Source organism: Astatotilapia calliptera, chromosome 1 (genome assembly GCF_964374335.1).
Source record: "Astatotilapia calliptera chromosome 1, fAstCal68.1, whole genome shotgun sequence".
NCBI classification, from domain to species: Eukaryota; Metazoa; Chordata; class Actinopteri; order Cichliformes; family Cichlidae; genus Astatotilapia; species Astatotilapia calliptera.
Window position 1 is genome coordinate 34,003,708 of NC_137422.1, and position 137,307 is coordinate 34,141,014.

Sequence of the window (137,307 nt, forward strand, 5' to 3'; positions counted from 1 at the left end):
TTCCCTTACAAGGAGAAATTTAAATATTTAAATCCTGCATTTCCTGTGGGGTATTTTGATAAAACACAGTATTTTAAGTGAATGTGGGCCCTAAGGAGGTTTATTAAACACCTGTCTTGTCTGTCATTCATTTATTAAAGAATATACCTTTGCAGCTGTCTCAGAAATAAACTTACATCTCAAAGGACTGTACATAGCTTAAATCCTGCCTTGCTTTTTTTGTTTGTGTTTTCTTTTCGAGGGGGGGGGGGGGGGGGGATTCACAGAATCTTGATGGCTTAGTGAGCTTTGCTGAGCTTAAAGTTTTCTGTATCATGAAGAGACTTTGTTAAATCACCATGGTAACAACATGGACCATTTGCATTTTTCTGTTACATTTTTCATGCTCTTCGTCAGTTTTTATTTGTTTCAACATTTTTATCAACATCTGATAACGCCTCTGATTGGAGCAGGCTGCACCAATGGGCTGGACTCCTAGGGACCATCCTGTGTACAAGAAGAGTCATGCGATGCATGAACCATCACTTTTTATGTGAGTGTGCACAGAACCCAAAGCAGAAAGTCAGCTTAACAGAGAAAGTTGATAACCATATGTTATGTTAGGTGATGTGCTTTCTAGTGGGTTAAAAAAAAAACCTCCACCAACCAGTCGTTCATGTGACCCTCTAAAATGTTGCTCATAGAAAAGTTATTCTAGCACTGAATTTTGCCCTCCTCTGACATCCGAGCAAGGTTTCTCTATAACAGCTCACCCAGAACAGCACAAGGAATAGTTACATAAGATCCCGTCTACTGGTAAATGAATCTGCCCAATCCTCCACCCCTCCACTCCAACAACATGAGGCTGGCTTTGATGAAACCCACTGAAAACAGCTCACATGCTCTACTGAATCAAGCCCTCACCCCAAAGGCAAACTCATCATCTCCATCGCTGCTGGAGCGCTAACGTCTCACCCTCTCCTCCTGTGAAACCTCAGCTGAATTCAATCAACTCCAGCTCAATCAGAGCGTCACTGCACCCATCACAGCTGAAGGTGAAGGTAAGGTTAGTTGCTGAAGTAGGCCGCTGACATCTCAGGAGTCAGGGCCGAACGTTGGATTTATGTGACAGGCTGCCTGAAGACGTTAGCATTTCTGGGTGTCATGGATCCCACCAAAGCTATGGCCTCCATGCCAAGTGACTGCATAGGTAGGCTGCATAGATTTCTCTCCAAGCCAGTGGTGTCCGTCACGACTTGTCCCCGCTAACCACGAGACCTGTCACAGTCCATGCACTCCAGTGCACACCTGGCTGATGCATCACACAGCAGTTATATAAACAACAGGGAAAAAAGAAAATGCTTTATTAACACCGACTGTATCAGTGAATAATACAAAAGTGAACAAAACACTTTTCATGACAACAAACACACAAATCATGTAAACAAAGTAAGAAGATGGCTAAAAAGGAGCAGGAGATTATTCCCCGGTAAAATTATAAGATGCTGCTTTGAAATCTGAAGAGATTTCAAAAGTTTCTTTCTTGATATAAAGGGCAGGTTTGTAGTTTTGCACTGTGCATCACAGATGTCTAACATAACGTCTCTGTGATTCACCAAGGAGCAGGGCCGCATCTAATATAGGCATTGTATACTTGCAGTACAGCACAGGGAACTTGACATGGCTGCATTTTGAACTTTAGATTGGTCAGCTTGAACAGACAGCTACGAGGCACACTGGATACCCATAAACCTTTTTAAGTATCTTTAATTTTAGTTTTTTGCAGAAGCAGCATTTCAGGCTTAAAAGTTGTCATTTTTTGATTGATAGATATGTGTCATTTGTATGATAAAAAAAAGGGATTCTGAGGCATGTATGCACAGAGCTGCTATATGTAACATGATTGACAGCCGTGCTTTCACAGCTTTTCTTGTCACATGTTATGAGAGATGATGGAAGCGCTTTGTGTGTCTCTTTCTTGACATTTTTCTCCAAATTCATCCCCAAGTCTAAAGATAAACATTTGACCAATCTCCTGCCATCCTCCTTCAGGATACAAATTGTTCTTGTATCCAAAAGCACAAAATTTGATGGCTGAAGTAATGTTTCTGCAACAGCTTCCAGTGAGTAAGGATCTATTTTGGCTGCTGATGTGCCAGGGTGGTGATTCAACCTGTCAAGAAAGGATATGAGCTAGGAGAAGAGGTAAAAGATGACATGATCTGTTTTAAGAGGATCATGGTGGAGTAAAAGCAACAGTTTGTAGCTGACACGAGGGCTGGACTGTGAAAAAAGGATTCACAGATTTTTAGACTCACGAAGCCCTGTGGACTCCATGAAAAAATATTTTCACAGGTAGATTGTGAAAAAACCTCAACTGGGAAACATGTATGAATTCCCCTTTAATCCTTATGAGTGCTCTCTAATGTAGTTGGAAAGTGGCCATGAGACGAGGACTTGGCAGCTCTAAGTGTCAATGTATGAATATGGAAGTAGTAATTGGTTCACTTTAATCATTAATAATGGGTTTTCAGGTAAAGTGCATCACTTCCAACCTTGTGAACCTTTTTCATCTCGCTCCTTCCAACTTACACTGAGGTCACAACTAACACTCCCCCCTCCTTTAGCCAGCGTAGGGTTAAAATGAACATTCTTGGGAGCCACGTGAGTCACGCAAGACATCACTGCCTACGTCTGTGTGGGGGGGCTGATGAGTAATCTAGTTTGGACTCAGGCAGAAGGCGAGCTTTTGAAGCCAAATCTCAGTGGAGTGGGGAAATATTAAAGCACAGACCAGGGTAAACACACTGCTAATGCAACACTAATGAGAGTAAAGGAGTCAGTGAGCGACCTTGAATAAAATTTGAATGTACAACATGGATTTGATCACATTTGGAGTATCACGTCTCACTGCGCGACTCACATAATGTCATAATAGGATAATATTACAGATAGCTGGACAGGAATAAACTCTTGAGTCACGTGACCAAAATGTCACTCAACACAAAAGTGATGATGTAAAACTGGGATCAGGTTTCAGGAGCAGCAGTGGTTGAGTGTAAATCTTAGGTAAAATGTACTCGTCGACCGAGGTCACAGGGGTCGAATGGCAGAGAGTCACAGTAATCACACCAAGACCGGGAGAGCAATCAGTACTTAGTGAGCTGAAACAATTAGCAATTAATTAATTAGTGACTGACATTACAACAAATCTGAAATAATTTTGATTATGGCCTCATTTATTTTTTTTCACAATTTTGTTTAATATTTAGGGATTCCCTCTCCGTGAATCGCTACCTTATCGTGGTGGAGGGTTTTGTGTGTCCCAGGGATCCCAGGGGCTACCCAGGGGTTGTCTGGGGGCTTTTGCCCCTGGTAGGGTCTCCCATGGCAAATTGATCCTGGGTGAGGGACCAGACAAAGAGCGATTCAGAAGAAAACATCGAGGGAACAGTTTACCCTGCCCAGGATAGGGTTACCGGGAGCCAGGCCCGGGGAGGGTGCCCGAGGGCGAGCGTCTGGTGGCCGGGCCTTAGTCCATGGGGCCTGGCCGGGCACAGCCCGAAAAGGGGAAATTGGCCCATCCTCCCGCAGGCCCACCACCCGCAGGAGGCGCCATAGGGGTCGGGTGCATTGCGTGCCGGGCGGCAGCCAGGAGCGGAGGCCCTGGCGGACTGATCCCCGGCTGCTAAGACTGGCAATTGGGACATGGAATGTCACCTCTCTGGTGGGGAAGGAGCCTGAATTAGTGCGTGAGGTTGAGAGGTACCGGCTAGATATAGTCGGGCTCACCTCTACGCATGGCTTTGGCTCTGGAACCAGTCTCCTGGAGAGGGGCTGGACTCTGTCTCAGTCTGGAGTTGCCCCTGGTGAGAGGCGGCGGTCTGGGGTGGGTATTTTAATATCCCCTCGGCTTGCTGCCGGTACGTTGGGGTTTTTCCCGGTGGATGAGAGGGTTTGTTCCCTGCGCCTTATGGTCGGGGAACGGGTCCTGACTGTCATCTGCGCTTATGCGCCGAGTGGCAGTTCAGAGTACCCAGCCTTCTTAGAGTCCCTGGGTGGGGTGCTGGAAGGTGCTCCACCTGGAGACTCTGTTGTCCTGCTGGGAGACTTCAGTGCTCATGTGTAATGACAGCGAGACCTGGAGGGGCGTGATTGGGAGGAACGGCCTCCCTGATCTGAACCCGAGTGGTGTGTTTTTTTATTGGACTTCTGTGCAAATCACAGTTTGGCCATAACAAACACCTTGTTCGAACATAAGAGTGTCCATAAGTGCATGTGGCACCAAGACGCTCTAGGCCGCAGGTCGATGATCGATTTTGTAATCGTATCACCAGACCTGTGACCATATGTTCTGGACACTCGGGTAAAGAGAGGGGCTGAGCTGTCAACTGATCACCACCTGGTGGTGAGTTGGATCAGGTGGCGGGGGAGGACGCTGGACAGACCTGGTGCACCTAAACGCGTAGTGAGGGTGTGCTGGGAACGTCTAGCAGAGGCCCCAGTCCACGAGATCTTCAACGCACACCTCCGGCAGAGCTTCAACAGCATTCCGAGGGAGACTGGGGACATTGAGTCCGAATGGACCATGTTCAGCGTCTCCATTGCCGAAGCTGCTGCATTGAGCTGTGGCCGCAGGGTGGTTGGTGCCTGCCGTGGTGCCTGCCCTGAACCAAATGGTGGACACCAGAGGTGAAGGGAGCCACCAGGCTGAAGAAGGAGTCCTATCAGGCTTGGTTAGCCTGTGGGACTCCGGAGGCAGCCGACAGGTATCGACAGGCCAAACGGAATGCGGCTCGGGCAGTGGCTGAAGCAAAAACTCGGGTGTGGGAGGAGTTCGGAGAGGCCATGGAAAAAGACTTTCGGACTGCCTCGAAGAGATTCTGGCAAACCGTCAGGTGTCTCAGGAGGGGAAAGCGGCGCTCTACCTGCACTGTGTATAGTGCTGGCGGAGCGCTGCTGACTTCGACTGAGAAAATTGTCTGGCAGTGGAAGGAATACTTCGAGGACCTCCTTAATCCCACTAACACGTCTTCCGAGGAGGAAGCAGAGTCTGGGGATGAGGGGAATGACCCGCCAATTTCCGAGGGCGAGGTCACTGAGGCAGTTAAACAACTCCTTGGTGGCAGAGCCCCTGGTGTTGATGAGGTCCGCCCCGAGTTCCTGAAGGCTCTGGACGTTGTAGGGCTGTCCTGGTTGACACACCTCTACAATGTTGCGTGGAGATCAGGGGCAGTACACCTGGACTGGCAGACCGGGGTGGTGGTCCCCATCTTCAAGAAGGGGGACCGGAGGGTGTGTTCCAACTACAGGGGGATCACACTCCTCAGCCTCCCTGGGAAAGTCTATGCCAGGGTGCTGGAAAGGAGAGTTCGTCCGCTAGTCGAACCTCAGATACAGGAGGAACAATGCGGTTTTCGTCCTGGTCGCGGAACACTGGACCAGCTCTTTATCCTCTCCAGGATACTTGAGGGTGCATGGGAGTTTGCCCAACCAGTCTACATGTGTTTTGTGGACTTGGAGGAGGCATTTGACAGTGTCCCTCGGGGTGTCCTGTGGGAGGTGCTGCGGGAGTATGGGGTGTCTGCCCTTTGTCACCGATTCTGTTCATAATTTTTATGGACAGAATTTCTAGGCGCAGCCAAGTGGCAGAGGGCTTTCACTTCGGTGGCCTCAGAATCTCATCTCTGCTTTTCATGGATGATGTGGTTCTGTTGGCTTCATCGGGTGAGGGCCTTCAGCTCGCACTGGAGCGGTTCGCAGCCGAGTGTGAAGCAGCAGGAATGAGGATCAGCACCTCCAAATCTGAGGCCATGGTTCTCAGCCGGAAAAGGGTGGAGTGCCCACTCCGGGTCGGGGATGAGTTCCTTCCCCAAGTGGAGGAGTTCAAGTATCTCGGGGTCTTGTTCGCAAGTGATGGTAGAAGGGAGCCGGAGATCGACAGACGGATTGGGGCTGCAGCTGCAGTGATGCGGACGCTGCACCGGTCCGTCGTGGTGAAGAGGGAGCTGAGTGTAAAAGCGAAGCTCTCAATTTACTGGTCAATCTACGTCCCTACCCTCACCTATGGCCACGAGCTGTGGGTAGTGACCGAAAGAACGAGATCGTGGATACAAGCGGCAGAAATGAGCTTCCTCCGAAGGGTGGCTGGCCTCTCCCTTAGAGATAGGGCGAGAAGTTCGGCCATCTGGGAGGGGCTCAGAGTAGAGCCGCTGCTCCTCCACATCGAAAGGAGCCAGCTGAGGTGGTTCAGGCATCTGACAAGGATGCCTCCTGGGCGCCTCCTGGGGTTGGTGTTCCGGGCATGTCTCACCGGATAAGCTGGAGGAGGTGGCTGGGGAGAGGGAGGTCTGGGCTTCTCTGCTTAGGCTGCTGCTGCCCCCACGACCCGGCCCCGGATAAAGCGGATGAAGATGGATGGATGGATTTAGGGATTTGGCTGATTTTTTAATGGTGGAATTCTTGGTGTTTGTCGAGGGCATTTTGCACAATTTTATGATGTTTTATAAATTAAACAATCAGTCTGCTAATCAAGAAGGCAGCCTACAGAGTCATTGATAATGAAAATTGTCCTTTATTTTGTTAAACTGTCAGTTTCAGCCCTAGAGAAGAGAAAATGTTGGGTATTTATTGTTTGTTTTGGTTCTCAATAATGAGGATGTGCATAGAAGATTCCCAAAATGCTGCACAATAATTGCAATCATAATTACTGCAGTTCACAAAGTGATGAGGGTGGCTATAATCATACAATTATGCAAAAGCTACCAGACAGATAATGTAGATGCGCACACACACACACACACACACACACACACACACACACACACACACACACACACACACACACACACACACACACACACACACACTGATAGAAAAAGGCAGAGGTAGCAGCATGCTATGATGATCAACAGCATGATAATAAATAGATGCTTTCTAATGCTCACATTATTACAGTGTCCACACAACACATCCTTAAATAAAGCCGCAGAAAACTACAGTGTGAGACCCACAAATCGGCACAGGAATACAACAGCAATACCACTGAAGCAGTGATCCATTAAATGAAGAACACAACGGGGCAAAGTGGGAGGGTCAAGCGCTGCCCCGAGTGCACTTTATATTTGAGGTAAAGTATACAAGAGAACAGAGCAGGCAAATTATCCATATGATCTCTTGAGAAAAAGGCTCCTGCATACCATCTTTTACTTGTTTTAAAAAAAACAACCCAAAACATGGAGAACATATGAGCTTGCTAGCAGCTTGCTTTGACGCGGCTACGTGATTATACATGTCTGTTCACATGTGAGTTGCCACAATGCATCAATTTAATTAATGTGAATGTGCTTGGAGCAGCCCGGAGTCATTCGTGCCCACCGTAGAGGGGCTGTTATGTCACTCACACACAGAGCAGGAAACACACACACAAACACAGAGAGAGAGTTATTTACAGACATTTTCCTGCCTATAAACGTGGAAGAATGTTCTCCTTGTATCCAACACACATCTCTGGTCATTTGTTTTACTTGGTGAGCCATTCCTCATTTTCCTCTTTTATTTTCATTTTCAGAGCCGTTTCTGTGAGGTAGTGTGTGCTGTAGAGCTGCAGCTGCTGAGCCACACACTGACTTCTGGCTGCATTCATTAGCTCCTGTGCTTCTAGGAGGATCTGGCTAACAGCACTGCACAGGCTTTCAGTCCTCATCTGTGTCTCTCCTCCCCCTTCCCTCCTTGCCAGGCTGCAGGAGTAAAATTCAGACGGTGTGTGTGGTCACCCTCGTGGATAAATGGTGAGACAAGGTGGGAGCTCTGAGAGCGCACATGGCAATTGGCCTCTTCTTAAAATGTTGAAAAGCATGCATTTGTAATCACAAACAAAGGAAAATTAGTCTAGTTGCCAAAGGTTTTTTCCCCTAAACGCTAACATTTTTCAAGCTTTGGAAGAAAACAGTGGAGGGTATTTCATACACATTGCTGCAGGACTGAGCCGATGTCCTCCCTGACCTAAAGGCAGGCCTTAAATTACAAACATCCACCCAAGAAATCCAGTAATATAACTGTGAACATACAGTTGTGACAAGCCTTTGACTGGACGGTTTTATTTGCAGTCTCCCAGGCATTTTGTGAACCTTAACATTACTTGCGGTTGGCTGCAGATCCTCATGTGTCACAATAGTTTATAGTTTGTCTTCTGTGGGTGCTCACAAAGTCACAGAAACAAAGCCTGGGTCATTTGTGAGGGTGGAAAACCCGAAAGACACAGCATTCATTTTCGAGACAGGAAATGTTCAGACGTCTCCTTTTCAGTTTATCCATTACATCTCTGCAACTGTCACACCAGGCATGTCAACATAGGCTATTAGGCTATATATAGTTATGTTTTTATGGCTGGCTTAATATTTACAAGTCAATAATTCTATTTGTAAATCCTGTTTGGAAACTAGTGTGCACCTATTAGTGCCTCGTAGATCCTGTGTGTTCCTTACAGGGTTTTTTTTTTTGTATAGAAAGGTGCTGTGCCTTGTTTGTCAAGTACACCCACTGCAAATGGTAGACAAAGACGTCATCTGCTCAGGCAGCCTGCCACCCAGCCTGCTCCTCGTCTATAAAAAGTGATAACAAACTCCTACTTCTGAATGACAGCAAATGTCAGACTATAGCTCTGACTCACTCTGTGAGGATTCATCAAACCTCACATCATCTGCCAGGCGCCAGGCTGTCAGGAGAGAAGAGTCTTTCAAGCTGAACCAGCAAACTTTGCACACTAGCGTCTCCAAATGGCAACGAGCCGTCCGTGGAAACTATTTGAACTTCAAAACCCATAAATCCTGTGAGGTGACGTCAAGCAAACTAGACTCCGTTTGTTCATGTTTACCGACTGAGCCGGCACACTGGGATGACAAAAGGTCTAATTTTAGTATGTCTCCTCTTTCTCTTGCAGGAGTTGAAACATTTTGCAGTATGTTTATGTTGACGCGATATAGTGATTATTGTGAGGCCTTGATTTGTTTTGGTTCTGCAGTCCCACTAATATTTCAATACATTACATCTCAAATAGGACCTTTTCTTATTTGTGCAAATCACTAAGCAAACTAGCCATAACTCCAGTTTCCAGCAGCTCTTGTACTACCGCATTAATGGTGAGCAGGACTACTACACGGACATTGCTTCCAGGTCTGAAAAATTAAATTCGCCAATGAGCATGCGCTTTCACAGTGAGACCCGCCCCTCTCCCCCTCTGAACACCCCTGATTGATTAAAGTCAAATGTATTATCAATTATCAAAAGTGGTGCCAGATAAATTTATGTAAATGAGCGACTGTGGACTTTACACTTTAAAATATAATTAGTTTACGTACAAAAATGGTTATGAAATGGTTATGATACTTAAAATTTTTTAGTAAAATTAGAGATGATGAGTTTAATAACTTTCTTTTTTGAGGGTCGCACCTTAATTTAATTAGGAACGCATACAGGATGAGTTACGTGAACTGTCAAGGTAAGTCAGCATTACTTAATTTTAGCTTGAGCTGATTGAAAAGAAACAAAATTAGTATTTTCTTTAAGACTGTAAAATGCCTTTTTTTCATTTTAATTTTTTAACCTGTGCTCAAAGAACTTCACAGACATGGAAATACTTGTTTGTTCTTTTGTATTTTTTGTATTTTTTATTTTTTTTAATTTCTGGAAGTGATTAATCGCTACACGACTCTTTGGCATGGCGACCTGTTGCTAGCTAAACTTGGAGATCACACATCCACAACAATCAAAGCCCTGACACAGCATATTTAAAGTAATGATCCCAATAAAACTAAGTTAATTATTTAAACGTATGCATTAGAAAAATCTAATTAAAATAAAATTGAACAAATACGCAGGTGAAAAGTTCCAATAATCCAGAACAGGCAGATAAACCAAGGCCGAGTATAAAAAAAAGTTCAATTCACTCACTTTAAGGACTTAACAGTTCTGTATTTACAGCTCAGTGTAGTCTGCTTGAAATTCACTATATCTACATGTTTAGCAGTCTTGACTAGTTGGTTGACTTTTGCAAAGAAAATGCCAGTGAAACACAAAAGACAAAACTTTACAATGAATTTAAATGCTTTGAAAAGATGCAGAGACTTTAAATTGATTAAAAAGCTCCAGGGGCTGAGAGACCACTGCAAAGCTGAGTGATAATTTCATATTGTTTTGGTGAGTAAAATATCTTACATTCATTTGATGGATTGTTAGTATGAAAACACTGATTGGAGCAGCTTTAAAAAGAGCATTAAAATTGTTAAATGTAACCTTTTCTCCACCTATCAGTTTTGATTGTAGCATAGTGTTTTCATCTTTGTCCAGATTTAATGCTTTTCCTCATTTATTCGCTGCAGATTTACAGCAGAAGAGAGAATAATACAGGTAGGAACGTTACCACAGATTATATGATGACTCCTCACAAGGGCCAGAAGGCCCTTCACCCTCTTCTTGTTGGGATGTGTGTTGGCACATTCCCCCCCATGGCTGGTAACCAGCAGGCCGCAGGCCCAGGGCACGAGGAGGTGAAATGTCAAGAGCAAAATGTAAATTCATGCTGACAAGCGATGCAGAAAACATGTTCTCTGCGACTCAGGGAACCTTGATATTTCACAAAGTCAAATGAACATGTCAGCCAACACTGCAGGGCAACCATTGGGTTATTTAAAGAGGAGGCTCAGAAAGCAGGCCGGTGTTACGTTACATGCAGGAGGGACTGTTTTTCATGTAGCTCAGCAGGCAAAGCTCTCCTCTGATTGTGGTTGTTATCCTCCTTCCACAGTCTCGCTCCGCCTGTGAGCCATCACCGAGTCCCACAGTGAGATACAATGACGATGAGACACAAGAGGACACACAGTGGTTCACGTTGGACCGTCATTACAAAACTGCTTCGCTCTCACCCACCAGGTCCGCTGTTGGACCCAGATCCTGCGCGTTATCTGTCCCAATACACCAAGCTCCCCAGAACATCATGTGGCCCACAGCCTGAGCTATGATTAGCAGCAGGACAGCACCAGGACTCAAACCCCCTTCATCCAGGCTGCATTATAAACTGAAAAAATAAAGATCAGAGTCTGGATGCTTTGGAACCGATGACTTTATAAATATGATATCAGAGTCTACTGTGAAAATGTGATCTGGACGGCACTTGTACCTCATGTCTTTTGCATCACTATGATAGAAGAAGCGTGGCTCTGTGAATGTCGCTGTCAGTCTTAGATGCACTTTGGTCCAAACTGAAATATCTCAGCAACCACTAGATGGACAGTTCCGGGGAAGTGGAATTAATCCTGGTTAAAATCCTGACTTTTCCTCTAGCACCACCAGCAGGTTGACATTTTAGGGGTTTTCAACTGACAAAACTATAACAACGACTGAACAGCCTGTCACACTAAGATTCAGACTCTTATATTGGACCTCTATCATTACTATCCAAATAAAGATGTTCATATCAGCCCAAAACTCTATGCTAAGATAAGGAACATGGCAGAGATTACTGTCAATTCCTGCCAGTATGGATTGAGACTATGAGCCTTATGTGCCTCATCTGCTGCCCCTCCTTGATAGCCAGCTTTTCACTACATTTTTATTGCATCCGACTGTTTAAAGGACTTAAAGCTGCCTGATCAGTTAAAAGGTAATCATCAATGCTGTTTCTATTATATTCATAATATTTAAGTTTGAATATATTGATTTTATGTCATTATGTGGACAAGATTTGTCACTAGAAAAATTAGCCTGGGACCAAAATTCTGCTCAAGGTGGCCAGGTCCTGTGGTTGAAATCATGCATAAATCATCACCCCTCCACTGCCGTGCTCATACTGAACCCTGCACTTCTCCCGATATTTCTTTGTGTTTTGCTCAGTTTTATCTTATGGTGAATTTGCTGGGATGTCCATCCCCGTGCCACTCTTTAAGCACACACCGGAATGAGCCAGACCAGCAAATTGCCAAAAAGGTGATCACACTTGCTAATGATTAATTAATCAAGTGCATTTGATTAGCACTGCCTGACTGCTTCTTTACCCTCTTAATTCAGCAAGGGTGTGCTTAATTTTTCACAGGTCTGCATAGAGCCCTGTTAAAACTCTTTTTCACATGAAAGTACGCCCCGTGATAATGATCCTCATAAAAGAAAATATGATGTTTTTTAAAGAATACTACTGAAATTATGGAGCATCATAGTGCTAGAAAAATAAGTAATGTGAATTAAAATATGCAAGATTTGGACCCCTTTGTGCTTTGGACCTGTAACTTATGGTACTTTTATAAAGGTATCTACCATTGCAACACACACTGATGGAGTGTTTTTAAACACAGAACAAGAACTGTGAATTTTTCCACCCATATAGTATCAAAAATGTTTTTGAATGGGATCTTTTACCAAAAACCATTACATCTTACATAGAGGCCAATGAACACTCATGGATATCTATTAATATACATTTCAAATTGATGGGAAAATAAACATAAAACTAAAGATTAAAGTGCTTAATTGATGTATCTGCTCATCGTTCTGTACCAAATTCTTTTTATGCCTGGGTTAATTCATAGCTAAAGAGCTCCCTTTTCAGCAGAGGATGTCCTGATGACACTCTCTGACATCTGAGATCACGCTCCCTTCTGTCATGGTGTACATGAGCTTTCGCTGGCTGTGCTCATGAGTAGTTCCGTTTCTGATGTCATGCCTGCTGCACTCAGACACGAATAATTCAATGAGCTCTTGATGTGACAGAGTTAAATGAAGCTTCAGTGCCACACTTAACACAAACCGAAAGATGCAAAGAAGAATGTCAACATTTACAATGCAGACATGACTGCTGATCTCACAGCAAACAGAGCATGCAGTGGAGTAAAGAACATATGTTGCATATGGCCAAGAGGGGAGTGATTCAGACTGCTAAAAACAACCGTGACCCTACTCTGCAGTGATACAGAACAAGGTCCAGAATACAGCATCACACACAAGGACAGAAAAGTGCTATCAGTGTTTGAAATGTTAACATCCTTGTCAGTCCCTAAATAGAAGCTAATTGCAGCAGGAAGCAGCGTGTTTTTAGGCTTTTTAGCGAAGTGGTGAGGGGCACAAAGCCAGACAGAAAAAGACATGTGATGTGACCAAGGGATGTGTCCATGTGAAAAGATTTCTGTCACTGAGGCCACATTTGACACAGCCAGCCACATGTTGGCCTGATAATGTCAATATCATTTCCTTCATCAGCTGTCAGCTCAATGCCCGCTCCTTGTCACTAAAACAGTGTGAAAATAAAGAACTCCCACACTTGGTGACAGTGCTTGAGCTGCACAATAAACCCCCTTGAGTCCTAGAGTCAGTAATTAAGGGGCATCCAAATGTCCCCCCCCCCTACAGTCTGCTGCATCACTGACAACAATCTTTAATGGAACAGTTCAACATTTAGGTTAAGACACTTTCTTGCTGAGAGTTAAGATGAGAAAATTGTACAGCAGTCATGTCTGGATGCCAATACAAAGCCTAAGGCATCAGTCAGCTACTTCAATTTAGCCTGGCTCACTCCAAAGTTAACAAAACACACCTGCATCATTAACGTCTGGTTCAGACCAAGTTTAGCTTGTTTTTTTTAAATTAAAGTAATGTCATGTGTTTGGCAGGGGAAAAGTCCGATGACTCACTTCTGTCATGGTGTAGCCTACTGAAGTGCAAATTTTGCAACCTCCAGCTGCTTCAGGGTATTAAAGGTTAACTACAGCGGAGGTGGCCCATCTGCATACAGGCCCTGCGAAAGTACTCATTAAAAAAAACTGCAGAGTAATCCAAGCTATGCAACCGAACCGGGGGCTTGAAGAACCCTTCCATCGTGAAACCCATAAACAGCACATGATACAAGCTTAATGTTTATGTGCTGCCTGTATGTGAAGTTACACCCCCCACCTCACCCTCATTCTGTCACGCATGTAAGTCTGTCAGGTCCAGCTTGACGTGTGGGGGAGGGACCACACAATGCACATGCCAACTGCACAAAAACATGTGCAGAGCCCTGAGCATCTTCCTCATCCTTCCCTCCCAAAAACTGTGTTGGTGTAATCAGATTACACTGTCAGTAGAGTTGTGCCTGGCTGCTGCCAGTAGCACAGATCCATAACTTATCGAAAGCTGATTAACACATCAACCCCCGTGCTTGTGCCTGCTAAGAACGAGGAGCTGTGCGGTTGTCAGGATTACTTAAGTGTGAACCAAAGACTGAGGCTTCCAGATGTGAGAGCAGTGCATTAACCGTCACTGCTATAACCACAAGCTCCTGTCACTGTGACACTTCAAGCTGGGCTTTACATTTTAAAATATACTTTAATAATCGCACAATAGTTTACTGTAATATTAAAGAAAAAAAAACAAATAGGGTATAATGAGGTGGAAGCAGATGAGCTGCGACAGCAAATGGCGTCTCATTAAGAATCCAAACGTCATTAAAGGATGCAGCTGCTTCTGACCTTTGACATGGATTGAGAAAATCTCTCGTTTGATATCTTGAGTGCCTCCTTCAGCACTGCAATTAAATCTGAGCTGAAAGCTCTGCGCTGCTCCTTTTCAGCTCCCTTGGGATCTCAGACTGTAGGATGCCTCCTGGTGGTGACTTCTGGCAGTCAGATGACATCTAGAAATCCTCCCCCAATTCCCTAATGAGCTGTAATTTTCACCAATAGCAGAGCTACTTTAGGATTTATTTTTTTTTGCAGGGTTGGCTTCTGCAAAAGGCCCGTCTTGTGCAGCCATGGCAGGATGGTAAATTGGAGCTGGCGCGATGAGTCCTGACAGCAGTACAGTCTTGGCCACGAGCACAAACTGCCGTGCTTACGTAACCAGCCTATTGTTACCGCCCTGTCACTGCCATTAAAATTCATAGGATTCACATGAAAATGCGACCCAAACAACTGTCTGCTGCTGCAGCGGAAGATTGAGAAGCAGGCGGATGGATGAGATTCAAATGAGCTAAAAGTGAAAGCACCACACAGATGGCCAGTCCACTGAACTCTTGGTCCCGTTTCAGCCTATAGGTCACTGTACTGGGGACAACTGGGCCCTCTCCAAAGAGCAGAGGAGGCACAGTGAAGGCAGCACTGGGAACAACTCAGCTGACACTCCCTCACACCTTGATGACAAACCCCATCTGTTTGTAGCAGTACTATCAAAGAATGATCACATGAGGATTATTTATAGCTGCAGGTATAAAACACTCCTCTAGATCAGTCGTTTTGCTTTCTGATCTGCATCACAAAAAAGGTAAAGAGTTGAACGGTTATATCAAAGAACTCTTTTCTATTGTTGTGTTTTGATATTATTCCTTTTACAAGGGAAAATAAGCATTTTTCATCCTGTTAGACATCTTTAACCCTTCACATTTACTTTGCAACTCACTGAAGGGCATTACAATGCAGAAAGCCGAGTGTGGATTTAAATGTCTCTTTAATTGGGATCAAGGGATTTCCTCATTATCGGCAGAGACAAAAGGAAAATGGCAAAACAGCAACCAAAAGTAATTTAAATATAGATTCACACAGCTCATACTCCCTGGAGAATAAACCACGAAAGTCGAGAAAACGAAAACAGGATTTAGTAATATTTCCACTAAGGACTGTGATCATGATGTGGAAACCCCCCCTTCTTTTTTTAGAACCATTAATAGCGCAGTGCCCATGTGGCTTTATTGTACCGGGATGTAAACATGTTAATTTTGTCTGGTGGAATTTACTTTGGAGCCAGCCTCTAGTGGCCAACAGAGGAATTGCAGTTTTTTTGGGGGGCATTTTAGCATTTGCTTTATTTTCAACCCTGAAATTTGGCGCTTGTCAAATCCAAAAACCACACATTCATAGAGGTGGGGAGGTGCTTGTACAGTAAGACAGCACTCCTCCTAAAATATGCTCGCTCTCTCTCTCTCTCTCTCTCACACACACACACACACACACACACACACACACACACACACACACACACACACACACTTAGATATAATTATGCAGGTGTTTCCACACTGTTCAGATGGAATGATTTATTCATAATTATGATAGCATAATAAAACAATGAACATTGAAAGCACTGACAGTTGAACCCAAGGCCTCTCACACACAGCATGCACCACCCCGACCCTAGCATTCACAGAGACACTGAACATCCCTAACGGCAAGTTGCTCCTGGCTTCTGAAAAGAGTCCTTTTTTAACTCTGTCCAAGTCAGTTTTTCCTTGTTCTTTTTTTTTTAATCCTTTAAATATATTTTGATATAAAAACAAGCCCACGTATGATGAATCAACCATGTTTGTGAACTGCCTCTCCCCCTTCTTCTCCTGTTATTGCCCTGCCACCCAACCACCCACCTACCGCTCCTCTGGGCGGTCTTTAAGGAAGGATGAACATGACACTGGCCCCCTCCAAGTCTCCTCACTTCCTATTCTCGTGCTCTTCATGGACGCTTGGATTAACAAAGCAAAAACCAAAAAAAAAAAAAAAAAGTCTGATGTAAAGATGGTGGAGGTGAAGGAGATGCCACTTAAAAAAACCCCAAACAGTTTCATAACCTCTGGAACAAAGAAAGCAATAAAAAAAGATTTTGTTTAAAAAATAAAAATTGAAACCATAACAGTCCAATCAAAAGAAGTGTTGGAGGGAAGTCTGGAGCTCTGTAGACTGGAGGCACTTTGGCACAGAGCGAAGGCCCCACACCTGACAACAAGGCCGAGGGAAAGCAAGGAGGGATGCAAGGAAGGAATGACAGAGTTGGGCTGAAAGGCATGCAAAGCCACATGGTGATATGGGAATCTGGGAATGATCGAGTGGGGTGGACTGGAGAAGAAAAGAGCACCTGACAAACGTGGAGGAAAAGGCCAGCCTCCCCTCCAGTTAATGCCATGTTCAGGAGAGGAGGAGGAGGGGAGGAAATACAAAGAAACAAAAGGGAACTTTCACATAGAAGAAGAAGAGCAATTTGGACCAAGTGACAAAGAGAAGGGAGAGTGAGTGAGCAGTGGCAGGTGTAGGAGGAGGAAAGAGAAGCGGCCCATCGCGAGAAGAGGAAATTGTCTGGCAAAAGCTATACAACACAAACAGGAAAACAGTCCTAGTGTGAAAGCAGAGGACGGCTGGTGGACGGTGGAGGTCGGGGGAGGGGGCACAGCGTAGCAGTCCCACAGGTCAAGAGGCTTGGCAGGTAGGAGGAAAGTGCTGTGGTCCCTCTTCTCCTTCTCCTCCTCCCACTTTACAGCTGTGCTGGGCTGCATCTCGCCCCCGTCCTCTTCCCCCGGTACCCCCCACAAGCACCTCCTCTTCACAGGTAGAGCTCCTTGGCTCTGATATGCTGGAGCTTCTCCCTCAGCATGCGGAAGGAGGGCCGCATCACGGGATCCAAGGTCCAGCACTGCTTCATCAGGTCGTACACCACGGCGGGGCAGCCGTCTGGGGCATCCATCTTGTACCCTTTCTCTACCCGAGGCACCACTTCTTTCAACGGCTGAGAGACACAGACAAAGAAATGCTGACATTAGCTCAACATTTTGATCAGTCAAACTGATGCAATGGACTCAAAGGTGATGCAATATTCCAGGCAAAGGTAACTACATAACAAGAATAACTAAAAATAACTAAAAATGCGAACGTATCAACCGGTGACACATCACCTGCTTCAGTTGTTTCATGGCATGAATGAGGCCAACACAGAGAACCAGCAGTTACACTGATCTTGCACAAAAATAAATAAATGGTTCAGGCAATAAAGCCTGCCATCTGCTGGTGTATGTCAGACGTCAGCGAGCCACAGAAAATCCCATAAAGGTACTTACAATTCTAGGATAAGGCACACGCCCAAAGGAGTAGATCTCCCACAGTAGGATCCCATAACTCCAAACGTCTGACTTAGTGGAAAACCTCTGTTGGATTAAGAGAGAAGCCGAAATTCATACATTATACATAAAGGCATTCAGAAAGCAGATCAGGCTTGCGCCTCCCTCCAGACCAACAAAACCAGGTCGTACAGTACATGCACCCCCACGGTGGATTTTAAACCAAACAATCAAGATGTGACTGAAGTGTACACTTTCAACTTTAATTCAAGGGCATTAACAAAAGGACTGCTTAAACTTAAGGAATTGCTGACATTTTTATAGACAGTCCCTCATTTTCATTTTAAATATAAAGATTTCCACTCTATAACTGTCCATTTCCACTGCACTGCTGCCACAGCCATTATATTTTGGTCTGCTGCCTTGACCCTCGCATATACACACACACACACCGTCTGTGTTTTTTTAAACCAACATTAAGATGTTGGCATCAAATTCAGAAACATTTCTCATTCTCAACATTTTCAGTTAAACTCAGGCCTTAATTCATTAACATTTCAGTGAATTTGTTTACACATTGTCCTAACTTTGTTGGAAATAGAGCTGAATAATTATTTTTCCCCCCCATATTTGCAGCTTGTTCAACAGTCATACACTCTTTGCTGTCAGGCTCTGGGTGCCCAGAGTTACTTTATCTGGGCAGAAATTCTGGGCAGCTTGACAGATGATTCGATTAAGATGTTGAGAAAACCTTTGGGCTTGCTTTTACTCTCCAGCAGGAAAACTGTTTATGAGCCACTAAACACCACTCTTTGTTAAACTGGCCTCTTTAAATACTTTTAGGGCAGACAAACACACTATTAATGAACTTGCTAGACCCGGGATCAAGATTATACCACTATTTAAAAGACTGTCTTGGACTGGCACTCTCATTCAAATAAACTGATATCCTGCAGCCTCCCCTTTTTAATCCATTTTAAATAAACCGCCCTTATTCAGATCAATTAAGAGTCGAGTCAGCAACATCAACCCTGTCTCATCCCATCACCTTCTCTCTTAGTGCTTCTGGGGATGTCCATTTGACGGGCAGCTTGGCAGTGTCCTGTATGGAGGATGCCTCCTTGGTGAGGCCGAAGTCGCTGACCTTGGCGATGTTATCGTCAGAAACCAGCACATTGCGAGCCGCCAGGTCTCTGTGGACGAAGTTATTGGCCTCCAGGTACTCCATAGCTTCACACACGTCACTGCCAGGAAAGAGGATGAGTGAGAACTGGCTAACTAATATAGGGCAATAGGTGTTGAGGATTTTACTTTTATCACCTGCCCTTGTCAGGAAAATTAGCTTGGCTAGAGGGAAAACTAAGCCATTATGATTTTCAATTTAGTTTCAGATGTAAATGCTCCAAAATGTTTTTTCACTACTGTAAGTTATTTCAAAACTTACAAGGCTGGCACAGAAAAATGAAACTTCAACTGATTAATTTGAGACAAACATATAATAATGCTCATCTGAAAGCTTACACTCATTCTTTGTACTGATCACAATGGACTTAACTTGCTTTAGATAACAATATTAGCTAGATAATTATTAAATTAAAATAAATAAGGATGTATGAGTTGCAGCAAACAACGTTCATGTTACTGCTATGACACTTTTCTCCTGAAGTTCAGTAAGAACGCAGAGGGTTAAAGTGGCAGTGATTTAGTTTCAGATCCCGAAAAGAGCAGTTTAAAAATGTTCTTTTAAATAATTCTTTAAATAATTGCTTGAAAGAGACTCACAGTGAGAACTTGAGTAAGCAGTCTCCACCGAGAACAGTCCGCCCTCGAGAGCGCAGGTAGTCCACTAGGCTGCCCTGTGGTGCAGTTTGGATTATTAACACAATGCTTACATTCAAGAAAGTCTCACAGAAAACTGTGTAGGTACATTTTTTAGCATGAATAGCCTGAGTAAAAACCAAATCGACGACCCCGTGCGAAAAAAGAAAACATGTCAAAGTATTTTTTTTTAATAAGGGGAAACATTTGTTTCATCTGTACAATAACAAGTGTTTTAAAAATCCATTTGCTGTTTTACATGAGGTCACAGTCGTCATCATTTCTTGGCTTAGAAGCAAATGCCTCCTCTAGTGCACAACCTGTAACCCCCTCTGCAGATGAAACAAACAAGATATAAATCTTTTTGTACCCGCTGAATGGGGTCAGGTCAGGTGTTTTCCAGTGTCTCCTGTCTTTATGCTAAGCAAGGCTAACAACTGTTTCATTAGCGTGGTTTTGACTGTGTTTTATTCTCCTAATGTACTGAACTAGCGTTTAAATCGCAGAGGGTTAATGCGAGCATGTACCATTTCCAGTTTTAGAACTTGTCATAAAAGAGCACTTGGGCTGACCTTAGCCATGTATTCTGTGACGATGTAGAGACTGCCCCTCTCCTCCACGATTACACCTAGCAACTGCACCAGGTTGTTGTGCCTCAGTTGCCTGTTGAAACACAGAAACAGAGGGGGAAAAAAATATGCGGTAAGCATGCAGTAAAATATTTTTTAAAAATCATGGTCAACTTCTACCCACAAAAATGACAAAGGATGACCTAATATTTGATGAAGAAACATGTCTGCAGACAGAAACATCTGTGGTGGTGTGAAGTACAAAAAGCAATAGCTGCGGATCTTACGTCATGACAGAAGCCTCAGCGATGAAAGCCTGTGCTGTAGCGTCATTTTTGATGCACTTGACCGCCACCTTGGTCCCTCTGTAGTCTCCTACCATCACATCTGACAAGGACACAGAGGGGACAAAGTTTTAGTACATTCTCCAAGGTGACCTTGGCCTGATGTGAGAAATGAAAATGAAATATGAAAATATCCTGTTTAAATTTGGTTCTTACCCCCAAACTCCCCTTTGCCAATGGTCTGGAGGAGTTTCAACTCTTTTCTGTTCAAGGCCCAGCCACCTGCCAAAAGAGGACGTTAATGACACTCTGCAATCATAATGTAAGTAATAATATTATTCCAAAAAGGCGTTATGAAAAAAATCCTCTGTTCATGACTTTGCAGTTACAGCAGCTATTTTCTTGTTAAAATAACTTTGACAATGATGTATATCCTTTAAGCAGGAGAATTAATCTTTGCATTTCTCTAGTGTAAGAATTAGCTGGGTCAGATGTGTATGTGAGGGTAAATAAAGACAGACAGAGCTGGAGACTGACCTTGAGAGCCGGTGAAGCCCAGCAGTCGTTCCCAGCCACACAAAGATTAACCACCCTCAGTTGATTAATGCTATTAAAGCTCGTAGGAGACGCAGGATTTCTCTGTACACTGTGTGTGTGTGTTCATGCATCTGATACTGTGAGGTTAATGTGGCATATAAAGACAAGCATAACAAAGTGTCCCTGTGTGTATTGGTGCCAGTGTCCCTGTAGGGCTGTGTAATGAGCTCTGTGTGCTCTTACTCCTAGAGAATTCGTCTTGCGCTGCCACTGTTCCCTCCATCAACTTCGGTTTAATCAGCCTGGTACAAAGGCCATCAGCGTCTTTGGTGTAGTGCTGGAGAGAGAAAGTTTGAGAATTAAATACAATCTCCATGCATAAAGAAAAAAAAAGTATGTATGCTTCAAGTGTTAAAAGTTACAAAGAAAATCCTCTCTCAAAAGGTTTTCCCTGAATTTAGGTCAGCAGTATATACTGTACTGTGCCACTGTACCTAGCTGAATGATCCGATACGGATGTTCTTGGATTACTTCATACTGTTGAGTCTATATACAAGCTTTTGATATGCAAAACAAAAGAGAGGCTGATGTTCGGGGCCACCCTCTGCAGAAAAATGTGACGGTAGCGATGAAAAGAAGATTCAAGCTGTGTTGTCAGATTTTATGAGAGGAGGCTCCATCCACCAAACAGGTACAGCATGACAGGTTTACCTTTTATCAACATGCATCTTTGTTAAAGACGAGGAGGCTCGTCTTGAGGGACGACAGAATCCCGGCCTCATTTCCATATGAAAGATGGAATAAAACAGGAGCAGCAAAGTTGGGAGGATTTACAGCAGAGTACAAAGCGAGAAAACACAGTAAGGTGTTCGCCTGAAGTTTAAGGGCTGCTTCTGCTGCTCTGTAAAATTTAACTCCAGCTCCAGTCAGAAGTACTCTATTAAAGCAGTGTGTATTTCTAATCAGCTCCAGTTACAAAAGACATGAGTACATTTTCAGATTTGCCCTTTTTCCAGCTCTAAAACAAACCAAAAAAATCCACCAGAATAAAGTTTTATTACTTTAAAAGCTCTATTTTTTTTCTTTAAATTCGTGTAGTTGAAGAGACAGCTGATCCACTATGTCTAAACTTACTAAAGGTCTTTTATGTGTCTTTCACTGCATTTCCATTTGAAACGATTCCTACTCATGTTACACAGAGACTCATCCACTGCGTAAAACATTTTAGCTTCCTTCCCTTTAAGACAGATTTCTTTTGATTGGCTGTCCTTTGGTAAAGTTTGTGGGTGGGTCTCCTATGCTCACAGCCTGAGTTGCGTGTCTGAGATGACCAAATTATGGATATCAGCCCTTACTGACATCATGCAGACCCATTAGTAGACTTGTTTGTTACTGGAAACTTTGAACATGTTTAATATGATATGAGCATCCACCATTGTAAAACAAAATAAGAAAAAGCATAAGGTGTAGTCTCTTTAAGCTACTTCAGATGTGGACAGATCAAGGGACAACAATACGGAGGGCAAGTCACTTATAAAATTACATCCCCTGCAGCTTTGGCTACTATATAAAATGCTTAAATAATCACTACACTACAGAAAAGTAACTATCAACAGAAGTCAGTTAAAAAACAAACAAACAAAAAACACAAAGGAATAAAAATCTACACTTTAAAGTCAGACACACTGTGATGAAAAGATCACACTTGGGAAATGTTTAAACCTCTGCTGGACACTGTCAGTATTAGTGTAAAGGTGAGGTTCCTGGGGAGCATTTACTGTGGGAACAAGGAGGAGGGTGAGAGGGCTGGTGCATTTGCACCAAGCTGACAATACAGGGATGACTCGTCTACCTACAGAGAGCTCTGCTGTCAGATGGAGGCAGCGTGCAAAGTATGTGGTACAACCGGTCTTTGGGCCACTCTGGCATGTACTGTTGTTGGTCTGTCTGCCAGCCACGGAGAAGAGTGAGGTTATAACATATAAACAGCTGAAGTGACAATGACAGTGACAAGTGTCCACTGCAGCTGCTGTCTCTACTTTTTATACTGTATTTCTGATCTTTTAAGATTTTTTTCCACAATCCTCTCATTCAAGATGAACTCTTCTGTCACTCCCTTCCCTATTCTGGCCCACTTGTCAACCAATCGCCTTTCAGCAGACGCATACATCATCTGCTTCCAGCGATGTGCAAATAGGTTTTGGAAGACTGCATGGCAGCAGACCTGACATGGGTGAAAACGCCTCTCTGCTGTCTGTCCAAATGGAAACGTGTATGCAGACACATTTGTGGGACCATATTACACTTTACAGTTCATCCTTATAAAGACAACAAAATAATCTAATCCCAGTCCATATCTGCTTATCAATTTAGGATAGTATTACAAAGGCAAGGACCCTGTTTGTCACGGCAAGTAAAGAAATAAAGACCATCTGCGTTGAATTGCAAAGGCAAAAAAAAAATCATGTGAAAAGAAATCAGTGCCTCCTTAAGTGATAGCAGAAGTTACATAAATCATGAAACCTCTTTGTGACCACTGTTACACAACTGTGGACTGATGTGATGACTATAGACTGTAAGATATGATTATAACCACCAGGGGGCAGCATGGTGAAGGAAGGCTGAAGACAAATTAACTGCACATGTAAAATAGCCACAGTTATACACAAATGATGCATTTAGATTATGTATAGCATTTATCAGGTCATTATTTATCATTTCTGAAGCGTTGCCTATATGATCTTGAAAAAGACAGCCCTGAACGGACCTTAATTAGCATTGCTTATGTAACAAATAATCACTGAAATGCAATCTTAGAATGCATGACAATGTGTTTTTAGAGCACAAGTGGCTAAATCACAATCTTCCCATGTGTAATTAGCAGAGAAAGGTGTGATCACAGAGTTGAAACAGCCAGTGAGCACCCTAACAGACAATACTTTGACTGTGCAATTACACCCCTAAAAATACCATATGGAGCGAGCTTTGCTTTTGTTTTTGTTTTGTTTTGTTATTTTTAAAAACCACGTGCATCAGAGGATGCGCTGACTGAAGACAGAGGTCTGCCAGCATTTGATGTGTAGGTCTATATGAAGAATAACAGAGCAGAGGAACACCGAGCGAGCCGGAAAAACACACAAGAATGTAAGGAATTCTATCATGCGCAATTATAGAGAAAGAAGAGACAAGGGAATGCAGACAGGCTACAGAATAAAGATGTAAAGAGATACCGAAAGAAAGAAACATAGCAGGGTAAAGCAGGGAGACGGAGACAGTGGAGGGCGAAAGGAAGATACGGAGATGAGAGGAGGAGGAGGACAGAAAGCAATATGCCAGGTATCCACCAGGGAACACAAAGACAGAAAGAAAGGAGGAGGGAGGGAGGTGGAGAAAGGAAGTAGAGGCTGAACTGAGCCCGGAGGGTGAGTGTGTGTTGGAGAGTGTGTGTGAGAGAGAGAGATTGTGGGTGGCTGATAACAAGAATGCGCTGGGGATGTAGATGGTCTCGTTGCCAGCTGGCACATTCCTGCCTGTCCACTTCCAACGCCCCACAAGGCAAAAAAGATGAGGCCCAATTAAAAGTGTGATAGCCGCCAATCCAGCTCTTCTCTTTATCTAAGAGGATGAAAGGCCTTTATCTCGCTCCCTCTCCGTTTCTATCATCATGTCTCCCCGTCTTCCCCTTTCCACACTCCGTCCTTCCTCTGAACCAGCTTACAGAGAGCAGTCAGGGAGTGAGAGGATCAGACAGCTTTTTGAAGGATACGTACTTGAGTCAGAGTTTTGGGAGAAGTCCACAGAGATATTCAGCATGTGTGTCCTTTACAGAGTTATGTAATCAAACTGCTGCATCATTTATCACCATATAACTACCACAACTTATTTCTATTAGCTGTCGTGCCATGCAGTTTAGAAGATGGATTCCAATTGTTTACTCCTAATAAAAAAACAAAACAACTTTTTTGTTGATTCAAACAGGTTTACATTTTCCTTTTTACCAAACAAATAAAAAATAATCAATAACCAAAGACTGCAGGTGTAATGTAAGATAATCAGCTTTTAATGCAACTGACTGACTGTCACAAATGCTAGGGGAATGTGATGGGATCATTGGGTGACCTAGGGCTGCTCAATTAATCGAATTTTAATCACGATTACGATCTGGGCTTTCAACGATCATTAAAAATGACTGAGCCGATTATTAGCCCCTCCCTCGTGCTTTACTCTCACGCTGCTCCGTGTGGCAAATCCAGCGCACCTCTCTGCATTTCGAACATGCGTCACAACAATTAAGAGCAGCGGTCCCCAACCCCTGGGCCTTGGTCCGTGAGTCGTTTGGTACCGGGCCGTGAGAGTTGAGGCTCAGGTGTGAAATGTATGGTTTCAGGGTTTTTATCGGTTTTCAGCGTTATTTTGTTATCGTTTTGATCGTTAACTCGGTTTTCCTTGGTCTTTTCACGTGTGTTATGAATAACTCTTCTTTTTTTCGGTACCGGTACTAGTTTTATTTTGTTGCATTTATCCGCGACACCTTAAAGGCCGGTCCGTGAAAATATTGTCGGGCATAAACCGGTCCGTGGCGCAAAAAAGGTTGGAGACCGCTGATTAAGAGGACCCGAGGGAAGCTCGGAAAGCTAAGCAGAAGTTATTTGGAGAGGAGAGTGACTGCTGTTGGTTGAAAAGAGAGGTAAAAAAAAGACTTCAGTGGTGTTGCACACTATTTTATATTATTTTTTAAAGTCATTATTCAATACATTCTTATTGTTAACCCTTTAAAGAGCCGCACGTTCAGTTTTGTTTAACTATTTTTAAATCCCTGTAGAACCTGAACCGCGTAAGCTAGCGCAATAATTTGTTTTGTATATGAAACCGGAGTTGTAGTACTTACATCTTATGCCATCAGCTTGTCCTCGGTCACGGTTTCCTTCCACATAAAACTTTGCAAAAATTGCATAAAAAGCGCTTGCAGGAACAAAAACATAATATTACAGAAACACGCGTTGCCACTTCCCACAGTGAAACAGACGTCAGCACGAACTGTCGCATGTCCGCCATTTCCTGCCCTAAACCGGACGTGACGTCATTTTCGTGGAAAATGTAGTTTTTTACTTGTAGGCCTTAAAAGCCTATACTGGTGTTTTTATAAGTCATGTTTGACTTTTCTGAATAGTTGCTGGGATGCTTAGAACTCGAATTACACTGCTGGAAATAGTTTATTTTGATGCACCTGCTGTTTTCTTTGCAAATTTGCATCATAGGATTGTTTTTCGTTTTTCCTGCAGTATATAAAAATTGGTGTATCTCAAAAATAAAACTATGAAGACACTCAAAATAAATTTCCTGCTGTTGTAAACTATTTTTTGCAACTTTTTTGTATTTAAAGTTTTGAGGGATAAGCCTCTTAAATTTCTCCAAGTAGAAATATATGTAACAAAAACGATTTTCAATTTATTTTTTTTGTAGTTTATTGCACTTTTATGCAATTAATGTAGTTACTATGGACTTAATGCATACATATTATTAAATTATGGGCTATAACAGTTGTATTGATGTATAGTAACTTGAAATGCTCCCAGAAATGGCACTACAGCATGTATAAAAATATATATATATATATATAAGCTCTGGCGGACTTGGTTCTATAGTAGGTCTTAAAGGGTTAAATAAATATCGTCAAATAATCGAGATCTCAATTTCAGTGAAAATAATTGTGATTATCATTTTTGCCATAATCGAGCAGCCCTAGTGTGACCTAATGGACAATGAGATACAATATTTAACTGTAGAAAATACGTGATATAAGAGGCTTTTAGCTCTGTAATAGACTAGAAACAAGTCTCTCGTACAGTGTTAACTGTGTTAAGATCTAAAACACCTTTGATAGACAGACGAAGCATATCTGAGAGGATAAACAGTTGGCCTGAAACAAACAGAAATATAAATTCTCATAGGAATTATATAACAACCTTTTAAGGGGAAAACAAAAAAAAACAAAACAAAACAAGTAGGTTTGTTTTCCTGCTGCTCTTCAGTTTTACTGAAGAAACTCTGCTTGTTTCGGCTGCTCCCTTATTCACAAGGGGTCACCACAGCAGATGTAGCACATGTTTGATTTGGCAGATTTTTTCCACCAGATGACCTTCCTAACGCAACCCTCCCACAGGAGGAGATTTAGTTCCTCTCCTGGTCTCAAACTGGGATCTTTCATGTGTCAGGCACATGTGTTAGTTGCTAAACTATGGCGCCACCCTTTCTGAAGAAAACCTAAGATGGAATAAACTTTGTAAAATCACCAACTTTTTTACTGTAACAGTTATTTTAAGGATCGATACTACTTAATTTGAGCTACCTAAATAAAATGTAGCCTAACTCTCTGTGACCTTCAGGATAGAGGAAGTATGCACTGGAACATTAAAACAAGGTGACATTTAAAGTTTCATTTTCTTACAAATCGCTCTCTTTGACGTTCAGTTAAATGCCTCAAGTCTTTCGGCTCTTAAAAACAAAAACCAGCTGGAAATGATGATGATGATTATGAGAAGGCATTCATCGTTTTTTTACTGCCAAACTGAATGCCAGTAGTACTATTAAAGGTGTTCTGTCAACAAAATTAGACTACAAATAACAGCTATATGCTCTCCATCCTTCCTCACCTCCACCAGCTGCATGAGGTTCTCAAAATACTCTTCCTCGTCGATGGTGAGTTTGCCGTTGTGGTAGATGATGCGGTAGTGCTCCACCTTGCCATCACAGCTGACACACAGGGTGTAATCTCCAGGATAGTTGGTGCTTTCCCTCACCAGGAATAAACCCGTCTCTGGAGGGTAGAGGAGCCGCTCGGCCTGCTCCCGAGTTATCTTCCCATGAAACCAGCTGGAGAGAGTGAAGAGAGGGGTGGGAATGAAGGACGTGAGGAGACAAAGAGGGAAGAGGGAGAGAGAGTATGTCAGACAAAAAGGACACACAGGATTGACTGGAAGTGTTTTATGGCCGCACACAGAGTGTTTATGTAACAATGACGTTGTTTGATCTATGTACAGAAACTCAACTTGTGCCGTTTTTTAAGAATATATCTCCAAAAAGAGAGAGAGAAGAAAACAACTAAATTTCAACCATACAGAGGTACCAAATTCCATGTATCATGGCCCACAGCATTCCTCTGAAATGAGAAGTGAAAAACAAGAGGGGGGCAGTAATGGGAAGCCGACAGCAGCACTTCCACCCTGTTCAGCTTGAATGGTGAAGGGGCGAGGCTGTCTGATCTTGGGGAGTCAGTGAAAAAGTACCTGAACCCAAACAACAGGAAACATGGTGCTAAAACGCACGCACGCATGCATGCGCACACACACATACACAAAGCCTGGGGCAGAGTCGGAAACTGACATACAGGCACTGCAATAACAGGAAAATGCAAAAGCTGCTCAGACAAGGCGGGGAGCAGGATAAAACCAAGTCACCCATTCCCGACTGCGGTCAGAGAGACCAAGAGACGGATTGAACTTTCACCACCCGCTGTAGCGAAAAGGAGGGAGATCAAAAACCAACTCCACCTCCTGTTAAGTTAAAAAGCCGATCACAATTCTGTTGGTTGTGGCAACAAAGAAACGCTTGCTTCCTGATTTAGAAGCTAACTGTTACACAACGAGCATCAACCTCGCCATATGGCTTGATAGGAGGCATCTATATGCTACTGAAGGACGGATTAGACAGCAAGATCACACACTTTGATCTACTCAACCACCATCTTTACAATCATCTGTTACAAAAACAGAATTTTTTCACACTGCTGTTGCTTTTAAATGATAATGCATCCTCCATCGAGCTTAAATGGTAAATGTTTTTTAATCTTTGTTAGATACATTTCAGTTTCCTACAACAAAAGCTAACACCCTATTTCAGTATTCTGAATTTCCTTCCATTCATGGCTATTGATCTGTGGTATTAAGCATAAACACAGGGGGGTATCCCATGTACCCTGCTGATTTCTGCCACTATTTGTATGAAAGGTCACATTAGCCACCAAGAATTGCAAAGGACAAAGTCTCCTTATCGGCACTGGCTGGTCAATGGGTGGTAATTAACAACTATGAATGATTTAGCCCACTTTCCTGTGGCTGCCTCTGTCACGCCCTCCTCCTCTTCAATCACTCCACTTGGTCTCCTCAGACAGCAGAGGCCCTTGTGGTAAAGCTGCTTAACATGGCTCGAGTTGATTAGATCAGAATAGGGAGCTTCTCCGATGGAGAGAAGCTCTTTAACTCCCAATAATCCGAGAGCAGGCGCCAAGAGTGGATGGCCCCAGTAACACAAAGCCCAGTGGTAGACACACACTTGCTGCTTTGTCTCCAGAAATTAACCGCAGTTTTCAGAAATGACATCATATTGAAATAAAAGTGAACAACATGTTCAGCACAACTTGGAAGGAATGAGTAGGACAGCGCAGATGAATACGCCAGCTTTCTTTAGGGTGGTTTGGTTACATGGGTCAGATATCTGCCACATGAGGGCAGTAGATGGAGCAGAGTCAAGTAAAGGAGGCAAGCGCTGTATCTACAGCCGAGTATCAACCGATACGGGTGAACGTTAAAGCAGAAAACCACAGATGAACCCTTACGTAACCCAGAAGAGAGGGAGAGGTCCTCTCCGAGACATTTGCTGATGATTCATAAAAAAATCCAAAAGTCCCTGCAGGATACAGAGAAACGACTTCTGATGACTTGAGTTAAAACACTGAACTATGCAGTGATCTCAAAGGCAGCAATTAGAGCAGAAGGTCAGGATGTGAAAGCATGCTGAATATTTGGGAGTCAAAGAGCAGTGAGTTAGTTTCATAGCACCCTCTTCTTCTTTCCTCCTTTCTTTTAGAAAAGCAACTCTGAGAAGGACATTTGGTTATGGCTGAAAACAAGTTTCATTAAATTCATTCTGAGCTACAGATTAATTACAGCTGTTCCCCACGTTAGCCTTTAATAATCAGTGTTGTTGTGTGCACACAAATCCCTTGTAGCTGCACAAGGCTCATTTTAAGTTACTGCACCACCGGGCCTCCTAATATCACACACAAAACATGCCTGAGCTGAATGACACAGTAACCGAATTTAAAATGGTGTGAACAGACGGTATGAGGTGGCAAATAGAGAGGTCAACGCTTTCAGCAGCAGTTGATGAAGGGAGACAAAGAGGGTCAAAAGTCTATATAAATGTTTCCTGCCAACATTTTAAGAACATATCACTAAGAATAGTTTGAGCTACACATGCAATGCTGACAAGACTGCATTTCACTTTCTATCCGCAGCTGACACCTTTATTGTGTTAATGATTTCCTTCTAGGAGCACGAGAAGAGTTCATTGTTGCTGCACGAGGTTTGAAAGGTACAAGGAAATAAATGAGCAGCTTATGTATATAACTCCTTACTGTCAAAGAAAATTGGATACTTCCAATACTGGAAACACTGAGGAACTGAAATACAATCTGTACTTTATCTTTGACTTAATTAACTTAACTATGCCCATTACAAAAAACCACAACTTTGAGGTCCAACTTACCATTCTCTTCTTGCAATTCATGTACTTCCTACTGAAATTAAGAACTTTCTTCTGCTTTGCAAAGTTTTAAGACTTGTTTATTACCATCTCAAGAGTAAACACAAATGGTCTGGCAGCTCTCACAGCTTTCAACATCTTATAGCTCATAGCTCGGTTGCAGCAGCTCGGCTTTCCTGTCTCCTTTCATTTGAATATGCCTCTCGTTATGTTTTCCTCGTTTTGAATAGCTGCATTTTCAAAGAGCCCGAAATGTCACTCAAATCTAGTGCACAGCTGGCTGTAGCCTCTATGGGTGTCTGACACAGACAACAGAAGACAGGGAATTTTCATCTTTTGAAGTCAAGACTAATTTCTCCCTCTCACAGCAGGAGACAAAAGTGAATCGGGCTATAACAACTTGTTCATACATAAAGATGTCTGAGATACAAGACACAGACCATTAGTATTTTGATTATAACTGTATTCTGTCGCAATCCTGGAGAACTTTGGTAGTTTCCTAAAATGTTATTTCAGAATGAAACAGTTCTGCAATCCTACAAAAAAAAAAAAAAAAAAAAAAAAAATATATATATATATATATATATATATTATCCTCTTACATTGCATTAAAAAAATGTTTGTATGGTCTTAAAAATAAATGCAAAACACCACAAACACACAGACATGACAGTTTAACTGGGATTATCCATTCTAGTACTCACGGCATAAGACTGAGTTTCCCTCCTGACTTGACGCCTTCCCTTTTCTGGACATAGTTAGCTGGGATGGTGCCCTCTCTGCCCACCTGGTTCCTTGCTCTGTACCAGTTTGGATCCTGAAACAGTCGAACACACCACAACACAGCTGAAATACCATAACTAAGGCGGGGTACCATTTTTATACCAAGTCATTTTGTGGGTAAGGAACACTTCTGTACCTTAGAGATAACACAACACAGAAAGACACAGTAGAGAATAAAAGCCAAAATCCACTTCAGCCCCATCAGATATTTGTGGGCACAAGCTGTTGCATCAACAGAAACCAGCGAGTGCCTCTAGCTAAAAGGAAACCCACCAACTGAAGCAATAAAGCTGTTTGATAGGATTAAGTTCATTGCACCTTTTTAAAAGCTGATACACTTTTTTTTTTTTTAAATGTAGCTCTTTATTTGTCTTGTCATTTGTCATACAAATGAATAAACTAACTACTTTGTTAGGGACAAAACTTTTGGTTGTCTTGTCTTCTGACTTAAAGTACAAAAAACTAGGATTGTCTCATGAAATACTGCACAAATCCTGTTATAGGTACTGTTGCTGACATTTCAAGAATGAAGACAAATCCATGTCCTTTTACATCTCTGCATACATCTGTATATTGTTTTTAACATACAGAGAACATTTTACAAGTCCAATCATTGGTGAACAATCCAAAAAAACCCCAACCCTATTAACTGTGAAAACCCATGAAGAAACAGAAACAGCTTAAACAGTAACTTATTCACTGAATAATAATTGCTAGGATGGCAGCTCTGTGGGTTTAGTTAGAACAACCATATTCAAGGCACTTGTTTTCTTACCCTGGTGACTCCGATGATGGTCAGTACGTCTCCTTTACAGAAGGGTAAGTCCTGTTCATTGGCAGTCTGAAAGTTATACTTGGCTACACACTCTGTGCCAGTCGACCATGGTACCTAGATTATAGAAAACACAGAGGAACCAACATTATCTAGAGGTGTAACTCATAAGGAGCTAAATGAAACAAATTACAGAACACAATAAAAGAGTTTAGAGGTGGAGAGGCAATTGGGGAGGGCGAGAACAAGTCCTAATCACAGTGTTATGAGACTAGGATCCACTTATTAAAACCAAAGCCTGCCAGCATTACAGTCCTTATTCTGAATGTTTCTTTAGAGAGTTTACTCTTCTTCTTATGTTGTTTGTTTTCCCTTTTCAAATCTTTCAGGACCGTGTTAAATCTGTTCAAATCCAATAAGGCCTCAACAAATAAAATCGTAAGTAACACTTTTTGCAGTAGTTTCCTGGTGCAGTACAGGAAGTATGAACATTAACCTAGCAAGTAATTTTCTTCCCCATGTTTAGAGAAACTGGAGCTTTCATGGAAACTTGGGAGTAGGGATGGGTACCGGTGTCCGGTGCCATGATGGCACCGGTTCTGACATAAACGGTAGTAACCAGACCGAAAAGCAGCGCACATTTCGATGCTTTATTTCGGTGCTTTTTTTTCCTGAGCTGTGATACACTTCTAGCCAATCATTTTACGTTTCCGAGAATAGTAGGCGGGCCCAGGTACGTACGTTCTTTTAGAGCAGAGCTACAGATTAAAAATGTCCAAGCCGAAGCGGTCAAAAGTCTGGCTGTACTTCACAGCAAAATATGCAAACTCAGCAGCCTGCAACAACTGCTTTAAGCTGATACTGTGATACTGTCAAAGGAGGTAACACCTCAAATCCGATGAAACACCTGGCGATGCATAGCGTTTTTTTAAAAGCCCAGAAATGCGCCGTATTTGATATCTTGCTGCGAGACCTCACACGAGCGCATCTACTGCGGGTGGGTTGCCTGTTATGCAACATCCCCCAAAAACACGAAGAGGAGAGTCCTGGCCCCTAGCCCTGCCAGTGTAGCAGAAATGATGACGGATGATGATGGCAGCAGCAGCCGTTCTTCTCTGCGTGAGTAGCTAAATGTTGTTCGTGTGTAATTTACGTTGAGTAGGCTAACCACGTTATTACATTAATGCATGTAAGGTGAACTAGCAAACATCATCATAGCTACATGCAGCTGTCTTCTTGTTTGATGGCAGATACTCCCTTCACCCTGGCCAAAAAGGCTAAAATGACCAAAGAAAAAGTGGAAAACAGTTAAACATGAGAGGTTTTTGGACAAAGTTTGTGTTTTTTCCATTGTTTAAGCACTGCTTCCAGCCAAGAGTGATACCATATATGCCCCATAGCTGCAAAAAAGGCCAACATTGTTATCTTTTTACAAAAAACAGCTGAACATGAGAGGTTTTTGGACCAATTTTGTGTTCTCCATTCTTTAAGCACCGGTTTGAGCACCGTTTGAGCACCGGCACCGTTTCAAAAGTACCGATTTGGCACCGGTATCAGATAAAACCTAAACAATACCCATCCCTACTTGGGAGATTACTGTGCTAAACACTGAGCCACTGTTCAGTCATTAAAAGAGTTTATTAATCTAAAAATTAAACGTTAAATGTTGTGCATGAACAAAAGGTGTGGCATAGATAGTAAGCAATAATTTGTCTGGGCTGAGCTGTGCTCGATATTGCACACTTGAAAGGCAGAGATAATGCACCCCAAGGTAGTTATTTGAATCTTGACAAAAATGTTAAGACTGCAATAACATATCAGATAGAAGCAGTAACTGTATAAAGCAGCAACTTTATTTGTGTAATGGTAGTACCCTCCCCATGAATCACGGGCATAAAACCCTATATAACACCTAAGTGTCTAAAGCCAAAATGTTTTTCTGCTTTGATATCCAAATAAGCATTTTTCTGGATGATCTGCTAAAAGGAAATAAAAGGGACCTATGACACTCATTTTGAGCTCCAAATTTGAATTCTTGGAATCAAAAGTAGCTTTGGATGATCAGTCCATGTTTACATTACACTGGGCCTCACTGCAGCCTTTCATATATAAAAATTATATATGAAAAATGAAAACAGATCTTCTCTAAATACATTTCTCTTTTAGATTGCCAATTGACATCAGCTTGATAAACATGTCTACCATTAAAAAGCATTTAAATGTGTAATTTAAAGGAAATTTCACCATTTAATCGCATAAATTTAACTAGTGTTGAGATGGGAGTTGTTGACCGTTTCAAGCTACTGAAACAAGCATGGAGGACATTTAAATTCAAGAATCTCATTTCAAACTTGATATTTTTCCATTTTCAGACATTTAGAGTTCAGTTACCACTCCATGGGTTAATTTTGTTTATGCTTGTAAAACAAAAACCGGATGAGGCAGATCTCCTTCCTAGATAACAAACAGTAGGTTTATTAAATCTGCTGACCTCAGCTTATTCCCAGCATAGCCCTGCCAAACCTGTACCTGCTTAGAGATAAAATAACCCTGAGAGAAAAAAATAAATACCTGTGTATGTGTGTACCCAAAACAATGTGCTTTCAGTGAGAATTATTGCCTGTTCACTCCACTGCAGTGACTTTGAACCTCAGCTAAAGCTCTGCCATATAGTTGCACTCACTATCAATCTTGACTTGTCTAAAAGCCACAGCTGCAAGAATCACATATAAATGACAGAAAAGAAAGGAAAACAGAGCATTCAGCTTGCACTGTTAGATCAGCAAAGCGGTATGATCACTATCATGCCTCAATAACGTGAAATGACAAAGCCAGAGAACAAAGCAGCAGGTGTGAGTGAGCGAGTAGAGCCCTTGAACAAGCTGCTTTATTTGCAGTGGAGGCTGTGAATGTGTCTATCGCAGTCAATAGAGCGTTACGAGTTTGATGGCTGCCGTGACACAGAAAAACCCCCAAAAACCATTGCATCTCCCATAGCCTTCATTTCCATGTGGTCACATCAAGAAAAGAACTTTATTAAACTGAGGCTCTGCTAGACCTAATGTGTCATTGGGGGAAATTTCCTTGCGGCTCTTAAGTAATTTAAGACATAGCCTCATGCAACACACAAAACAGCTGGGGAAGAAAACTACGGCTAAATTTAACACCAAGTTGCGTTCATATATTTTTAACAGCAGCATGTTTTCCTTGTGTTGTTTCCTAAGAGGGAAGCGCTCGAGAAGAGGATGTAGATCATCCACCTCGAATTCACCTCTTGGGCGATATACAAGTCAGTTTATTGTATTTGCTTACTCCACCTCTACAGTCTCCACCCCCATCCTTACATTGTCAATCTTTACAGAGGACTTTACATTTATACTTCTGCAAAGCTTTGAATTTTGATGCTTAAATATCTAGAATAATGAAACTATTATTAGCTACAACTTGGACTGATTGAGAAAACATTAAAAAAAGCTAATAAGTGCAAAAAAGCATAATCAGCTAGATTTCATTCATCTGATGCAATTATATTTCACAAGATGGTTACATATTTAAAGCGTTAAGCAAAATGCAATTCTTAATCTTCCTAAATAAAATTCTACTATTTAAATATTGACAAGAAAAAGAGAAGTTAAAAGTAGTTGTCAGTATAACTCAGATACGTGCAATTTGAACTTCCAGCTTTGTGCTAATAGGAAGCTTCAGTTTACGATTAGACAGAATATAGAAGAAGGATCAAACAAAAGTTAAAGTCTTGAAGTTTTAAAAAGTGCTGTGATCACAGCATCAAGAAACCTCTGGCAGATCAAGGAGGAGTATGCTACAGTGTTGTCTTAATCTAGAGAGAGAGATGCTTGTCATCCACATTAAACATTAACAAAACCAGACAACTGTTGCTTGGACATATTAACCTCCAGAGGGCAAACGTAATGCAGCAACTGAAGACGTGAGGAAACTTTTCTATCTTTACAGAAAGGCATTATTAATTTAATGATTTGTAAACAAAACCACGGGAACTTATTTGGAAGAGTTGCACATGTATTTATATCTAAAGTAAGAATAGTGCTGTTGGAAGATCAGATGTCTGTATTGGTGGTATTTCACAATGTTATGCTAGCAGCTTTTCTTTGTGTGATTACATTAGTTTTTGACTGAACTGTAACCTGTGGGCCAGCTGCTTGATGTGACAGAAAAGCTCAGACGATTATGATGTGTCATCGTTATGTTCACTTTAAGACTTGTTGGGAAGCCTTTACTGCACTCAGTTACATAATGTGCTCTTGTCAGCGTGATTAATATTATTTCACTTCATCTATCTTGTCAGCTCCACTCCACATGTGATGCACGTGTGAGTGAGCGCAGGTGCACTCAGTGAGAGCAGGGTAAAAAGAAACTATGGCAATCATAAATGACAGTAGTACGCAGTGAAGACTCGCTGCACTGAACTGAGAGTAGAGCAAATAAATGGGGTCAACCATTGTTTCTCATTTTTATTCACCTAAAATTTACTAAAGAAAAATACCAATTCATTAAATTGGATAAAGTTAGGAAAGCAGTTTTAACTGAAACCTGATATGCCCGATACATAAAATAAAAAAAGGTCTCTTCCTCAGGAGTGTACAGTGTATTAATGTAAAACTGGTATTGGGGTGATACCAGCAGATACCCAAAACAAATGTATTAGATTCATAACTGGGAAAAGAGTTAGATCTATAGCTTTTATAGACTTTGTAACCATCCAGAACAACTAAAACATGCTAATGAGAGAATCTTGAGTTTTCATTTCAAACAGATTCTTTGAAATATAGAGAGGAAGAGGATTTTTAATTCTATTACACGTGGACACAAAAAGTGTGCAAGTAAAGGTGGAAAAAAGCAATATGTTCTTCACTTACATGGATCCCAGACATGATGAAGGGAATTTGGCAGCAGGTGTCCTCAGGCAGGTAGCGGTCACTGTTCAGCTAGTACCATGAGAGCTGTAAGACATAAAGATAAAGGCATTAGAAAGACAACAAATGTATTATATAAAAACTGCTGAATGATCACAGTGTATGTCATAACAATAAGAACACAAACAGCCACAAAAGCAAGTCACAAGCATATCTCACTGGCTGGTTAATCAGCCCAAATGAAACAGTTCCAACAACTCTAGCACTGATCTGATCACTCTACAGCTAGCATGGCTGACAGATTAGTGGATGGTGTCTGCTACAAAGTGTTAGTAGAGATTAGGGCGAATGTGATTTAAATTTAAAAAAAAAAAAAAGGATTAAAATAACGTAAAACGCCAATCTATCCATTCTCTTATAGAGAACAGGACACACTGGACAGGTCATCAATCCATCGCAGGGTTAATATGAACAGACAACCACTCATGCTCACGTCTGACCAACTTAGAAATGCCAATTTACCTAACCCATGGATGCCTTTGGACTGTTGGAGGAAGTCAGAGTATCTGGGGAGAACTCTTGTAAACATGGAGAGGACATGCAAAGTCAACACACAAAGGCTTCGGTTAATTCAAACCCAGAACCCACTGCCGCTTTAAGACAATAACCAAATGCAATCATTGCACAGTAGCAATCATAAGTTTACGTACTGTCTAAAAAAAAGAAAGCATTTTATTAAAGTGCTTAACTGCCACTAGAGCAGGGCGATATGACCAAAAATATTTATCACGATATACATTTGAAAATTTGCGATAACGATATAACTGACAATATAATTGACACTAGACAAAATACTTTACAACTCCTCAACTTTATTAGTGCAAAAAAACCCCCAAAAAACGATCAAAGTATTTTCACTTAAACGAGCAGGTGTTTTTTATGTGCATTAAAGTTAAATAAAAATTTAACAGTGCAAATGCAAATTCCTTGCTGACAGTTTAACCAAAAGGCATTTCCAGTTGAAATTGGCCGACATATCCTCAGCATAACCATGTATAATATCCACAGAACTTAAAAAGAGGTTATACACGCACAACACGGTAATATGTTGAAGCACAGTATGTATCACTCTGCGAGGCTCCTGCCTAATATAGCCGTAATGCTCCGACAATCCATCAAGCTGTGCGGGTTCGTAGTTTAGCAAAGTCGTACTAAAAGATTTGACAGATTTTCGAGTGCCGTGTACCACATAAAATCGTTTCGAGGTCAGTAAACACAACCAGAATTCATACATAAGGCACACGGGATTATAAAGGGCACTGTCGATTTTCAGAAAAATCAAAGGATTGATTTTAAGTGTGCCGTATTTTCCAAAAAACACTGTAATAACGACGGCCCGCTAGCATGCTCTACCAAAAATAGTGCTGGCCAAACCAGTTCCACACCACTGAAGTTGCAGCATTTTTAAAAACCAATTCTGATTCATCCGTTTCATTCAACGATCCGCTTTCGCCCTTCTCATTCTCCGCCATGCTTTTTCCACCATGTGCATATGAAAACAAAGGCACTGTGCATGTGCGTTTTACCCATATCCTATCGCGATATTTCATTTTCTTATCGTTGCCGAACATTATACCGGTATTACCGTGAAAGGTATGATATGGCCCAGCCCTAACTGCCACATTGCATTTTAAAAGATTACTTTTTAAATTTTCTACTGCACAAAGTCTTACACAACACAGCGTTGTTATAATGAAGCAGAAGTAACACTAGGTGCAGGTCTCTCACGGTAGGCTCCATTCAAGCATCTTACTTCCGTCCAGTCCAGAAAACAGCAAGTTGAAACAGGGAGGGTGGAGCGTAAGTAGGAGGAAGTTGCTGACGAACAGTTTCCAGTGGTTCTTATGGAGGCAGGAAAGGGCTGTATTTGGATACCAATGTGAACATGTCTACACTGCTGATCTTTAGACTAATTTTAAATGGTCTAAACCTAACTTTAAAATAAAATCAATTTAAAAGAGGTCAGTACTGGGGGAAAAACAACAACAACAACAAAAAACCCTTCAAATTGGACTGTGACTTGTTCTATGTATTGTAGATGGACTTGATGAAAAACAACCTACAGCTTTCACTTGGATTATATTTCACTGAGCATAAGCAGGCGATTCCCCCAACTTATGAAATAACAGAGCTCTGTGTAATTTTAGATCCATGAATATGATGCATCTCCTTCAAAGAGCCTGGCATTCTCCCTAAGAGCATCTATAGCAAAGCTTCACAGCCCTACCATATCCTGTGTTGAAACAGGAAACAGCCTAATTGCAGACCACTGCAGAGCAGTATGCAAACTGACAGAGCCAAATATATCCAAGGCCAGGCTGCTCCTGTGAACCCAGAGGGTACTTCTTTTCCCTTTACCATTCTTTACATCTAAAGCAACCCTGCTGGAACAGAGCAGCCACACTTGCTAGTCAATGGAAAGGAGACAAGTGAGTGCTATTCTTATCTTGCTCCAGCGCTGAGGAATAGCTGCAAGCTATTCAAGAGCTTCAACATTTCACTGATCACATCACTCTCCATAAGTTCATCAAGTGGTCCTCAATAAGGGCCTCTGTCTTTGTCAATTCAATTTTCTACTGAAAACATTTGAGCAATAACACCAACACTTTGTCCCACAGAGCAGACTATATATTTCTAACACACATACCTGCATCAACCTACATGTTTGATACTGGGAAAGGCAGTCCAGAGAGTGCAATTATACTGTACAGTATTCTTGCTGAGTATCTGTGTAAAAGCCCAAGACTGTGCTCAGTCTGACAATGGCATCCGATTTAAAAACAAGACAAAAACAAAAACATAGGTAAGTGTGCTTGAGTAAGCAGCTACAATTTCTGGCACAGTGTGACGATTTATCAGATGTCAAGACACGGAACATCTTCGATTCCTCTGAAACAGGATTTTTGATTAACATAGTACTACTTTGTGCAAGAAATTCTACCTGGTGCGTGCCCTTGTATCGAGTGGACTGGATAAAAAGCCAATGTGTTCATGTGCTGTGGAACCAGAGAAAGCCAATCCAAAACCAAAAACCAAACACACTTGAAATTTGTGTTAAATTAATTTAGCAAGACAGTATACACAATACATTTATAAATTTAAAGTTTAAGTGAGTTAAACAATTCCCGGTGAATATTACTTTTTTTTTTTTTCCTTGCTTTTATTTTTGCTTAAAATGTTTATCCATAACAGACTAGCCTAGGAATGTGAACCTTCAGTTTTCCTTTAGCCTGATGTAAATATGAACCATGATCCTGGCCAGATGAGCAATAAGCACAAACAACAAAATCTTGTAAAGAGAAATGGTTCAAGTGTATGGCTGTTCAAATATCACATCAAAGAGTACATTTTTAATTCAGGCTCACAACCCCCCCAAGTACCACATGTACCACACATGAATGCAAATCACTTCTTTCTCCACGCCCCTCCTCCTAATTGTCTTCCGTTGTGTGACAGGAGCTGAGTGTTATGGCAACACACCAAGTGATGTAACAGTAGGCTTTGATGCAGCGCTGCTTTTCTCTCTGCTGTGCCAGATGCCAGTAATAATGTTATGGTTTTATTTTATGTGTCGTTTGTATTCTAACCTGCATTGTGTGTGCCATCCTGTTCTTTTTAAACCTTTGTGATTCATATCAGCTCCTGCAACCTACTGCACTTTGGTGGATGTAGATTAAAGAAATTAAGTGCTCGCCTCCCATCTACAATATGCCTGTATGATCTTGTTTCACCACATTAATATTTCAGTGCATCGAAGCTCTTAGACAACTTTCTGCATTTTCCATGACCTCAGAGAATACAGCGATGTTAACTCTTGTTTCTGTACTATACACCCCCAACCTGATTCCTGAAGAGCTGTTGCTCAGCGCACCACAGAACACAGATACAAAGAACTATCAAAAACTATGACAGGACTGGGTTTTTATTATATGGTGTCTATACTTCACAAATCAGCTCTGAAAAAAAGACAACTGAGATAGCGGTAACAAAAGATGATTCATACACCCCCACGTCAGCGGACAGGACAGTTACTGCAAAATAATCTATTGCTTCATTTTATTAAAAAGAAAAAAGAGAGAGAAAAAGACCAAAAATGTCAAAACAGAATTAACAAATGTTTCCTTTGAAACAAATGTAACACTGACGTAGGGTCTCTAATTGTGTTATTGGTTCATTTTAACACATTTTTGGTTCATTTGCTTTAAGAAGTTGTAATTTGTTCCAATATAGAAATTTTCCTATTGCATAATTTCATAAGAAGTGAAATGCAAGAGACTGATTCTGACATAAAATAATGTTGGAGTTAAAGTGCATTTTCGAATTCACAGTTCTTAGAATACTGGGAAATTTGTGTCATCTAGATATAAAAGATTAAAATCACTATTTAGTGATTGCAGAGAGCAAAACCTCAGGGTACTTGAACTGATTTAACCACTGACACAAGTTTTCTTTTCTTTTTTTTCTTTTTTTACCCATTTACTGAAAGATATTTCAATTAGAGTTATTTAATGGACATGGACATAATGTGTAGACTCTCAGCTTTCAATTGAGGGTATCCACATTCAAACCCGATGAAGGCTTTAGGAGTTTGAGCTCCTTAACATGTACCACCATTTTTTTTTTTTAAAGAACCAAAAGTATTTGGACAATTGACTCAAAGGCTATTTTATGGGCAGGTGTGGGTAATTCCTACGTTATGTCATTAATTATCAGTTAAGTTGTATCAGTTGTGATCCAAAGCATACCACATCTGTAAGGCACAGCAGAGGTAATGTGATGGCTTGGGCATGCATGGCCAGTGGCACTGAAGACACTAGTGTTTAATGATGATATTCTGACATGTTCAGAGACATATTGTCTTATCAAATCAGCTACGTGCGGTCACACTGATTGGGCGGAGTTTTATAATAAAGATGGGCAATGACCCAAAACAACAGCCAAAGCAACCTGGGAGTTTATTAAAGCAAAGAAGTGGAATATTTTTGAATGGCGAAATAGGTCACCCGATTTTAACCCAACCAAGCATGATTTCACTGGTTTAAGAATAAACATCAGAAAGAAAGACCACAAACAAACTGCTGCAGTAAAGACCTGACAGAGCATTAAAAAGGAGGAAACCCAGCATCTGGTGATGTCCATTAGTTCAAGACATCAGGCTGTCATTGCCAGCAAAGAGTTTTCAACCAAGTATTTAAAAAATTAACATTTTATTTTCAGTTATTTTATTTGTCCAATTGTTCTAATTACACTGAAAAAAAGGGACTGGCCATCTCTTGGATTTATGTAAGCATCTTGCATGTATTTAACACAATTGCCTCATGTTTTAAAGTTAAATGTAACTATATAGTGTAAAAACTACATGATATGCAGAAAGGGTGTATTAAATTGTTCATATCATGTTCAGGTGAAGTAAGTCAATAAGATAGCAACGTTAAATCTCGTGAAACCACGCGTGATTTCATCTCGCGGGCTTTGGATCGTGGTTTAAAAAAGGCATCCATCTCAGTCAAGTCGAGCAGCCAACTCTACGTTTTTGGTATGTCTTGATTTTTTGAATTAATATTTACCATATTTCAGACAAATGTAGTTAAACGTCTAGAGTGTCGCCATGTAACATGCTAAAAAAGAGCCGTTAGCTTATTTGCTGTTTTATCTGTTGTCAAAGAATTGGCGCTTTTTCATTTGAATTTGTCTTTGGCACAAGAGCCGTAATATCACATTAAACCTAATTACGAGGCACTCATAACATAATTTGGTTTTCTGTGTGAATAGATTTGCCAACTGACTCTTCAGTTACATTGTGTATTTACTGCACCATGGTGTTAGTGAGATTTTGGACATTGAACAGCTTTAGCTAATATCATCAGCGGCATTATGCTAGCTTACATCCCTACCCCTCCTGCCCTCACCTGCTGTCCTTTTGTTTTTGTTTTTTTTGCTGCACATTGAGAGACGACCTCTATTCTGCATTTCACCAGGAGTCAGCTGATGGATTGTGGGTTCAAGGTGTTATGGTAAGAAAGTATATTCTATTTTCGTTTCTGTAACTTAATTATAATGGGTTTTTTATAATTATTAGGTGCATGCATACTCACCCTATTAATACAACTGAGAGATCCAAAATCTGCCATAGGTTTAACTTATACCTGTATGTATTGCCAGAAAGGTGATTACTGGACTCGCATTAATGCACACTTGAACTGAAATGAGGTTGTAACTTGTGGGTTGTTGGGTTGCAAATCAGAAACAAACATCTTTGGATTTTTTTTAATCCCATAAGATCTGGAAACACAGTTTTTATTCAACAAAACATTACTGATTAACCAAGCACAGTGCCTGCTGTTATTTCAAAATAATTTTATGTCATTTCAGATAAAATGCAGCATTCCAGTGCATCCCAACCATGCCTTTGCAGTCAAGGTTTCTGACGGAGCTGAGTTTCTCTCTGACAGTCTGCTGAAAGTGTTTGCAAAGTGATCGGGGGAACAGGGCACAAAGCTAAAGGATGTAGCTGCCATTATGACAGTAAGAACTTTAAAATTCTTTAACTACAAAGTGTATATGTATTGCATTAGGTCAGTAAAATTTTTATGCTACATCCATTGAAACAGTCAACTATTACCTGTGAGTAATGATTCCACTAAAAGGATGCCATAATTTTCGTCATGCATTTACTGGCCCACTGAGAAAAATTTATCTTTTTTTAAAAATAAATGTTCTGGAAACTATATATCCATAAAGTTGATGTCAAACAGGAACTTTTGATATTGCTTTGTAGATGCTGGTGTTGCATGTTGACTGGTTTAAAAAGTCAAGAGTTTTTGTCTGGGATCATTTTCTTCTGTGCTACTGAAAAGTTCACAAATCTCTGTTTTCTTTGTTATAATAGTCAAGGATGACATTAATGCTCGGAGTCCCTCATCAAAGTGCTCCGCATCTGTGTGAAAGACAATTGCAACATCTTGGTGCAGGAGTTCATGGTGAGTGTTTTATGAGTAGATTGTGGATTTGCAACCTTTAAAAATGCATTTAGTTATCCACTTGATCCTCATTGGACTGGTTAGGACCAGTAGTCCTCTTTAATAATTTGAAGTTCACATGAGGCCTGGTAGTGAACTCGGCCGCCGGCCCTTGAGGCCCCACCCCCACCCCTGTATTAGGGGTCACATCAGTGTGAAAAAACTTTAAATTTGTCATTCTAATGAACAAAGGAAAATCCGACCAATATTTATATTAGCTTTTGTTTGAAAAAATGACCAACAGCTAACCAAATTGTGGGGCTGAAAGTCTAAATTCTAACATCTTCTGAGTGACATAGCCTGGATTTCTGATGGGCCGGTGTCTTTCTAACAAAAACTAATGTAAAGCATTTGAAATTATGTTTTTCACCCTCTCTTAGAAACTCTGTTAGACCATGAATGGCAGCATGGCAGGCCACTCTTTGGCTATAGCTATTTACTATGTTGCTTGCATTGGTTTAAATTACTCTAACATTAGAACTGGTAGATTCAAAAGAGATGAGTTTAAAAAGGAATCTTAAAGAAATGTTTTGTGTTTAACCAGGACTTGACTGAGGCCACTGCACAGATTGAGAAAACCACAATGAACATCTGTCTCCAGAGATGCGCCAGGCAATGACTTTTCTGATGTTCTTCAAGATCTGGATAACGTGACCTTTGCAGTAGCCATGCTGTTTGGACCTTTTTTATTCCTTCAACATGAGTTACCCATCACAACTCTGCTACACTTTTGAGGTGATTCAATGGGTGGTAATGGAGTTGGATGCAACTCAGCTCTCAAGAAAAGCTCACAACTAAGACAAAACTGCTCCTGCAACGAAGCTCACTGTTATGCATGTGAGGTGACCAGCTCTAGGTGAGAGGACATTTAAATCTCACACTTGTTCTGCTGCATTTTTGAAGCTCAATTCCAGGAACGGATCGCAGGGTTCATTTTTATATACTCTGCAACTGCCATGAGGACGAGCTGTTTTTTGTTGTTGTTTGTTTTTCCTTTTGCTCTGTACAAGTTCTCTGTCTGTTTGGCAGCATTTTTAAATTTCTCTTTGTATTTTTTCTTTCTTTTACTAGTGAAGAGATGTAGCGTGAACAGTTATACAGTCTAAATATCCCATATGGGTCGTGTGAAATGGTATTTTCAGTTTCATTCAGTTGAAGTAAAGAACGTTGAATATTTCTAAGTGTGCTGTTTTGAACCAATATGTCACAGTATGATTAGTGCTGTAATTTTTGACAGTCACTGTATCAATGTTATTTTTGCGTCTCTTGAATAAAGTTTTTGACCTGCAAGTGCTAATTTCTTTAGTTATTGGGGTAAAATAGGTAGTGTTAATAGGAAGGTGTTTGCCAATTCAGTAACCTAATTTAATGTTAATGGAAACTAACATTACCTCAAATTGTTTAGTTATAATTGTTGTTTAACTGAATCTTGATGTCAGAGGCCTTAAATAGAATGTTTTGTATTGTTCTTTCCCAACATTTTTCAAAAGAAACAGTCTAATTTCTTTGCTGCGATTGATTCCAGAGAACACGGAAGAACTGACATTATTTAACTGTTGATTTATATAGATTCAGTAGAGGAGTAATGTCAGTTTAATTCTTTACCTACTGCAGTGAAATTAGACATGTTGTTTTGAAAGGTTACTGGTGGATGCCAGCAACCATCTTGGAAGAGAACAATACAATCTGTTATAAGGCCTCCATTTGAAAATTGTGTATTTGATACTAGAATATAATAGCAAAATGTAATTTGAAGATAACATGTAGTATTTAAGTGACCAAGTAGTATTGGGTAAAAGTTATTGAATCGTGTTGGGATAACGTGAGAAAATTGTGAAGGATTAAAATATTCCAAGAGCTCAAATTACTTTATCAAAACATGTTTAAGTCACATTTTATCAACACAAATTGCACAGGTTTATTGAACATGAATAAATTGTGTTAATTTAACTCAATGGTTTAAGTTGCTGCCAAAGCAAAACATCTGTGTGCAACAAATGTCCACCATTGAATTAAGTAAATCCAACAACATATTTTTTTCAGTGTATAGCCCCCTGATGGGATTGTGTTCAAAAATGATTTTGTTTCTCATATTTTTATGCAATCTTTTTGTTCAGCTCACTGAACTAAAGCTAAACGTCTGCACTTCAACTGCATCTGAGTGGTTTTATTTAAAATTTATTTTGATAATGTACAGAATCTAAAATGTTCCTGTCCAAATGTATATAAACTGTATAGCTATGATCTTTGGCTAAAGAGTGGATATAAAAAACTGGGCACAAATGAGATTCCTCTGAGAGGTGTCTTGGCTTGGTTTTAGAAATATAGTGAGCAGTTCACTCATTCAGAAGGGGCTCTGAGTAGAACTGCTATTAGACAACATCTAAAGTAGCCAACTGACAATGTTGAAGCATCTGACAACAATGTCTCCTGAAGACCTCCTAGGTGGGGTGTTTTGGGCATTTCCTACTGGACATCCCATAGCAGACCCAGGATACATTGGAGTGATTGTGTGTATTGCCTATCCTGTACTGGGAATTCAATAGAGTCTCTTGGATGAGCTGGCCAGGCAAAAGTATGTATGCAAGCACAATTAGATGGCATTTAGTTAAGATACAGAGTCTGTGTTACTGTTCATTATTTAATAAACAAAAATATATTTTATGCTTGAACAATTGATATCCAACTTGAAAAACAAATATAGTCCTGGTCATTTTCTTTTTGGGGAAGACCAAAACCTCTTTGGGCAGTGCCAACATGGAAGCTACAAGAGCATATTTTTGCTTTGGTCGCAAGCTAAAATCTTGTCCATTAAGCTTTAGGGGTGGGGGAAAAAAAATCGATACTGTGTAGTATCGTGATATTTTGTTTGCTAATAATGTATCGATACAAGGACAGCAGAAATCGATATTTTGTTACAAAAAAAGTTTTTGTGGACTGGAACTCTGACTTCAGAGCATGTTGATCAGCTCCTTTTTCTGAGCAAGAATCCTGACATTCCTTCACTGTCCAAATGTGTTTAACTTGTTTTTTGGCAGCAATAAACATGACAGTTTACTTATTTTAATTTAAAACATGTTTTATTTTAATTAAGTTTAAAACTTTTTTATTTAATGTAAAATTATATTTTGTTTTAATTTACTTTCAAATTCTTCAGTTGCTGAATGGGCTGCATAGTTTTCATAAATTGCATAGTTCAGAATAGCTATAATTGTACCAGATGGTTGCATTCAGTTAAGTTGGACTAGACTGTAATACAAACCGTTCAGTTTGTCAACAATAAAACTGAAATGAGAGAAAGACTGAGTGTGAGACTTTGTTATTAGATAAAATGAATATTGATAAAGTTTACCTTTATGTACAGAATCTGAATATCGCAAAATATTTTAAAAAATTGCAATAATATCGTATTGTGCGTTAAGTATTGTGATAATATCGTATCGTGGGATGTATGGTGATTCCCACCTCTATTAAGCTTATGGTTCTAGTCCAGCTCTTATTATTTGACTCAGTCCAAGAAATGCAGCACTGGTTTACTAGACACCTATCATTTGCCTGCAACTATGAGAATGTTCAACTGATTGCTGCCATGTCAGTTTTCCTGGATAAATAAGAGCTTAAACAGAAATCACCAGAGAAGGCTGGTGTTTAACTGAGATTGCTGTTGTTGATTTCTAAAATTACAGTGACAAAGCCTTGGGTTATGCAAGCTCAAGTCCACAGCAGGCCCAAGGCCATCCACAGATTACAATCTAACAGTAATGCTTCTACAGGAACTTATTAAAGTCTTTTTTTTCCCTTCTTTTTTTTTTTTTGACTTGGGGGTGGCAACTTAGCTTGACCTAGATTTCTGTCTGTTAAACAGCCAATAACTATCCTGAGGGAAATTTTATTTACTTAGACAGCATTATGCCACAGCTCCCATCACACTCAACAAAGAAGAGCATTATACATAAAACTTGTAAACAACATTCCCAAAGAATTCCAAGACTGGTTAGTCAGGTAATGCTATTCAATCTGGTGCCAAGAAAGCTCCATTCACAACACAAAGTGTTTTCAGTGCATTGCATGTTTTAAATTCCAGCTGTGTGTTGGTTCTTGGGAACTGCTAGTTTTCGACGCTGCGCAAACTCTGCGCAAACTCTGCGTCTTTTGGCAGGACTCCAAACAAAATCTATATTTTGCAAAAACAGCTTTTTACTTAGTAGTCTTACTAAAAGGGGGCAATTAATCAAATAAATTATTCATCATTTATGACTTCTTGAAAGACCCCATCTTACTCACATGAATATATGTTGGGTAAATTAACTGCAGACACTGTCAGTTTGTTTCGAACTTCAAAAAATTAAAAGCTTATAGAACTACCAAAAAACTAGTTGCTGTCAGTGAGTGTGTGCTTTTGATCTATGTTTATGTTCACCCACACACTGATGCAGCTGGCATGCTTGGACCTACCAAGCATCTAGTGACATTAACTAATAAAACTCATCTATGGGGGCAATTAAGAACAGAACAGAAATGAGGTGCAGACAAGGAAGAGCTGGTGCACACAAAAAAAAAATGTTGTGGGTCTTTTGGTTTCCGTAAAAAAGACTGAACAAATCTACGTGTAAACTGCAACGTGTAACTGCAGCAGCTAATACTGTGTGAATTTGAATTATTCACTGAAGCAGTAGTAGTAAATAAACACTGCAAATGTGAACATACATTAGGCATTGTTCATTCTTGTCAAAGTCAGGACACGGTGGCATTTGCCCACCTGGAGCATTTGGACATGTCCCAGTGCCATGAGTGCCGTTTTGGCCTGCTGTAACCAGCCAACTTGTAATAACATTAATAACTAGTAAGCTACTGCTAAACCAACAAACAGGGTTGAACTACAAAATTAGCAGTCTGGTGGTTTGTGGCATGGAACAGAGTTGTGGCCTGCTCATGCGTCAGACTATTTTGGGTTCTCTGACTGTTTTGAAGAAAAGCCACAGCGTTATAAGCCAACTTGGGTTGCAGGTTCAAAATTATTTCTAGTTGTGCACAGATGTGTATGATCAACAAATTAAGAAGACAAAGGCAGGCCATTACACACTACCCCAAAACCCTGTTACGCTTCCATTTACAACCAAAAACATATAATGCTGAACTAAATTAGACTACATGTTTTACTGTAAAATTAAAAGTGAGTTGATGATAAACTACTGACAGAAAGAAAGAAAGAAAGAAAGAAAGAAAGAAAGAAAGAAAGAAAGAAAGAAAGAAAGAAAGAAAGAAAGAAAGAAAGAAAGAAAGAAAGAAAGAAAGAAAGAAAGAAAGAAAGAAAGAAAGAAAGAAAGAAAGAAAGAAAGAAAGAAAGAAAGAAAGAAAGAAAGAAAGAAAGAAAGAAAGAAAGAAAGAAAACAAACAACCAACCAAACAAACAACCAAACAAACAACCAAACTATTAAATTCTGCATTTAACTGACAGCAGATAAAGTGTTATGGAAACAAGAAGAGAAGGAAGAAGCAGAGAGCAGAGCACAGACAGCCATGATGCAGCACCCAAGGAACAAAAAGGGCTAAGGCCCTGGACTTAACAGCCCAACAGAGCAGTTTGGTGGTGCCTGGGCTTGAACCAAATTGTAGTGTTTTTAATAATATATGCTGCTGAACAAATGAGTTTATATATGTATAAACACTATTTACTAACCTCATTTTGTGTAGAGTAAATAAACAGACTGTATATTTTTAAACAATGACGTATCAACAGTAATGTCTTATCTCTAGCACATGGAGTAAGTGTAGTGCAGCTGTGACTATCGAACCTCAACTCAGACACAATACAAAGTTTGTATTGTATTTGTATTGTGTAAAAAAAAAAAAAAAAAAAAAGGCAGGGAAATATGGAAATGTGACCTACTGGGTATGCAAATATACAGTATAAGCTTAAACTAAAAAAATACAGCTTTTGTAGAGTGAATAGTTAATCCATCACTTCCTGACCGCCTGGCTGTTCAAACTGTGAGCTTTGCACTCGAATTGAGTTTCAAAAATACAACCCCACAGAAAATGTTAAAAGCCAATTTTTAGAAAGAAAAACAAGAATAAAAAGAAGGGGCAGTAACTAACCAAACAATGTCGTTATTAGATCACAGCATACAGCAAGTCCAACGGGATGACAGTTAAACAGAAATATTTGGCAACAGAGTCATCCCATCAGAGGACAAGTGTCTGAAAAAAAACAAGTACAGGGTTTTTTTAATAAGCTTTTGATTTTCAAAATCAACAGCACACTGGTGCAAAGCTGTACTGAAAGAAACAGGGTGAGGGATTAAAATGGACATAAGAAGAAATAGCAGCAGGCAGGCTTTGTGGTGTGCATTTGTCTTCGTATCTGCATCTGCAACTACACTGATGTGTGTGTATTCAATGTGCCAAGAGACTCCCCACAAGGAAGCAGGAAGTAGGCACCAATTAGTGGAAATGCAGAGAGATGATGTGCCTAGAGATGCAAGCAGCTTCCCCAGACATTTAATAGGCTTCAGTGTCCACATGCCCTTCATCTGGATGAGCTGTCGTCCAGCACAGCAAGCAGCCACTACCGAGGCTCCACATGCTTCACTGATCACATGACTTTGACTGTTCAGAGCAAGGGCGAGGCAAAAAAAAAAAAAAAAATCACCATACAACATAATTTCTCCACAATTCTAAAACCAAACCACAGTGTTCAAAAAGACCGAAAAGCTTAACTGAGGGTGAATTCAGCTGATTTTCAGGTGGACTAAAAGTAGTGGCTAGTGGGTCATTCAACATGTTAGCTCTCAAAGACAAGCATATGGCATTTTTCACAGAGAAAAACATTTGAAAATATACCATATCAATATACACTGATGATAAAGTACTTTGATCTGATCGACTTATAGGCTGAAGCAGCCAAACAGGCAAAGCTATATGTGGAACGAAACCGTGACCGAGGACAAGCTGATGGCATCAGATGTAAGTACAACTCCTCCGGTTTCATATGCAAAACAAATTATTGCGCTAGCTTACACGGTTCAGGTTCTACAGGGATTTAAAAATAGTTACGCAAAACGGAGCGTGCTGCTCTGACCGGCTTTAAAGGGTTAACAATAACTTTAAAAAATAATATAAAATAGTGTGCAACACCACTGAAGTTTTTTTTTTTTTAAACTCTCTTTTCAACCAACGGCAGTCACTCTCCAAATAACTTCTGCTTAGCTTTCCGAGCTTCCCTCGGGTCCTCTTAATCAGCGGTCTCCAACCTTTTTTGCGCCACGGACCGGTTTATGGCCGACAATATTTTCACGGACCGGCCTTTAAGGTGTCGCGGATAAATGAGGGAGGGGCTAATAATCGGCTCAGTCATTTTTAATGATCGTTGAAAGCCCAGATCGTAATCGTGATTAAAATTCGATTAATTGAGCAGCCCTACCTATTAGGGACAGTTAATTTGGATAATTCTTCACAGGAAGTGTCATGTCACTCATCACCATTATATGAAACTACATGTTAAACTGGTTAAAATCTAAAATTAAAAAGAGACAGGCGATCTCTCCAAGGTGTAACCTGCTCCTAGTTGACACATGCCAACACCAGAAAGCAGCAGCAGCGGTCCACAAGGCAAAACGCAGGAAAAGTTGAAGGCATGAATTCACTGAAATATACAACATATGTTTAAGTTTGCATAAAACCCAAAGGAGGAAATGACTTTCTTGTAAACGTTTTTTCATCCAAACACACACACACACACACACACACACCTCAGGTGTATGTTTTAACAGTTGCGTAGCTTGTTGCAAAGTGTAAACACAGCTTAGAATTGCTTCGTCTTCCTTCTAAAAGCTCTACAGAGCTATTAAAGCTTTTAAGTTAATGAGGAAAAGAGCTACAGAAAATAAACTGATTCCATGATATAAGCTTTAAAAACATCTGCCTGATTTGTTCCTTTACACTACATGTATTAATCCTAATTCACACCATCTAGATTGTTTAAATCAAAATTAAATGCAATGGAAGAAGACTAAAGTAATTTTTTTATTGCTGAGATGCTGGTGGATGGTAAGAATCTTGGTTATGCTTTGGTAAGAAACTTATTTGAGGTTGTGGCGTAATCACACCTTAATATTGCATAAAACAGCGCTGGTCACATTTTCTGGACACCTGTTCTGCCATCTGATTGCACCATCCAGTCTGCACACCAGTCAAAACGAGAGGGGGAGAAAAAAAAAAAAATCAAACAAACAACAAAACCAAAATCGGACAGAGTGGGCAGCGTCAACTGAAGTTGTCGATCACTTGACTTAAACACCCTCAGCACTATGGCTAACCTTTCAGTGCAGCTGGCTAACAATGAAGAAGTCCCTGGAACTACACATGCTCCAAAAACTACCTTTATTTTTTAATCTTCACAGAGAGTAATAAATCTGTGACAGCTTTTGAAGCAGGGCTCCGTGGTGTATACATTTGGATCGATACATGTAGGGTTTTATCTCCACTTATTCCTTTTTTGGTCTTGAAAGACAGTTCTCGGATTATACCAGGTTGAAGTCAGAAGAGAAAGCCATGTTCTCTCCAAGTGTTTGCAGAGAACCCTGAAATCTCAAGAAGAACAGAGCGGCAGGAGAGAGGGAAGGAAGTTCAGAGAAACTGTGGCTTACTCAGTCATTATGACTGTGTGGCTCCCTCTGCCATCTGCCACATGAAACATTTCTAGCCATCGCCACCACCTTTTCTTTTTTTTAGCCGAGGTGCTGCTGTAACTGTCCCACAGAAATTCTTGTTCCTATTTTGACTTTCTGATTTAGCAGCAACAGAGACAGACGGACGGTTGCAGTGATGTAGGCTGAGGCGATTTTGTGGTCTCAGAAACATTTATCCAGTTTAAAAATAGTGCCCAATACATGGATAATCATAAAATGAACTTAGCAGCTGCAGCTTAAATTATTTTAAGATTTCAAATTAAATTTTAAACATAAGCAAGTTGTGATTTTACCAGAAAACCTGCATAAACCTAAAAGAAATTATTACAGTAAATACTAGTCAAAGTCTGAACTGAGGAAGAAAAGACAAAACAAAACAAAAAAACCCTCCATCCTTTCTTTGCAGAAGATTAAAGGAGTCATGCGTGTATCTAATCCGTCGACCCCTATTTTTATCTGGCTCAATAAAAAATAGAGCAGCGTGACACAGAACCCTCTCACTCTACAGTCAGACAGGCCAACTGACTGACAGACAGGTGGGAAGACAGGAGGCAGCCGTCCAGTCTGCTTCTCTGACGTAACAAGTGACAGGGTTGAGCTTGCCGCTGATGACAAATTACAAAAGCAGAGAGACAGGAAGTGAAAGAAAGAAAGGAAGAGGGAGAGAGAATACCCCCTTCCTCCTACTCCTCTCCACCTCCCCCTTTGAGTTCTGGGAGGCTGCTGGACTGGAGAAAGCAGAGGGGAGGAAGGGTAGTGGTGACGGCTTATTGTTTGAGCTCTGTGTGCTGCGGTTCCAGTCTCAGCACACACTCATACTAGCCCAGCTATTTATATCCTCTCAATATCCATGCAGGCGGAGGCAGGCTACAGTCATTTTCATCATTTCCTACATTCTGGAGACAAAGAAGAGACTACTTGCTGGGAGTGAGCCTGCTTGGACTACTTTTAGAGGATCGCCCCATTATTAATTGCGTTGCATTTTTGGTTTTCATAAGAACATACATTAGCTAAAAAAATAAAATAAAAAAAAATCCATATTCATACAATTAGCTGAACGATGATTGTTCAGTTAGTAGCACCAAATATATTAAAAAGGGACAATCAACTCTATTAGGACTGCATTTAATGAAGTCAGGGGAGTTGCTAGATAAAGTCTGGTCTAATCTCAGACTATGCAATGCATGCTCTACGAGTTGCCAAGGCACCAAAATGGCTTGCTCACCTGACTAAGGAGAGACAGAAGAAATGTAACAGATGCTTGAAATGTTGACTGTAGTTTCTGTAAGTATTTATCATCACCAGCATTTACCTTCAAGTTACTCTAGTCCTATTTTGAATGATGGGGCACGGAGCTCTTTGTAAAGGTTTATTCTGAGCAATTGTGATGGCAAGAGTCAACAAAGTGAAAGCAATACAGGTTCAAAAGTACAGTGCAAGTAGGTGTGTGTGGGGCTGGCTGTACAGACTTAATTACATCCATTAATGAGATGGTAGGTGTGACAGACCAAGGAGAGCTCAGTGGTGATGTTATGCAAGTGTTCATGTTAAATGCAGAGGTGAACAGAAGGAAAAGATGACTTGGGTTCTTGGAAGCTCCTCAAGTAGAGATGAGAGGTCTGAGACAGAAACGGACGGGGAATTGCAGTCCATGTGAAAAAAAGTTCACTGGAGAAGCAGTTTAACAAGGGGGCTACATCAGCGAGCCAGGTGGGAACGGAGACATAAAGCCCCGTGTTCAGTGGGTAGTAGTGACAGAAGTCAAACTAATAACCAATGGATTGTCCATTAATCAAATTATCATTGATGGGTTTGTTCTTTGAAAATCGAATGCTTAAATTAGTCCCAGCCATTAAAATGGCCAGGCTGCCTGCACAACTAAAGTCTGTAGCCATTTTGCACATGCACTTCAAAACTTTGAACTTTTCTAGATATTCTTTCTTTCGTTAAGTTGTAACGACACAGAAAAAAAAAAAAATACTGAATGCTTTATTGTTACTCCGGCTTGCAGGCTACCACATTTATTACTTCAAACAAAATAAAGGGAAAATTCCTACCATCACTTATGACAGACTACCTAATTCAAAGTGTAGCTCTATTACCACAAGGTGCCAACAGCAGCATTACACTGCAACAGATGTTACACAGCAGTATTTACAGTACCACAGCAGAAGTCTAATGTAAACACAAACGTACCCTAGGGAGTGTTTTCACTGGAAATTTTAAATAAAAGCTGCTTAGCAGGTTAACAGTAAAGTAACGTAACCTTCTAACTCTTCAGCAGCCTGCACAATATGACAGAAGGAACAGTCTTCTTGCATATTTTCAAAGCATTGTGCTTGTTCAACATTGCTGAACTAGCTTCCTTTTTACTAAATCGTAATGCGTGCTACGGAACATACACTCATGGTGCCCTCATGTCAACGACACACTTTTAGGCCACATAAAAATTTACACCCGTATTTATTGCAGATCATGTTAAATGTGTCTCCACATTGTAGTGGTTTACACATTTGCCAGAAAAGTGAAAGATCCCGAGTTTGATTTTGAAAGGAGACACAAATCCCTTTTGGGATTGCATCAAGGAAAGCATCCAGAGTAAAAATCTGCCAGATTAAATATGTGCGGCTACCTGCTGTTGCAGCCCATTATAAATAAGGGAGCACCCAAAAGTAGCTGCTTCTTCTCCTAGCAATTGTCAGTATTGAGATAATTCTGATCTCAATACTGACAAAACCTTTTCTGGAAATGAGCAGCCCTGTGAAAACATCCCTAACAAACTGCTGTGTGCTAAATGTGCCCAGATTCTCCAGATTTTCCAGACTCTGTGAAAACAGCTCAAGTGTGGGGAAACAATGCAGTGTATATGTGTATATAAACAAATAAGCACACGCAGTCATGGCTTAATATACTATACCTTAAACGTGCACATTTATATACGTTATTGGTTTAAACATCCTAGGAGAGTGACTGAGGAAGGGGATACACAGAGAAACTGCCTGCTGATTCTGCTGCTTTCATTGCCTCTCCTATTCCTTTGATGCTAAACCGCGACAACTCCTCTATTCAGAGCAGAAGAGGAGACGAGGAGGCAAAGCACGGCGATGGAGACACAAAGAATCTCATTAGAAGCAGCCACAGCGGGGTTCGGGTACAATATGGCAGCAGCATTAGTGGCAACAGCAGCTCAGAATCTCTTCAATAAAAGCAGCATTCAGGGGCAGTGGCACTGAGACCACGCAGAAAAAGATTCAGTGGACAATAAAGGAGGGAATTAGGGAGAAGAGAGGCATACAGGGAGAAGATGAAGCCAAAACCCAAATTGCAAATGACACTTGAAACTATTATGGTTCAAAACGGTGATTATACAGACTGCCTGCACAACGAGTAATCCCAGATTTGGAAATAACCGGAATATTTTCCGCCTTTGAAAATAAGGTAACTACAAATGGATGTTACTGCTCAAGAGAAAACAACAACAGCTAGAAACAGAGCGTTCTTCTGAAAAAATGAGAGATACACTCATCAGGTTGTCGTGGTCAACGAGCGTTTGACTGGCCAGACCAATCACAAAAGGCAGTCATTGATAAATCCTTTCTGCTCAGCAATTACAATATTTATATAGTTTACCAAATTTAATTGACGAATCACTACTATACTTTTGATCTCCACATTATATTTCCAATTTAATATACGTGTGCTATTACATAATGTTTCTTTAACTGCCAACAGATCTTTGTAACGCAATTAGGATGCAGAAAGAGAGAGGAAGATGATACTAAATGAGAGAGAAAAAGATGCTCACAGATGGAGAGGACAGAGATCAGGAGAACAAGGACATAGAAAAAAAGAGGAGGAGTCAGACGAGCGTAGAGGACTGGTAGGTGTAAATGACAGCGGCTAGAGGCATGGAAGTGTGGTTTCTTGGCAGAGGACTCTATCTGCTCATCCTTAATGCAGTCATCTGTTGGTTCCATCGCCAACCATGAATAATAAAGGCTCCACCCTGCTATGCCAGTACTCTGAATTATTAATTCACAACCACAGACTTGCATTAGCGCACACTATGGGGTACGGACACATTTGCCTGTTTAGACTTGCGCACACAGTGTGTGTGTGCACATGCATATTCACCACACTGACAACGAGTGAAATTAGTGTTCTCTCTGAAGCAGGTTTTTCTTTAGAAAACTGCTGTGACAGAGAGAAAGTGATGTTTCTTTGTTTTTGTTTACTTGGGGTAATCATTACTGTTACTTCCATGTAACTATCAAAGCATGTCAGATTTAATAATAAACAACTGTAGAATTACTAAAACAAAACTATAACAGGAATTTCTAAAATCAACACATCAAAATAATGACGACACGTAGCTATCCTTTTGCTTTGACAGGGATAAACTACACTTAAAATATCTCGCAAGCATAACCAGTTCAGAATTACTACTGTTTCAGCCATAATAGTACACCCCAAGAGATACTATTAACTAGGTCATTGGTTTCTTTTCATAGGCTTGGTTAAATGATGTAGCCCAATTAGCTTAAAGGAGAACTGACAGATATAAATGTGCAATGCTGCTGTGACTGTATGTTAAACGCTCAACACTGAAAATGAGGGACGGTCCAAAGAATGGCTGTGTGCACGACAGAAATGAAAATATTCACATTTCACCATATAAACAATGTCCTACTTTAAGTCCTTTTAAAATCATACTAAGCATGCCTAGGACGTTAAAATGCAAGCGCACACACACCAAAAACTCCTCTTACTCACCTGCTTTGCATCTGCTGCAAAAAGAGCCTAACTGAAAAGACACTCTCCTACACACTGTGCCTCTGTTAAATCAAAGCAGAAAACATCTCTGCTTCCCCACACAGATACCAGGCAACACAACCTGCCAAACAGTCTATTGTTGGGCTGGAAAACAACACAAGACTAGCAGAAACAAAAAACAGAATGAGAAACCCGCAGTGAGCACATTCGCTCAGAATATACAGCTGTGTGAACGTTTTAGTGCATGTGGTTCTACGAGAATGTGTAAACTGGAAAAATGCATTTAGGCAGCACATCCAGATCTTGTTTTTACCACTGGACACTGGGTGTTAAGGTGACAGTAATGGTGTAGGTGAGAAAACCCAGGTAGACAGCGAGGCAGGCATGAGGTATTAGGAGACTTTCTGCTAATGCAGAGCCAATGTTTGCACAGACAGCAGCTCCAAATCTTCCCTGCAGAGAGTAGGACTTGGGGATTTCTTCTGCAAATTTATGAAAGCTTGACAGACTTCATGCACCGATAACCCCATTCACTCTCACAGTCCAGGGACAGGCACACAGCCTTAAAGTGAAGTTTGATGCACTGTATGACCTTAAATACAGTTTTATACCTTGGTCAGTAAAATAACATACAGAATTAGAAAATTACAAAAAATATGTTATACAAAAAACAAACAGACACGGTTTACTCTGCTGAGATTTGCAAGTTGACCTGCAGAGTTCATAAAGTTAGGGCTTCCTCCATTTGTGATTAACAAGTACATACGTGATTAACAAATTGAGCCAGTCTTAGGCCATTTTCACACCTAGAGTTCGCTTACTCTGGTCCGGATCAGTTGATGAATTTGTAAACTTGTAGCTTTTACTCATGGTTTAGTTTATTTTCACACAAAGAAAAATCCAAGGGAACGCGTCACTACAACCCAAGTGAGAGTTTTAAGTCTGTTCTGGGTGGGAGTAACAGAGTAAATACAGGAAGAAGGTGCTGTACTGGATGACTATTGGAAAATATTGAGTATTTACATTCATTTCACAGATAGTTGCTAGTCTGTACAGACCTTTGCACATTTATTGTATCTTCCCGCATTGAGAATTCAAAGTTTATGTGGCTATGGGCTTTTTATTCCTTACCTCAAACTTGTAATGTACACCTGGTTATTGGTTCGCACAATAAAGAAAGCACTCTGGAGCTCATTTGGGACCATACCGAGACTCCTCCTCCAAAGGGTCTCAGTGCGATTGTTCTGGTCCCTACCAAAGTGCGATTACTGTGTTCACATCTGCACGAGCGAAAAGTACTAATAAGAGAATTATTTTCACAGTTAAAACTCACCATAATACAAGCTATTAAAATGCACCAACGCTGAATGCTTAGCTATAACACAATACAAATACAGGACTTTTCCACTTTTTCACAATGGGCCATTGGGGAGTGCCTACACACATAAGGTAGATTGTTCCGCATACAGTTAAGACAATGAATCTACTACCTTACTCAACAAACACATATACAGTCTTCCTCTATTTCTAAATCAACAAATGTATTCTGTTTGAGGAAATTAACCCCAGTTTAAAAAGCACTGGTTAAAATTATTTCTCAGGAATCCTGATATATCCATGCATAACTATGGTATAAAAAATGGAAACAGTATTTATTAGTATCATAACTTCACAATGAGCGTGAAGGAACCTCCTGTGCCAGTAACAAAAAATCTTCTGCTTGCCCTACTGAGACATAAAAACAGGAAGAACATTGGACAAGAACCACAGAAAATGATCTAAAAGTCTAAATTACTTGAGACAACGAGATTAAAACTCAAAAAGACCAAATAAATACTTTGGGAGAAGTGTCTGGATATGAAATGACCCTGAATTCTTACATTCCCAGGAGACTCTGCCTTTACAGAAACTTGAGAAGGATGGGTTTATTTTCCTTAGACACTGACCCCATAAAGTTGTCGACATCAGGAGTCACAGCAGATGATCTGTAAATGAGTGATAAAATGTATGTACACAACTCAGAGTGGACTATGAGCCTTTGTGTGAGTGTGAGATGCGCAATTTTATGAAAATTAGGTTCATTTGGATAAGCTCTTAACTGGTTAACATATTCAGTCAGTCACTTTTTTATTTGTTTAGTGCATTGTACCTGCGTCACTTTTTTAAATTTAGACTTATTTATTCATTTTTAATTTGCATGTACTGGTACGTAGAATACAATTCTGTTGCAAATACCAATTTTGTTAAAAACTGTTCATTTCATCCAAGCCTGGAGTCTGAATTGTCAGTTTTAGAGCCTTCTTTCTTTTGTTGTTCTGTTGTAGTGCACTGAATTGAGATGGTGATGCAACAAATGTCTTTGTGATGCCCGTAGACTGACAGAATATGGAAAACTGAAGACATACAGTTTAAAAAGCATACATTTTTCTCAAGACATCCCAGGTTGTTCACTTGTTTTGTAGATAAATGGTTTATTAAATATTGTTTTCATATTGAAATGCTTATTTATAATATAAGAGAAAAGAATAATCTGGAGGTGTTTTGAATAGATTATTATGGAACTGTTTTATTGGGCCAGGGTGTCAGACAATCAATCATACAGCTTAGTAAGAATATGCAAGAAAAAGGGAAAGAGCCGAGTTCCGAGTAGAAACTAGTTATACAGTGCAAACTATGCAACCAATAACACCTGCTAACATGCATACTACTAGATCAGCCTTCAGTGTATTTCTAAAAATACACGTTTAACATTGAGGTTCCATTGGACCATGTGTAACAGGACTAGCCTGGGAATTGAAACTTGCAAAAGAAAAGCCTTGTTTTCAGCCTGAAACTTAAAATGACCATGATGGTGGACTTGATTTATAACAAGATCCAAGCCACACAATGCTGAATCTAATGAACATGTAAGATTCCCATTGTGTACGTACCCTAAATAAACGATCCTCAGCAACAGATACAGAATGTAACGTAAACGTCCTTAAAGACCAAATAATTATTTATTTTACCCACCACCATTATTCAGAGTATTAAGTGCAACAAAAATATACTATTTCTCTCTATTTTCAATATTTCAAGTGCTGACTAAAACACGTGGGCTATACTATTAAGCTATTTTTGTGAGGTAGGATTTTAATTTATGAAACACAATAGGCGGCCTTTAATCAGTCCATCTCTAATCTGTAATTATAAACCCACTTACATATACATCTATTCAGCTGCCACCTACTGCTCAGAATATTATTTTCTTGAGATTATTAGCTGTTGTATCAGAAACATGCTCAGATGTAGGCCACAGTTAACGATAACCATCTGCACTTTTAGTGTAATCTCTTCTAAGACAAAAAAAGAAAGAATAAAAATGTTGCTTTATTAAAAAGATAGCCTGAGGGAAACTGCACACAAAATAGATCAAGTAAAATCTTCCTTGTATTAAAGAGGAGCTAATTCAGGTCACTTTACATCTGAGCACTTTGTGTGACATCATTAAAGCACAAGCGTTTACTGTATCTTTGAAGTGTATCCGATGACTCGAACGCATTGGGGGGTTGAAGAGGGCAGATAAAAAGAGGAACTGCTGAAGCCTCCCTGCTAAGACAGGATTCATTGCCATTATCATCAGTGAATCATCTTGTATTCTTTTTAGAACAGTCAAAATAATTCCAACTGGGTTTAATGTCGCCATAACTGAAGCAAAGGAATACACCAACTTCATAGTGACTGCACTACTTCCTCCGTATTTCCCCCCACTGGCCCAAATATGAGGCGCTTCAGTGAACCAGGACGCAGGTGTTATATGTAGAAAGTCAGACTGAACAGGCAAATGAGATTTAACCAAAGGACCAAGCATCCGAACACACAGGGTATATACACAGCAGAGAGGTGACAAACTAAAGAAGCCTTAAACCACGAATCATATGATGAGGAGATTTGGTGCCCCCTCATCCCGTGGGAAGCATTTTATGAATTTTTTACAAATTAATACACAGTAGTTCTGAGTCATCACATTGTCCTGTGATTAAACTTTCCATCCTGGTGGAAGTGGTCTTTTCCAGGATGTGCACACCAAGGGTGAATGAGTGGTTTGATGAATATGAAAATGATGTGAATCACATGCTATGCGCCTTGCAGCCACTACATTTCAACCCAACTGAACACCTTTAGGTTGTGTTAAACTCCGCCATTATCAAATAAGGTAAAATCTTTTGGAAGAATAGCGTTCCAGAGACTTGGAAAAAGTGCACTGAAGCTGTTCTGACAGAATGGGATGTCCTAGCAATTGGCTAATAAACTTCGTGTAGACAAAACTGTCAGTTTTTCCTTGTATCGTGTAACGTGGTCCATTCAACTAGTTGATTTATAGATGAAAACAACCAGACAGAAAAGGAACTCTACTGAAAAAATCCTGTCAAATAAATACACTGTATCGCAACAAAAATCCTTTAACTGACCTAAACCTTTGACTGGACATATTACATGGGACAGCTGTTCTGAATATGTCAAAATCTCAATGATCTTTGTGCAATAATCAGGTGGCAAGACTCAGATATTTTCATATAATTTCTTCATTTTCTTGGCAAAAGGAACCTAAACTGGATAATAGGGCTGCCACAAACGATTATTTTGATAGTCGACTAGTCACCGATTATTTTTGCGATTAGTCGACTAATCAGATCATCATCCATTGAACGTAAAAGTACAGCTTATTGCACCAGCAGCATCTGCTCTTATATAACTATCATTAGCTTACAGCTTTAAGTGTTTAAGGTCTGTGCTAACTAAAAATAAAGACAAGATGATAGTTAATTGAATTCTAATTAAATGTGCAGATTGTTTCGGTGGAGTTTAATAAACTCAGCCGATTTATTCAGGAACAAATAAAATACTGAAAAAAGCCAAACAATAACATTTTTAAGTTATCTAAGTGACTTGTATATGTTTAACCTGAGTAGGGCGGTGGGTTTGAAAACGATCTGCCGGGAGTCCGGTGCTCTCATGGCCCCCAGCTAGCTATCGAGCTAGTGGGTAACAGACGCCTCCGAAAACGTCGGAGCGCTTTTGAAAATATGCGGTGTCTTGATAAACTGAGCAGATATTTGAGGTTTACACAGCTACATTCTCGCCTGAAAATATGTTAAACGTTTATTTTGTGACCCAGAAAGAATAATAAGAGTAATATTAAAACTAACTAGCTGCCGCCATTGTTGACAACTGCGCTGGGCCGCGCTATGAATTCTGGGACACAGTTTCTTCTTCTTCGGGGTTTAACGGCAGCTGGCATCCTTGTACATGCAGTGCTGCCATCTTCTGTTTCAGTCCGTTATTACACTCTTAAATCCTGCTACTTATTCCTGCTTTTGGGATCTTACAAAGCTTCAAACGACGCGTCGACTATTAAATCAGTCGTCGACGATTTTGATAGTCGACGTAATCGTGACTAGTCGACTAATCGTGGCAGCCCTACTGGATAAGCAATCGGGAAAGTCAAAATATAAAGGATAGAGTTGCTAATCTATAACAAATGGAGCCACTGATATAACATGATTAAACAATGTTTTAGTCATGTAGCGCATGTTAAAAAGTCTGTTGCAGTGGTTTAAAAAATACATTAACATGCATGTAAGACCTATACAGATATAAACAAATGTATATATATTAATATATATACACATTTTAAGTTCTTAAGTGCTGTTGTGCTTTAGCCAACAGGGGCGATCGTGGCTCAAGAGTTGGGAGTTCGCCTTGTAATCGGAAGGTTGCCGGTTCGAGCCCCGGCTTGGACAGTCTCGGTCGTTGTGTCCTTGGGCAAGACACTTCACCCGTTGCCTACTGGTGGTGGTCAGAGGGCCCGGTGGCGCCAGTGTCCGGCAGCCTCGCCTCTGTCAGTGCGCCCCAGGGTGGCTGTGGCTACAATGTAGCTGCCATCACCTGTGTGTGAATGGGTGGATGACTGGATATGTAAAGCGCTTTGGGGTCCTTAGGGACTAGTAAAGCGCTATATAAATACAGGCCATTTACCATTTACCATTAGTCACTACCTTAATAACATAAGACAGCTAAAGTCGCTATCGGGTGATGCTAATAGCTAAACAGCTAACGTTACCATGTGTGGTGTACCATTTAATACTTCAATGGGAGGTTTAACGGCCTTCTCCAAATTTGTCCTAAAGTGCTGTTCACTGCTGTGAATGTCGTCTACTAGTGAGTGCAGGGGCTGTGTGCCTGCCTGTCTGAAGTGGTGCCTGAACTACAGAAGGCAGAGATCATCCTTTTGGTACTGACGCCGTTGCAAATTAGTATCCAATTCAATGAAATGGGCTTTACACCAGCAGCGAATCATTTGGTCTTGTGCTCTTCTGCATGATTCCACTGAAAGAGGAAGTGTCCAACTGTTTCCCATAGCGAACACATATCCTTTTCCTCATTAATTTAAATCAGCTCTTGCAAAATCCAAAACAAATTGATGTCATCAAGTTGATCTTTCATTTAAATAACCAGTCACTGTGTCTGCTGCTTTTCACCATGAGGTAACTCTTGGTAAACAGGTAAGGTGGTGTATTGAAGGATGATCCCAGTGGTTAAATGGCAGTTTAATTTTGGACTCAGGGGATTCTTTAGCATGCTATATCTAAGGTATTACTTCATGTTAAAAATGGTTGAAAAGATCTCATGGGGTTGTTATCAGGCTTCTTTTCTGATGACAATACCTCTTAAAAATATAAAGCAGCCACACAAACAGGAAGCTTACATATGAAACCAGAAAAAATATTTATGGACAGCTGTGACTCATCACACACTGAAAGTACAGAAAATGACAAAATTAATAGAAATAAAACCATTTTCTTGGTTGTTGGTAGTATCTTCAGACGTTCAGTAGCAGCATGTGAACAGGCAAACAGGAAAAAGCTAAAATGTCGGATTATATCATTATCCTTTTGTTAAACAGTTCCCAGTAGGAAATCTCCGGAGCCCGTGGGCGTAGTGAAAGACTAAGGCATGTGTCAGGCCTACAGCTCTCCTCATTGCCTGCATTGTGCAGCTAGCCAGCAGGCGTGGCGGTAGAAGGCCCCCGGTCGTCAAGGAGCTGTCCAGCCGCTGCCCAGATGGAAAAGCCAAGCTGAGTTTGCATGCAAGACGGCTGCCACAATTACACTATTCTACTGGGATGCATGATCAGTAGGAAGAAGTGGATGTAGAGGTTTTGCCTCTATTACAGCACGGGGGATGGGGGACGGAGGTCAGAGAAGATGCAGTAGTGTGAAAAAGAAGGGCGAACAAATCATGAGTGTGAAACTGTGCTAAACATCCATACAGAGAGATTAATATAAAACAATATACAAAAAAAATATAAATAGCTACGTCTTCAGCAAGTTATCAAACTGCTCCAGCTCTAACTTAATGGCCTGCAGCATGTCCTTGTTTTGCTCTGCATCCTCGCAGAACTCAGTGTGGTGGCACAAGAGTTAGTTCTACAGCTCCTGCAGGTGAGACCAGCCCTCCAGCTCAGTCCAAGACACCTGGGCTAGAATATATTTGAATGTGTGATTTACAAATAAATCATTGGAGAAGAAGCTACAAAATGTTGAAGACTGCCAAAACAGCAACCTGCCAGCCTGCCATTAGTAGAAACACATGAAAAAAAAAGGCCTGTGCTGCTTATCAGTTACAGTTACTAAATTGAATGAATTGTTACTTAGTCGGCTATTAATATAACTGGACCCAGGAAACTGATCTCGATGTTGCAGAGCAATGTCGACTGATATTAGCCTTTCTGTCAGTTGCTGGTCTATCTGCAAATAAGATGACGATTCACATAAGGAGACCAATGTTTATCTGCTTGGTCACATCAATTTTATAGTTTTTGTGCTCTGGTTTCAGTATTTTGTAAGACTGGCTTTGTGCTCATTCAAAGACAGTGTGATGAAAAGTTAAAAGGTTGTGATCAGTCCTTTAATAAGATGGTAAATTTTATGTTTTCAGGTTTTGCACTGTAACCTGAACCTGTAAACTACAGTAATGAGTTGGATAATGACTCATCAAATAAATCGATTATAAAAAAATTCAACACAAATTCTTTGCTTTAATGCTTTGTTTAACTAGAAAAATTAGCAGGAGACCTTCATCAAACATCCACTGCAGTTTGTTTTAGAAAAATCAGTAATCCTCCAGAAGTTGTAATTAACATCTGCAGATGAACTGTTAACTTAGTCTGATACCCCATGTTTAAATTATATAGCATGGTGAAGGCTGACAGCAGCCGACCTATTTTACATGGAAGTGACACCTGCAGAAAACGGGGGTGAATCTAAAGGGGAGCATGTGGTGTACTAGACCACATTTATTTCAAGGCTTTCGCAACATTTTCAGATTAAAAGTGAAATAATATAAAATATCATATTAATTAAAGTGCATTAATATTTAAAAATATAAAAATAAATGGGTTTTTTTTTCACAAGCCAATAAAAATGTACATGGGCCAGTAAAACTTTGATCTTCTGACCTGAGAGTTGTTAGGTTATTATTAATTAACATTTACACCATCATAACATCTTGTTTTCAGCAGCACAAAAACTCTCCTTCAAAGTCCAGGGCAAACTTCAGAATGCTGATATGCTCACTTCTCTTCATTGCAGCCACGACATCCTCCTTTAAAGGCTTATAAAATAACTAACTCATTCACTCGCACACTTGAACAATGTACGCACACATATGCACATTCCTTTTGGAAACCACCAATATGGCTTGGGTTTTGTTTGTTTTTTTGTTTTTTTGACAGACATATGCAGTTAAACTTTAAAACAGGCCACTCACACACCGACTCTATTCAGACCAAGTCTTTTCTTTGCACTACTTCTCCAATGTGCACCCACAATTTTGTTGTACATGTACAATGACAATAAATGGAAGTTCTATTCTATTCTAATTTCTAAAATGGAAACCAATGAGCAGTTCGTTTTGAAAGACGTATGTCCTTTTACTAATGTGACAAAACTATTTCGTATCCAATTAATCGGTGGAATAATCAATAGATTACGTGATTACTAAAATAACTGATATAGACAACATTATGATACAGTTGTATTATAATGTTATGCTATATGATGAAAATTATGATCACCTACCAGCTGAGACAATTAATCTGTTGTTCACTACACAGTTATATCCAGTGATACTGTGTGATGCACCTAAAAAGGGGAAGGAGTGCAGGTGCAGTGCAGATGTGCTGCCAATTTCCGTTTCTATCATTCTTTCTAATCACGTGTACCACGTCTTGCCACTTTGCATCTTGCAAGGTCTAACATAAAAGTGCATTACTCAGGAGGTATACACAATAAAAGCAGCAGACACAATACATCACACTGAGCTACTAACACACGACACCACGATGGTAAAATGAACACAGCCATGAAATAATTGATGAATTCATCCATGCAGAGTGACATGAGAGCCTACTGTGCCTTGCACTATGTGTGAAATCCTGTTGCTCATGGATGTCAGTATTAGAGACACAACAGTACAAACATTTCATATCAGAATTATTAGTATTAACCAAGTGCTTCTAAAAAGTGATGAAAATGCTAAAATCTACTGATACACATACCAAGACAGTTTCGCCAAGCTACATCCTGTCCCCTAAACATCTACCAAGGCAGCTCCCTCTTATAAATCAGAGTATTTCAAGTAGAATGTGCGTGAAGGACACTCTCTCCTTTTGGGTGACAGAGGCGAAAGAACAACTGCAAATAATATCCAGTGTGAAAGCAGTTATACTTATACTGTTTTATTTGTTTACTCTTGTCTACAGAACACAACAACAAAGCTGTCAGCTTCTGGACTTTAATAAAATATGTTGGCTGGGTTACTACATAGCACGGTATCATGGGAAATGAACAAATATAGTCTCCAGACAAAAACCCACCAAGATAAAAGTCACATTAAGATAAAAGGGTACTTACCTTGCGTTCCCTATAAAGTGATAACAAGCAATTTCACAGTGTCTCCATCGTCTTTCAAGGTTCCCGCTATCTCTTAAAAATCTAACTATGACCACAACCCAGAAAAAAACAAAACCGATCCTGAAATTCTTTGCTCTTTCCTCTGTTTCCCTAAAAGTAACTCTTGTTCAATCGTGTCAGTCTGATAGCAGAGAATTCAAGGCACACAATTTTAAATACTAACAACAACATTTCCCACTACAACACGGATTCAACGCAGTACTATAAAATGTGTTTAAAGTATAAAAGTCTCTGAAGCACTGTCACTACCTTAAGCCTTTTAAGTAAACACATCCTGCCTGCTCTGCTCTACTTTTGCTAACCTTGATTGACAGTATTTACAGAAAGTTTTCTATGGGCGGTAATCAGCAACAGACTTACTGTGAAACAGTAATACTAACCAGTGGGAATTTTATCACAGTAACCATTATATGTTTCACTCTTTGTCAGTATACTGTTGAGCTCTGCACCAAAGTCACCACAATAAATCCCTCCTCTGCTGTTGGAGTTGGCGATTAAAGAGACAGCATGCGCTGAAGAGAAGAGTCCTGTGGGGGGGTGGGGGCAACTAAACGATGTCATTGTGTTGAGGTCAGCAGGGCCTTGGACAAGCTTCAAATGTGCAATGAGATGGTCAGTGTAAAGACAGAGAAGCCATTACTTCCCTGCTGAGCACATAAGCCAGGCACAAAGCTTAATATGAGACAGTAACACAGCTCAGCTTCTTGCAGATTTAGGGATCGAGCAGACATAGTCTCCCCCCCCCCCCTTTCCTTCTCGTAACCCATTGCTAAATAGAAGAAAGCTGACATGTATCCAGGCCAGTAGGCTTGTATTGTCACCTTTACTGCTTGTCAAGCTGCACCTCAATCAGGACTACTCTGATCTACCCATCAGTCATTCAGGGTGACGGGGATGAAGCTATTGACAAAGAGACAATAGGAATGGACAGAACTAAGTGTGGTCAAAGGTTTCCGTCTGTAAGGTGTGGGCCACCATACTACATAAGTCTGATTTTTCAAATAAAGAGCTGTGTGACCTCTCATCTCAAAGCACAATCTCAGCTTTTTCCAAAATATGGCATTTTCTAACATTTAAGGTAAAGAGTTTTCAGATGAAAACAAGAAAATGTACTTCCAGGGACCCTCAGTGCACTATGCTGGACATTCAAGCTTATGGGCAGCAGGTTAGCCCTGACAGACACAGCATATGGATTCCTAACATGCTGCAGTCTGGCTCACCAGATTCCTCTGGGGATAACGAATGCCAAGCCTGTGCACCCCCACTTCATGCTTTGTAAAAGAATTTATTTAATAGAAAACCAGAAGCTTCATCCTGCTTTCATCAGCACTATGTGCTCATGATAACTAGCACGAGTCAAGACAGGTGGGGAAAAAAATAACTTTCTGACAACAAAGGAAGAAAAATCTACTCTTTCAAGTTATTGTTAGTTTTTGGCTTTAATTCCAGTTTTGGGGTAAACTCTTAAACCATTGTGCAAAATTTAGAGGCAAAAACAGGTGTCTATTTTATATTACAATCCAAAAAGAGCAAGGCAACTATCTCTCCCATCAAACAGCTGTTTTGCTTTCATCCAGATTATAATACAAAAAGCCAATCGCTGGTCAAACCTGCTGAGGCAATCAGTTATTAAAATAGGCAACAAGATCTGGACTGATGATATTTGAGATTTCAAGCTACTACAACATGCTAATGTATTAGATAACAAGAACTGGCACAGAGATAATACACTAATCATAAGATTTGTTCCCTGAAAACAACCCTGGAGTAAGATCAGAACTGATTAGGTGTACTACAAACCATTAGAGTTAGACAGTCTTCTCCTAAACTACACAGTAATATTATGTAAAGTACAAATACTCTATAACCATGCTTTTGGGTACTCAAGTCTTGGCTTGTAAAGGTATGTACGTTTCAACATTGCAAACAGGCAATTATATTTAAGTTCTGTGCACGGAACCTGCACACAATGCCAAAGCTGCAGGGACAAGACGAGTCGTAATGCCAATTTTATAAACTACCAATAGGACTGAAATATGAATATTGCAGCTGTGGCTAGTGCAGTTCGTGTCCTTTAACCTGTGAATGTATCCTTGAGCAGGACACTAAATCATCCCTATGTAATTTTAGTTAAACCTGACCTTGCACCTTCCGGTGGAGCAATGCCAAGTGAAAAACAATTTCCCCGTGGGATAAAGAGTATCACATAACTAAGTGTTTTTTTTGGTTGTTGGTTTTTTTTTTTTTTAACAGTTATCGTTATTTTATTGGTCCTGCCCTAAAACCAAGACAAATGCTGAAGTGAGTAAGGATGTTAGCAAGCTTATATTAAAACATGAGAGATACGAATTAGATTTTCCTCAGGAAAGGGGCTGGACCTCAGCTCGATCCCTGTGTTCTAGTGCAAGGCGGACGAGGCTAAGATTACTGGACCCATTATCGGACAGAACCAGTCTTTTGTCGCCCTTAATTCCCAGCAACACGCTGAACAACACTAAAAGGTCAGACCGCAGTATTTGTGCACAGGGTTGTAATTTCAACGACACGTTAACTGAACCTCTACCTTTAGATCCACCACAAGTAAAAAAAACAAAAAACAAAAACCCTGGAAAATCTGCCTGTATAACAATGCTGTACTTTTTGTTTTGTTTTGCTGGACCCATGTTTTTATTTTTGGGCTTCCACGCGGTATTGCACCACAGCGTTTCCACAGACAAAGACTGTCAAAGGAAATGGTCAAGTACCCAAGACACGACCAAGGTGTCCGACTATGGAATCAGATGAAAGAAAAAGGTAGTGACTCGGGAGATTTTCAGCACAGGCGCGTAAATCTGGGTGACACAAGCATACAAGGCAAAGATCATTTTAACAGATGCTTTATTTATCCGTCTTCTGCTGTACTGTCAAGCTTACTGACTGCATTGGTGGGGGAGTAAGGAGTTGTAAGTAAAATCAGTTCAAGCCTAGCATAACACTGAATTGCGTCCGATAATGGATCTCGTGACGCTACGTTGCTCGTTAACTAGCAGCTCAAGCTAACACTCCCATTCGGGTTTGCGCTTCACAGCAGCACCTATTTAGAGCAAACGGCACTTTCATTCTGTTAGTGAATGTAAGATAAAAACCTGACTCTAAAACGTAACAGAAAGCCCAGTAATAACACTCCTGTGTGGTGTAGCTCCTGAGCCACCCCTGTGCTAAAACCCTGTGTTGCAGCGGCAGCAGCAACAAACCCAAGACAAAACAGTCAATGCGCTGTGGGCAACTCACCCAAAAGATACCACTGTGCTGTCGACCATATGCTGCTGCAGTTCAGCGATGAACACCCATTAGAATGATTCCTGCGGTTGGGGAGCATCCAGGTGTTGCGGTGTTAAGATTACACTATTCCAAACCCTGCTTCGCTTTGACGGCTGTTGTCTGTGCTGAGACCGCATATGTGTGTATGCTTATGTGTTTGCGTGTGTGTGTGTGTGTATGGAGCTTTGTGAGGCCTGCTGCTGGAAGGAAATGGTCTCCACTCCGTCAGTGCAAAGCGCATGCGCTTGGGAATGGGAATAGCACGGCCAACGGGCGAGCGGTCTGTGAGCACAGCCGTGTGGCCAACAGGTGAGATTGTCAACCGATGGCTGACTTGTTACAGCGGAAGGTTACCCGCTAAATGGCCACCTGCTGCCCTTTCCAACGGGATAAAGCCGCGGTGCAGTAATACAGATACAGGATAGATATACGCTGTCATTTACTAGTAATAGACTGCAATTAAAACAGATTATTAAGAATTTCAAAGTCTTATTTGGTTTTCATAGACATAAAATTCTTTTCTTTCTCTCTTTTTTGCAATATTTTCCAAGTAACCTATATTTGACAACAGCATGATAAAAATGGAAATTCTGTTTTGTGGTGCCACCGCATTATTTTTAGTGGCCCCCATATGGCGACCCCTATGAAACTATTCTGGAGGCGCCCCTGACTGTTAGGGCTGCGTGGTGATTTAGTGCAACATGTTCGAAGAATAAAGTGGACTACAGCACGTGTGACCTTTGATAGCAGTGCTCCAATGTGTTTGTTTATTTTTATAATTCCATAAGGTACTGTTATTCAGACCGAAGGCACGAATAATGTTTATTCAGTATACCTATCTACTTTAACGCAGGGGTGTCAAACATAATGCCCAGGGGCTAGAATTGGCCCTCCAAAGACTCTAATTCAGCTCATTGGACAGCTTTTAACTAAAGTTAAGTACAGGGTGGGCCATTTATATGGATGCACCGTAATAAAATGGAAATGGTTGGTGATATTAAAGTCCTGCTTGTGGCACATTAGTATATGTGAGGGGGCAAACTCCTCAAGATGGGTGGACTTTTGTTTTTTCAATAGGAAGAGGACCATGTGACACATCAAACTTATTGGTAATGTCACAAGAAAAACAATGGTGGGTGGCCCACCCTGTATATTTAAGTATAACTTTTAAGTTTCATAGGTTTTACGTTTTATAGCTTTTCTGACTCTTTTCTACCATTTATACTATACTAAAGTAAATAAGTAACAAAAAATAACTTTTTGGTATTAAAATTAGCAAAACATTGCTTTTTATAATTACACTGAAATCTGGGAAGTCATCTGTTAGGGGTTTTATAACAAAGTGGAGCCATGAAGTGGTAGGCCACATAAAATTAAAGAGAAGGGTAAGCAGATGCTGATGCAGGTGGTGGGCAAAGATTGCCAACTTTCTGTGGAGAGCTTCATGGAATGAGTTTCCATTTCTGAGCAGCTGCATCCAAGCTTTACATCACCATGTGTAATGCAAAGTGTCTGATGCAGTGGTGTAAAGTGCGGCACCTTTAGAGCAGTGCAGACGTGACCTTGGAGTGACAAATCATAGTTCTCCATCTGGCATTCCGATTGACCGGGGGGGGGGGGGGGGGGGGGGGGGGTGTTATGGTCTGGGGGTGGCCCCTTCCTGTGCACAAAGAAACGTTCATAAAAACATGGATGAGTGAGTTTGGTGTGGAAGACTTGACTGGCCTGCACAGAGTCCTGACCTCAACCAGACAGAACGCCTTTGAGAAGACTTAGTGTGGAGACTAGAGATGGCACGATACCACTTTTTTATGTCCGTTACCGATATCATAAATTTGGATGTCGGCCAATACCGATATGAATCCGATATAGTGTGTTTTTTAATAAATCAAACTGTTTTTTTAAATATCCTGCTGCATTTTGTATAAGTTCAAACTCAAGTTAAAAAACAACAACACTAAAGCTATTCTGTTATACCTGTATACAAAAAATACACTGAACCCGAAATATTTCATAGTTCAGCAATACTAATCAATCTAATAAACTTAAACCTACTCCATCCTCCCTATTCTGGTATTTTAAAGAGTAAGCAACCTAACTAATAGGGTTGCAAACTCCCAGCAAAAATTAAATAGATTCAACATCTTTCTTCAACAGAACTGCAGACTGCACAGATTGTACCTTCCCAAAGGAAAAAGTACTTACTAGGGTATATTAGACTTAACAGTTACTATATACAGTAATGGATTTTACATCAGATTAAAACTTTGGGTGTAAGATTCAGATAATTAATTATTAAAAACTAGATATTTTAAATGAGAATAAGAAAGAAAAGTATGTCTTTGTGCCCCCCCCCCCCCCATTTTCCCTGTTCATGCCCTATCGGCCCCCCTGGCTAAACTTTGCTAGATCTGCCCCTGCACAGTTAGCAGCCATCAGATAGAAAGGGATCCTGGTGTACAAAGTAATATTAAATAAATTCTAACAACAGCTTCTCAAGCTTAAACGTGCTGCTGTTGTTCAGCCGCTGGTTTCCTCTTTCTGGCGCAAAGTGGGCGATAAACAAACAAGCGAGACGGACTCGCAACAGAAAAGCCGATCAGCTGATCATTAATCAGTTTCACATTGAAGTAGCAGCAGGAGAGGGAGGGTGAGAGAAGAGGTAGTCGCTCCATATATCGGTTGTTAAGGTAAACGCTGGAATGCTTTACAAACATTCAGAGATGAACTTACACACTTGCTTTACTTCTCTCTGGGATCACTTTCTCTGAGATGAAATGCTCAACCAGACCACCTACAGGTTGCATGCCACAGCCGCTCTATCACGTGATGCATACTGCTCCAACGTGCTAAGGTTATGAGCCGAGTTATGCCATGTTGCAAGTTTTGTGAGGTGCTTTTTTGATATTTAATGGATCGATTACATTTATTTCTCTCCGATATCCGATCCAGTAATTTAGGTCAGTATCGGACCGATACCTAATATCAGATCGGTCCATCCCTAGTGGAGACTGCACTGTACTTTGAGAAACTGTTTAAAATGGTTAACCTTTTTAAAACAAATTTTAAACATTTGGATTATTACCTTTTACAATGGTAATAAAGTTACCAAGAATCTTTGTGAAGAACCATCTGCAATTACTATGTCTAAAACACCAGCACATCAAGTGATGTTGAACTTGTTTCAGCTTAATGGTGTAATGTCACACTGTATACACTGAGTGGATGTAAGTTTTTAAAGTACCTTAGCAAATCATTCATAACTATTCATATTCTGTAATTATTCTTACAGCAGTAACCTTTAGGAAATGAGGGTTAGAAATACCCTAAGTTCAAAGAACAGAACACTTCTGAAAAGATTAACAAATAATGCTGCCCCCTGGTGGTGATAGTTTGAGTTCGCAGTTTAGAATTTTAAAACATACCTTTCCATGCTTTGCTGGTGGTCCAACAAGCATAATTTACGAAAGAAAATGTCCTACAATAAAGAGTCATTTGTTCAAACATCACTGGGTTTTGTAGTAAGAATTAAAAGGCAGACAGGCATTGAATTCAACATTTTTATTTTGCAAATCTTCTCCTTTTCCCCCCTTTTACACCAATGAACCTCAAAATGAGACTTCTCCACAATCAAAAAGCCAAGGCATATTTTAAAACGTGAACTGATGAGTCATGATCACATTTTAGTCTCCGCTACAATGAAAACAATGAACGGTGAGAATACACAAGAGGCTGTAGTCACTGTGACCTTTGTAATCCTGAGTGGTCACTTTGATATTGTGAATATTTATTTTTCTGCAATTCACTCACTCTAAACAAATTCCCTGATTCCTTCTTATTGTTTTTGGCAAAATACCTATTGCCATGTTCTAACAAAACATGACAAATCAGCAAATGCACAAAAAGAAATGTGTATGCACAAAAAGAAATGTGTATGGACACCGAAGATGAAGTACAAAAAACAAGGAACAGTTATTTACAAATGTAACAAGTTAACTGAGTACATAAAGTGTAAAACTGCAAAGCCTTCATATTTATACCCTTACATTTCAACTATATTTGTTTGATGCAAAAAAACGTTCATAAAACCAGTCTTATGAGCTTTTGAAAAACTGTTATTGCTCCATTTCAAAAGTGCACAGCTTCAGTTTTGAAAATAAAATACAGACTTTTTTGTTCAGGTACAGTTAATATTTTGCTGAAATGTTAGCTTTAACAGAAATTTTTCATGATGACCAAGAGCAAGTCAGTTAGAGAGGTAATTTAACTGCAAGTGCCAAAAAGGAAAAAGTTATGCAAATAGTAATAACAACAACAACAACGCCACAATAAATAGCAGTAATACTTGGAAAATCAAAGTGGTAGAAAACTACTATGAACTAAAGACACCAACTAGTGTAGAAAGAGTGCTACCACAATATCAACGAAAATATAAACTTCTGTTTTTCCACCTTTTTAAGAAGTTATTCCTGAGATGTGTTCAAAAAAAATAAAAATAAAAATATAGATTCTGTATAATATCACATTTTCAATCGAACATGCTACACAATTTATATGACAAAGAGCACCCTTTTCAGTAAAAAAAAAACAAAAAACAATACAACATATGGAAATACAATGGGCACAGACCTAAACTGTGGAAGATGAATGGCAGTTTTGACTGGCAGTCAGCTTTAGGTTGAGCGCCACTCCAGGTCCGGGAGTCATGATCTGACTCCACATGTAATTTAAAGAAGGAAATAGGAACTGTGTATTTGCTACTTTGACTGGTCACAAGGTCAGAGGTCAAAGATACTCACAGTGGTCAGCATTTTGTAAACATATTCACATCACCACAGAGCCCTTATCAGAACGCACAAAGAACAGGAAACCTCTCCCCTTCCAAAACAAGGTGTCACACACAGCATAACACACAGTTTATTCTTTCCAATGATGCTTCCAAAAGTATCAATAAGTGTCATACACATTGCAACACAGTTTTGCTTGGGGCATGTTGTTGCTTGTCTGCACACTCAAATGACCCATTCACTCCAAGCACCAATAAGTATAGACTCTGTTATACTGAGTGCAGAGGGATGACGAATTTGCATCCAAAAGGTGAGTGGTAGTTGATTCCAACTTCTTGGTAAACCATCTTAGGGAGGCCAATATCACAGAGGTAGACTCTGCTGTCTTTGTCTGCTAAAGGCAGTGGAAGTCCTAAAGAGAGGGTCCACTTTGCGTCCACACTCTGAGGCTGCTCACTGACTGGGGGATCAATACTTAGGACTGGAGCACGGTTCTTGTTGGCCCAGTCAGCAACAGATTGGTACCAGGACTGCTCTTTCAGCAGTGGATTCTCATGGCAGTCCAAGCAGTTGATGACGAGATCGACTGGGCTCATGGGCAAGTCTGGGACACAGCCAAAGAGGGAGAATGTTTTTTAGTTGTATTGCAAAATCATAACACAGGAAAAAAAAAAATTAGTGCATGTGATCCCATTACAAACAGTACATTGAGACACTACAGGAATTGAAAGTGCCAACACATGTGGCACTTTCAATTCCTGTAGCAAGGAGTGAAATTATCACCCCTTTCAAAAAGATGTTGGTGCATCTCACCATTTAGCTTTTAATCCAGAGGGGTATACTACAGAGCTCAACCTATATATTAAGTATTCATTGATGTATTATGTTGGTACTTATAAACACCCGATAAAAGAAAATGTAAAAAGTTAAGAGACAGGAGACACACCCTTTTACCACATTATGAGTCAAATAGTTCATCCACCAGAGGACATTCTGCAGCTTGCCTGTTGGCAACATGTTTGGATTGCTATAAACACAACAACCAGCCGATCCGAGCAGAGTTGGGCAGAGCATAAATGAGTAATCCACGATTTGTTATGACAACAAAACAAGAATATTTTTAAACTGCAGTGTCACATTATCTTAGTAAGGACTCATAAATAACCTATACATAACAACTGTTAAGGAAATGTGTTTATGCTTTATGTGTGTGGAAGAAAAAACAAAAAGACAAAACACACACACAAAAAAGGGGGGTGGGGATAAAAAGTCTCTCCCTCCCTCCCTGCAAGACTTCCAGCTGTCTTCAAGATAACACTGATCAAAATAACAGTAAATAATTATAAACCAAGAGTGGATTATCTTGTATTAATTTAGACTAACTAAAACTTTGCAGAGATAAAACCAGTGTTTTGATTTATAAGTTTACGTCCAAGATATCAGTATGAGCTCCAAGCACAAGAGTCAGGAGTGTCTTAAATGGTGCACCTCCACTAGAGGGCAACATTTGCCTATGATAGTCAGTTACAACTGGGCAAGGTTAACACACAGTGCCCCACTTTTCTAGCAACATTGTTGAGACCTGTGTAGGCTACAGTGTGAATACAAAATACTTTAATACTAATACTGGTGGAGTTTTACCTTTGACGCTGGAGACCTGCTTTCCGCTTGTCTTGCTGAAGAGGTTGACCTCACTGGTGACAGACTCTTGCATCTTGACAAAATTAGGCAGGAACAAGATCACCTCCACTTCATGGTTGGCTAAGTGCCTACCACAGCTGATGCCTTGGGCTCCCTGAACATGGGGACCACACAGAAGGACTACGGTGGGTCTCTGGTGGACATTTTTTGGTGTGAGCCTATGAATATTTGAAAAAAGAAAGATTTCTCCATAAAAATCACAGGCAATGACAAGCCCATGAATTACTTTGCGATCAAACTGGCAATGCAAGTCTAAACCCCATCTCAAGGATTTTGTGGGAAGTCAAACACTCATTAAATTTCTGTAGAAAAGAAAAACTGAACCCCACCAAAGGTTTGTTAATTTTGATTATGGGAATTATGACAATGGTACTTGACTAAAGCATGTGAGCTATACTAAGTATTTTATTTATAATTACATTTTTAAAATATCCCAACCTTGATAAATCTTATATAAAGTCTTCTATATTTACAAGGTTTAATATTAAACTGAACAGAAGAATTGAGTGCCTGCTGGTTCTCACTGAAATAGTTGTGATTTTGCACTACAACACAAAATTAAACCTGATCTGAGTGCACTGTACTTCCAATTTAAATCTGACTCATGCAAGTATTGCAGTGCAAAGTAGATGAAAGGACTGAGGCAATAAACCAGTTTTGTTATGAGCTACTGTGTTGTGTTTCTTTGATGTTAAATAAGCCTCTGCCACACTTAAAAGTACATGTAAATAATACCGAACAGGGTTTGCTTTGGTCTTTTAGGATGTTATTGACACTATATTTAATCTTAATGTAGAATGTAGTGTCTTCCTAAAACAATAAGCCTTGTTTTTCAGACAAGGATGTTTAACACACTGTTGTACATTCTTTTTCTTATAATACAAACCACTAACAGTAGCTAGCCATGAGACTGGGAAGTCTAAGGTGCTACTGAAGCTAGGACTGGTACTCCTTACCTGTTCGGTCCACCTAACAATGTGAGAGCCATCTGACTGGAACAAACACCGACTGCTTCTAGCCTGCGCTCAAGAGAAAGACCCCAGCGCTCTGCAGCTGCTAGGAGTTGTTTATGAAGCTCATAGGGCACGGTGGGAACCACCAGACCTGTGTCTGCAAAAAGAAAACATGTGAGATAGAGACTGTGTTAATGTGTTTTCATTTCAGCACCAGTTTTAGTTACATTCTAGAAGCAAAACATTTAATAAAACTGAAGCCATTTAGCCATTAATCTCCATCAAAATGGCTTTAGAAACAAAAGTAGAAGCAAAGTCAAATCTAATAATAGGACTTTGGTGATAAGGACACAGATAAACACATTCCCAGGTTTTCCGGCGGACAGTAGTCGGGTTGCATTGAATCAGAAAGTAATTCAAATAACTGGATCGCAAAAAAAATAAAAATAAAATAAATAAATAACAGTAGGGCTGTTTGATATAACGATATATATCTGATGACGATATAAAGAAATCTATCGTTTCATTTTACGCTATCGTTTGTTTCGTGGTGTCGCAAAATAAACTGTTTACGGCAATATTTTTTCATCATTTTGATGGTCACTGTAGTGGCTATATTCATTTCTTAAAGTTCTCTCTTTCTCTTATATTTAATATAACCACACTATGGACGGACAAGCGCCTGTTGTTATTAGGGGTGCAACGATACACAAAATTCACGGTTCGGTTTGATACTTTGGTGTCACGGTTCGATATTTTTTCGATACAAAAAAAAATGTTCATGCCTTTTTAATTTGTCATTTATTAAAATTATAAATATATATTTTAACACAAAAGTACAGTTTTTAAATTTAACCCTAACCCTTGTGCGTGTTGTTTTTTAGCTCGTCATATTGCAGCCACAGAAATTCTTTTGTCCATGAAACCATAAAGCTGCACTTTCTTTTTGCCTTATAGTCTGATTTGTCATAACTTCTCCGTTTTGTGGTAAGCTTTTCTTTGGCTGTCACTTCTTCACCCTGACCTGTCTTATTTGGCTCAGCAGAACTAAAATATATATCTGTCTGTGAAGGTTCTCAATCATCCAGGTCATCGTAGTGAAATATATATCCTGCCGCACTCACATAAGCTCAGCGATTCTCTGCGCGATCAACCTCTCACATGTTTAAGCTGTGGGAGATTTCACTTGTCATGTTTGCATAGTAAGCTAACAATTAATAAGACGATGTCAGAGGAATTGGTGCACAAATTATCATCACTCACAGATCAGTGCTGTCGCTCTCTATACACAGTTCGCGCGATTGCAAAGTGAAAGCAAAAAAACAAGCGCAAATTCAAACACGATTTCAATATGTCACATATTGACAGTGGCTCACCCAATGACATAATTACCCAGCTACATTTCTGAAAGAATGCAAAAGCATTGACATATATTTTTCCTTCCTACAATAGCCCGACAGGCAGGGGAGAGATAGCCCCGGGACATCGGGCTAGCGATATTGCGAGCCCTTTATCTGATTGAGGAATCACTCATCTTTGGAAAAGAGAGTTTATTACAGAGAAATGTCTCTTTCCAAAATAAAAGCTATACTATCCGTTTCTTCTGGGCTATATTCTCAGCAGCATATTAAACATATCAGGTCTCCATAAGGAGAATCCTGTGCTAACAGCTGTCTAAATGACTCGGCTAAAGTTTGTAGCATGCATGCTTGTTTTTGTCTTTGCACTAGGATGATGTCGGTGTAAATGTGCAGTCATATTCGTTGTGTTCCCACTAGTGCTTTCAGGTTAATCTCGTTGAAATAACCTTAACGCCACAACACGGCAAATCTCCGTTAACGAGCTACCCTATACAGAGGGGCTAGACGGCCAACACGTTAACGAGCTAACTGCGCTAACACACTAGCTCCCACCCATGTAATTGAGCATTGCATGGCACATCCAACATACTGTTTTACTTTAGTCCATGACTCGCTTACCTTCAGGGTCATATGTCACATGAAAACCAAAATAATTCCAAACGCCAGATCTGAATGAGGGTGGGGAGGTCCACTTCTGTCTCGCTAGCTTGCCCTGCGCTCTTCCTTCTGACCATCCTGTCTGTGTTGAGTGCTCAGTGAATCTGCGTTCGACTACTCCGCCTAGGCTGCACTCTCGAGCCTAGGCGGAGTAGTCAAATGCAGATTCACTGAGCGCTCAACACAGACAGCATCGTCAGAAGGAAAGTTGATAAAATAAATTACAAATTTTGTATTGTTCTTTTTTTTTCTCCCCTTTGGTTTTCTTTCTCTCCCCCTCTTTCTTTCATTCTTTCCCCCTGTCCTATCCCACAGTCATGTCTGTCCCGTTTGCAACTGAAAATAAAATAAATTCATAATTATAATAAAGGTCAATCAAATGGACCAATATGATGATCCACTTAAAATAAATCCTCTTGGCATCTTTCTTGGCCTCAAGACAACAATTCTGATGGCTATAGATCCAAACGGGACACAAAAAAAAAAAATTTTAAAAAAAAAATTGAAAAAAAAAATTGAAAAAAATTGTATTGTTCATACATATGCGTACTGAACCGAAAGCACTGTATCGAACGGTTCAATATCGATACGAATATCGTTGCACCCCTAGTTGTTATGCGTTGTCGTTAGCAACAACGACGGTAAAACCATCGCGTGTCCGCTTGTTTATTTTCCACATAAACCTTTCACAATAAAGCTCAAGATCCTGTTGAGACTTTTCAAAATAAACTGAATCACGTGAAAGAGTATGCAGAGTGTTTACGGATGAGAAGCCAAAAAGAGCCGCCAGGTGCTAAAAAATAAGCCTTCGACTCAAACGTTAGAACAGGCTTTTCCCCGCAGCACCCTGTGTAATAAATACTCACAAAGAAAACGGCGGCCGTTAAAACTTATGTCTAAAAATGTATAATTTCGTATATCGTTAAAACACTCGACTCCAGGTACACGACGCCCAGCTGGAAACACGTCACGCAAGTCGAGCTGCCCGAGATTCACAGAATTTACAGAAAATGTTACATTTTTGTGATTTATATCGTTATCGGGACGATACATGTCTTATATCGGGGATATGAGCTTTTGGTCATATCGCACAGCCCTAAATAACAGTAATAATAATTTTTGCTTGACATCATGCAAACTCAAGCATTTCATGAACATTTGCGACAACAAATAAACCTGCAATAGAAACGTATCTGGGAGCATGTGTGCGAATAAAAAGTGCGGCAATATGAAGCTCATGCAGCCCTCAGCTTCTAAACAAAAAGACTGATAGCACAACAGCAGCAGTGAAGATGATGCTGCCATAGTTTAATGTGGAGTCAGTCCACACACACAGACACAGAGAAGAGCATTGGGGGAGCAGTTACCGAGGTGGTGAACTTAGGTGGAAACTAGGGATGGACCGATCTGATATTACGTATCGGTCCGATACTGACCTAAATTACTGGATCGGATATCTGAGAGAAATAAAAAAATGTAATCCGATCCATTAAATATCAAAAAAGCACCTCACAAAACTTGCAACATGGCATAACTCCGCTCATAAACGAAGCACGTCGGAGCAGTATGCGTCACGTGATAGAGCGGCTGTGGCGTGTGAGACTTCTCTGCGGTCTGGTAAAGCATTTGGAGCCTTGCTACAAAACCGGCATTTCATTTCATTTCAAAGTTATCCCAGAGAGAAGTAAAGCAAGCAAGTGTGTAAGTTCATCTCTGAATGTTAGTAAAGCATTCCCACGTTAAGCTTAACAACCGATATATGGAGCTTAATAGTTCTACTAAGTACTCTTTAAAATACCAGAATAGGGAGGATGGAGGATTTAAGTTTATTAGATTGATCAGTATTGCTGAACTATGAAATATTTTGGGTGCAGTGTATTTTTTGCATGAAGGTATAACAGAATAGCTTTAGTGTTTTTTTGTTGGGTTTTTTTTGTTTTTTTAAACTTGAGTATGAACTTATACAAAATGCAGCAAGATATTAAAAAAAATGTTTTATTGATTTAAAAAAAATACACTATATCGGATTCATCAGAGTCAGTATCGGCAGATATTCAAATTTATGATATCGTATCGGACATAAAAAAAAGTGGTATCGTGCCATCTCTAGTGGAAACAAATCATTTTTCTAGCATGTTTTGTTTCCACTTGTTACTGTAATCACCAATAAAAATTTTACTAGGAAAAAGTGTGGTTCATCAAATGACGTGCTTAACAAGCTCTGACATGATCAAAAGTGAACTTGTAGCTGTCCACGGTCGTTTGCTTTACACAGCAAAAGCTGCAGACGTTAAAATATGACAATGAACTGTTATGAACTTCGTCTGACACCATGTTTAAAATAGGCAGATTGCTGAAGGCTGATGATAGCCATCCCACGTTCTATCGTTGTGATACCTGCAACAAGGAGAGGTGAGTCTAAAGGCGAGCATGGGGTATAGTAAAACATGTTTATTTTGAAGGTTTAGGTAAAATCATTTTTCAGATTTAGTCAATTTTAAAAATAATATATAAATAAAACTGTATTATACATTTAAAAATATACACAAGGAAGCTTTCTTGCAGGGCAGCACAAGAAAGACATACATGCTTTTAACTGACATTACTTTACGTGAGATTTTTTTTATTTTTGGATTTCATTTTAATATGCCATGCATTTTTGAGAAATCTATGCAGTTAAACTATTAAAACATGAATTTTTAAAATAGAAATTAATGAGACTTTTATTTTGAAAGTCCTGTGTTTTTTGTTTTTAATATTTATTATTGCTCATTAGTAAGACTCTTAATTAATAAGAGACTAATGACTCTTCTTGTCATTGTTTGTTCTAGTATAAAGTGATCACAGTTTTTTGTCCTTGTCACATGATCTGTAAATAGTATCTCTATGTTTTTACTAGCTTGTGTTTAACACCAACCTGCCAGAGGGTCTGGAGATGGAAATTAGCCCAAGGCTATAATCTGGCATATTTACATTTGTTAAACTGTTCATTAATATGTATTGCCCCTCTTTCTAAATAAAATAAATAAATACATAAAGACAAAAGAATGTCTTACCTAATTGCTTGATTAATCGGTTAATAATCAATAACATACTGGATTAGGGCTAGGGCTGCAGCTAACTGTGAGTAAACTATTGGGGAAAAGTTGTTCTTCCTCTATCTGACCTGATCTTGCTCCCATCACAAGATTCTCCATTTCCCTTCTTGTTTGTCACTGCTGTCTGAGCAAACAAAGGAAAGATTGGCAGCCTTTAGAAAAGATGGCAAACATGAGGCAGTCAGAGTGATAACGCCTATTCCCCACAGGCCCTGAACTCACACGCACCATCACATGGTTTCTGACCAATTCCCAGCTCTTAGCTGCGGGACAGGACTGCACTGCACTGGACCCCCCACACTGGCTGCTTCTCAGTCAAAACATGCAGCGGGTTCGCGTGACAAAAAAGGGGGGCAAACATCACACAAATATGAACACCTGCACCTGTATCCCAACATCTTGTGGTGAGAAACTGGGGAGGGCTAAAGTAAGATGGATGATGGTGGTGATTGGGCCAAAAAGTGAGTCCATTCATCTTCTTAAAAACACACCGTTACCCATGACCAGATGAACCATCAGACAAAGTATTTAACCCAAAAACATTATGCATGCACTATACACTTTTAGGTAAGATTTGCCACCTTTTGACTTCAGGAACCTTTAAGAACTGTGTGAAGCACTCTCCAAATCGTTTTGGAGGCTTCAGCTACTGGACTGTTCTGTCTAACCTAATGACTCTTACTTTGGACTTCTTAAAAAATTCTGTTTTTAATTAGCTAACTATAGGAGCCAAAAACAATCATTTTAAGAGCACCGTTAAGAAAAAAGTAAATCATTGTTACAAACTCTTAATACACATTTAATTAATTACTACAAAAGTAGCTTTTGGTTCACAAGTCAACTTTTCATAAGAAGTCCTATTTCAAGAAAAATTCTTAAATTCCTTTGTTTTTTTTTTAAATTGCATCCTTCATACTATGTAACCAAACACAATTGTTCTTGTGTATTTCCTTGAATTACTGTAATGTATATCTGCAGTTTGTTTTTCTTTTTTTAAAAATCACTGTACAAACTAAATTGTGTGGAAAGCTTCATAGAGGGTGTGCTAATCCCTAGCTATCCATTGCCTGTGGCACATTATAAGGGTAATAAGAGTCAAGCTGGGGGAACTCAGCTCAGGGTCCCTTTGATAAATAAAGCTACTGGGAGGCAGTTAAGTCCTTAATGGCCTCTTACACATCTCCAGCCTGGCAGCTGAGAAGTTGGTGGCCTCACTGGTGTGCACAGAACTTACACTGACACAAAGAGATGCAAGCACGTGCACACACACACACAAACACAGACCCCACATCACACTCATATACACCCACGACTTTGCACCCAGACATGCAACACTCAATGACACACACATTCTACACACACACACACACACACCCTCATACACAAGATAATTGCATATAAACACAGAGTCTCATGCCGTGCCTGACCGAAATTCTTGCTTATCTTTAGGTCGGCCCTGTTCCCCTCCCACTATTCTTTATTGATACCACACAAAGACTGCTAATATGTTTCAGTGGGCAACAAAAATCTAGAGCATGCCAATCCTCCTGTGAGCGATAAGCACAGGAAAGTCAACTGGTTCTTGTCATGCAAGTGCTGCCTTAAGTGCCAAGCTCAGAGGAAGTGGGTGTTGCATTAGTATGCACTAATTGCTTTTAAACCAACCCATCAGGTGCGCTTCGTAACTCTGCTGCTTAAGTTTCTGCAACCAAAACGCCCCACCTTTCTCTCGCTCTCACATATGCATACAATTCACACACACTCTCAGTGCAGTATTAAAAACAGACTAGCTAAACTGGGTAGCTGTGAGTATACAGCAGCGCTAAAATAAACTGAGCTGGAAGTTATCCTTCAAGCGTGACAAGGAAACTGGCAAGACTGAAAGCAATACGCGCTGGTTGGATACGAGCCATGTGTGACTAAGGCTTGCACTGGGGTAGGGAGGGAAAGCAGCCCATTTCATTCACTTCTGTTCCACTTTAAGAGTTGCAGAGGTAGCAAGAAGAAAATAAAACTAACATTAAAATTTGAAATATTACCTTTTAGTAATTTAGTGGTTCAAACAGCTTAATATTGGAGCGCCACAGAGGTTTTTGAGTCTCAGTCTTCCTTATTGTTTTTACCTTTTCTAGGCACTATTAGTGCACATAATAACAAGGTTAATATATGTGCAAGTAACTCCTATGAGCTCAAGCTCATGCTATACATTGCTCTAAACAACCAGGTCAGAGTTGTTAAAAATGGGTTGTAACGATTCAAAATATGCTTCCATCTATGCCAACAAAGTGATGCAGCACGAATAGTTAAAGTAAAAGAAGCTCATATTTAAATCATTGCAAAATGTTTTCTAATTTGGCTTGCCTGACCTGAAGTTTCACTACAGTAGGGAAGAGAACAGCACAACTACAGAGGCTGCAACCTTCACAACAATGACTTATAGAAACAGAATCTTAAATCCCCATGTCTGCTTGTTATGTCAACCTAACCAACAGCTGGGCACTTTGTTTTACTTTCTGTGTTCTTGCACTGTGGTTTTATCTGTTTACTGGCAAAGTTTCCAGGTCAAGAGCACTGCGGTTTTTTCCTGCTTCAGAGGTGCTGTTTATGTAAGGCTGTACGGCGGCATACTAATTACAGTGTGCAGAGGACGGGGATTATGATGACAGCCCTGGGAAGCAAATCTGTCTGCACGGTAAGAAAGGAGGCTCTGCTTGGAAGCTATCTGCAGAATGGTTGGCAGCTGCTTATACTGAGCTCTCCTGAGTCACCACATAAAACTGTCGATCTGGGATAAAAACACCAATGTCACACACACCCGTCACCCTTGTACTAATATCTAGTCTTGCTCATCTTCAGAAATTTACATAGAACCATGCATCCTGATGAAACAATTTAAATTTGAATCATTTGGTGTCAACATTATGTGACAATGCAGGGTTCAACACCTGACATTATCCAACGGTCAGCAAAATATGCAAATTACATTTGACCACAGAGACAACTAAGAAGCATACTTTGACCAAGAAAAATGTTTTTAAAAAAGCACCTCATTTTAGGGTCTGCCTGTGGCAGGACTAATTTATTCTACAGTTAATTCCGTATCAGACCACATCAGTAAAGTTTAAAAACAGGCCACTCTTTGTGCTACAGCCATTACTGCTCACCTGACAACAATCACATCTTTGACTTCAGGGCCTGTTAGCCATTACCTATCTTGTGTCTGTGTTAACCAATTACATAATATTCCTAGATTGAGCCAGTTTGAGAAAGGAGAGGGCCATCATTTCTATAGGCTTATGCCACAAGAGGTTGCAGAAGTTGCATCAAATGGCAAACAGTTTAAAAAAAAAAAAAAAAAAAAAAAGGGGAAATGGCCTGTATCTGTGTTGAATAAAAGAGACACTATTAAAAGCTCATTTAATATCAATTGTAATAGAGACTGTCACACCATTTGACAAAAGCCATAACCCTTTCGCCAACTGTGCTTGTCAAAACAGTGCTGTTATATAACCAGAGTGTACACCTAGCCAAGGTTGAAACAGTGGGAGAAAAAACTACTCTGTCCAAAACAAACGAAACTAAAGACACACTTAAAAATGTCCTGTATATTTAATGTTCACCATCTTACATAAACTTAAATAAGAATACTTCCCACGATGCACAAAGTATTAATGAAGGTGAGTCAAACTGTGTGGTAGCAAGATTAATTTTGTTCTTTTATCAAATATAGAAAACCAGTCAGAAAAGGCCTTGCATTTACATACTTCATTCTTATCCACTATTTATTTCTGTGAGGTGTGATCACAGAAAGAGATAAAATAAACAATAAAACAATAAAATTTGCCTGTTACTCATTCAACATGACATCCGAGTGAAGCTGATATTTTTCAGATGTTACCTCAAAGTCCTTTTATGACCAATTAGAGAACAAAATCACAACTCTTTAAAAGTGACCTGAATTTTGCGTGGAATATTGCTAGTTATTATAGCTGGGTATCCAGCTAAAAAGAAACAGATTTCTACAGTTTTCAGGTGTAGTCCACAGTTACATAATTGTGTAAAGAAAGGATCTTTTTTGTTTTTTTCTTTTTTAAATATTCACAGCGTAGTCTAGCATGGATCACTCAGAGTTTGACTACTGTTTGAATGTCCTGAAGGGTCTGGCCAAATGATCTGAACTATGATGTCTTGCAGGGCAGAGTACAACTGACTCACCGTTGGCTCCACTTGCAGCTTTGGCTTCTCTGCAACTTTGTCTACTTTTAATTAAAATGAAGTTAAATATTTTGAAACACTGGACCACAAATGGTCATACACAAATGTGTCCTTGCCACAAAAAATTTGTGTGTGCATCTTCTTCTTACCCGTACAGTATTCCTTGCCCCCATGCTGGGGCACAGTTATCTGTCTGTATGTGACCGGTTTCACCTCCAGAATATTCTCATCATGGCGATAGGACTGGGTCTTCTGCTCAGCCTGTGTATTGTGATGTTGTAACTTGTTGCTGTTGCTACTGGCCCCATCAATCTGGGAAAAAACAGCAGCCTTGTCGAACAGAGCCAGGTTTCCCTCAAAATCAAAGTCAGTGTCCAGATTCTCATCAGTCGTATCACCAAAGCATTCATCATTCTTTGATCTCTGCCCTCCAGCCCCTCCATTCCTCACATTGCTTCTCCTGGGTGTGGACTGTGTCGTCCCTCTGCTGTTTGATGAACCTGGAGACAATGGAAAACACAAACTGAGGATTGCTCACATAAAACAGGATTTGGTGTTGGACAATGCTGGCAAAGATTTAATCAGAACATTATCAGGGGTAGGTGCACAAATGGGACCTCATGATCCTTGAGGAAAAGAGTATATGTGCCATTGCAAACGATTCAAAACTTGTTATGGATTTAAATACCCAAGCATGCAAACATTTGAAAAAAAGAAAGATTACACTCAATCATCAGAGGTGGTTTGTATGAAGTTAATAGTATATCATGTTAGCATTTTGAGCAGATCCTTTACTCTTACTCAAGGAGGAAAAACAATAGAGTTACGCCACTACATTTAAATAAATTAAATAAAGTAGCAATGCTTGTCTTTTTCCATACATTTATATACTAGCCATTAAGATGTTCATAGTTTGCTGATGCTAGGCCTGCTGGCATAGTAATATTCCACTACAGCCACACGCCCTCATTACTCTGTTCATAGCTGAATAATAGTTAAGGCGAAAACAGGAGGATCAGATGATACAAAGCAAAGTGTGCCGACTGCTTACGTTCTGTCTTATTGTAAAGAGCCAAAAAATATAATACAGTCTGTTACCGAGTTTGTAAAAAGAAAACTTATTCTAGACTTTTAGTTGGAGTAGAGCAGGGGTTCACATTGATGTGAACCTGGGGCACTTGCAAAGTGCTCTGAGATTACTTATGTTTTCAACTGGTAACAATAAAAAACTGAACTGAAATGAAAATGTTGACCGTCTCTACTATATTTGGCAGTAATGTGGTCCTGGCATGTGTCACATGTTAGATCCAGTTGTGAATTTTCAAGACAAGCTGACAAAAGGAGTGTGTTCATTTAGGTTCATTTTTGTAAGCTAAGCCTGAGCATGTGTCAAATGATGCCAGTCTTTTACACACATAAAATGACACAGCAATGTGTTTTGTTTTGTTTTTTTATTAAAAAAAAAAAAAAGAAAAAAAAAAGAAGAAAAAAAAAAGTTGGTCACCATTTCTTAGCTTTGTTGAAACCCCCCCCCCCCACCAAAAAAACCCCAAATAGATATATGCATAAAAATAGATTTAAAAGTATTCTTAATTTATAAAAAAAACAAACAAACAAAAAAAACAAAACAAAACACCTAGTGTACCTCAAATTGAACAAAATATTACAATAAAAATCTGGGAATTATAGTGTAATTAATCTCTACTATGGTGTCATTTAGAATCTAAAGAACAAATTAATCATATAGAACTTCCCGTCTGAATCCCCAGGATTAAACCCCATCAGCTGCAGGTTCGGAGCGGGGAGCCAAAGGCTCTGCTCTAAGCTGGCACACGCCTTTTTTTCCTTGAAACACAGATTATTTTAAATATATATATTTAATCTGTCAGACCCCACTTATATCCTAATCATCTCTAAATGAAGCTAGGAGCTGTCATACTATATTGAAAGCCATTGTGTTATAAACCGTGTAATCCATACACAAGTTCCTGCACTCAGCAGTTTCAAATTCGGACTGGGAGGTTGCAGCCCTTTTATCTTGGATAGCTGTTACTGCAGACTCTTATCGTCTCACGGATAGTTACGATAGCTCAATGAGAACAAAACACTGCTAACACTTAAAAGGTCCAATGGCTGAATGAGCGGTGCTTGATAAAGTTTATGTACATGTAAGCACCAAAAAAGAAAAACAAAACAAAACAAAACAAAACACAAAACAAAATGAACCAAGGGGAAAAAAAAAAAAAAAAGCAAACTGGAAAAACCTGGCCTTCAACCCCAACTATCTAGAGCTCTCTCACGCTAACAAGGAGACACACTCACACGCTACTGTCAGTGTGACAGCTAAGGTACTCTGGCTTCTCTCACGCTATATGCTGGAAAGCATATTGTCATCGTACACTTTGCTTGACACAAATTTGCCAGCAAAACTAATTTGACACCGCTGTAGCTCTATTCAGCAGTGAATTGGTGCCCAAACATGCAATTACTTTTTACATCACAATTTTATTTTTTTTTTAAAGAAACTCATATATATATATATATATATATATATATATATATATATATATATATATATATATATATATATATATATATATATATATATATATATATATATATATATATATATATATATAAAAGCTAGCGTCTTATTAGAGCAAGCCAACAATGTCATTATTTACAAGGAAGTGTTTTGTCATGCTATGAATCAAAAATCTGAATGAACTTGGCAAAGCTCCAAGTTAAACAGGCTAATGAATAACAAGTAGACAGACAGTGAACCTTACTGATTTGAGTTTAGACAAACTTCCCACAACAGATACAACTACAGAGGCCTGGAATGTTCTTAACTGAAATGTGAGTTTAGGTAAGAACACAGTGTTCAAACTGTGAAAGCGTTTCATAAAACAATACATTTTATTATTTTTAGAGATCTTTGTGGTTTTCATTAAATTGGTCCTTGCACTACTCAATATCTGGTTTCATCAGTTATCATCAGTGATTAGAAGAAAAACAAACAAAAAAAACCCCCAAACAATCCCTACGACGTAAATGTGACTAAAATAAATAAATAAAACAAAAAAATAAAAAACAAAACAACCACATTAAACAGACACCAGTAAATACATTTGAAAATGCAAAGCTTAGAAGTGCCATGAAAACTTGTTGGTGAGGAGCAAAATCAAAATCAATCAAAAATGGAAGAGCTGCTGATGACTGTGGTGAAGCACATGCACACTGATAATCAAAAGGCAAAGTCAAATAAAATGACCTACTTACATACTTACAATAGACTCTCGAAGTCTATTATAACGGCAGCATTTTCCGATTAAAGGAAGTGTGTGAGGTTACTTAAAGAACAAGGATGTTCGTGATGGCATGGAAAACACAATAGGAAGGCAACAATGGTGGTACGCAGGGCAGTACAAGTGTTTGATTAGATTTGCAACTAAAAATAAATGGTTGCAGATTTTAATATGGGCATTTGAGTCTCACACAGTGGGCAGCAAAGAGGCAGTAAAAACATTTCGTATTTGGCTTTTGGATTTATTTATTTATTATTTATTTTTTAACTATGATTTCACTCCATATAAGCAGCTCCTCCAAAAGACAAGTTGAATGAGATCTGTTTGGGGTTAATGAAATCAACTGTTCTTCTATACCCCTATGTATCCTCCTCTATATTCCCTTTGTGCTCTCCAAGAGAGATCATTAACAGATATTAAAAATAAAAAATAAAAAAAAATTCCTAGAATCTGTGATCTTATGTGTGCAACAGCCCACCCTGCCTTCCCGTCTTTGTGACTGGGGGCTTTTTGGGAGCATGGCATTGCGTGTGAAAGGACCAGCCCAGCCCAAGCCACTCAGCACGTTGGCCCTGTGCAATTTGGGCATTAGCTCCCTGGCCTCCAGCCTGAAAGCAAGAGATTAAAATAAAAACTCAAAGGTAAACATTGCTTCCACAATTGATATCGCTTTGGCTTTCCAAGCACACTGGGACAACATGGCTTCCTGTCGGGGAGGGGGTGTCGGTTTCCTGTGCTGGCCAGAAGCAAGTCAGGGAAATGAGATTGGGGGGGGGAGAAAGAGTGAGAGAGAGAGCAGGGCACTAAGCACAAAAGCCTGGCTTTGCATAACCTTCTCTTTAGGAGCAGACACCAAGAGGGAGGGGTAATGTTTATTGATTTTAGTCACACACGTATTGTAAAGAGGAACTTTGGTACAAGTGTTTAGCACGCTATGGGAATCATAGTGGGGAGTTTTAGCGAGGCACTGTTTGGTCCCAGGCTCAGGTTTCTGAAGAGAAGGCAGCAACACGCACACAGGAACTGACAATGGATTAGCAATTTATGACTTATGACTTGAATCTATGACTTATTCATTTAATGAAACATGGAAAAGACCAGTTTTCTATTGTTCACGTTTCTATTTCGATGTTCAGGACGTAGTGTTTAATCACACTGGAGAACACTGGCAATTTTTTTTGACCCCTGACTCTTCCATTGTTTGGTGATCCTGAGTGTAAAACTGAACAGACTTTAAATGACTCCAGCAGAGGCCACAGAGCTGTCCAAGCAGATTTCCTCCTTATTTGCTGCTGACTAGAGGAAATACTGTTTTAACTTTTATCTAATCAGGAAGGTTGAGTAACACATTCTGATTTTTACAGCAATGTGCACAACTTGGGACAGGAAAATCTAAATATGTGCTTCAGTGTCAACATGCATCAGAGTTTGCATGTAAAAAAAGGTTACGACTGACAATAATAATACCCCAAGATCTTGGATTTATATTTAAAATGTCGATATGAGTTTAAAAACAAAAAACAAAAAAAACAAAAAAACCCTCTAAAATACAAAACAGAACTTTATCATTAAAGTTACAATAACAGCAACAAATTAATCAGTTAGTTCTGAAACTAACATCTGCGAAAGAGATGCATTGATCACAAACTGACCATCATACCAAATGAGATACCTGTATATTCCTCTATAGCAAAATCTACTGTGCAAGATAAACAAACAATTTAACAATATGCAACATAAAGATGGTAGAATCCATCTTTAATAGGGTTAGTCTACTTTATCACCAGCTTCTTTTGACAAGAGATGCCCTTGGTAGCCTGAAATCATAATAAAACCTTATTTAATCCTGTCAAGGACAAGGCTAGTGCATTCACTATTCTGATAGTGGGGATCTCATTGGAGCGTCACTTACCGTATTTTTCGGACCATAGGGCGCACTGGATTATAAGGCGCATTAAGCGAAACAAAACAGTCAGATAAGTCAAACTAGAGATGGCACGATACGACTTTTTTTATGTCCGATAACGATATCTTAAATTTGGATATTGGCTGATACCGATATGAATCCGATATAGTGTGTTTTTTAATCAATAAAACTGTTTTTTTAATATCTTGCTGCATTTTGTATAAGTTCATACTCAAGTTTAAAAAACAACAACAAAAAAACAAACAAACACTAAAGCTATTCTGTTATACCTGTATGCAAAACATACACTGCACCCAAAATATTTCATAGTTCAGCAATACTGATCAATCTAACAAACTTAAACCCACTCCATCCTCCCTATTCTGGTATTTTAAGCAACCACCTCATGCTCGTGATGCTTAATCGACATTTTACATCAGATTAAAACTTTGGGTGTAAAATTCAGATAATTATTTATTAAAAGCTAGACATTTTAAATGAGAATAAGAAAGAAAAGTATGTCTTTGTGCCCCCTTTTTCTGTTAATGCCCTATCGCCCCCCTGGCTAAACTTTGCTAGATCCGCCCCTGCACAGTTACCACCTGTCAGCTAAGTAGAAAAAGATCCTGGTGTAGAAAGTAATATTAAATAAATTCTAACAACAGATTATCAAGCTTAAACGTGCTGCTGTTGTTCAGCCGCTGGTTTCCTCTTTCTGGCGCAAAGTGGGCGATAAACAAGAGAGACTGACTCGCGACAGAAAAGCTGATCAGCTGATTATTGATCAGTTTCATATTGAAGTAGCAGCAGGAGAGGGAGGGTGAGAGAAGAGGCAGTCGCTCCATATATTGGTTGTTAAGGTAAACGCAGGGATGCTTTACTAACATTCAGAGATGAACTTACACACTTGCTTTACTTCTCTCTGGGATAACTTTCTCGGAGATGAAATGCCGGTTTGGTAGCGAGGCTACAAATACTCAACCAGACCACTGACAGGTCTTGCACGCCACAGCCGCTCTATCACCTGATGCATACTGCTCCGACGTGCTACGGTTATGAGCAAGTTACGCCATGTCTCAAGTTTTGTGAGGTGCTTTTTTGATATTTAATGGATCGGATTACATTTTTTATTTCTCTCCGATATCCGATCCATTAATTTAGGTCAGTATCAGACCGATACGTAATATCGGGAACCCTCATGTTAACTTTTATCGAGTGGAAAAAAGTTAGCGTTCATCCTCCAGCTTCACTGTTTATGTTATGCTTACATAGCTGTGTCGCTAGCGATCGTAGCACATCATTATATACCAGCTGGTCCAACTTCAGTCACCATACAAAAGGTAACTGCTGTTTAGTTTTCTGTCTTCGTTTATGTTGGAAGTGATAGCAGAGCTGCACATTTTAATTTTTTCAGCAATCTTTGTGGAATGATCTGCCCTTGCATGTTAGGCAGGCCTCTTCTGTCTCTGAATTTAAAAGTCTTCTTAAAACATATTTATTCGCTGAAGCCTTTGGCATTGATTAGAGGGGTTGACTCAATTTGTTTTAACATGTTTTAATTTATTGTATCTATTTATTTTATCGTATCTCATTTTAATTTTCTTTACGTATGCTATTAACATGTACAGCACTTTGTGAAACCCTGGTTTTATGTTAAAGTGCTTTAGAAATAAAGTTGGTATGGTATGGTATGGTATCTTTCAGTCAGAACATGTTATATCATGTTTAGGTAGAAACTAGCAAAGCTAACTTCCTTTTAACTTCTAACTGTTAAATTTAACAAATTCTGTTTTAATGGATGCCGTGAGGTATAGGGACTTGTAAGATGTTGCTTTAGTTATGGTGACTGAAATGATAGTATTTTATTAGTTTGTTACTTAAGACTAATAAGCAGGTATCAGCATCTGTATATTGCACCTGTAGAGTTGATAGGGCTTGCCAGTGTTAGCTGGAAACTAATATGGTTCCTTCTTGCTCAAAAACAAAAAATATCAAGAATAGCCATTAAATTAAGTGGATGGGTGAGTAATATCACAGTGGTTATGTTAATCTTTTGCATGCAGTCTAAGGGCACATATCAACCCACAGCATAGGGCTGGGCGATATAACGAGTTTTTTTAAAAATATCGATATATTTTTATACGAGATATAAGATGTGACAATATCCTTTATATCGATATATACGTTATAATTATAGTTGTGGAGCCACAAGTTTGCCTCTCTTTCGTCCACTTTTGTCTCTACGCAACGTTACTCCGCCTCGCCTCTCCTTCACTGAACACAACTCCCCCTCCTCCCCCATAGCTTCACCTGCAGGCAGCGACAAGATGAACAGGGCAAATCTCCGTTAACGAGTTACTGCGCATCGCTCCGTGCGTGGGGCTGGACGGCGTCAACGTGCTAACGAGCTAACCACGCTAACGAGCTAACCACGCTAACGAGCTAACCACGCTAACGCCATGCAGCCCACAGGGGCTGCACAGCCTAAAATCCTTTCATTTTCTCAAAAGTTGACAGCGCGCCTTATGTATGAATTCTGGTTGTGCTTGATGACCGCGAACCGATTTTATTTGGAACACAGCGCTCAGCAATCTGTCAAAAAATGTTTTAGTACAACTTTGGTAAGCTACGGAGCAGCACCGCTTGATGGATTGTCGGAGCATTACGGCTACCGAGGAGCCTCGCGGATTGAGACGCACTGTGGTTCAACGTAATATTACCGCATTGTGTGTGTATAAGGACCATAAATGGCACCTGAAGCGAATTTCAAACTCCAGGCTGTCGGTCACGCAGTAGAAGTTGGGAACAGAGCAGCTGTGAAATCTTTGTTATTATGCTCAGCGTCTGTTAGTTTACATTTTGACTGCACAATTGTGAGCTTTTTGTTATGGACAAAAACAACATAGTTTTCTTTTATTTATGGAGCATTATTATTTAATAAGTGCTCATAATTTATTTTTGAGTAGTTTTTTTCATGTACATCTGTGCTGTATGTTAATAAAAGTGCCTGTGTGACATCTGGGACACAGCTTTGACTAAGAACTCTCTTTTTGTTCTTACTTTATGGTTTTAAAAAAATATCGAGATATATATCTTATATCGCCATCCAGCTAAAAAATATCGAGATATATCAGCACAACAGTCACTCCCTACCTGTCCAACTCTCGAGCTTACCCGAAACAAAGCTCAAGTTCACGCATCACCATTTTGACAATGTGAAATCCAGGAGATTGTCTTTGATGTGTATAGAGTGTGCATTCCAAGCGTGACAGTTTGGCTGGGAGTGGTGTAACGCTGCACTACTTCAAACAAACCAACTAATTTCAAGTCTTTTTTCAAATCAGTCAAGGCACCTTGCAATTGCATCTCATAATAGCTGTATGCTTTTTAAAAAAATTCAATTATCATCCATTCACTTCCACTTATCCTTTTACAGGGTCGCGATCCCAGCTGTCTTAGGGTGAGAGGTCACCAGTCTGTCGCAGAACTAACATATAGACACAGACAACCATTCGTACTCACATTCACATCTATTTGCAATTTTAGAGTATCCAATTAACCTATCCCCACCAACTGCATGTCTTTGGACTGTGGGAGGAAGCTGGAGTATCCAGAGAGAACCTACGCAAACACCGGGAGAACATGCAAATTCCACACAGAAAGACCCCAGCCTGATGGTGGAATTGAACTCAGGACCTTCAACAGTGCTAATCACCATGCTGACATTCACTTCCACTTATCCTTATATTACTCAGTTCAAAATACTGACGCATCCTCCTTTACATTGAGCTGATCATACACTGGGTGATTTTTTTCAGTCGCGTTTGAGCTCCTACTCAAACTGTACGACTGAATTGCAGGGGTTAGAAGTTCGTAGCTCACGATATATGTTCTCACACTATATGGGCCGATCCCCAAAAGGGTCGCACGAGTGAAAAATCGTCTTAAAATGTGCGCAAAAATAGATAAATAAATAAAAAAATAAAAATTTAAAAAAAAAAATCGCACAGTGTATGCCCAGCTTTACATTACATCCAGCAATTTTATGCTAGTTTCTTGTTTCTATCAGATAAACATTTCCAAATCACTGGAAATCTGTGATTGATTGTTTGGTGAAAGCAAAGTGTGTATATCAAACTAGTGTTAGGTCAGGGTGGCATACAAAACTAGTCGTGATAACCAAAATCTTTGAGCTCCCTTCCAGTATCAAAGACAAATTGATACTGGAATACTTTTTAGTTTCAAAAATTGATTTTTTGAAACTAAAAAGATAAATAAATAAAAGAGATAAATAGCAGTACAAGTAAAAACACAATACAAGTTAAAAACAGTAAGAATTTAAAAACTAAAAGCCATTGTATCAGGCTATTAATCATTTTATAGTTTAGATTTTATGTAACCAAAAATGATTTGCACTTCCTTTTTGTTATTTGGTGAAGAACATTTCGATTGTACAAACACAAACTCTGATGTTGAGTGACACTGCACTTTTGCCCATCTTCAGTGAGGCAACTTTCAGGCAATTAAAAGTGTGATTGGGAAATATGTGAAATTGCTGATTGTCAACAATTTCACATATTGCCCAATCCTATATTGTCAGTGAACAATATCAATTTCATTTTCTACTTAACAGAAGAGAACTCTATGGCCATTGCTGTGGTAAATTCCTGTTACGTATTTCATCACTCTCAACATTATTGCTGCACTCTGCAACAATAGCCCTCTGTGATTTGACAACTAGGAAACAAAGCTTCACAGTAAGCAATAAGCCGAAGTCTTAAAAACACAGGGATTTCCCCATTTTATAAAGATGTCAAACTGTCTCATTGTTCTGGAACAACTGTAAAATAATATGCCACCATTCTCGTATGATAATGCCTAACCACATGCTTTCCAAGCTGTGTTCAGTTGCTGTAGTTTGATTAGCACATCCTTTGTTGAGTCTAAAGGTCACTCGGTTATCTGTCATATCAGTGGTCAAGATGTTATATGAACGGATGCTTACAAGTACAGCATTTGTCTCATGTCATAGCAAAAAGGTTTCTGACATGTTTAAAAACATAAATTTGGCCTTTTCATTGGTACAAAACAGATTTTTTTCTTCCCTACAAGTCCAAAAAAAACAATACTTAAAAATTAAAAAAATGAATTTAGTAATTTTCACCATACATTTGAATTTTGTTATTACTTTCCAAACATTAGACTTTGCATCAAATAATAGGAATATAATTAGATAAGTAGAACATAGAAAAAATTATTAAAGTGCTGCATTTTTGCCAAAGTCTAAGTTTGTGTGCACCTGCTTGAGTCTTACCCAAGAAGGGTATGGAAGGAAAAACAAAACAAAACACTAGCTTATTTTTGTTAACATGAACAGAGGTGAATTACACAAGTGACTATAAGGTACTGACCTTTAGTGTTAAAGTGCTTTATTCCTATATTAACTACCAATTAAATAAACAGCTAGATGATGAAATGTCAATTCTTTCAGGTCATGACCTACCTTTACGGGGGTTGCTGCTCAAACCAGAGCTGTTGCTTATTGCAAGAGAGTGATTTGTTTTGTTAGTCTGGCCATGGCGTCCTGTTGATATGTAGCTGGGTTCTGTTGCAGTGTCTTTCCCAGCGCTGGTCTTGTTGACTTTGTTCTGGATATCCAGAAACTTCAAGTCCTTGATATCCATAGCACTAAAAGGGACAAAAAAACAAAAACAAAAACAAAACTAACATTACTTGGAATCCAAATGGTACTACGTTAATAATGAAATATCCATTCGTTACATTGCTGGGAAATAATTTTCAATCCAAAACCAGAAAAAGTGATATTAACGGAGTTCTTGACTGGTTCTAAAATTTTAAATTAATATATTTTGCCTAATTTTAAAGCTATTCATTCAACAAGCACTTACAGTCAATTCGTTTGTCATTCATAGAAAAATATGGAGTTTGGGATGACTATGTTTAAAATTTTCAATGAATACATGGTGATGCCAAACTTAATAAAAACTAAGTAATACTGGTACAGTTATGGAAAAAAATAAGTATATACCATTATTGACGTCATGACATTTGGATAAACAAAGACTTGATTTTCTCTCATACTGGGCCTATTATTACATCTTTTTGACTTTAGAAACCACTATAAAACTCATTATCACAATACTGCTTGTTGAAACTGATGCTGTCAAACAATTTATGTCCACTGTTACGGTGGAAAAAAAGAACGCATTTCTGATTCGTCTAACCAGAAGTCAAAACAGGCCTTCACCTCTGGGTTTACTGGCAAGCAGTAGCTTGTGCTGATGTTTTCTGTGGTGAGCATGGATTCCTTGAATTTGAAAAATTTTCAGTCAACTCAAACTTCAGTTCACTGCAAAGAGTTCAATAATCATTCTTTACTTTTAATTGCTAAAACATGATCAAAGTTCAACATAACATGGGGATCTGTTGAATTATTAAGCAAGGTAGTACACTTGTTTAGTTTTGTATTAATTTCCAGATGCTTTTTATTTCAGCAAAATAAAAATGTGACATGTCAGTAGCACGCACTGAGGATTTTATACAAACACACACTTTTTTCAAAGTTGTACTCATGCACTAAAGGGGAAGCTGAAGGGTCTTTAAAAACACACACACACACACACACACACACACACACACACACACACACCAAGGAGAATTACAAAACCTGGTCAAAGTTCTGAGCTCCCTGGTGTATTCTATGCATTACCTGAATGTGACCTCAGGAACAGGACACTTGACTCCATTGTGATAAGGATGTTTCAGGGAGATTGTTTGGCTGACTCGATCAACAGATGAAACCTCACCCTGATAAACTCCCAACGTTGCTCCACAGTCTATGGACACAACACTACCCACCCAGTCTGTGGCCATTCTCTTTACAATGATCCTGTTTTAAAAACAACAACGGAAAAAGGGCTTTAGTGAGATAAGTGTTAGATAAATGTTTAACAGGCTAATTCAGTGTAACGAGTACATACGGTTTGCAGACTAATTTATTAAAAGTTGGCTAACTTGGGCCATTGTAGGCATGACCAGCAATTAGCCATCTGGCGTACAACTTGTTTTTTTTTTGACCAGAGACCTTATAAGAAAAAGACTTTACACTAAGAGTCCTGAACGCTGAGTATAAACTTTGCGTTAGTAAAAGCGGCCGTGGAAGCTAAAAATCACAAGATAAAACTAGATTTTAATTAGCTTAACTAACCAGCACCTGTGTGGTTGTGGTGGGCGTATTACAAATCAGACGTTTCACAAGTAGGTGTAAATATTAGCAACCTACCGTTTTAGCAGGAAAGCCTTCGTTTGTCATGTTGTAATACTTAGTTATTTATTTAAAAATGACCAAAGCTGTTGCTGACATTCTTGTGAGGACAATATTTAAACAAAATTACGCAAATCTCAACATTTCGCCGTATACCAAGGAAGCTATGATAGCTAGCTCGGTAGCTAACATTAGCTTGTCTTCTGTCCCCTCTTTTTTCTTTCTTTGTTTTAATAAAAGCAGATTGCAGCAATTTTGAATTTGGTTTCTGTCGCCGTTGAGCTAAGAGCCTAAATCTACTGAATCTACAGTGGGTAGATTTACCTTAGCGAAAAGCTGTGGTGAAATGTCAAAGCAAGACAGAGCCCAGGCTGTTGTTTTTTTTTGTGAGCGCTGTGTTCCGGGATACTACGTCACTTCCTTTATGTCCCACGTTGCTTTGTTTGTGTCTGTCTCCACTCATGTGACGATCAATACTCACACATAATCTCACTATGTACACGATTCTTCTACAAAACTAATTATATTGTGATTATTTATGTGTTATTTGTTTCTTTATTCATTTATTGGCGGTCTTTTTTCCCCCAAGTCAAGATGAACGAGAACAACTAATTAAAATACATTTTTATTTGTGTATCAAGGTTTCATGCCCTTACATTTTGTACATTACCAACTGAAATATAAAAGTGTATTACATATATTCCAAAATCAATTGATCGCAATGCTGTCTTGATAAGTCATATAATTGCACAGCAAATATAAATGTTATGATCTTAAAAACAAAATAAACAAACAAACAAAAACAACATTATGAAATACAAAAGTCTTGGTGTTCACTCAAAATCACATTTTGGGATACAGATATAGCTTCAGTGTGTCTTACATCCACAGCATAATGGAATGCAAATAATTAGCTTACATGTGTAAATGTTATCACAAGGTAAAATATGTTCACTTCAGAGTCCCGTAGAAAAGGTTTGGTTGCAGCATACTAAACTATCCACCCAGTAAGACATATGCTTTGTCCCAAAGTTCAGTTGTTTTGTTTTCATTTCTGAATGGGAGCAGTTTATATTGCTGCTAACAACACAGCAAGAGAAACAAACTAACTCCTTAAACTTCACTGAGAAGCAGCAGCCATTTGCAGAAGTATCTCTTAGCGAACCAAAAACAGAACAAGAGACACGGACCTAGACATCACTTGTGCAATAAGCAAACTCTGCTTATTTGCTTTAATGCTATTAGCTCTATAAGCCAAATTTGATATCCATTGTCTTACATTCTAACTTTGATCCTTACAGCTTCAGCTTATATCACCTACTAAGTTACAAATTGTACATTACAAGGAACCTCACTGCTCATTCTTAACTCGCATTGTGGCTCTCAGATGGTAGCGTTTGTGCTTCATTGTTAGACCATACTCTGGGGTCAGGTCTAGCTGGTCTCCAGGTAAAGCTTGAAAGTTTAGTTTTTGAATGAGGATAGCCAAGAAGAGGAAGACTTCATTTCGTGCAATGACCTCGCCAATGCAGCGTCGCTTTCCCAAGCCAAAAGTCATCACCTTCTCTCCCTCTACCTTGTTGACCTCAGTGCCATCAGCATTCAGGAAACGTTCTGGCTTGAAGGAAAATGGATCTTCCCACAGCTCCCTGAAAGGTTCAGAAAAAAGAGGAATAAAAAATATTGTGCTAACAGGCTTGAAAGCTTACAAATCTCTAGGCAGATTTGGGGAAGGAAATAAAGACTACTATTGTCTTTCTTTACAACTATCCATAAAATGGCCTGGTGAAAGACATGTTACTGTATTTCTCTAGTATAGGGTAGCTTTGAATATGAGTCAGTTTGCATCATTCGTTTTGGCAAAGTAAAAATGTAGCAAAGGAAACCTACGGGTCATGGTTGATCTGCCACTGATTGATGAAGACACAGGTGTCTTTGGGGATGAAGAAGCCATTCAGTGATGTGTCTTTTGTGGTGCTAAAAAACAACAAAGTGTTAATTCATTGCATAATGACAGGTTTTCACGTTTATTTTTATGACTGTAAAAGCCTTGTTTTGTGTCCATCTTTTTGGTCTTCTGTGATACTTAGCAGGTCATTTAACACCTATATCCTTTTACTTTCTTATTACAAAATGAATGAATCTCACCAGTGCGGGATTGTGAAGGGCAGGTATGAAGAATGGCGAAAGAGTTCCAGGATGTAGGCTTCAAGAAGGGGCAAGTTGTTCCGATCAGAAAAAACAGGCATACGATCGAGACCTACTTTTTCCTCTGAAAATGAAAAGAGATGATAAAATATTAGCGTACGAGAAGATGAGGATTGACATTGTACCTTCTGACTCTGTCAGTGATTACCAAATTACAGTTAATCATTCTGCTTTGAGAGCAACAAGATGTATCGATGCACTTTCTTATCATTTAGTTGTTCTTTTATCAAAAATCTATCATGTAAGAGAAATACAATATGTCCCCAAAAAAACTATACGTACTAATTTCTTCAAAAAGCCTGTTCTGGATCTCAGGGTAAGCCACAAAGTACATCAGTGACCATGACAGAGCAGTGGAGATGGTGTCAAAACCTAGGAGAGACACAAAAGTTCGGTCAGAATATTTTTTTCTCCGAAGTTATGTTCCTTTATGATTATATCATTTAACACAAGGAAAATAATTCTCCTACCAGCTCCAAATAGATCATTGACGATTCCAACAATCTTCTCATCTGACATCTGGACATTTGCATTCTCGTCCAGCTTTCTGTCCTCGCAGTGATCTATGAGGGAGTCTGTGATGTCACGGATGTTGTCCTAAAAGTGGATTTAAGGACCATCTAAATTAATGTCTGTAATTTCTGCAAAGTACAATGAGCTAAATAATATTGTATAGTGTGAGGCGTACCTTGTCAAAGGTGGCATAGTGCTCGGTGACAAGCTTTTGAACGAACTTGCTGAAGCGAGCATTGAGGCTCACAAATTTTTTCATTTTTGTGCTGGGCAGGTACTGAAGAAGGGGGATGAAGTCCGCTGGGTTGCCACTGCCCACAACCTTGACAAAATCATCACTGAGGTTCACTAAGCTAAGCAGCTCATCGTCATGGTGGTCATAGCGCCGGCCAAAGCACATGCCACAGATGACATTGGCAACAGAGACGACGACATAGCGGAAGGGGTCAAAGCTGCCTTTGGTCTTCATGACAGTGTTGAGCTCTTTGATCAGATACTCAGTCTCTTTGCTGATATGTTCCTCCAGGGCACATGAGTACTCTGGGGTTGTGCTATCTAAGTTGGAAAAAGAACGCAGGGCACTGTAGGCCAGCTTTCTGCGGGCACGCCAAATGCCAGCTTGGTCTGTACTGAAAGACAGACTCTTGCCATCATTGATGTAGCGAAAGCTGTACAGGTCAGGTCTGCCTGAAAACTCGTCCCCTTGTTTGATGAGAGCCTGTCGAACTGTTTTATTACCACTTAAAACGACCACAGGACGCATGCCAATCTGGATCTGGAAGACGTCACCGTAGCGTTTGCTCATAGAAGTGAGACTCAGGTAGGGTCTATTTCCCAGCTCTAACACATTCCCAATGATAGGGAAGGGTTTTGGGCCAGGGAGTTGCTGAAGCCCCTCGGGAATCTTGTTTTGTGCATTCTTAATAATCAGGTAGACCAGACACGCTGTTGTCACAGCCACCAAAACATGTGATACTGACAGTGCTCCAATGAATGGCAGTATCATTAGTGCCATGATGACGTTTTTCTGGCTTCAACCTGTAAATTAAATTGCAGGTGCATTAGAGCAGTGTAGACAATGGGAGAGAGAGAAATAAGTGTTACGCAACATGTAGAAAACATTCACTATAAAGTTTGAAGTAACTGAGAACTGACGTGTATTTGCATGTATCTATTTGGCTTTTTATTTTTAAAAGCACACCAGCACTTATTACAGGTAGTCTATGCAAAGTAGTGGCCTATGTGTATAGGTATAAATTAATTACTACAGTCTATGATTCAGGTGAAAATACTAAGTAATGCATCAAAGTTATTCTAGCAGAAATAATCTCCATTTTGCACTTCTCTTTTCTTCCAGCTAATAAGTCAGTCAGCCTATAAATCAGTCTGCTGCATTCTTGCCATTTTGTATATGCATGTTTTAAGCTTACCTTTGATGAACTGATGCAGGAGAAACGGCACTCTGATTCCTGGAGTAGTTTTTCCAAAGTGCATGTAAAATGTTTGGAAGAGTTGTTGTGAGGTCACACTCTTGATGTCCCTAAAATCGGCAATGGACTCCTGCTTTATACTGTGCTCGACAGCTTGATTGGCTACTGTTTGTGACGTACCCTGCCCCCCCTCCCTCCCTTTTTTGTCATGAATGAACTTAGTACAGAAAAAACGGTGCGTGCCTGCCTGCCTGCCTGCGCGCGCGCGCGTGTGTTCTGGAAAAAAAATACATAAGAAATGCAAAGAGGAGTCATCATGTCTTTATCATTTATATGAGTTTATATTTTTTGTTTAGGGCCACATATGGCACAATCATTTTTTATAACTTCCACAACTGTAGAACGGTTTTTAATCTGTGATTACATTGCCTTGTGCCAACTTTCTTCGGACTGATTTAGCTTGTTTTTCGAGTGTCACAGTCTGAGCGGTAAAAAATACTGTTCTTATTCTCATTGCCAATGATTGCAGGCTGTTGCATCTCCGTGATTCTTGCCCAAGCACTCGGTGATGTCTCAGCAATTCCTTCGACCAACTTATAACCCGCTGTAACTTGTATCGATAATTTAGGGCAGCTTGTTACTAGCGTGATGTGAAATTGGTTTTACTGGGCAAGAATGGACAGCGCAATGAGTCGAAAATCACCTACATCATTGCGCCCAGTTTTGCATGAAAAATGTATCCCCTAAAGATGATAACTTATTGAACTACAGAAGGACCTCGTCATGCTTAAAACATTTGGAGTTAGAACGGACGTTTGTGACAACCCCCCAGTTGTAACCTCCCAGACGGCTTTAAGTCCTGATAAAACAGTCAGATGCCATTGCGTGCTTGTACCTGTTAGTTCTCCGCTGGAGTTAAAGATTGACCAGTTGCGTGAGAGCACAGTGATCAAGCCCTCACCTCTCCTTTGAAGGGGATGCTGGAGGGGAGGGAGAGAGGAAAGGAGGGAGGGAGGGAGGGAGAGCAGTTAGGTTTCACTGCTCGAGCGCTGGGACAGATACGTTCAGTATTCATATCTTATTGTCACCACTTTTATTCTTTCAGTATATAATTACACAGAACACAGTGTAATTTAGGGGTTAACAACTGCATTTTAATAATAACTTCATTTGAGAAGTGAAGCTTTTTAAAGTTGCCCCCACCCTGCAAGTGTATAAGTATATTGATTAATTATTTCCCTTAAAATATATATAGTCTTTACTATTATACGTCTGCATGAGATTTGTTATAAAGAAAAACTTGTAGAATTAAGTGTTAATAAGATTTAAAAGTCTGAACTCTTAAACTATCCTCACTTGCTTCTAAGCAAGAATCCCGCACAGAACGCAACCTGCACTTTACATTTCACTGATCTTCAGTTTGTGTGATCACAGATGTCAAAATGTGTTACTATAAAGTTCTCGGGGACTTATGATCAGAATATAGATGACCTTTTTCAACATGACCTAATTGTATACGTTTGCTTTTACAATCAACTTACTAGTTGTGTTTTTAACGTACAATCACAATGTCATCACAAAGCAATTTAACGGTTATTCAACAGACAGATATACATTTTATTTTTTAGGCCTGTGTATTAGTGCTAATATTCTGAATATTTGTTCAACTACGACGTGATTGGAGGCAAATGTTGATTTTAATGCAGCAATAAGTTCTTCAAAAAGTTAATTTTCTCTGAAAGTCCGTGTGATTTGTATTTACCCGGAGCTTTGGAAAGACTCTGAAAATGATATTGAAAAATTGTTCTCAGTCCATCGTGGGTTCCGAATTCTTATTCCAGCCACAGCAATGCAAAGATGATGAACTAAAGGGTTGGGCCGTGTTGGCGGTTATTATTATTATTATTATTATCATTATTATTATTATTATTGTGAGGGAACAAAAACTCAGACAATCGCCATTTCTCAGAAAACAGTAGATCAAAAATGTCCATGATAGCATTATTTTTTAAGCAGCACTGGTAAAACATTAAAAATGACCAATCAAAGCACGGCGTTCACCATCGCAGCCTTTTAAATAGTGTTGCTCTGGAAAAATCCTGATCAGAAGTGTCAGTTATAATTCGGGCTTTAAACTTTAACCAAGCCTGTTATTGGGCCTAATTTTCTATGAAATACACATTTCATTTCACTTCATTTTATTTATTATTATGCAGAGTGACATGAAAAGTCTCTGCGTTACATCCTGAAAATTTCTACTCAGCCTTAATTTAAAACACCACCAAGAGTGCTCTGACCACCATACAAGCTAAATAGCAGGAAAAAGAGAAAGATATTATGGACAAATGTATTTTAATGCGTTTTGCCCGTGATATAGACATTTTTAAGCCTAAAGACTTTAATTAACTTCATCAAGTGAATGTGGGTGGAAAATTAATTTTTAAAAATGAAATCTATTCTTTGGTTGTTGAAAGTATCCCGTTCGCTTTAATAGGGTGTAGCACATAACCACAATTTATTGATTGATTGATTTGCCTGTTTACTCCCCCCCCCCCCCCCCCCCTTTTCTTTTAATTAAGATGAAAAAACTCACGAATAACTTTAAACTAGCACACAAATAAATAAATAAAGGCAAAACTTTTCTTTGTTCATCTGGGGCGCAAAATCGGCGACGCTGAGCTTTGTCGTGCTCCTCCGGGATGGGAGTGCTGATTCTCCCGAGACTCTGCAGTGCGCCACGGCGCTGCGCCTCTGGTGCTGCAGATTGCGTGAGAAGCGGAGCTGCCGTCCAAAGGGGAGGGTCTCGGTCTTCTGGACAATCCTAAATCTGCTTGGTCAAGTCACGCGAAGGCAACAGCCTCTGGAAAAGACACAAGGGTTTTAAACTTGCAGAACAAAGAGCGCAGACACTTTTTTTCTCCACCCTGCTTGGGCACGAAGGTGCACATATTTGCGCGCTATAGCTTCTGTAAATGCGAGGATCTTGGGGCTTTGGAGTCATGCAATCTGTCACTCAGGCTTCATTCACTGCAGTCATGTAACACCGTGGGGCCATTCCGAACTGCCACACAGGCGAGAATCCACCTAAAGCAGGCAAAGAAAGTTACGAAAACTGAAACAAGGTGAACCAGTCACCCTTTCTGTCACGCAGCAGTTCCCAGAGGTTTTGCAAGGATAAGAACAAGGTGGATGGAGTTTCTGGGCAAAACTATTAATTAATTTTAACAAAAGAGGTCACTGCAGTAAAAAGGGCTTTTAGATCTGTGATCATGTGTGGTAATCTTCAAATATTTTCTTTAATATGTAAAGAAACGTAACTGCACAATGATCTGCTGAAGTTAATTTTCCTTTTACAATGAAGCAGCTCTATTTTTATTCACAATGTTTTAAATATGTCACATTTTTACTAGCCCTACAAACTGGTTGTAACAATATATTTTATATCATTATCGTAACACCATAAATAAATTATAAAACAGGTTTATAATGCAGTTATGGAGGGAAAAGATTATGTTTACCTTGCATTAAAACCTTTGCAACAGTTGCAAGATTTTGCCAAGCTGAGGAAGTAACAGAAACTCATCTTTCAGCAGTGTCAGAATTCAATAATATGAAAAGAATAAATATTAACTTTAATGCAGTCCAGTGAACCTAAGTAAATCCAAAATCTGGAACAGCATTGGAGTATCCCTTTGGCATTATACAGTATACACCACTTGAAGTGTTTCCGAATCAAACGGATCACATTTCAATTGTTGCATTTGTAAGTTGTGTGATGGGTGTCAATAGGCCCCAGGGATAAAACTGAACCCGATTTGAGATGAATGCGACTGAGATTGTGTGCGGACCGCCTGACATGGGAGCTTTTACAGAGAATACTGTGTTTACAGTGGCTGCAGGAGTGTGTGTCACATCACAAATGGTGAGCAGTATTCAACAGCTGTAAATGCCACAAACGTGGGGAGCAGGTGAGGAAAGATGTGGGAGCATTGATGTGAGTGACAGGAGAGTTGCTGTGGTGAGGGGCACATTCTTAACAGGATTAAAGAGATTATTTGCTACAACGGGAAGCCATCAGCTGTGCTACTGTATAGATACTAAGCTGTGTGTACAAATGACCAAAGAGATCACAGTGATAGGCTGTACATTGGCCTGAAGGTGCTTGGTCTAAGTTTGCAAATGTGTCCATTTCAGAGAAGTAGGACTGGGAGTAGAAAAAACAAGAAAAAAAAATGTTTTGCCCTCAGCCATATACCTCTTAAAGAATTCTTGGACATAAAAGCTGGTGTAATGACTGTGAAGGTTGGTAAGTTTCTACTCACGCAAAGGTTGTCACGCACACACCTTGAGAGCAGGTGTGTACTGCCTAAGTGTGTGATCGTGGTTCTTTGCATACCAGTGCTGTGAGGAGGCTGGTTTTTTTCTGTGTGTTAGTTTCGTGATTTAGAATCAGCTGAGAAATAAAGCACACCACTCTGGTTCTTATAATGCTATAATTTGTTTTTTTTTAAACTCTATAAAATAATAATGATGAATGATATTTATTAGATGATAATAATCCACACGAACGACTACAATCATACAATACTTGCTTAAACCATCTGATAATCAGTCAACCCAATTTTTGCTGCATAAAACAGTGGAGGTATACCCGGTCTAGGATAGCTGTACTGACAGCTGTACAGTACCTCCAGGGAAATAAAACAGAAAATAGGAATTTCCCTTCAATGGTCTTAAAGGAAGAATCATGTTTAATTCTTATCACCTTTGTCTGTGGAGTTTCCCTTGTAACTCTTGTCAACAACAGGTCTCTTTTTCATGGGTCTATTGATTAGTTATGGCACCTGTTTTCTGTTGCTCTTACATTAAATTGTGGCTCATTAGCTGATTTTGAAAATTTTGCCCCAACTTGAGCAACACATACAATAATATTCTAAATCTTAGTGTATTCAACAATTGCGAGTCAAGCCCCGGGGCTTTACATTTCCCATGTCTTTCATCACCATTTCTTTTTTTCATCTTTGGAAAGATTCTTTTTGAGCCACATCAGAGGATGCAATCATTTTCATTTTCACAGCAGTACTTCTCTTGATTAGTAACCTGAGTTTCATGTGTGAAATCACTGTGTGCCCTTCTAATGCTTATTCAGCTTCTCCTTTAATTGTGAATTCAAAAGGTAAACCTCAAAGTAACACAAATGTACAGCACGTTTACTATAAATGAGACCAAAGCCCGACCAGTAGGACATCAGCAAACAGGCTCCTGGCCTTGCGTGTGCCCCATCGAGCAAAACTTAATAGGATTATTTTGGGCTGCAGGTCATGACACCACACAGGAATGTTGCCTATGAGCTAATACACATATGCCGCATAGGTATTAATATGAAGCTAAACCCGTAAGTTTGCATCAAACACTCCACAGGCTAACATGAGCCATATTTATGGATTAGCTCATGCCTCACATAACTGCATTTATGCTTTATCATATCATCTGTTGCATTTGATATGATCAAAGGTCTTCAGCTAATACGACAGCTTAATGATGTAGAGAAGAATTCCCGCTCAACTTCTCTTAACAACATAATAAAACACAAAGCATGCTTACCTGTGTGTTTAATGAACATACAATGTACCATTCTTTGCTGTACGCAAGGTGTAAAAGTTATTTTTGTCACATTAGATTTTAGTCTACAGCTCCCCTGCGCATGTTAAATGTTTATGACTATCTATTGAGCAATGCATCATATTTGATTATGTAAGTAGCTTATTTATTACACAGTGTTTTATTTATTTAGGGTCTTTGTTTTAGTTACAGATCCCATTTGATTTTTTTCCACTGTATTTTAGGGACGTGTGTATCATGACATTTGTAATTTGGAGACTGGAAAGAAAATTTTTTAAAATGAAATTACATACGCTTGTCAAGTGAAAAGTGAAGATTGATATTCCACCACTATTCTGAATGTGAGAATGTTCTGATTTTGATACAGGTCAGTTAAAGAGTGACCCTGCTGTCACCCAGTGAAATTGCTGTTTTATCAAAAACCCAAGCCAAGCAACTAAACATGCATAATATGTCCTTTGGTGCTGAACACACTACTGTTCTGTTTGAAAGGATGGTAAGATTTATGTGAATGCGAAAATAGCAGGAAAAGTGGTGGTGGACTTATTTTGAAGCCTAATGCTTTTGTTTCACTTTGTTTTAACTTTAAGTTTAAGCACTACAAAATACTTGATTATGTTTAGAATCCTGGTTTGAGTTAACAACATGCCCACAGATCATAACTCTGCATGTTAAAATGATACTTAAGGCTTCTTAGTTCATTAAAATGTGCTCACATGAGGTCCTGAACAAATGCCCAGTTTGGATAAGTTTTTGAATAAGTTGCTGCAGTCAGAGGAACTGTTAGTGTAACAACTTTGACAAAAAATCAGCGATTATAGCCAAGGAATGAGGTTTTGCTTAGAGGTGATAAATCTTATTTGAAATATAGTATTTTCTGATTAGCACATATTATATATACCAGTATTACTCAGGTTTTGGGAACATTCACTAAACATGGACACGACACATTAGGAAAATGCATATGGATTTGTCACTGCAGTAATTTCGCAATATATGGCCTCCTTCACATTTTCACCATCACCCCTGTATGCTACACAAAAACAAACTAGCCAACATTTTGGAAGGCTGGCACTAATATGCTCACCAAAAACAAAAAACAAAAACATATTAAATACTGTAAGGGGAAACCCTAAACATAATGAAAAGCTGGGATATCTGCAGGGTTGTGCGCCTGCTGCACTTCATCAAACAGTAATTTCATTAACCTCATATTTAGATGTGAATTTTTTGTCTGCACAATTTTAAAAGTGAAAAGTGTCGTTTTTTTTAGCATTAAATGTGAAAATATTGGGATTAGGTTTTATGTCATGTTCTTGCAATATAAAACAATTCGCCTGAATGACACAACAATATGACTTTTGGTACCAGCACAAATGTGAACTGAATAAACAGAACAGCTAGGAAATGGTGGTGGTGAAATGTTGTTGTTTTTGGTTGATTTGAATTACACACTGTAGAGCACACAGTGCAGTTGTCTTGTAATTCTGACCTTTTTTGTGAAATACACCAAATTCACCAGATTTTCAGGTTGATCTTACAATAAATGTATCCAATGTACACTCTGTTCATTGTATTTATAATCAGTGTTAAACTGATGTTAAAGTTTAACATTCAAAGCTCTAAGAACTGAAAACATACAGTGGGGCAAAAAAGTATTTAGTCAGCCACCGATTGTGCAAGTTCCCCCACCTAAAATGATGACAGAGGTCAGTAATTTGCACCAGAGGTACACTTCAACTGTGAGAGACAGAATGTGAAAAGAAAATCCATGAATTCACATGGTAGGATTTGTAAAGAATTTATTCGTAAATTAGGGTGGAAAATAAGTATTTGGTCACCTCAAACAAGGAAAATCTCTGGCTCTCACAGACCTGTAACGTCTTCTGGAAGAAGCTTTTCTGTCCCCCACTCGTTACCTGTATGAATGGCACCTGTTTGAACTCATCATCTGTATAAAAGACACCTGTCCACAGCCTCAAACAGTCAGACTCCAAACTCCGCCATGGCCAAGACCAAAGAGCTTTCGAAGGACACCAGGAAAAGTATTGTAGACCTGCACCAGACTGGGAAGAGTGAATCTACAATAGGCAAGCAGCTTGGTGTGAAAAAATCAACTGTGGGAGCAATCATCAGAAAATGGAAGACATACAAGACCACTGATAATCTCCCTCGATCTGGGGCTCCACGCAAGATCTCATCCCGTGGAGTCAAAATGATCATGAGAACAGTGAGCAAAGATCCCAGAACCACACGGGGGGACCTGGTGAATGACCTGCAGAGAGCTGGGACCAAAGTAACAAAGGTCACCATCAGTAACACACTACAACGGCAGGGAATCAAATCCCGCAGTGCCAGACGTGTTCCGCTGCTGAAGCCAGTGCATGTCCAGGCCCGTCTGAAGTTTGCCAGAGAGCACATGGATGATACAGCAGAGGATTGGGAGAATGTCATGTGGTCAGATGAAACCAAAGTAGAACTTTTTGGTATAAACTCAACTCGTCGTGTTTGGAGGAAGAAGAATACTGAGTTGCATCCCAAGAACACCATACCTACTGTGAAGCATGGGGGTGGAAACATCATGCTATGGGGCTGTTTTTCTGCCAAGGGGACAGGACGACTGATCCGTGTTAAGGACAGAATGAATGGGGCCATGTATCGTGAGATTTTGAGCCAAAACCTCCTTCCATCAGTGAGAACTTTGAAGATGAAACGAGGCTGGGTCTTCCAACATGACAATGATCCAAAACACACCACCCGGGCAACAAAGGAGTGGCTCCGTAAGAAGCATTTGAAAGTCCTGGAGTGGCCTAGCCAGTCTCCAGACCTCAACCCCATAGAAAATCTGTGGCGGGAGTTGAAAGTCCATGTTGCTCGGCAACAGCCCCAAAACATCACTGCTCTCGAGAAGATCTGCATGGAGGAATGGGCCAAAATACCAGCTACTGTGTGTGCAAACCTGGTAAAGACCTATAGTAGACGTTTGACCTCTGTTATTGCCAACAAAGGTTATGTTACAAAGTATTGAGTTGTATTTTTGTTATTGACCAAATACTTATTTTCCACCCTGATTTACGAATAAATTCTTTACAAATCCTACCATGTAGATTCATGGATTTTTTTTTCACATTCTGTCTCTCACAGTTGAAGTGTACCTCTGGTGCAAATTACTGACCTCTGTCATCATTTTAGGTGGGGGAACTTGCACAATCGGTGGCTGACTAAATACTTTTTTGCCCCACTGTATATCTCACTTATAAAAATCTATAGTACTAAGTGTTCTCTTTCTTTAAAGTGATCTTAGGACAGTTCAGAAGTGATAAAACTGCAGTTTATCTAAAGGCCAATGACTAGAGCAAGTGATTACACCATTTTAGAGGACACAAAGTCAGTTTAATCTTTTAGGTCAAAAAAAGAAGGCAGAACCAAAAGATAACATGTCAGGGAGGTCATTGAAACGTGCTGTCTTTCACACGCAACCATAAACACTTTGCATTGTCCCTAAGGGGGAAAAAAAACCCTTTTCACACGAATTGTGTGCGTCTGTATTTGCATGCCGAGGAGGCAAATATTTTATGTGAGTAATGGTGAGGAGGTGGTGTGTGTGTGTGTGGGGAGGGGGCTGCTGGATCACCTTCCCTTCCTCACCAGGCGTAAATACCGCATTAGTAACTGAGCTAATGGTTGATGATGTCCCCTCCCTCCTATCCCCATAACTCTCCTCTGTCCTTATGCAAGACGGTATACTGGCGAGTTGTGGCAGGAACAATAGTTGCGTGCGGAAATATCTCGGTCATTCATCTTTCTGTCACCTCTTCCTGAGCGGAGCACGAAGGTGTCATAACTGAAGGAACAGGCAAAGAGAGAGAGCGATCATAAAGCAAAAAAAAAGCTTGAGATCGCGTGTCTGGGTCGAGTTATGACCCGCGCTGCAAAAAGTAAACAAAAGCAGAGCATAAAAAAAGAGAAGCCTAAAACTAAACAAATAAATACACACACACGCACAAATATGTATATATAAACTTGCCCCCACCTGGCCCTGAATGATCTGAATTGAATCAGATAAAGATAGAAAGTAGTCTGGTAGACTCTTTTGCACCACCACCACACACATGACACAAATGACAGCAAATGATCATTGCATACTTCCATGAACTTAGTCCCTGGATCCAGAAACATATTTGGATGTGAATCAGTTAATTATATTCTGCTGAGGTAACCTAGATGATATCTTCCATTTTTTTCCCTATTTCAATTTGATATGTAATTAGATTTGATGGGAAATATAAAATTCTGCCTTTTCTTACAATGGTAAATAATCTTTGCAGAAATTCCTGAATCCAGATCAAGTCCAGATTGACTCCAAATCGGTTCTAAGAAGACCTAACTCCCAACTAATAATGTATTCATGCAAATACATACATAACATTTTGAGTAATCCTGCAAACAAACAAGCAAAATCAACAGCATAACCTCCTTCTTGGTGGTATCAATATGCATACATATATAAAAAAGACAAAAAAGAGTTGCTGAATGTCGCAAGCTTTGTATTGTGTTAGTTTTGTTGGTTATGGGATATCTGCTGACTGACTGATTGCTGTAGCTGAAAAAGAGTAAATGAGCTTTGGGGTCATGAGACTGTAAGTGTCTAGCCCTGGCCTGATGCTGGCGCCTAGGTTAAAAAAAATCTCCAGCTTCATGCAAGAAAATATTCAAGGCTCCTTTAGTCAATACCATTAACATTGTCTATGCAAAATGTAAAGGGACTTTACATGGTGTCAAACCAAACCAAACTATGACAGCCAATTAGACTGTAAGCCTGTTTTCAGGCTCTAATTACTGCTCTGATAAATGGACCGTGTACTATTCCTTTACCACTAAACAATCATCAATAGCACTTTTGTACATGTGGCACCACTGCTGAAGGTCCTCCCAGTTTTCTGTTTGTTTGTTTATTTTTGTTTTTTTCTGTAGGATAAACAGTGTATAGGTTTCTTTTGCAATTGTTAGCTGATCTTCGTTTCTATTTTTTTTCTTCTTTTTGTCTATGGAGAAATAAGATATGGTTAAGCTTGGCACGCAAAGCAAGTCACGCATGACACAATTTAACCTCTTCTGCCCCGTTCACACACAAACGCGAACGCAAGCACACATACACAATGCCCCCACCATAACCTTCATTCTTTCTGCAGTACAAACCAACGGCCTGTCAACGAGCCGATCGTCTACAGGTTAAACCAAAGATCGCGATTTTAAGAGGTTTCACTCTGCTTTATTTTAAAGAACTGACCCGAGTAGTGGCTTGTATTGCAATTTCACGTCGATGACAAATATATTTACGGAAACTGTTGTGGATAACCATACGCACCGAACTGGGTCTTTTATTTTTAACAAAAGTATAAAGACTTGATGAAATGAATGATAGTTCATTTTGGTTAAATTTAAATAAAAAGTTTAAAAAAAATTAAACTTCAAAATACTTTTTGATTATTGTTATTAATAAAGTCAGAAAACGTCCAGATAACTTCCACTAGTACTTCTTAGCACGTTGGATTTGACACGAGGAAAACAGTAAGAAAAAATAAACTAGCAGAAGTTCAGGCCTAAATGTTGCGGCCAGGAAACTAACTATTTTCTTCCTGAGTGAGTGCTCCCTCGATAGACGATCTGCGGGTTAATCATTGTGCATTGCGTGCAGACTGTGTTTGCTCGGACAGAGCCAAGGGTCGGGAGGTTGTGTACAGAAAGAGCTGAGGGAGGTATCCTTCACCCTTCTCTATCATAACAATCATCGGCCGTTTTTTTAGACAGCACGCAAAGTTGTGCAAAAAACGGGAAAGAAAAGTTTGCATTTGTGCAATTATGGAGCGATTATGCATTTGTAGCCAGCTAGATATGCTTTGCAGTGCATAATGTCCTTTTCAGAAGCAGTGCAGCCCTGCACAAGTTAAAACAAAATCTGGAAGAAAAATTAATAATAAACTATACTGAATGAAGAATGCATCTAATGAGTCACACATCAGATCCTTATAATACAAAATGTCCCATATCATAATTTTTTTCAGTCATTCACACTATTAATGTAGATTATGATTAAATAAAGTGACAGTTGTGCTCTGGGGTAACCCAGGTACACTGACCAATGTAAATTCACCTGCAGAGCAAAACTGAAGAGTAATGAAACATTTTTTGATGACGATTGAGTCCATTAGAATATGACAGCTTTTACTAAACCTGCCAGTTTGCTATAACTGTCCCAAAATCTGTTTGTGAAAAGGGCTACCACATTCTTTAGCTGCTTTAGGGACAAAGAAAGAACTTACTAGATGATGATTAAATTTCTGATTTGCTAGTGGGACTAAAGAGACTGGCAAACTTAATCATGAGCCAAAAGCCAAACAGGCCAGGTCCTTATAACTGCACTTTTATTTATTTTTTTATATCAGTAGAACCTGATTGCTTGGGTCTTCTCTTAGTCGCAAAATCTATGTTCTCCAGGCACCGGAGAACATAGATTTTATAGAGATGAGTGAAGTGCATGTTTAAGTCAACCACTGCTATCAGCCCCAAGTAAACAATTATCTTATAAAGCCCACCTTGTTTTCATGTGGCTCACGAATTAACCGTGCATGTACTGCCAGAAAAGGGTGCTGCCACGTCCTTTGTACATTGTACTTTGAACACTTGACTGTTTTCTTTATTTTAGTTATTTTGTTTGTTTTGACTGTTTTCTGCACCCCAAAGTCTTTTCCAGAATTGTTTTTACTATCAGCATAACCTAAAATAACTTAAAGCATATTGCTGTTCTTCTGCACTACGCTTTAATTCTGTGGTGAGAAACCGTCACATTAAAATGTCTTGATATTTGTTATTTATTTATATATAGTGATTTCTCTCAGAATTCAAGTTTGTGCAAATCCAAAGAGATGAATAATTTCTTCATTTGAAGAAGCTCTGGTTTTTGCAGGTACACTTGTAGCACTGAGACTATTGTGTGCCAAACTTTATCTCCTTAATCAGTTTTCTTTGCCATCAGTTAATCATTTGTGCATGCTAAGGCTCAGACATACTGGTTTCATTACACGTGGTGGGAAAAAGGAGGCTGGATGACAACACTGTGGCTGATAGTGCTGACTTAGCCGGTGGGCAGTGGTATGAATTACACAGCCACCAGCCCTTTTTTGTACCAGAGGGAATAGGTTTAATTGTGTGCATTGTAAAGCACTCCAATATCTGATCTTCCTCTGTCTCAATATGCTCTTTTATGCACTGCAGTAAGTGACAAGAAGAAAGATAAGAATAAGGACTGACACATCTGGCCAGTGGCTTTGTGAGTGTGTTTGTACGTTGGCATTTATGCATGCACATGCAGCTATAGCTGACAGGGTCAGACTGTGAGCAGTTATTTTTATCTTACATGCAGGGATGACATGTGAGGTGTGTTGGTACAGTTGTAAAACATGAAAATGAGCAATCCAGGAAGAGATAGATACTGACAGTGCTGACAGTGCCAGCTTGTGTTTGTCGTGCTGGCGTGTGTGATAAGTGAGAGCAGTAATCCTTCAGATTGTTAGCTCACAAGCTTCATACAGCAGGAGACCAAAGATGGCGTTCATGAAACTGGAATGCTAAAGAGACACAACAGAAAGTACAGAAGAAACTGCCACACCTAGCTTATGTATATATCACAATGCTTGTGAGCGTGTTATTTGCTGCTGCAGGTATGTGTGAAGGTATGGTAGATGTCAGTGGTGTGAAAATGACAGAGAGAAGAATCTAGATACTTGTTGCCAATGGGTGTAACCTGTCTTAAATAAATGTTGATTTCTGCAGGGCAACAAGGATTGTCATCCACCCATAACAGCATCTTACAAACACCATAACAAAGCTTTGACTTTCTTCTGTAGATCTCTTTTTTTTTTTTTTAAAGTTATAAATTAGAGACGAAGGAAATGCTACTGATATAATATGACATGTGATGAGTCTGCGCTCCAAATGAGGTTACAAATACATCTGCCAACAGCCCATTACCCTGCCTGTCGGATTATAAATTATTCTGTTTTGATGTCAAGCCAGTTTTCCAAATGTAATTTATGAGCAAATAAAAACCCTTTCTATTACACATTTGTAATGTCAGACTGAACAGCTTTGATGTTGCACAAAAATTGTTCCCTATAGTTTAGTTACAAACTTGCTTGAAGCATTTAACAAACACATTTTGTTGTATTAACTTGTAGGTTTAATCTCAACTCAAGAACAATGAAATTCAAAATTATTATTTCCACAGATTCTTGCTTATTTTTGTTATATTACAAGAGATTTGCCTCTCGCCCTATGACAGCTGGGATAGGCTCCAGCGCCCCCCGCGACCCTGAAAAGGATAAGCGGAAGCGAATGGATGGATGGATGGATACAAGAGATTTGAATATGCTTTAGTGTCCTGAGGTCAGAACCTTTTAACTTCCATCCTACAAACTGGCTGGGCAAAATCTTGCAAGTAAAGTACTGTGCAAAATTCTTGAGGCACCCCTCATTTCTTTAGATTTGCTTCCAAGGAGCCAGAGAGAAAGTCTGGCAACTTGGAAGCAAATTAAAGTGGTCTTGGACAATGGTTATCCAGGCTATCTTAAGGCCTTAAAAAGTCTTTCTTTATATGTTGTCTGCTTTTTCACTGATTTTGCGGTCCAGTCTCTGTGCCTGTCTCCAGTCTTTTTCACAGTGGTGTGGAAAAGTGTTTGCCTTCTTCCTGGATTCCTGTTTCTTTTTTGTACATTTGTTAAAAGCCTACATGACCCTGTGTGAAAAGGTGATGGCCACCTAAACCTAATAACTGCTTCAGCCACCTTAGCAGCAACAACTGCAATCAAGGATTTGAGACACAGGCGATGAGTATTTACAGCAGTAGGGGAGGAATTTTGGCACATAGCAAGCCTTCCAGGTCCTGAGACAGCCCCAGATCATCACACTACCATCATCATATTGGTACTGTTTGTATGATGTTCCTTTTCTGAAATGCTGTGTTACTTTTACCCTAGACACACACCTTCCTTTTGTCTTGTCAGTCCACAAAACATTTTCCTAAAAGTATTGGGGATCATCAGGATGTTTTCTGGCAACACTGAGATGAGCCTTTATATGCTGTCATGTGATCCAGGGTCAAAAGAGATTGAGCTCAACTGCTCAATACTGAATACTGACTAAATAAAATAAATTAAAGTAAATATGGTTAAGTTAACCAGTTTAATAGATCAGAATAAAGAATAACAGGGATTCTAATAAGCCTATAGAGTCTGATCCTAGTGTGTGTGGGTGCATGTGCATGTGTATGTGGTGCAGGATGGTGGTGAAGGTGACACACTGGAGCCACTAACCTCAGAGAATGTCTGACTTACAAAATGACTGACTGGATTTAATACAAGATTTCATAAAATAAATACAATTAAATAAATGGTGTTTAGCACAGAGTTTTAAAAAGTAAAGGTATTCCTCTGTATTTGAATTGAAACAGGATTATTTTACATAAATGTTTATGTAAATAAATGTGCTAAAGACAAATCCAGCTGCAGTAGAATTACATAAACTGAATAAAACATGAAGTGAATTATATCCATATGTGACTGAGTGTTTAAATGTGATGTGAATGTTAAGAATAACAAAGAAAATGTAATGAAGTGATTTTAAAGTTTAATATTTTTGTTAAATCTTATGTAAGTCAGATAGATAGAGAGGGATAGGCAAGGTGTGGGTGGACATCAGATGATTAAATGCCAGCAACTTGATTGGATGGCAAAAATGTGAAGATGTGACGTCCAGTAAAGGAAGGGGGAGAAAGGGAGAGCAGTTGTAAAAGTGGGGTGTAAAAGAGATTTGGGGTTCTTCCCTTTTGTCTTCTGCGAGATGACCAGTTCAGAAGACTGGATCTAAGAGGTTCACAGCTGAAAAGTCCAGCAGAGGCTCTAGAGGGGGAACCAAAGTCCAACCTGTGAACCTGTGAATTGATTTTGGAATTTTTGGCTTTTCAGCTTCTCATTTTTGCCATGTTAGATGGTTAATTCAAAGGATTTTGATTTACATGATACTTCCACTGAATGCTCAGCTGTTTTCCTATTGGGTGTTTATCATCAACTTGGAACATAAAGATAAGTGCATCTTTGGATCTAACTGTGCCCATCCTTTCTCTAACCTCCCTCCGCTAAAGATAAGAACAAACTCAGCATTAGCTCAGAGTAGGTAAATTAAATGAGTATAGTTTAAGTGATTTGATTATTGATTTTTACTATTTGATTTAAGATTTGGCTTTGCTCTTGCTAAATTTCTTTAGAAAGAAAGTGTAGTTTATTGATCCCCGTGGGGAAATTCCTCTCTGCATTTAACCCATTCACTCAGTGAAGCAGTGGGCAGCCATTGGGCGCCCAGGGAGCAGTGTGTAGGGACGGTACCTTGATCAGGGGTACCTCAGGGTCGCCGTTCAGGGGAATCAAACCCCCAACCTTCCGATCATGGGGCCACCACTCTACCTACTGAGCTATCCCTGCCCCCTTTTAAAAAAAATTTCCTGCAATTAAAGTCCAAATTTTTTACTTTCTCTTTTTTGCCTTTTATGAAACCGTAAAGGCAGAAGTCTGAATATTATTCTTTATTGGTGCAAATAGCTCTTACAGGTTACCCTAGCATAATAAAGCAATCTTTCCTTGGAGCCTGCTGCCCAGGCAACTAAAATCATCCCAGAAATAACAAGTGCCCCAATCAACAGGAGAGCTACCTGTTACAACTGATAGGCTTTGACCTGCAAGGATACTCAGGTTGCTTCACATCAGGGTTAGCAGGGAAGACACCTGGATGACATTACATGGGCTCCAGACTCCAGCATTATCTACTGGGTAAGGATCAGGGATTAGGATTTATACAGGAACTAAACTTCCTGTATAAGGATTTTTTTGTGAGCTTAACCAAACAGTTTTTGGATACTGAACCCAAGACTCTGAGAAGTCAACAGCTGGCATATGGAGATCCATCAGGGCAATAAAAGGAAAGATGTTCTTGCATGGGTGTGGTGCCAACTATGTAGTTGCTTTAGTTTCTTGCTCACAAAGGTAGGTGAGTGTACAGGTATGCTACTTTGCATTCCAGTTCCCGTAGCATGACTCATGTATTTGCTTTCAAGCAATCAGTGGTAAGGACCAGCACACATGTTGGGGAGATATTTTGTGTAAACATAGGTAGAAGCGGCTGCAGCAATCTGTTTTTTTAAATAATGATCTATATTGAGGCTAAAAATTTGGTAAATAAAGATGACAGAGTTCGACCTAAAGTAATGTAAAGTTTTTTTTATCTCTGTGTGAGATCGAATTTCCAGTTATAAAAGTATATGCTTCAGATCTTCTTAGTTTATTCAGTGTTATTGAGTTCTTGGCTCCACATAAGAAAGTCAGACACTGCTAGACACATGAATGAAAACCTTTTTGTGAGTGACAGCTTCTTGAATAGAAAGTTTCCTGCTGAGGACAAGTTTCTTTTAAGTTTACAACAGAGAAGAACTCTGGTGGTATGAACATGAGAGCTGTGTACTCAGTTTGACTTTGAGTCCTGTTGAAGTCTAAGAACAAAGCCTGAGAGGAGAGTTGTATGTGTATGTGTTGGGAGTGGGAGCGTCCTTTTGTAAATGACTTAGCATTTTTTTTTAGGTTGTGAATATTTCACCCTAAATTCTGACGAATTACACGAACTACTCAATAAGTCTTCAGCTATATTATGAAATGCTACAAGTCAGAACACAGGCATGCTGGATATCTTTTTTTTTTGTCCAGTCACTAACTAAATGTTATTGAATGTTGTTATGTTATGCCATGTTATTTGTCAGCACCACAAACATGATCAACTGGTTCAGTTAGAGACTCCAGTTAGCTGAAGGAAGGCCTTCACAAAATTTCGCCTTAAAAGTTGTGAATTTAAATATGGGAAATAAATGGAACGCTAACGTTTTTGGTACTCCTGTGTTGACTTTATTTATTAAAATCTGGAGATTGTTTAATTACCAAATACAAACGTACATTTGTCTTCATCTGTTGCTGTATGTTGTGTTCTAGTTAGAAAATGTTACATGTTAAACAACAATTGACTGTCTGCATGGATTTCCGATGGCAATGGTCTGCTAGTATAACTACAGAAAACCACAAAGAACCATTCACTGTGATACAAATGTGAATATGGTCTTCATTTAGAATAGAATAGAATAGAATAGAATTCAACTTTATTGTCATTGCACATGTCACAGGTACAAGGCAACGAAATGCATTTAAATTTTACATCAGCACCGTGTAAATATTTGAGCAGAATATATGAGGTTAAGCTTCTTTAGCAAAACATATCAGTATCAACAATACACAGCAATCACCCTTAGGTCATAGAGCTGAGTCAACAGTGTGTCAGCAGTGATTCAAAGTTATGCAACAAAGGAATGTGAACATAACAAAGAATGAAGTTGTATTACAGTAACCAAGAGCTCAATACAAAAATGATAGTTTTCTCACCGCAAGGAAGTCATTCTCTTAATGCAGCTCTCAAAACAGTGAAGGCATTTTTACTAACACAGACTCACCTGTGCAAAAGACACTGCAACAATCAGAACTTTTTTCATATGCGTCAAAACATGAAAAGTCAATCACTTACTTCGACTCTGTGATGAATGAATTAAAACCAATCATTGCCGTTTTAAGACAACAAATAGATTTTTTAGTTTTTATCAAAATCTCATTGACTTTGAGTACTGCAAAAAAGCAGGCGTAATGTAGAGTAAAAAGTATTCAGACACAAAAATGAGGTGTGGATGATTCATTTGAAAATTTTAAAACTGCTGAAATGGAGGAAAGCAATATGACACTTGTGAACTACATGCATCAGGAAACAGACAAATCTGAGACAGCATAAACTACTGTATAGTCCAGTCACACTAGATACATTCAGCAGCTGCTTTATAAGTTATGCTTGTTCAACCGCTCATTAATGCAAATATCTAATCAACTTATCACGAGTCAGCAATTCAAAGCATGTAGGCATGCACACATGGTCAAGACAGCGTGCTGAAGATCAGACTGAACATCAGGAAATCAGGTGACTGAAAGTGGAATGATTGTTGGTCTACGTGTTTGAAAGAAAGAAAGAATATTCTGACAGCATGGGTTTTCTTTCCTTTGCTGAGTATACTATTATGAGTCAAGAAGGAAATGCCACTGTGCTGTAAGGATAAACTAAAGAAAGAGACATACTGAAACTCCCTCACAGCCAGTTGATGTTTCCTGATTTTTGTGATGTACTATAAAACAAAACTCCTTTTCAACTGTCTGTCAAACGTTTTTTCTCAGAGGAAATTTTCCTTCCTTCTTTCCCTTTGGCAGTATCTCTCAAAGCATAGCATCGGATGCGCAGATTAAACCTAGCTCAATCTATCCATGAAGCTAAATGATGCAATGAGTTAAACTGCAGGAATGTCTTAAAGATCTCAAAGACGTCGATGACCTCTCATTTACTCTTCTAAATACAGGTAAAAATGAGCTTTTTATACTTAGCCCGAAAAATTGCATGTAACCAGATACTTACTCTATATAGCATTTCCTTGGCCTGCAGGAATACTGTGAGGAATCTTGGTGTTTTCTTCGATCAGGATATGTCCTAAAAAAATATGTATGACTCCATTGTTGAATTTAAAGTATCTCTCTAGAAACATCCTGAGTGATACTGAAAAACTTGTTTGTCATTTTGCTGCTTCTAGGCTGGCTCCATGCCAAACAAATTAGAAATCCTTCTCCCCACATACAAGGCCTTGAATATTCCAGCCACATCTTATCTCAAGGACCTCATAGTACCATATCCCTGGCTCTCTTTCATAGTGTGTGTGTGTGTGTGTTTGTCCTGTTTTCCTCCAGTCACCCCAACCAATTGCAGCAGATGGCTGCCCCTCCAAGAGCCTGGTTCTGGTGGAGGTTTTTTTTCCTGTTAAAAGGAAGTTTTTCCTTTCCACTGTCACCAAGTGCTTGCTCACATGGGGTTGTTTGACTGTTGGGGTTTTCTTTGTATTATCGTAGGAGTTTTACCTTACAATACAAAGCGCCTGTCAAGCACATTAACCAGTTAAATAATCTAACAACAGGATCTGTTGCATCTTAAGATGTTGAGGTCTAGAATGTGTACACACTCAACTCTTGTTGATAACGTCAGTGTCCTAACTGATTTCAGGGGAAGTTTTTAATCCTTCTCATATTGTGTTCTCAAACAAATGGAACTTGTTCTGATATACTCACAGGGCTAAAGGATTTTGTGATCACAAGTCACTGATGAAGTGAAGATCATAACCCTTGTCTATGTGCAAATATGGACAAACTCCAGATATTTATTGAACTCTGCCTGACAGCTTTGGGCTTTTACCAGTCAATCAATATTGTGATGTCAATGCTTTGCAGTCTTTTTGCATTTTTCAGGTGTGTCTCGTTTTTCTGGTTTGTATTTTTTTAAATAAATTTTTCATTTTTTATTTCATTTTAAATTTCTTGCTTTGAGTTATTTTTAGTTTTTATGAGTTTCACACAGTTTCACTTTAGTTAGATATTTGATTTTGAAGGCCTGTGACACACAGTCATGATATCTAAATCTCAGGCGACATACTGTATGTACCAAGACCGCCTGACAAACTCTAAAGATAAATGCATTTGTTGCATATTTTCTAAAATGCCCTTTTATTAGTTTATTCATTTTTTTTATTTATTAAAGCTAACTGCATTTTATTTAGTGGTCATTTTTAGTTTAGTTTTACCTAATTATAATTACCTTCAGCTGATGTAATCCTAACAGTTTGTAACATTTTTTTAAGCAAAAATTGTTTCATTGCTTGAGAGTTAAAAAACAAACAAACACACAAATTGGCATCTTAGTCATCCTAGACCTGTATTTTTCTATCAAAGTATTTTAAAGTGCTGTTAAACCAAATCTAAACATCAGGTCATAGGGAAGCTGAATGAGCTTTTTCAGGTTTTGCCTTCTTTCACAGTTTTTTTTTATTTTTTATTGCTTACACATTTAAAGATAAAGCAACAGTGCTGATATAAATGTAACAGTGCTTGACATGTAACTGGAGACCAAATGGGAATTTGGCAAGGCAGTGTTAGTTTTCAAACATTCAAAGACATGCTCACAATTATCTGTATTCACTCGGATTAATGTTAGAGCTAGGTCTGCTTGATTATTGGGCGAGTTGGGAGGTCGCCTTGTAATCGAAAGGTTCGAGCCCCGGCTTGGACAGTCTCGGTCGTTGTGTCCTTGGGCAAGACACTTCACCCGTTGCCTACTGGTGGTGGTCAGAGGGCCCAATGGCGCCAGTGTCCAGCAGCCTCGCCTCTGTCAGTGCGCCCCAGGGCGGCTGTGGCTACAATGTAGCTTGCCATCACCAGTGTGTGAATGGGTGGATGACTGAATATGTAAAGCGCTTTGGGGACCTTAGGGACTAGTAAAGTGCTATACAAATACAAGCCATTTTACCATTTATTACTGTTTAATTATTACCCCCCCCCCCCCCACACACACACACACACACATTCTTTGTCTTTTTTTTTTTTTACACAGAGCTGTCAAGTTCACATCATCATTTTTATATTTTTATGATTATGTCAGTGGATGAGTTTAATATTCATTTGAATTCCACTTCAGATGTTCTCAGATTGAACAAGTCGTTGCATGTTGGTTATAAAGTTGGAGACCATTGCCTGCAAGGGTAATGCAAGCAATTGTCAAAACTATTGGATGTTTTAATAGATGTTTCTTAACATTTGGCACATGTAAAAAGGAAATGCTACAGAAAAACATGCCCCTGGCCAACATTTGTGTAAAAAGCTGTTACAACCTGTGGCTCATAAATAACTACTGAAAAAAATCTGACTCTGCTCTCCACGCCACTTTCCAGCCAGTTCCAGGCAGCTGCTGTCTAAGCAAGATCTTTGTTATGGTGGGAGTCGTTTCGTAACACTAGTGGTGTCTGCACATTGTTTGCCAAGCTCTAATTGAATTATCACCCCCTTTTCCAAAGCAGGCCACTTGGAAATTCCACCATTATAGATACCAATATCATGCGCTAAAATCCTGCCTGCCTAGGCCAAAAACAACACTTTGTGATGCTGTGCGTGTCAGTGCCTATGTGTGTGTGGTTGTGGTCTGCACCAGTGTCAGCAAGATAACTGGCTTTGCGTGTATCAGCCTCGACAATCAAAGTGATTTGTACTGAGATTGAATGCTCCAGGTGTCTGAAGCAAATCTTTTACCCACATCAGTGCCATCAGTTGATTTAATGGTTTGTTGACATGCCATCACGGTTCTCACTTTTATGCAACACATTATTGGGAAGCAGATGTAGTTCAACTGACTTTGAAAGCTGCAGCAGCACTGTTGACAGGAGGTGTTACAACTTGCATTTGTTTTGAAGAATGTGACGACTGTGGGAACACACTTCATTAAAGGAATATTTTTATTATTTTTTTAAACCATGACGTGAGCCACTGTGTAATGCTGCTATTAAGGAGCTGTCAGGGAAGTAATTGACAGGGGATTGAAAACTGGCAGCTGTGAGAAGTTTTTCCAAACATTAATCAGTGTTCTTCAGATGCTTATAAATACCAGTGACAGTGTGAAAAAGGCTAATAGGTGTTATGATGAATTGAAGCTGAAGTACTGCATGTGCTCGTGTTTATACTAATTTAGGAAATTAACTGAACAGAGCAAGAAGGACTCTGGAACAACTTGCTCAGAGTCTGATTGGGGAATAATAATTTTCTGCACATACCACGAGAAAAATGAGCATTTGGTCAAAGTCCAGGTTGCTAATGCAGAACACATTTTGCATAAGAACATCTAAAGTAATGTAAAAATGCCTGTTTTTAAGGGACCGCCGTTTAACCTCAGCGTGTTAAGAGGGCTCGCTAAGCTTGAGTCTGTAATCTTTAAAAACAGTAGAGGCTTTATGTATCCATGGTAATATTATAACACATACACTGTGTGGATATTGTTTTTACAATTTTTTATAAATTAGTGTGAAAATGAAAATCACTAAAATGACCATTTAAAGGTAATTTTTTAAACACACATCTACATCCCACTTCTGGTTTGGCAGAATCTGCAGATGCAGCTTGTAGCAATGCTCATGCAAATTCAGACCACACACCATTACTTCCACAGGCATGCTGAAATGATCTATATGTAAACATGCCATGTTTTTTCTTGCAGTTTCAGTACAAAACTATCCAAGGCCTAAAAACTCTGTTTGCATTAGGAGTGTGTGTGTTATTTTGATAGTCTTGTGTCTCCTGTGCTTTGTATCGGCTTTTACTTCCCCTGTCTCATTTCCTGATTTGTTGCAGTTGTCTTCCTTGGTGTTTCCCATCTTCCTAATTATCTGGTGTGTATTTAAATTCTCAGCTTCCGTATGCTCTTTGTTATGTCCTCTCTTGCAGTTTTTTGTTTTTGTTGAGTAGTTGTTGATTTGGTTTCCTTGCTCCTGTACCTGCATTATTTTGTATTATGATTAAAGGACATGGGAAGTAAGTAATGAAACTGCTTGCAAGTTTATTTCTTACTTTCCAAGTCCTGCGTTCCTGCCTGCTTGCCAGAATGGCAGGCAGGAGTCTGACCTCATAATTAGTTTGTGGGTTACTATGTTTTTTTTCTGTTGTTTTTTCTGTTGTAGTTGTTGTTGTTGTTGTTGTTGTTTTTTTTTTAAACCCTGCAGTAGAGTTTTATGATTTAAGCTTTCTTTGTGTATTAAAGTCACCAGTGACCATCTTTGGACAAAGGGTGGAGTGCTTATTATCAGCTTGTATTAGCAAGGTGCATCCAAAGCATTCCACAGACAACTTCTAATCGATGCTAACAATTAAACAATCTGATAAAATCATGGAAAAGCAGCCTTTGATTTGCAGCCATTTGCAGCTTAATTTTTCAGCATCAGAGGTTTGTGCTTGGTCTAAAACTATGTGAGTGTGAGTGGACAAGCAAATGGTGTGGGTGTAAACCATGGTCTTGAACTTGGAGTTAGTGATTCTCATTCTTGCTGCTTCACACTTGGCAGCAAACTGCTGGAGGTCACCAACACTCCGATTCAGGGATGAGTTACTGCCCCTAGTTAGAGGAGTTCAAGTATCTTGTGATCTTGTTCATGAGTAAAGGGCGAGATTGGCAGATGGATTGGGGCAGCATGTGCTGGTACCAAGGTGTCAATTTACAGGTCAGTCTATGTTCCTAACCTCACCTGTAGTCACGAGCTCTGGGTAGTGACTGAAAAATTAGGTTGCAGATAAGCAGCAAAAATGTGTCCATAACTGAGCTCTCACTTAGAAATAGTGCGAAGAGCTCTGTGCTTCAAGAGGGACATGGAATAGAGTCGCTACTCCTCCACATCAAAAGGCGACAGTCGAGGTGTTTCGGGTATTGACTATGATGCCTCCTGGACGCCTCCTAGGTGAGGTGTTCTGGGCATGTCCTACTGGGAGGAGGCCCCGGGGCACACCCACGACTTACTGGAGAGATTACATCTCTTGGCTGGCTTGGGAACATCTCTAGAAGAGTTAGCTGGGGTGAGGGAAGTTTAGGCTTCTCTGCTCAGACTATGACCCGAACCCAGATAAGCGGCAAAATAGATGGATGGACACTCATGAAAAGATTTTCCACATAGTCACTCAGCGGCATATATGTTTACACCTGTCATTTAAAATTTACATGCCTCTAAGCACGTAAAATGAAAAAAAAAAAAAAAACATGCTGTAAAAGTGTCATTGCCACAGGCAAGATGGGGAGATCAACCAAAAAGATAAAGGTGTTGTCCTCACGCAAGCAACTCTGCAACCAGAGGCAACACTCTTTTTTTCCCTTTTCTCTAAAAACAAGAGAGAGCAAGAGAGAGAGCACTGAACTTGCTCATCCGGTTTTTCACACTCTTCACTCTACAGCGTGCATGCGAACGGCTTGTAAATAACAGAGGAAACCAAGGTGTATAGAGAGCAAGTGCCTCAGGGCAGGGGAGTTTACACAGTGTGTTGCCATTAATCCGCCCTCTCAGATTTTTCTATCCAGTTCTGCCATAATGATGCCAATCAACGGGAACTTTCCTGTGAAGCTAAGTAAAAGATCTTGGCAACTCTTTTATATGCATTCCTCACACATGTGATATTGTTTCTGTGCTAAACCATCCAGGAGACACTACTGTGGAGAATCAAATCAAGTATGTCTCATTCTCATGGCAAATTAATCATGCTTTTATAACACTGAAAAGCACTTTCTACATTGATACTGGGCTGCATTTATATAGTGCGTTTATCAAGTCTTTTCAGCTACTTGAAATACTTTTTATAGTACAAGTTAGACCAGGGGTGGGCAATTCCAGGCCTCGAGGGCCGGTGTCCCGCAGGTTTTAGATCTCACCTTGGGTCAACACACCTGAATCACATGATTAGTTCATTACCAGGCCTCTGGAGAACTTCAGGACATGTTGAGGAGCTAATTTAGCCATTTAAATCAGCTGTGTTGGTTCAAGGACACGTCTAAAACCTGCAGGGACACCGGCCTTCGAGGCCTGAAGTGACCCACCCCTGAGTTAGACTCAACGATTCACACACGGTAGTTATTCTATATACTATCACACACACAAACAGAAACACCATAAAGCATGTTTTTTATGATGCCCATAATGTCCACATGGTGCATTGGAGAGAATTTTGCGGTTCGGTATTTTGGCAAAGGACATGATGACATTGTGATTAAGAGAGAATGAGATCTAACCACAAACCTTCAATTTAGTATATGACCCTATTGCATTTGCAAACATTTATCTAAACACCAAAGTTCTGTGAGCTTACATTTGTACTTCATCGAAAATGGCAAAGAAATCCTAATGAACATCAGAACCAATCCAGTGTGTAGACAGCTTCTTTTCACAGGATGACAAAATAGCCACTGTTGTAATGTCAGGTCATGATTAAGGGATCAGTGGCCACTCAAACAGACACCTGCAGGACAACAGATAATACATACTGATCATGGGATTGGTGGCTTGCTTTTGACACAGCTAATAGGTTCATTACTCATCAGACAAGCTCAAATTCTCAGGCCTCTTAGCAGCTCCATTATGAAAAGAATGATAGAAGTCGGCCTTCATTCGGAAGAGGGTGTGCCCAGAGACAAGGACTGGAAGAGGAACAGGCTTCAGAGAGTAAACTAGGGTGCTTAGTACTTGGCCTCAGGCACGTACCTAAGATTTAAGAATGAGTTAGCGTGTCAAGATAGCGTGTCTTGCAGCAGACCACGCCTGCACCTGTCAGGTGTTCTGTGGCATGCCTAAGTTTCGTGAGGGAGCTCTTGTGTGCGTGTCTGCATGTAATATGTGTTTGTTCGCCTTCTTCTTGTTGCACGTAGCTGAATACCACAACGATGATGGGCACTTGTGATTTACCTAGCTCCTGGAATAGGTACAGATCCCTAGAAACAACTAAATATTTATCAAGAAGTGCAGTGGTTTCACCTGCCAGGCCATCTAGCATCCTCACCCTTTTGCTGACACATGAAATCTGGTTAAAGATGCCAAGATTTTTGCATCAAATACCTGAATCATCTTTGTCTGTCTTGGTGTGTTCTCTGGAGTTGCACTGACTTTGTTACAACATGCTCTTAGGTTCAGCATTGTTATATTTTTTGGGTCACTTTTTAAAAATTGTATAATTTATATTTAAAGCAGAAATTATTATAATATTGTAGGCAATACCTGTAGGATGCTGCCATATAGTATAAATTACCCCAGATGTGCAGGTAAAAGTTGCTTTTACATGCCTCTTCCTCTTAAAATACACTTTCTGTCATAAAGGTTTTAACAAAAGGTAAAAAAAAATGTAGCTCTTCCTAAAAGCTTTTCAAACCAACTTCCTTGAGTTCATTGTTAATTTTGCTATTGCCAGTTTTGGACGAGTAGTTTATTGGATTAAAGTGCTGAAATACAATGAAAACAGTAATGTTATGGAGTTGCAAACCAAAGCAATGTGCTGAAAGACACTTTAAAGCTCTGTGGAGCTTAGGCAAAATTTCAAATTAAATGTAGGCTTGCTAGTATAAGCAGCATTTTTGTAAACTAGTCACTTGATGCATTATGAATATAAAAATGTTCATTCAAGTCTATTTAATTCAATTTAATTTTTTTAGAGCTAAATAGCAAAAACATCCGATTCAAATTGCTTAATATTTTAAGGCAACTTTTAAGTTTGCGTTCTTATAACAATGGGAGTAGAAGGGCTGATTTTTGTAATTCATTTTTAATGTTTTTGTGTGTTTTGCCCAGCTACTGATTGAAATTTGCCTCCACTCCAAATAGCCATTGGCTGATTATCATTTGGACAAACAACATGAATTAAACACGTTAAATGTATATATACATTATATATTTATATGAGAGAAATATTTGTGTTTGTGTTACCTAGTGGCCATGCAGCAAGTGAAAAACATAATCGCAAACAACAAGATTCTGGGTTTGACCCAACTTCTCCGCAGCTTCTTTTGCAGGTCCTCTGGGCTCATCTTTCTCACACAGGGTTCACTTAGCAGAATTACAGTCTAGTTTGTCTAGTAGAATGGATTTTCTATAGATGTGATTGTATGTGTTTCAGATCTCTAATCACCTGTGACCTGGATGGTCTACATACATGCATGCATATTCTTGGATACTATGGGAGAAAAAACCAATGAATGAATGATTAAACACAGAGACTGAGAAGAGGTGAGTGGAAAAGAAATGCTCCCCATTTACATGCACAAACTGGATTCTGTCAGATATGATTCAAACCACTACAGTGCAGCTCCTTTAATGCCAGAGTTATAGTCTTTGAAGTGAAATATTGTGGTCAAAGCTATCGAATGCTGCACCGAGGTCTCACAGGACAATTGCTCCACTGTGTTTTACAAGTGCTGTAGAAAGATGTCGTGTTTTCTCCTCGCTCTTTATTTGCCATCATTTTGGTACAGGCTGATCTCTCCATAGAATGATGCATCAGAAGTGGACCACTTTTTTTTTTGATGATTTTTGGCAACATCTTTGCTTGAGGCTCATTTGTACCTTGTTGTGAACACTTTTTCTCAATAAACTTCTCTGCATGACAGACTTGAATAGAATAGCTCTTTACTGTGACTGCACATGTACAATGAAATAATGTTTTTTTTTTTCCAGAATCCGATTATTAAGTGATGACGTGACGAATCCTACTTCCGGGCCTAAAGTAGTCTGCATTTATTATGGCTTTTGTGTTGTTAACATATTTAATGCTTTGTATTTTCTTCTATTTAATCTCAAAAAGCTCCTAAAAAAAGTCAGTGATCACTGTTGACCTCCCTCGGCTTTTATTACCGCTAATCATTTATTTAAGCTCAGTTTTTAAAACCTTACAATGTAACTACAGCACAGCCCATGCAGCAGTATATGAATGACTAACCTCGTATTGTGGATGGATTATCTCAGTTGTTCTCCTGGCTGAAGTTTGGTCCTTTTACAGCATCCTGCCATGCGATTACATTTGTTCCTGACCACCGAGAACTCTCACGTAACTTTTATCGAGTGGAAAAAAGTTAGCTTGTTTATATTAGGCTAACATAGCTGTGTCGCTAGCGGTCACGTAGCACATCATTATATACCAGCTAGCCAAACTTCAGTAACCCTACAAACGTCACTGCTGTTTAGTTTTCTGTCTTCATTTATGTTGGAAGTGATAAGAAAGCTGTACGTTTTAATTTGTTTCCAAAACCCCGCAGTCAGGACATGCTATATTGTATTTAGGTGGAAGCTAGTGAGCTAACTTCCTGCTAACTTCTAACGCCGTTAAATGTCATAAATTCCGTTTTCATGGATGCCTGGATGTTAAACTCAGTTGTTACACCTGGTAGAGCAGAACACTGATCATTTTATTGAAGATGAAAGACTTAAGACAGTGTTTTAACTCTCAGTAATGCCACAGTGATCATTTGATATATGGACCTGCAGCAGAGTTTAGGCCCAGACACAGCTAGTGACGTCAGACTGAACGATCGGATTGAAATGTAGATAATAATATGCTTAAATCCTGGAGAGTGTTCTTCACTTACAGTACCTGGATGTCGAGACAGTTTTTTTTAATCACAGAAATGAAGCCATGATCACCCACCACTGTTGTCTTCTATGGACTTTTGGCAGTTTTTTATTTAACTAATCCCAATTTTCTTGCCATGCCTCCAGTAGACTTTTTTTGTTGTTGTTTGTTTTTAGAGAAGGATTAGGATAAGGATTCTATATAATGAAATTATTCTGAATGAACTGTCTTATCACATATGGGTCCTTGTGGCTATCATTACTCAGGGGTTAATGCAATATTTATGTTCCTCCCCTTGAACCGAAGCCCATATGCATCATATAACTGTAGCTGTGGTTTTTGACCATGGGTAGGATGACTGTGCCAGTGTCCCACAATTTATAGTCCTAAGCATATTTCCTGAAAAGATCTGCATAGTTTACTTTTTGTCACAGTCTGGCTGAGGCAGACTGTATGTGTTTGCAAGAGATGACTTAAACGCAGACCAAAAACTGAACGTGACGTGGATTTAACAAAAAACAAGCCGTTTATTGAGGCTAGGAAACAAGGTACAAGCAAAGGGCATGGGTGAAACTAAACAATAACCTAAACTGGGTGAACTAAAACTAAACATGGTGAACTGACATGGATACCTGAAGTTGTGACGTGGATGAGCAGACAACCTGACAAGGAATGACTGAAGACACACGGACTAAATACACACAGGATAATGAGGGAAATGGAAACACATGGGGAAACAGCTGACACACATGAACATAACAATGTCACAAGGGGAGAGTAAACTAAAAACATTGAACATAGGAACACAGGACCCCTTCAGAATAAAACAGGAAACGCAGACATGACAACCTGAACTTGACAATGTAAGACACAGACATGAAACACATGAAGGGCAAGGGAGACTTAACAGGGGTTGGAAGACACAAATGAACTAGAAAAGCTAATGAGCTTAATCATATACTATAAACATCAAAATAAACTAAAACTCAAAACACTGGGTCATAAGACCCAGGATCATGACACTTTTATCTAAGGCTGGTATCTGACTCTTTCGCTACGTGGTTGTTTCATGGGTAACAAAGAAGAGATGAATGATAAATGTGGAGCTATGCTGACTTTCTGCTGAACCCTGCACAATTCTGAAGCTATTTTTATACCTTTTGTGAAAAGGAGTTTACTTATCCTACTCTGCTTTTTTTTTTTGTTTTTTTTTTGCTGTTGTTGTTTTTGGGTTTTTTGGTTTTTACATTTACAGCATTAAACTAAATCTCAGGTACCTGGTAATAGAATAAATGCGTGTACCATATTAGAACATGAACAAAGAAAAAAGAAGTATAGACCAGCAAGTCTACATACAACACTTAAATTAGAATGAAATTCTAAGTCCAAAATATGGACTGACAAATAATTTTTTGAAATGTGCAAATCACACGTATGGTGATGGCTGTTTGCCCCTTGAACTTTGCTTTCCACTGGGGAGTCACATCCTCTGGATGACTATCCAGAGGATGTGACTCCCCAGTCCTCCCCAATCCTCCTTTTTCTGACAACAGAAAATGTTTGAGTCATTTTAGCATACAGCACATAACCCATTTCCATCAAAATGTCACAAACAACATCAATTTTAAGAACTGTCTCAATATACCTAGCTTAGAAGCATTTTTGATTTTATGTCACGAGGGAGTGTGTGGTGTCAGAAAAAAATGGGAAAAGAGAGAAATGAGGACATGAAACAAAGGATCTGGCACTGGACGCAAACCGGGGATGTTGTGGTTCATTGTCAGGTCACCAGGCTGCCCCACATTTTAATGTTTATATTGATGCACATGTATATTTCCTTCTATGGTGGATTATATATGAAAACCTTAACATTTATTTCTTTTTTCCCTTTTTTTTCTTTTGCAAAATAGTTTTTGCATCTTGGTGTTATTCTGGACTGTGTAACGGGAGTTACTACATGTAGAAAATCATCTTACAGTTTGGGGAATATCTGAGTTGATTCTCTAAAATGCTTTTCTGGTCTTTTGATTTACTAGGTTACTGGGAGACCATCTTTGGCCCTTAATACGTATATCAAACAAATGATATTAAAACATGGTATTTCACAAAAAGGGATCATATTAACTCTATTAACTTTCCAGGTTGCATACTGAAACACACATCCATTTGCATCTCCAGAATCAGCCGAAGTTTACACACGCTTCTCTCACTCAACTGTTTAAAGTGACAGCCCTGTCGTGCATGAGGTGTATTTATGGATAGCCCATAGTGTGCCAGCACGGAAATTCCTCTCATTCTAGGAAACATCTGGCCAAATTTTATCTCTTGTATCTTTAGTCTCATCTGAAGATGCCAGCAAATAGTTACACAATTCTACTAACTGTAGAACATCAGTGGACTCTGGCATCCCAACAGCATGGACTGAGAATACTTTTAAGGTCTGTTATTATAACATGGGTTGGTAGAGATATGAGTATAAGAGCAGTCTTAAAGGAGATCTCAGGTATACATTCATATGAAACCCACTTAGATTTTATCTTGCATGCTTGCCAGAGTAAGGAAATAAAAGCTCACGTGAATTAGAACGCAAGTCAATGTAAAATATTAAAATGTAAAATAAGGAAGAGCCCGTTTTGTTGATCTTCTGTGATGGAGGAGACAAATCTATTGTGAGTGATGGTATGTGAACTTCATGCATCAAGATGTACTCTGGTGACCTTGCCTCTACTGTCCTCTACAGGCTGAGAAAGAGGCTTCCAATTGCATGACAAGCGGTGAAGGAAATGAGATAATCTCTTTCAGTCTCCTGCCTTTCTCTTACTGACATGGTTCTTAAATTGTTTCATGTTGTTTTTCCTGATCCCGTTTGCACGGCAGGGGGTGGAGCTGTTAAGTGAGAAGTCTGTCACGAAGTGAAACACACACACACACGTAACAGACACTGATATATGTGTGTGTGCGTGTGTGTGTGTGTGTAAATGCATATATATTTTAAAAAGAGTTTTATGTATATATATATATATATATATATATATATATATATATATATATATATATATATATATATATATAAATAAATAAATAATATGTGTGGTGAACCAGATCACAGCACAAATCAAACATATTTCACAATCTCTTAAGTTGTGCACCCCACAAGCTCAAACAGGCCCTCGCTGTCAGCCTGCACTCTATAATTATCCCTACAGCTCTGTACCCCAAGACATTTCACCTCTGACCTCTAATTGTTACACCTTTCATAATAACATGCAGCCATGTGATGGTTCAACAGTCAGCGCTGAACATAATGATGAGCACCAGCCTGTACATGAATGCTAGGATAATTCATGTATGCTCAAAAACATGGAGAAATATAAACACCTTCTAAGTATCTGATGGTTTGGTGGCAGGGCCCTTTGATCAGGTAAGTAAAAACCTGGGTGGGATTCACAAAGCAAATTAAAGAATGCAACGCTTTGCTTTGAGAAAGCACCATCTGAGAATTAGCACCCTCTGCTGGTGGCACTGAATAAATCCACACTTGGTTTGAAAGTCAGAATCATCTTTATTTGGCCAAGTTTGTGCACACAAGCAGGGAATTTGAGTCTGGCTATACTCTTTTTAGTGGTGAGTAGTTAGTGCACTATGTCTCAGAAGGTTTCTGGATTTCAAACTACTGTTGGCTGGGTCTTTCTTTGTGAGTTGTGCCTGTGTCTGTTTTTCACAATTACTCAACCTTGCTTTTTCAGTGCAGCAACAGTGCATGTTAGAGTTGGAATTGGTATGAGTGTAGTCTGTTTTTTACCCAGTGTCATCTGGGACAGGCTCCAACCCCCTTGGGACATAAATTGAAAGAGTATGAGTATGAGTGGGCTATAAATTTGGCAATTGCTATTAATCCATTTATGGCACAAAAACCCCCAGGTTGTCTTATCAAACTGAATTGGTGATTATTATGTTATTATTATTATTATTATACACATTTATTCATCACCAAAATCATCCAGATGAAAATACTAGAGTCTCAAATTAGTTTATTGAGTTTTCCATTGTAATGTACTTATAGTGGACACATTTTAAACTGTGTTCATATTTTCATATGGGGAGGATAAATCCTGATAGCGATGCTTCTGGTTGCTCCTAGCAACCTTGTTAAAACATTTTTCATATAAAAATTTTATTATGCTGAACTGAAGTAAAATAGACCATTTAGGGCGATTATTAGCTGTTTTATATTTGTGTATATATTATTGCTCTGTGTAATTTGAG

At 39.6% G+C, this 137,307-nt stretch overlaps 3 protein-coding genes and 1 long non-coding RNA gene across 7 annotated transcripts; 1 reads left to right on the plus strand and 3 right to left on the minus strand.

Moving 5' to 3' along the window:
- Positions 1-16,015: 16,015 nt before the first annotated feature.
- On the minus strand, positions 16,016-71,102 carry cskl (c-src tyrosine kinase-like). 2 transcript variants are annotated; one of them, XM_026174343.2, is made up of 13 exons: positions 70,839-71,102; positions 37,014-37,097; positions 32,122-32,235; positions 31,268-31,380; positions 27,674-27,893; positions 21,264-21,357; positions 20,700-20,765; positions 20,487-20,586; positions 20,203-20,293; positions 19,595-19,668; positions 18,861-19,056; positions 17,813-17,899; positions 16,016-17,484 (listed from the first exon to the last, which is right to left on the minus strand). In XM_026174343.2, exons 2-13 carry the CDS (start codon positions 37,026-37,028, stop codon positions 17,302-17,304), a joined length of 1,353 nt encoding a protein of 450 aa, XP_026030128.1. In that variant the 5' UTR covers positions 37,029-37,097; positions 70,839-71,102; the 3' UTR covers positions 16,016-17,301. The 2 variants fall into 2 exon arrangements, with proteins under 2 accessions (XP_026030128.1, XP_026030136.1); XM_026174351.2 differs by lacking the exon at positions 70,839-71,102 and adding an exon at positions 37,533-37,565.
- LOC145428211 (uncharacterized) lies at positions 42,469-44,771 on the plus strand. Its single transcript, XR_013908441.1, has 5 exons — positions 42,469-42,606; positions 43,049-43,084; positions 43,443-43,595; positions 43,960-44,050; positions 44,634-44,771. It is a non-coding gene; the product is annotated as an uncharacterized LOC145428211 (long non-coding RNA).
- A 3,312-nt stretch (positions 71,103-74,414) lies between the features above and the next one.
- LOC113026014 (enhancer of mRNA-decapping protein 3) lies at positions 74,415-100,593 on the minus strand. 3 transcript variants are annotated; one of them, XM_026174394.2, is made up of 8 exons: positions 100,464-100,593; positions 99,585-99,764; positions 98,358-98,542; positions 88,091-88,140; positions 87,790-87,952; positions 78,313-78,466; positions 77,297-77,514; positions 74,415-76,259 (listed from the first exon to the last, which is right to left on the minus strand). In XM_026174394.2, exons 2-8 carry the CDS (start codon positions 99,746-99,748, stop codon positions 75,925-75,927), a joined length of 1,269 nt encoding a protein of 422 aa, XP_026030179.1. In that variant the 5' UTR covers positions 99,749-99,764; positions 100,464-100,593; the 3' UTR covers positions 74,415-75,924. The 3 variants fall into 3 exon arrangements, with proteins under 3 accessions (XP_026030179.1, XP_026030162.1, XP_026030170.1); XM_026174377.2 differs by having other exon boundaries at positions 87,790-88,140; XM_026174385.2 differs by having other exon boundaries at positions 87,790-88,140; positions 100,158-100,500.
- A 155-nt stretch (positions 100,594-100,748) lies between these two features.
- cyp1a (cytochrome P450, family 1, subfamily A) lies at positions 100,749-104,424 on the minus strand. The gene is made up of 7 exons (XM_026174365.2): positions 104,291-104,424; positions 103,036-103,898; positions 102,818-102,944; positions 102,630-102,719; positions 102,288-102,411; positions 102,030-102,116; positions 100,749-101,788 (listed from the first exon to the last, which is right to left on the minus strand). The coding sequence occupies exons 2-7, from the start codon at positions 103,873-103,875 to the stop codon at positions 101,491-101,493; spliced, it is 1,566 nt and encodes a 521-aa protein (XP_026030150.2). The 5' UTR covers positions 103,876-103,898; positions 104,291-104,424; the 3' UTR covers positions 100,749-101,490.
- Positions 104,425-137,307: the final 32,883 nt, after the last annotated feature.

Excerpts from the sequence above, each read along its gene's own strand:
- cskl (XM_026174343.2), bottom strand. Across the intron at positions 20,766-21,263 it reads GCAAGACGAATTCTCTAGGA|GTGGCTGGGCCTTGAACAGA; the intron begins GTAAGAGCACAC and ends CTCTTTTGGCAG. Across the intron at positions 19,057-19,594 it reads TGCTTACTCAAGTTCTCACT|TGACGTGTGTGAAGCTATGG; the intron begins GTGAGTCTCTTT and ends CTTTCCTGGCAG.
- cyp1a (XM_026174365.2), bottom strand. The coding sequence starts at position 103,875 with ATGGCACTAATGATACTGCCATTCATTGGAGCACTGTCAGTATCACAT. Across the intron at positions 102,412-102,629 it reads CAGGCTTTTTGAAGAAATTA|AGGAAAAAGTAGGTCTCGAT; the intron begins GTACGTATAGTT and ends TTTCATTTTCAG. Across the intron at positions 102,117-102,287 it reads CCCTTCACAATCCCGCACTG|CACCACAAAAGACACATCAC; the intron begins GTGAGATTCATT and ends GTTGTTTTTTAG.
- LOC113026014 (XM_026174377.2), bottom strand. The coding sequence starts at position 99,748 with ATGGCCACAGACTGGGTGGGTAGTGTTGTGTCCATAGACTGTGGAGCA. Across the intron at positions 78,467-87,789 it reads GGGCAAGGAATACTGTACGG|ACACAGGTCTGGTGGTTCCC; the intron begins GTAAGAAGAAGA and ends TTCTTTTTGCAG. Across the intron at positions 77,515-78,312 it reads TTGTTAGGTGGACCGAACAG|GCTCACACCAAAAAATGTCC; the intron begins GTAAGGAGTACC and ends AAATATTCATAG.